Raw genomic sequence first — 143,375 nt, 5'->3', positions numbered from 1 at the left:
ACTGCTCAAATCTGCTCCTGCAAGTCTCAGCTGTGGGTTTTTTTGCAGGTAGTTTTGCAACACGCCTTGGTGGTAAATGTGTAGCAAAAGTATTCGTATCCGCAGCCAGGCCAGATTTCGTCCGTGGGCGGGACAAATAGTTCCGCCCATAATTTCCTTATCCAATGAAAATCGCCGGCAGGGATGCGTTTCTCAAGTTACACCGGGACCAACCGCGTGCCAGCCATCTTTCCGCAGGATACGTTTCTTTCTGGAGAAGTGAAGAAGGCGTCCGACTGAACAGAGGTGGGTCTCCTACATTATGTTAAATGAAATGACTTTGTTCAAGTGAATTCCATCCACAGTATTGCGTTAACATGCCGCAAATGTCCTTCAATGTATTTTAATGGTCGCCATAACATAAGTTCAGAAATGTCTTGGATGCGGCGCCGCCAGTGTGAAGTCGCCCAAAAAAAGATTAAAAAAATAGTTTGAATCGCCCAAATGATTCGAAAATGTTTTAAGCGCTGGTTTGAACCGGTAAGATGACAATTTGCTACGCGATCGCCAGATAGATAGGCTACTCATGCTTGTCGATTGAGCACTTGACGAAGCCTCGGGAAGGCCGCTGCCGCATGGCCTTTGGCACTTTTGAATTGGTCTGAAATAATATGCCAGTTGGCATGCAGCAATCCACCCTGACATGACCAGCGCGAGTTTATCTGAGAAGGCAACATAATAGTCGGAAGATATGCTGACCAAATGAATACATTTTATTGTTCTTTTCTCTCCTTTACATAGAGAATGGATCAAGCGTCAGGAAGTTCTCGTGTAAGTTCTTATTTTGAATGCATAATATAATAAGGTTTACTTCTTGTGCAAGCAACAGGACTTAATAGAAATAGCATGTCTCAACAGGGCACTGCATGCTTAAATGTGTTGTATTGAGCATATGCCCAGAGCCATATGGAAGAGTAGAACGGTGGTCACGTGGTTCATGTAATCCCATGTATTTCCCCCCCAAAAAGCGTGAAGATAGTATTGAAGATAATAATGAGTCATAGATTGTAATTTTTTAAAAGACTGCTTTCACATACAATGTTGTTAGTATATGGAAAGATGGTATGGATGGGCTGGGGTAACACGTTTAGTATTTCTAACGATATTGGAGGAGGGAAATGAAAAACACGAGTGGGAAATCAATAAAAAGTGGTCAGTTTGAGGATAATAGTGTAAATGCATGCGAGCAAAGCGGAAAAGACGCAAGAAATTTACTAATTTACAGAAAACAACATTAGAAAAGTCAAAATGGCATTTTCATGTTCTTAATTACTGTTGTGCACATATGCACATATTTATTATCCTGATATCCCAGTTCTGTGAACAGACAAACCTGGTCATCCCAATTTATACAGTTGGCCTATAGGAAACATTGCCATAGTACATATCCCATTTTCATTGTTGCTCAATACATTTTGTGCAACTTTTTTTGTTTCCTCCCTAGGACACAGTTGTCGATCATTTGTTGGGAAGAATGGAAGATAAGCTTGTAGATTGCTTAAATCGGGCCCCTCTTGACAGAGATCATCTCCAATTCATCTGTGCTCAGGAGATGGTCATCATGTCAGCTCTGTCAACCCAGATTCCAGTTCCTCAAGCAGTGATGGATGCTTTTGTTGAGCTGCACCGTCTAGTCTCCTTCAGAAATCCCACTCAGAGGATCGTTCGCATGGAGATGGGTAATGCTGGCCGCCCCCGTTTCATAATTGACCGGGACCATGTGATCGAGCTTCTGGAGATGGGACAGAATGTAAGCTGCATTGCGCGACTGTTTGGGGCATCAAGGGCGACCATGCACAGGCGCATGGCTGACTGGGATCTTTCTGTGAGAGAGATGTACAGTCAGATGAGCGATGCTGAGCTCGATGATCTTGTTCGCGAAATCCTTTCAAGAAACCCAAATGCTGGGTACAGAAGTATGATTGGCCTGCTAACAGCAAGAGGACAAAGAGTTCAGTGGAATCGTGTACGGGCATCGATGCATCGAGTAGACACAGCCGGGATTGTCTCGCGAATGACACAATTGGGTTGTGTAGTTCGCAGGACATACTCAGTTCCAGGGCCCAGATCACTGGTGCATATTGACACCAACCACAAGCTAATCAGGTTGGTTGTGTTTTCAAATACAGCCCCTTTGTTGTTGTGATTCACAATCTATGAAATAAGATTGTTGCTCCCTTTTCTGTCTCTCAACTTAGGTACAACATTGTGATTTTTGGCGGTGTTGATGGATTCTCAAGGAAGGTCATTATCATTTGATTTTACTTTTAATTATACCTGTTTATTAAGTTATTATTAGACGATTCGATTTTTGTTATTATTATCTTACTAATCTGGAAATAGGTATTGCAAACTAAAGAAAATGTATCCAGAAAATGCATTACCATCGACTGACCTATAGATTGATTGTACCCCATGTGTATCCTACTCTTAGATAATGTACTTGAATGCTGCAAACAACAACAAGGCAGCAACAAACCTGTCCTTCTTCACCAAAGCGGTAGAGAGATTTGGTTTGCCTCAAAGGTAAGTTGTCCTTGTAGAAACATATTCACATCCTCCTTAATTTTTATAGCATGAATGGCTTTATCTTTAACTACTCTGTCCCATTCATTACCCTAGGGTGAGGGGAGACCAAGGGGTCGAGAATATTGATGTGGCCCGACTGATGTTTGAAGCACGAGGAGCAGAAAGAGGCAGCTTTATTGCTGGGAAAAGTGTCCACAATCAGCAGTAAATGAGCCAGCTCATGTGCAAAAGCCTACAAGCACACACACACAGACACACTGAGTACAGTGCAGTGCATGGCATCTCATGTCCATGTGGGTGGTGAGATTTAATTTAAAAATCGGTGTAATTTGTCGATACCTTAAAACCAACTGCTCTTTTATCACTATGCTGTGATAATAGGAAATTATGCTGTTATGCTTCTGTTGTCACCATGTGTTCATTCCACGTTTGCAAGCCAGACTGGATGAATTCAGGGATGGCTGGGACAATCACCCTCTGTCAACAGAGGGAAATCGCACTCCCAATCAACTGTGGTTCTTAGGCCAATACCACTCCTCCGAAGACCAAGTTGATGAGGTACATATCTGTCAACTGCTCTTTGTCAACATTATCTTGCAGTTATTATAATAATTGCATTAATAATTAGCATGGCTAACATATAATAATGAATATAATATTCTTGGCGCATGCAGGCGGCTTTCAAGGTGTGTCGACCATACTTGCTAGCTGAGCTTAATATAAACCCTAGCAAGTTTGTTTCGGTTCACTTTAGCTGATGTACAACTTTTCCTGTAGGATTTACACATTCCTCACATCGACTGGGAGGACAGTGGCCTCATTCCGGATCCCGACTGTGGTGTCCATGTGCCCGAGAGTGACTACCCTCTCAGGCCTGAGGAACTTGCGGGACTTCATGCAGCAGTGGACCCACTGGCACCGTCCACATGCATGGGGGTGGACATATACATGGCTGCAGTGCAGTACATGCAAACCTTAGGGTATATATAAGATTATTTATGTACCCTAATTTCATGAGTGATCTGAGAATCACACACACAAACTTATATTTGGATTAAAACGCATGAAAATATAAATGAATGGTCTTAATTTATTTTCTTTGGCAAGTGACCATGGTATAAGCGGGATAATTCCCTTCGAGGTGTCCTACATTAGTTCCGTCCGTTGATGCTTGTTCATTTGAATGGAAAAAAAATTTGACGGTCCAAATGTCAAAAATCGACTGACCCTCGGGAACGGATAATCAAGTATTCTGACTACACTTGATCTAAGTAATGTTGATAGGTTTGTGGAATGGTGTGATAAGAATGCAGTGGGGAAGTCTAGTTTTTTGTAGTGCGTATACTGTGATTACCTCCTAGCCTCTTCCACACCCGTCCTTTAAACAACACCACACTCACTGTCGCACACATACAGCCTACAACCAACACAAGTAAATGAGATTATTCAAGACTCGATATTGTCATCAGTTTCTAGGACAATATATTCAAATTAAAATAACCATTCGGCAGTAGCATCAAATAAACTATAAAGCATCAATAAATAAATAACTTTGCTATATATACACTACTACTGTATGTAACCAGCCTGGACTCAGTAAGAATGTGTGAAGGAGACAATGGGAATTTACATTTATTAATGTTCTAAAAAGGCTCTGAGCCTTTTTTGGCCTCTCAGGCGCTGAGGGCGCATGACCCATGCAAAATAAAACAAACTTCACATTAGAAAAAGGGATATTTGGAATACAGAAAAAGGTGCACAACAGCGCAGGAATCAGTAGTATTACAATATAACAATGGAAATATAACAATGACTATAACAGTAAACAATCAACGCAGCAAATGTGAGTCATTTTAACATGTGTGCAACAGCACTTGAATGAGTATTTCTGACGTTAAATTAACCCGAATCCAAACTCACTGGTGCCAAGGCACATTTCTAGACTTTGCCTAAAGTCATCGTAGGTCTGGTAGTGTGATGGAAGACGGAGTGTGCGGAAGCACGTGGATGCCCTGGGATAATTGTTGCTATCCACCACCTCCACCTTCATTTGGGTCATTGGGATCTCCCAGCCCACCCAGAAATTGACGAGCTGTTTAAGCTTGTCCTGGGAGACTGCATATTAAAAACCGAAGAAAAAAACACAAATTCCTTTATAACTCATTGCATCATTCCAGTCATAATTTCTTCAATGGGGTCTGACTTGTACATATCGTCAAAACAGTAGGGGTGAAAATGCAGGAGACAGTATGCTAATGACATATACCACTAACAGTACTCTACAGATTTGGCTCCTGGTGTGGCATTTCATTAAATTTATAATGTGGTTAGAACATCGACATCAACATGCTGTAATCATACCTGTGCTGATGAATTGCATTAGGAACTCTTTGATTTTTTTGGGTTCCTGGCCATCATCTTCCTGAGGCCACTGAATAAAGTCTAGAACAACCTATAACAACCCAAGAAAACAGAATGAGCATTACTTACTACCGTTTAGATTATGTTGTTCATAAAAAGAAGTTATTAGCACTTGATACATCTGTAATGAAATAGTAATTGTAATGTTACATATGAGTAGGAAAATAAGAGTTATTACCTCGGAACTGCAGGTAGCCTCGGCCTCGGATGGGAACACTTGTGTGATGGCATCAGGTCTTGCCTCCAACAAGTCCAGAACATAGGTCTCTTTCAGACCTTGCTTGATCTGCTTCAGCTGTTCTTTAATCCGTCCAAAAACCTTAAAAGATAAGAGTTTGTGAAGGCTTAATGCTTTTGGATGACGCACCCTCACCCTAGACCGTCCTGAGACAGGTTATTTTTACCCAACTGAAATGTTTTAATACTGCTCAGTATGAGAGGAACCATAGGTTAAGACATTTCCCCTACATATTCAACAGTCATTCAGAAGCATTAACTGCATTCAGGAACATCTGACTTAGAATCACTGTTATGTTTTGCATGATGAACTGCTAATACATGCATAGTGGAAACAAATCCAGGCTCATATCAACATACAATACAGCACAGAGAGAAAATCCTGCTGGGCTCTGGAAAATATATTACATTGGCAAACATTTGAAAAGTTTCTGCAACAATTATAGGGGCATTTCCATCTTGGTGTTCCTGGAAAGGCTTAAGATTCGGTTATGCTTCTACAACCATGCACTAACCACGCACCAACCTCGCATGCAAAGAGACTTCAGATACAGTATAAGGGGACCACTAAGGCCTATGTAAAAGCACCAAAAAAATCAGCATGTCATAGGACCTTTACATCTAGACTGGTTCACATTGCTCTACCATAAATCGCTAACCTTAAAAGTAATCCACTCAGATAAGGACTATCCTGATGATGTACATTTTCTAATTTTCACCGTACGGCCCATCTGTGATGAACCTAGAATCGCTGTCCATAATGGCCTTTCCATAAGGAACGACTGTGCATGTGCATTCACGTTTCGCAACACCTGCTTGAGGATATGGGGGTGAACTTTGAACAGCTCTACATTACAAAACCTTTTGGATTTAAATATCAGTTTGCTTGGTGGATAGACTATTTGGATACCATGATTATGCAGGTGCAGATACTTAAGATACATAGTGGTATACATAGTGTTATACTCCAGACAACTGCAAACGTATCAAAGACCAGTGTCCGAAGATCTATACACAAGTCTAAATTAGGTTTCATACATTGAACAACAGTGCTGTACAACATTGCTGTAAATGTGGACTTACTGCATCCTGAAGGAGATTATGCAGCAGCCAACAGCGGTTGGTCTCTTTCAAAATTGAGTAGTCCATTTCCACAGCGAGTTTATTTATGGCATCCCTTTGCTCCACAGATAGAGTTGTGAGGTTCCCATTGTTGCTCTCACAGACTTCATAAAGCTTGGACAGAAAAAGTATGAAGTCAGCAACATTTTATATCAATATATTACAAATTGGTCCCTTGAAGTTCAGTTTACTTCTCCAAACACATTGTGTATCTCAAATAAGATTGACAAGCACTCTGGCATTTGCCAGCACAGTAAAGACCTGACAACAGTAAACCAATGTATGCATTGTGCACTCCCTTTTACTTACTGGTCCAATGGTTTCTCGAAGAAAGGCATGCCCTATCATCCGCCCAGCCATTATGAACATGTCATTTTGCATAAATATCTTTGAAGTTGAGGGGACAAGGTGATCCGACTGGCCCTCAAAAAGCATGGCACCACATGAGTTTCCTAAAGAAAAAAATACATACAGAAGGCCAGTGTTTACTGATACTTTTATATATCATTGGGTCAATCCAGAAAAGCAAGTTCTCTTTGGCATGAAGGGAATATGGGGGAAGATATTACATTTCAAATTAATTAATGCATTACACATTAAAACCAATAATTACTGAACCATGAAATGCTCGCAAGATACCAACAAATGCAAACTCTTCTAGAGAACCTAGAACTTACCAACATCGATAGCAAAGCCATGCTTGAGCTTGTGGATGACCAGGCTCAGGAAGTGCCTTGCCACCCCATCTCCAATAGCTACATCCCCTGAAAACACAAGGATTAAGTGAGCTTTCCTGCAGGCCATGCACATCTTCCATTCTTCTAAAGTCTGTAAATTATCCCTTTTTCACTAGTTTCATGAGTGATTCTCAGATCATTCAGCTCCCAGAGCTTTTGAGGTGGGTGTTACAATGTTGAAACGTCTGGCCCAAACCAGTGTGCCATGCTTACCAAAATGTGTCCATTGTTCATTATTGTTATCCCTGTTTTTAGCCATTGGGATGGGGCGGAGGATTGACAATGTAGGGGAATTTTCAGATATCAACAAATGACTTTGTCTGTCTACGGCAACTAAAGGTCTCTAAACGCATTAAATTCTATCTATATCAACCCTTAATTGCTTTTATTGTGAGTATGTGTTTTCAATGTAGTGCTCCATTTTTGTTGTATTTTAGATGCAATTACAATAAAACACATTCTGATTCTGACTGTACCTTGTAATTTGGCATGAAAAGGTCTTGCCCAGTCAATGTTTGGGGTCTTGTAAAAGTTAATTATCTGGCCTTCTCTGTCCAGCTCATCTTCGGCCATGTCCAGTTTGACCTTTAAATTTCGCTCGTCTTCTTTGGACACCAAAAGTGCCTGTCTGAAATGATCAGCCGCCATACCAACATCAGCAATGTTCCTCCAGGCTGACAATGGAAGAAAAAAATACATTCATAGCAATTCTACATTGGGGTAAATCATATTCAAGCATAAGGTCGGGCTCATCTTTCTGAAATAATACAAAAGTAAAAAGGACTTTGCACCATAGAGTAACGCGGCATACTTAAGTGTAAAAACAACACAAAAAAAAAAGACTTACATTGCATAATTTGATATGGTGTGGAAGGAGCGGAAGGGGAATCTCACTCCTACATGCCATGCAGGGGTGTTTTACCATCTTATGGAATTCCACAGCAGTATGTGCCAAAGGTCTCAGATCCAGGCTCTCCTGGAGTGGTACTATATACAAAACATACTTTCCGCTGTTGGATGATGTTTTTAGGATCTTCCCCGTGTACCCCTGTGTCCCCTGGGGTAGGGATGTAATTTTTCTCTTGCCACTGCCACCTTGACAAAATAGAATACAATTTAATAGATTAGAATTCAAACCACTTTGTAAGGGGAACTGATTGACAGGGTACAAAAGAACATTACTGGTTTCTGAATTAAACACAAAAAAAACACGTTAAAAATCAGCAGCGTGAGGGCCTGCAAAAAACTTTACAGGACAGGAATAGTACAAGGCAGCTAATTATGAATTTGTGGCGGTATAACTGAATGTTTGAAAAATAATAAATAATTACTCATTGGCCACAACAGTAACCTTAAACCAGGAGTATGCTCATCTGACAACTGTTGCGCATTCACACAAAATTCCAAAATGTATGCAAGGTAATCCCAGAGCATACATTCCGCGATGCAACCAAAACAAAAAACTTTACAGAATATGTCTTTAAAAAAATATTTTTTTTTAGTTTCCAGAAACGCATACTTCACCACCAGAAACACTTCAATAAATCATTTGGTTACACTTCATTTGAAGGGACCTACATAAGGATGACATGATACCGTCTTAACTATGACATGACGTCGTTCATGAACTTCTAATACACTTTATTAATACTTATGACTGATGGATAACAAAAAACAAATAACACTTAATGACAACAGTCATTAATACTAATCATACTAATGAAGTGTATGTGATGTTCATGACAGTGTCATGCCATGTGCTTTCACTTTGATGAAAGTTCCACGGTGAAATCCAAAGGATTTCTTGCCAGGCGATATGAAAGATATGAATCAGAAGCATTGTAAATCATAACCCTTACCAGTGAAAGCAGTACATTAGACTGTTGAAAGATTGGAAGTGTCCAATTGTATGGAGTGCCTCGTCACTAGAGTTGAGTATTCAGTCTGTCTACCATTCTGTGCCTGGCGCACTGGCAATGTGATCAAGTGTCATGTTGGGTACACTTGAAACTAGGGATGTCCGATATTGGCTTTTTTGCCGATATCCGATATGCGATATTGTCCAACTCTAAATTTTCGATTCCGATATCAGCCGATACCGATGTCGATATTTGGGTTATTTATTTTTCCTCAAACCTAATTTAGTTAACATTACATATCTCCTGTTGTGGAATTAACACAACATGCTTAATGTTATTGTGATGCCCCACTGGATGCATTCTTGAATGCAACAAGGCTTTCCAAATGTTAACATTGTCTGTGCAAAATAAGAAAAATACTTCAACTTAATTTAAGGGAAAAGTGCCATGTTTATTTTTATTTTTTTAATGGTCTCAGACAACAGTTTGGATTACACTCTCCCTGAGATAATCTTGACAATGCCCACAACAAATAGGGCAAACTTGACTTCACAAATGATAAAACATTGTACCTGAACAACTATGTGCAACATAGCAGTATGTTTCTTTAACTAAAACTCAATAACCTTAATTGAATAAATGCACAAATATGAGTCAATTACAATGTGCACTGTACTGCACAATTTTGAAAACATTTATTTGAGCTATAAAAAAATAAATAAAAAAAATCGGTTTTAAGGCAAAAAAACCCCGATACCAATATTGACCGATATTACATTTTTATGCTAATATCGGGCCGATAATATCGGTGGGCCGATAATATCGGACATCTCTACTTGAAACCCAGGTTCAATGCTGGTTGGGGTGACCATGACCACTCATCAATGGAGCATTATATTAGTATCAGAGGAGCTAGCATAGGAGAAGAGCAGTAGGTAATTACATAGCGAAATTATCATCTCACCTGCAGCCTTTTTTAAAAGCCACCCCCCACATAGTCCCCTCATTTTGGGGTATTCCTCCTGAAATGCTCTGCTGATCTGTAGAAGATTAAAGTTGTCATGTAGACATTGTAAAGCCACTAAAACAATCCTTTTTTTCCAATCATAGTGCTTGAAATCACACCAAAGATAGGATACAAAGTTATGGAATCTATACGGACGGACGGACGGACGGACGGATGGACGGACGGACGGACGGACGGACAACACTCTGGCGACAGACAGACAGACAGACAGACTGACCGACCAATAAAAACGTCAATGATACTCATAGTAACTAATAGCTTACATCTTCATGGTCGGCATTCTCACTGATGTTCACAGTCCTCCTGCCGAGACCTGCCTGCAGGAGGACGATTTCATCGTTGGGTATATGCTCTTTGTTGCCTTCCAATAGACAAACTTGCAGCTCCATATATTTCACAGATGTCGGTGGTGGTTGAACTGTTTTACGTTTTCTTTTCCCGCCGCAACCAAAGGCAGCTGGGAAATTTCTAAAGTAAACCATAGACAGATATTTGGCATATATTTAATATTACATTTTACAAGAACTCAGACTACTTTTAGAAAGAACCATATAGAGACTATGTCAAGCAGGCTTGACATAGTCTCTATATCTGATAAACAGTCCCTCCAGAAAAACGTGATTATGCGATCGCATAATTCAACGCATAATCAACCGAAGTCCCACTTCACCGTCAACAGAACATGACTGCAGGACCCAGGTTAAATAATAAGCTATCACTTATACTGTAAATTTGGATATAAAAAGACAAGGCATTGAAATTACCTCTGCAAGGCCATCTGGGATGTCTGCCGAACAGCTTGAGGAACCAGTGGGGCAACAGCAGCTGGAACCAGTGGGGCAGCAGGAGTTGGAACCAGTGGGGCAGCACGAGGTGCTGGTGAGGCCCTCTCGCTCCTGATGCAGCTTAACAGATTCCTCACTGCTGCCTCAATAGTGTGTTCTTCAGGCTATTTTTGAAAGATATGGTTAGATAGTCATGTACATTTTGGATAGCATTATTTGAAATTTCAAACACAGGCTATATAGAAAGAGTGAGAGTGGGTTTGGTAAAGGACATACGCACGGGTATAACTGGTGTATAACTAGTCACCGTAGCCACTATATTGCTGTTGAGACACATGCTATTTCTATTAAGTCCTGTTGCTTGCACAAGAAGTATATTATGCATTCAAAATAAGAACTTACACGAGAACTTCCTGACGCTTGATCCATTCTCTATGTAAAGAAGGAGAGAAAAGAACAATAAAATGTATTAATTTGGTCAGCATATCTTCCGACTATAAGGTTGCCTTCTCAGATAAACTCGCGCTGGTCATGTCAAGGTGGATTGCTGCATGCCAACTGGCATATTATTTCAGACCAATTCAAAAGTGCCAAAGGCCATGCGGCAGCGGCCTTCCCGAGGCTTCGTCAAGTGCTCAATCGACAAGCATGAGTAGCCTATCTATCTGGCGATCGCGTAGCAAATTGTCATTTTACCGGTTCAAACCAACGCTTAAAACATTTTCGAATCATTTGGAAGATTCAAACTATTTTTTAAATCTTTTTTTGGGCAACTTCACACTGGCGGCGCCGCATCCAAGACATTTCTGAACTTGTTATGGCGACCATTAAAATACATTGAAGGACATTTGCGGCATGTTAATGCAATACTTTGGGGGGAATTCACTTGAACAAAGTCATTTCATTTAACATAATGTAGGATACCCACCTCTGTTCAGTCGGACGCCCTCTTCACTTCTCCAGAAAAAAAAGTATCCCGCGGAAAGATGGCTGGCACGCGGTGGGTCCCGGTGTAACTTGAGAAACGCATCCCTGCCGGCGATTTTCATTCGATAAGGAAATTATGGGCGGAACTATTTGTCCCGCCCACGGACGAAATCTGGCCTGGCTGCGGATACGAATACTTTTGCTACACATTTACCACCAAGGCGTGTTGCAAAACTACCTGCAAAAAAACCCACAGCTGAGACTTGCAGGAGCAGATTCGAGCAGTTGTAAAACGAATTTGTGCTCGCTCATTAAAATGCTGAATTAACATAGGGTTCTTTATAATTTTATTTATGAGGAAATTTTTCACAGATGTGAAACTTCTGATGCATTAGTTCAAATTTGGGTTTACGAATGCACACCTTTTGGGCATGTTCTCAGATTATTAAACACGGGTGTGCGAATTTGTTTTGCACCAACTGCACTGCAATAATTGTAGCAAAATGATTTGTGCACCTGTAACACAGATTTGCGTACTCGTAGACCCTATTTTGTGTTTACAATGGTGTTAAAAAATATTTACGACTACAAATGTACTGTTACACATTTGTGACTTTAGAGTACACATGCAAAATAAATATATACGACTTCAAATTTACTGTGACTTTAGTGTACCCATTCAAATTCTGCAGTTACAGGTGCTAAAGACTTTTGCTACAATAATACCTTCATAAAAGAGTGCGTACCTGTTGGATTTCTGAGATCTCGATTGGAGTTGGGTCCGCAGGTCGAAAGAGTGCGTACCTGTTGGATTTATGAGATCTCGATTGGAGTTGGGCCCGCAAGTCGAAAGAGTGCGAGCCTGTTGGATTTCTGAGATCTCGATTGGAGTTGGGTCCGCAGGTCGAAAGAGTGCGAACCTGTTGGATTTCTGAGATCTCGATTGGAGTTGGGTCCGCAGGTCGAAAGAGTGCGTACCTGTTGGATTTCTGAGATCTCGTTTGGAGTTGGGTTGAAATTCATTGCCTTCGATGAATTCATTTTATTTGAGAAGAGTTTCCTTGAAGTGCCGACTACTGAATTGTCTCTTGGTATGGTCCGATCGAACAGCTTTCTGATCTCGGATCGATTGAGTGAGTTTTCTTTTCTTGGTATGGTCCGATCTAACAGCTTTCTGATCTCGGATCGATTGAGTGAGTTTTCTTTTCGTTTGGGTCGATTGAACAATTTTCTGATCATCGGATCGATTGAGTGAATTTTAATTCTGATGTTGGCAATATGAGGGAATAGGGTTTTTGTTTTAAGTTCGGGTTGAGTAGCTCAGAGTTGGAGTACTCGACTGTTCATGTTTTAATCAAAAGGCCAGTTTCTACGCTCGGTCAACCTTTTATTTGCAATTAATTACAAACAATTCGGACATTTTTCAATATAATATTAAAATTGTATGAATCGGTTTATTGTCTGTATTTAAGTCGTGTTAGGATTAAGTTACCTCGGAGATTTTTACGACCCGGTTTATTTTTTGTTGATTCTGTCATAAATAAATTAGGCAGACAGAGAATAGTTAATTTGTTTGAAGTAATTGATAATCATAAATAAATTAGACGGATAGAGAATAGTTAATTTGTTGAAAGATACTGAATAAATGTGTAAATCTTCTTTGACTTAAACATCATCGCGCTGACTCTAACTGCACGTGCTCGAGCAATCTCACAGGGTACGAGCAGGAGCCTGCAGGCCAGGGTTAAAGATAACAGTGAAAGGGGCCACATTCCTATCTTCGGGAGGGAGACGAGCGCTTGGGAAGAGTTCACATTTGTAGCTTAGAGGTAATAAAGTATTTAAACTAACTATTAGAATAAACTCAAATAAATTGTATTAATAAATAGTGTATTTCAAAATAAATAAATAAAATAAATAAAGTAATAAAGTAATAATTAAAAATGGCAACAACAGCGGTAGAAGTTTTGAGTAGAGACCGTCTATTGCTCAAAGGTGAGATGATAAAGATCTCTGAGAAATGGGAAGAAAGGACAGAAGGATCAGGCACTATATGGCCCATGGGAGGGACTTTTGATCCAATAATGTATAGGGACATGGAGGTAGTAATAAGGAATTACATAGATAACAGAAGTGGAAAAACGGCCTTAGCGAAGAAGGACAGGGAAAAGTTAGAACTAGCTTTGTTCTTAGAGGAAGGAGAGAGATGGCGAACATTACAGAGAGTGGCGGGAGAAATAACAGCTAATAACAACAAGGCTCAACCATTGCCTCTGAAGGTTGAGCCACCGCTGCACAAACTAGTATCATTGCACCCATTGCTAAAAGGCAACGTAGAATCGAAAGGGGAAGTCACACTAGATGAAGGAGATAATAAATGTAAGACACAGGGGAGGAGGGGCGCACCCATACACATGGATTGTTATGAGGGGATCAGGAAAGCAAGGGAAGAGTGTAACAATACTGACATTAATACTAGTGAGGAGTGAGTGAGTGAGTGATTGAGAAAGAGTTAGCATTGAGTTTAGTTAGAAGGGTCAGATGAAGTGATTTGTGAAGAGTGAGACAGAGAAGAGGAAGAGTGTGTGGATTGGCAACGAGAAGTGGCGATGAGATTGGAGAAGGCTTTCCAGTAGGAATTTTCTTTGGGGAGATTCATATCTTTCGATGGCCTTTTAAGATTAATAATCTAGTTTTGGAGTATGTCCAAAAACGAATTAACCAGAAAGGAAAGGAAAGGATTACTGAAAGTGAAAATGGTTATGGAGATTTGTGAAAACAAAGGAAGTATGTAAAGAGAGGTAAAGAGAGTTAGAGAGAAGGAACGTAAGTGAGGAAAACCCGCCGTTGGGGGCTGGACAGAGAGACAACAGAGAGAAAGAGACTGAATTTGCATTGTACTGAACAGATTATTTGTGTGCTTGGATGTACTCTGTATTTGGTCCCTGAATGTAACCTATGTCCACTGTTTTAGAAAAAACGTAGAACCACCACTGGGATTGGTGATTCTGTGGTTCTTGGAGACTCTGCATCACGTCGGAACACCATGTGGTATAGATCATTACATCTTGGTACACAGAGCACTGGTGAGACAACAGGTTGGATCAGAGGGAGAAGGTGTTTGGAGAAGGGAGAGGAATGTAATAGAAAGCAAAAAGGGCGGACGCGGACCGACCCGGAGGTAATAAATCAGCGGAGAGGAGGCTGGGGGTCGGTTTAGCTCAGGAAGTAGAGGGTGTCTTGTAACCGAATGGTTGCTGGTTCGATCCCCATCTCCTCCTAGCTGAGTGTTGATGTGTCCCTGAGTAAGTTACATGGTGATCACAGGATTTAGGAATAATTATCTAGACTCCAAAACATGAGCAATTAGCGTTAAAAATTGTCTGCACACCACACTCCACAGGAGTCAATGGGTTCAATGGCGCCAGGGTAAAGTGAGTCATCAAAAGAGGAGCGGACCCAACCCATGGACTCTCCGTGGATAGGTGGATGTTATTTTGGTGCTTGGACCTGACGAGGTCTAGGTGCCAAGATAACAACACAAATAAAATATTTCCTTCCAGATTATGATAAGTAATAGACAATTTATTAAAAGTGATCTTATAATTTAGAAAAAACAATCGGCAATACTTAAAAATTAGACCAAATAAGTATGATAAAACGTTATCCAAATTTCTAATTTAGGTTATCCACAATGACAAAATGTCATTTAAAATAAATAAGTAAAATAGAATAAGAAAGGATGTGTGTGTGAGCCTGTTCTCATGTGTGTGTCAGGACGGCCGAGGTAGGGGAGAACCCTCCCCTACTCAGAGTGATGGAATACACAAGGGGATACTGAAAGCATGCTTCAGATAAAACAACATGGTTAATTAGAAAATGGAAACAATGTATCAATTCAGTGTTGAATAAACTAGATAAGGACAACGTAGAGAGTTGGGTTTGGTATAGTAGTGAATCAAAATGTGGAAAACACTAAATGCAAGCAATAGGGAGAATAAAAGGTTTAAATAGGTCGTCCAATTTAAATAGATAGTGAAAGGCAATCGGGTAGGATTATGAAGAGAATTGTGATTTTGAGTAACGGTTAAGACAGAAGTGAGTCGCCCAATATTGAAAATGCAAGTTTTAATATTGTGATTTTTGTTTTCTTTCACATCTCCCTAGTTAAAGACAATAGGTGGATTGACGCCACATCTGCTGGGAAGGAGTCATACATGCTATGTTGTCAAATTGGATTCGGAAGTAGTGGGTTTACCTTCAAATGCCACTAATGCTGTTACAACACTTTAATAATTTTAACTCTGATAAATTATCTTTTGTTTTATAGTCGCCCTGATGTGTATTCATTAAGCACACACATGGCTGCATAAGGCAAATGCGGCTGAAGACTCTGTCTCCATCCAGGGGCGGACTGGCCATCGGGAATACCGGGGACATCCCCGGTGGGCCGATGGCCGAAAATATAATTCCACCGGCCCATCATTATCATGTACCGGCCCATCATCGCATCAGCCGAAATGATTAACACAGCGGCACAAGCATAATTTTCTCCAAGAGCTATACCTATCTTAATCTGACTGACTGACTGACTGACTGACTGCTACTCGCAATCGGTCTTCCAACTCATGGTGACTATTTTTCGATTTTTTTTTAAGTGTCTTCTAATATGTGTTTTACAGACTTCGGAAGTCCAAAGTAAGAAAAGATCTCCACCTTATTAATAAACACCTCTAAATTGGTTCTTACACAGCCGAAGTGTTCTCAACTGTGCGGATTGAGGTAGAGAATTTGGATTTGCATACATACACGCAACGCGGCACCCAGTTCTACGCATGCGCTCAACCCATGAGGCCCAGTGATGCTGGTGGCGATACGATACAACGACCTACGGTAAGCTTACTGATCATGAATTAAAACGTCTCTAAAATATGTTTGACTTAGGACCTATGTTCTATGGCCAAGTTCGTTTGCATTGTAAATACAAGACAAGTCTGTAGCTGTTGCTAGCCCTCAGCCTACTCTACTCTGAAACAGCCAGCCGTTAGCCTACACTCTAATGTTGTGTGTTTGAGTGGTGGGCTAGCCGGTTAGCCCATTGGTGCGCGGTCCAGATACCGAATTATGATAGCCCTATACTCCGACAACAAGAAAGTCATTAGTCCGACAGCCCACCGCCCAGGATAGGGTGGTGTCATTTATGTGCCATGGTGTACTGTATGATGATGTTATGATGGTCATTTATGAAGACGTGAAAACAGTGGTAGCACTGGCGTGCGAAGTGCTGCAAGATGCGGCGGGAACCACACCACCTCCACCACAAAAAATGAATTCAGTTCACAATTTAGTGGGTACTACTCTTGATACAGTAGAGTAACATCTGATCCATCATTTATTCTCTTTTCTATTCTTTGTCTTTGTCTTCTATTTTTTGTCTTTCTCTTCTCTTAAGACCCATTCGCCCACCGGTGGGCGATTTGTGTTTGTTGACCACATGTTTCCACTACGCAGCGACATAACCCGCTTCAACTTTCATCATTACAGACATTCTATACATCGTTAGAAAGGGTAGAATCTCCACAATTTATTCATCCGGTTGTTTTTTTTTATAAATCATGAGCACAAAACCATAAATATTGATATTAACCAGCATGGTAAACCGGAAATGCCAGAAAACAGAGTGACTCCCTACCTTTGAAGCAATCTGAGAACCGTAATATGTGTCCATTCCTCAATTATTTATTTTCCAATTGTCCGTGAGAATCCACTGATCAAAAGCATCCAAATGGTTTTTCATAAAATTATTCCAGCTTGTGAATATCGTCGTGTAAAGTCCATTTGTTTACCATCTCCAAACTTTGTTCGTCAACTAACATACAGACGTTCGCAGCCGTATCGATATTTTCTCTAGCTCCAGCATGCAGTTGTTGGATATGCTTGTTTTCATCACTTTGCTGGCTACAAAATAAAAGTGTCCCCGTCTTTTTCTGTTCAGTTTTCACTCCGGTACAGCCCGTGAAGTAGATGGAGCGCTCCCAGTTCGAAGGGCCAATGGGCTTTGTTTACTTTGTTACGCGGCTTTAGTATAGGGACAGCGTATTGGCTATTGATATGTCAATCACTTGGGCTTCTAGCCAATGAGTTTACCTTTCCAACGCTGCTAGGCGTGTCCAGCTGTGATACGTATGAGCCGAGATATAAAGCTGCGTCAACACGGCAGACAACTCACTTTGCGCATATTTTGCGCATATATTGTTCATATTTAGTTCTTGTCATATTTTCATGATATGGCCAATATCTCAATATGAATGTGTGAAAAAATTATGTTTTGAATCACGGAGAAAGGTTTTATAGTCACCAAAATGCTTCAGTAATGTTTCCAGTGTCACAGAAGTAGAGTAAATGCATTTGGCACAATTTGGCCATTTGGAGACATTTTGGAGAGGTTTGTGCCGCCAGTGACAACACACCATAAAAACTCCATTAACTCCCCAAGGTTTAGGCCTAGAACTCTTCTTCCAGGTGTAGTTGGCATGATGTAGAAGGTATTTGGCATATTGCCATATGCCTTACATATAAAGCACATCCTAGTTATTGTAGTTCAATTATGACCTATTATTTTCGAAGACAAAAAAAATTGCTTTAGAGCCATGTCTGCACTGATGTCATTTAGGTTGTGTGTATGATACATGCCAAATACATATCTACAGAAACTAGAGCTTGTCAGCTTCCAAATGAAGTATCATACATCCATCTAGGACTTAGGGTTACTGTGTTATAAGCTTTTCCATTTGGGTATGTGTATAGGCGAAAAAAACCAAAATACTGCCGGGCCTTAACAGGACGCAGGTACACACCCAGTTGGATGAACTCTACCCATTACTGTGATGGACGTGGAGTATACTTTTTTTGTTAATAAATAACACCTTTTGGAAGTGTATAATGCGTCCACTCTCACTGATTGCTATTAACTCATTGCATGGCTTAAGAGGTATGTGGAAAATAGTTGCACAGTTGGAGTCAGGCTTTTAGCTAGGATTTTTTGTACAGCACTTGATCGTTTTTAGGTAATATTGCAAATACACTGATTTATTTATATGTTTAGTAATTTAATGCATAATAACAGTGAGTGTAACTGAAACTAGGTAACAAGGTACAAAATTCAAGTAACAACTTTAACAAAAAGAAACAACTTTCTACACAACTTTAAAGTGTATGATGTATATTGTATTGTATTGAATTTAGATTAATTAAGACCACCACCTTAACACACAAACTCTTGTTGAACTCATAAAGTAGTAGGTTCAGTGACGTGCGGTGAGACAGCTGTCTTCTGTAGCTTCTGCGAGCCCGTGAATCAATGTTTCGTTTGAATCATGATGTAACGTTGTTGTAGCGGGAATACAGCAATGCTATTTTCTAATTGTCAGGGCATATGTATGATTCTAGACTTCGCTAAGCACTGAAGCGACTGAAACGGTGAATTTTGATCACATTCAGCGAAGTTAACAGGTAAAACGGGAGAAAAATAGGGCGTCTTTAGGCCGTCCTGCCTAAAAGTAGGGCGTCCCATTTCTTCTTATTTTTTAGTAGACTATAGGGCAGACGCCCTGCTAGCTAAAAGCCTGGTTGGTGTAGACATTCGAGAGACCAAAAAGACTGAAAAGGTGTGTTATCGAATTTAGTGGGCCGGTCTGGTTCAAAATGCCCGGGCCGATTTTTTGTCCCAGTCCGCCCCTGTCTCCATCCCTCCACTTTGCGATCTATACCACCATATAGGTGGGGATTGATCGTATCCCAGGTACGGCATCCTGCAATAAGCCAGTATGGAAGGCTGGTTAGCCAACGACGGGTAAGATCCCACCTTGAAGCCCGGGACAACCTAAAACAGGCACAGTCACGATTACTTGGCAGAGTCACTGTGAGCACTGGCTCACTTGATCATGGAGTGACGGACTGCAACCATCATAGGAAAAGCCGGCTGATGAAAGGTGGAGGGGGAACCGGAGTCAAATATGTCAGCTATGGCAGCAGAGGTGGTCTTGGAAAGGGGCATGTCGCATTTTATTTTATTTTACCTTTGTGGTATAGAAGCCCACTAACGCATGTACGTTTTTTCGGTTTAGTGCATGACTTTGGAACAGCTCGGTTTCAGGAGGCTGATGGTAAACCCACCCATATTGGGCTTTGGATTTGGACATACTGGTTTCGATTTCCCTTCCCAAAAGATTGGTTTCAGTTTGCTGATGCTTAAGGTTAGACGTTTCGACGTTGGTTGCACCAACGGCGTTCTTAGATTTGCTTATCATTTAATGTGCATGGTTTTGACCATTGCGCAAGGGGGGAGGTATTGAGGAGAATTAGGACAATTTTTGAAAACAAGGTTTTTCTTCACCATACTTGCAAACAATGATTGACATCCAGCTAAATGAGTGTGAAATATTTGAAAAAAGGTTTGGAATTCCGTCACAAATTAGCTCAGGTGATAGGGCAGCGTTTATTCAGAAAACACTCAAACAAGTGATTTAACATCTGCATGTCAAATAAAGACTAGTCCGTGTCTACATTCCTCAAACCACAAGGTATGGTGGAGAGAGGAATGGGACGCTTAAGACAAAGATTAACAAAATTAAATTAGAGTACTAAATTGGAGGAGTAATGCACTACGACTGACACTAATGAGTTATCGCATGAAAACTAACAGAACGACGCATCTAACCCCGCATGAAATGCTTACGGGTCGACCCATGCCTTCACCTGTCATTCGAGGGCCTCATAAAGGACCTCCATTAGAACAATTGGAAACTGAATTAAGACGCTATATGGGACAACTGACTGGCATACACAGGCTTATTTTTCAACAGGAGAAAGACAGAGTTCCAGAGTTGGAGGAGGAGCCACCAAGGGGGGTGGAGCCAGGTGACCAAGTGTATCTCAGGGTGTTCAGGAGAAAGTGGAACGAGCCCAGGAGAGAAGGACCATACAAAGTCACCAACGCAACACCAACAGCCATCCAAGTGGAAGGAAGTGCCACGTGGTATCATCTCAACCACTGCACAAAAGCCGCTCAACCTAAAGCCAGGGATGAGTGTGAGGAGGAGGAGCCAGACGCAGACACGCCTGGGGCTGACCAGCTGCCCCAGGACCAGATCCAGTCGAGCCAAGAGATACAGAAACATGATGATGCTGAAAACGGGGAGCCTGTTCCTGATCCTTTACGGTATGTGCCAGATTCCGCTGGCACAAGGACAGACCCCGAGGAAGGATGAAACCACGGAGACAACACAGACCTGGAAGAGCCAGGAATCAGGGGCTGGTACTGAAGGAAGCCAGAGAGAATATATACTTCTTAAAGCTGTGGCTTGGCAGAACAGACAGGCTTTAGATTGGCTTTTAGCAGAAAAGGGGGGAGTTTGTGCTCTTATAGGTGAAATGGGTTGTACCTTCATTCCAAATAATACTGCCCCAGATGGATCATTCACACTTGCGATGAACAAACTAGAGGAGTCGGGTGACTGGGAGAGGATGCTCTATGGGGAGATAGATTGGAGTGAAACTGGAGAGGAGACCGGAATGTGAGAATCGGACATCAGAAGGAGGTCCTATTTTCTTAACTGGTGACCTCTCCATGTGAACCACAACCATTGCGGACAGTTTGAACAAATGGACATTGGACTAATGGGTTTCAGGGCTGGTGGCTGTAAACAGAAGCAACAACCACAATGCCCAAACCCCCCACGTTTATATAGTATACCGGTACATGACGATAATCAGAGCTATCCAAATCTATGCAAGCTTGTTGACAATCTTAGTTTTTATTTCTTTTTATTTTAATTTCTATTATTTACTTATTTTTTAAATGTCATTTTTTGAGTTTCATATTTTTATGTCATATATTCTGAAATGCTAATTTTCAATGCATGCTGAAAATACTATGTTATGTGTGAATTCTAGTTAAACATTTGATAGATCTTTTGGCCTTAAACAGGTTTAAAATCCTGAGAACTATAATACAGGTTGAGATTCCTGAACATGCTTAAAGGTTTTTAATGATGATCAAATGTAGTGCAAAATATAGCCTAAACGATTGTTATGTTTTTGTTGTGATCTTATCTTACAAAAAAGGGGGGATGTGTGGTAGAAATGAATGAGTATACAGTGATGTTGCTAGGTACGCGTCCTGCGTCCCTGACGCATTAAAATCTGAAAGGACGCACTAAACTCACTATCCATGCGTCCCGGGGACGCATCTCATTTTCCCCATGAAAAACGATACATTGTGAACATTAAACAACTCGTGTTTAATCACAGTAACTGGCCAAAGAAACCGTCTTGTGAGCAGACCGGACAAGCGCTGTTTCAACCCTCTGCGCATCTACTCGGCGCAGACGTGATCCCCTGTACAAAGTATCGCGACATGCTAATTTAGCCGCTACCAAAACAACTAGCTCGTCACCGCTGATTTCATTTCAACAATTTATTTTGGTGCTATTTATGATGCTACAAAAATCCTGTTTGATTTGAATGTAATATGTCATGCCACTGTGACAGTTCTGCAATAAACTTTTCAGATTTTGAATTTTATTTGTTTAATTTCAGATACATTTTGAACATACATTAATATATCTGTTTATTATAACCATATCATACCACCATCAAGGAGTTTAACACTATTAATTTAATTTAAGAAATAGAATAATAATAAAAAAGAAACACATTTTTTAAACTTGGGAGTCGGGACCCATTGAATTTCTCAGGGACCCACCCAACTCGCCACCTGTGGGTCCCGGGGACTCACTACATTGAAAACCTATCAACATCACTGAGTATATTCTATGGTAAACCATGATTATTATGAGGTCTGTATATCTAATAGTGGAAAAACACATGATGCCTGGGAGTCTGGGTTCAGAACAGATGGTGGGACCCCTAAAAGGAGCAGGGAGCTACGGGGTTAAGGCATGCTGACCTCAGCCTAGTGTCTTGGGCTATCTTTGCTGACCATTTGCTGACCGTTCAGGTTAAAATGAATTTATGACTGAATGGAGGCGGACACCTCAAGGAGAAGCTGCTCTGTTTGTGTGTATAAAAAGACGCCGCAGTTTGTGAACCACAGTAACTCTATAGATCTACTCAGGCTGTTGTCGTTGTTGTTTTTCTGCACGATAAAGTCTTTGGTCAATTCTTGCTCCGGACCCCTCGTTTTATTTTACTCTCTCTCTCTTGAATTAGTCTAAGTGTTTATATCTCGATTAATCTTCAACACTCTCTCGCTCTCACACACTCACACACTCCCCCCCCCCCCCCCCCCCCCACACTTTATTATAAATGCAACCCCTCCCCGACCGAAATGCACAAGCCGCTAATGTCATCAATCCTGGCACGTCCAAACAGTGCCAGTTTCACAGCGCAGTCTATGTGGCTTTTTGATTTACCGTGCATCTCGATTGCCCGGGACCAGTTGGCAAGGTCCACGAATCCTGTAGTGACCCAGGGATTGTTAAGGGAGCACGAATCCTTGTCAAAAAGAAGACACGTCCAGCAATATAGTCGCTGAAGTTTGCTGCTGAAGTTTGCTGCTGCCAGCTAGCCACTCCGTTCGTGTATAGTTTTCTTCATTGAACGTCCGAAAGAAGCCTTGCTTTCTCTCCCCGCGCAGTTTCAGCTTCGGTGTTGGCCTGCCATCGGATTTTATTTTGATTCGCTGCTGTTGTGGTAGCTTGGTAAAATTATTTTAAAGTAAATAATCTAAATCTCAACCTCCATAACTGCACTTGCTAAGTAGGCTACTCAAAAATGATTCAAACATGCTAATTTCGCACTATTTTTTTTATTATAGTTTTTTCGGTGACGTTGATAAAGATGCTTTGATTTGATTGGTGTGAAGCCAAGGGCCGAGTGGCTTCCCTTGGCAACCTCCTGACACCCTCCCGACCAATCAGAGGAGGGCAGTGTCATGACAGTAGCCTCACCTGATTGGTCAATTCTTTCATTTTTTTTCACCAAGGGATGCCAGCTCGGGCTGGCTTCCTCGCAGTGTTCAGTGTCGTGTTTCGCCGCGGCTTCAGTTTATAACAGGGGCGCAGTATCGCGCATTGTGAAATGGTCAATGAGAGGAGAAAATGGGGAAGAAATGACAGCAACACAGCACAAAATAATTAACGAAACTGTTAATATAAATGTTTTTATGGGATGACAACTACAGCCTAAAATAACAGGGAAGCCTGGCTTCCCTTGGCCTCCGGGAGAAAACGCCACTGCTGCAAACATGGTGGCATCAGGCCTTCAGTGTGCATATTGTATATAGTCCTCTGTAAACCTATTCAGTGTACAGACTGTATATAGTTCTCTGCAAACCTATGGTTGCTTCAGGCCTTCAGTGTTCATATTGTATAGTCCTTTGCAAACCTATTCAGTGCACATACTAGAATAGAATAGAATAGAAAGCCTTTTATTATACTGTATATAGTCCTCTGCAAACCTATGGTGGCATCAGGCCTTCAGTGTGCACATTGTACTGTATGTAGTCCTCTGCAAACCTATGTTGGTATCATGCCTTAAGTGTGTCTTCAACAACCACACACAAAAGTTTGCACATTTACATGAATTTTGTGGAATTCATATTTCATTGTATTTGTCTAAATGCATACTAATGCAGGCTGTAGATATATTTATGAGTGACGTTTACCAACACAATGCCTTGGCCGTAACACACTCACCCATTATCTCTATCTCTCTCTCTCACTCACACACAGAGAGAGAGAGAGAGAGAGAATGTTACCTTGTGTGTAATTCAAAGTTATTGTTGATGTATCTGCGCTCTTAATGTTGCTGATTTCTACAAGGCAAAAAAATAACTTAAAACTTAGTTCCCTGGCCCCATTCGTCTTTGTAAGTAAATGTTCTTTTTTTGCCTTTCCTATTTTGTCAGAATGCACCAGAATGCTTCGTTTGTTTGTGAAAATCACAAAAAAATCTTCTGGGGGAGAATGCCCCCAGACCCCCCTACAGGGGTTTGGAATGCAAACGTTCAGCCCCCCCTCAAATAAATTCCACCAGCCGCCACTGGGGTATACGCCGTATGCCCGCGTATACCCCCAGATAGCAAACAATCATTGAAACTATGTTAAATGTCCCATGACATGCTATTTTATGTATTCTTTAATATAGGTATTAGTGGGCAACTAACACAGTATTCAAAGACGTTCCCGAAATTCAGCCATGGTGCAGAGTTATAGCCACTCCGAGCCAGTCGCACATTGAGCTTCCCCCAAATGCGCTGTTTTGGTGTCTCTAGCTATAATGCAAATGAGGAGGAGCGAGGCGGGTCAAGGAGGAGGGTGGGGGTGTGGCCCTGAGCAGCTTGCAGCCACGGTACCATGCGCTCTGTTTACAGTGGATGTATTGCAATGGCGAGGCGCACACAGCAATCAAGCCGTGTTCTGTAAATATTCTAGAACACATGGGAGTCTTGGAGCTCATCCTCATCATCCTCATCGTCATCCGCTTATCCGGGGTCGGGTCGCGGGGGGAGCAGCTCAAGCAGGGGGCCCCAGACTTCCCTTTCCCGGGCCACATTGACCAGCTCTGACGGGGGGATCCCGAGGCGTTCCCAGGCCAGTGTTGAGATATAATCTCTCCACCTAGTCCTGGGTCTTCCCCGAGGTCTCCTCCCCACTGGACGTGCCTGAAACACCTCCCAAGGAAGGCGCCCAGTGGGCATCCTTACCAGATGCCCGAACCACCTCAGCTGACTCCTTTCTAAGTAAAGGAGCAGCGGCTCTAATCCGAGTTCCTCACGGATGGCTGAGCTTCTCACCCTATCCCTAAGGGAGACGCCAGCCACCCTTCTGAGAAAACTCATCTCGGCCGCTTGTACCCGCGATCTCGTCCTTTCGGTCATCACCCAGCCCTCATGACCATAGGTGAGGATAGGAACGAAGATCGACCGGTAGATCGAGAGCTTTGCCTTGCGGCTCAGCTCTCTTTTCGTTACAACGGTGCGGTAAAGCGAACGCAATACCGCCCCCGCTGCTCCGATTCTCCGGCCAATCTCACGCTCCATAGTACCCTCACTCGCGAACAAGACCCCGAGGTACTTGAACTCCTTCACTTGGGCTAAGGACTCATTTCCTACCCGGAGTAAGCAATCCACCGGTTTCCTGCTAAGAGTCATGGCCTCAGATTTAGCGGTGCTGATCCTCATCCCAGCCGCTTCACACTCGGCCGCCAGCCGATCCAGTGAGTGCTGAAGGTCACAGGCCGATGATCCAATGAGGACCACATCATCTGCAAAAAGCAGTGACGAGATCCTCAGACCACCGAACTGCAACCCCTCCCCACCACGACTACGCCTCGATATCCTGTCCATGTATATCACAAACAGGATTGGTGACAAGGCGCAGCCCTGGCGGAGACCAGCACCCACTGAGAACGAAACTGACTGGCTGCCGAGAACACGAACACAGCTCTCGCTTTGGGAGTACAAAGATTGGATGGCCCTGAGGATAGACCCCCTTACCCCATACTCCCGCAGCACCTCCCACAGTTTCTCCCGGGGGACCCGGTCATACGCCTTCTCCAGATCCACAAAACACATGTAGACCGGATGGGCATACTCCCAGGCCCCCTCCAGGATCCTTGCGAGAGTGAAGAGCTGGTCCGTAGTTCCACGTCCGGGGCGAAAACCGCATTGTTCCTCTTCAATCTGAGGTTCGACGATCGGCCGAACCCTCCTTCCCAGCACCTTGGAGTAGACTTTACCAGGGAGGCTGAGAAGTGTGAAACCCCGGTAATTGGCACACACTCTCTGGTCCCCCTTTTTGAACAGGGGAACCACCACCCCGGTTTGCCACTCCTTTGGCACTGTACCCGACTCCCACGCGATGTTGAATAGGCGTGTCAACCATGACAGCCCCTCAACACCCAGAGCCTTTAGCATTTCTGGCTGGATCTCATCAATCCCTGGGGCTTTGCCACTGCGGAGATGTTTGACTACCTCAGTGACCTCCACCAGGGAAATTGACGACGAAACACCATCAACCTCGAGCTCTGCCTCCAACATAGAGGGCGTGTTATTCGGATTCAGGAGTTCCTCAAAGTGTTCCTTCCAACGTCCGACGACCTCCTCAGTTGAGGTCAACAGAGTCCCATCCTTACTGTACACAGCTTGGATGGTTCCCCGTTTCCCCCTCCTGAGGTGCCGGATAGTCTTCCAGAAACACTTTGGTGCCGACCGAAAGTCCTTCTCCATGGCCTCTCCGAACTTCTCCCACACCCACTGCTTAGCCTCCGACACGGAAGCCGCTGCAGCCTTTCGAGCCTGTCGGTACCCTGCAACCGAGTCAGGAGTCCTCCAGGATATCTTATCCCGGAAGACCTCCTTCTTCAGTCGGACGGCTTCCCTGACCACCGGTGTCCACCACGGTGTCCGAGGGTTACCGCCCCTTGAGGAGCCTAAGACCCTGAGGCCACAGCTAGCCACCGCAGCTTCAGCAATGGAGGCTTTGAACACCGCCCACTCCGGCTCAATGCCCCCAACCTCCACAGGAATGCCAGAAAAGCTCCGCCGGAGGTGTGAGTTGAAGATACCTAGGACGGGGGCCTCCTCCAGACGTTCCCAGTTCACCCGCACTACTTGTTTGGGCTTACCAGGTCTATCCGGAAATTTCCCCCATTCCCTGATCCAACTCACAACCAGATGGTGGTCGGTTGACAGTTCCGCCCCTCTCTTTACCCGAGTGTCCAAAACATGCAGCCTCAGATCAGATGACACGATCACGAAATCGATCATTGATCTTCGGCCTAGGGTACTCTGGTACCAGGTACACTTATGAGCACCCTTATGTTCGAACATGGTGTTTGTTATGGATAATCCATGACTAGCACAGAAGTCCAATAACAAACGACCACTCGGGTTTAGATCAGGGAGGCCGTTCCTCCCCACCACGCCTCTCCAGGTGTCTCCATCGTTGCCCACGTCTTGGAGCTCTGTATCTAAATATTATCAAATAGCCTACACAGATATCTATATCATATAATATATATTATCACGGCCAAAAGCTGTGTGAGCCGATATTATGAAACTCAAACGACCGCGTTGGGTTTTCCGACGTTCCTGGTTCTTCAACATCCACATCAATGTGAAGTAGACACTGTAACGCAAGTGTTTCTTGTCGGTTCTTTGACGTGTCTTGTATTTCCACAACGAGACTGTTGTGGGGGTTATCTGAAGCTAAGGGACCACCGCCGGAGGCGGAGGTGCCTAAGCGCTGCCCGGCAACGATCCCTTTCTCCTCCTTGTCGTGGTTCATGTTCTTGAGGGAGTTTGAGCACTCCAAGGAAAATCTCAGCCCTAGCCCTCGCTGTTGCGCGTTCATGCGCCGTGGAGCCATTTCCCAATACCAGTTTAAAGGTAGCTTAAGGGGTAAGGGGGAGGGCTAACATCCCCTCAAAATTTAGATTTTCAATGGGCACACTCAAAGCGCTTCAGTTCTGACTTGCTCCCACAATACCTTGCGAGAAAACGGAAAATCAAGAAATATCCTAGACAAGATGGAGGGCGAAAAGATGAGAAAGTCCGCGGCCCGACCCCGGTCCTCGACTGGGCTGCAGAGCCCGATCACGGTCTCTCCAGCCCGGCCGTCGACGTGGTCGGGCGGCCCGCGGTCGGGGAGCTGCCGGGCTCATGTCGTATGATATCCAGATCTTCCATGTTCTAGTGACTCCAGGTTAAAAATAAGCTTTATACTATTATATTATATTAGTAATATTCTATAAGTATTATTATATATACTAATATATTATATTGTATTAGTAATATTACATGGTTAATCAATGTTTTTTTGGCAGTACTATATTGTGTACATAGCTATTATATATTGTACATAACATATGGCCATATCACCCAGTTCTGGCATATAATTCCTAATTCCTTCTTATTCGTTTTCTTTCAGGACATCGTTGAGTCCACTGCCACCAGCCCCCCCCACCTCAACCTCATGCTCCTCCACCCCAGGCACCTCTTCCACCACCCCAGACACCCCTTCCAAGAGGAGAGTGCCAGGGAGCAGGCGAGGCATGAGGAGAGCGAGGCAAAGTTGGCGGAATGGTGGAGAAGATGTGATTCTCCACCATTCTCTCAAAAGCTGAGAGAGAGTGTGTGTGTGTGTGTATTTTTAGGTGTGCGTGTGTGTGTATTTTTAGATGCGTGTGTGTGTATTTTTAGATGTGTGGTTCAGTGTTTCTTATTTAAATAAAGTGTTTCTTCTAAAGTGTTTGTGTTCTTAACCGATTATTATCTAAGGGTACACTCACACTAGGCCATCTGGCCGTGGCCGTTTTAGCACCTAACCGTGCTCAAATCTGCCAGTGTGAGTGTGGCCAGTCTGGCTAGGCCGGGCCAATTTGGCCACTTGGGAGAGGTGTGCTGCTACGGCACGGGCCGCTACGGTACAGATGCTAATGAGCCGACACGCGCACACGCAAGGCTACTCAACCTGAGCTGGATGACGTATAGTCAATGCGACGACCACGGACATAATAAAGGCGACGAGCCTTCTTTCCCATTAAACGTAAACATCGCGTCAAGCGGTTCAACTGTTGGTGTGTTCTCTGTGTTGTTGTCCATTGTTGTTAAAACTCTGACTGGCGGCAGACTTTATTATGGTCCATACAGCGGACGCTTGGTGATGACGTGTTACGACATGATGACGCATGTACAAGAGCCTTCCGTGGCCAGGCCACAGCTGCGACGGCCAACGGCCACGGCCAGATGGCCGAGTGTGAGTGCAGGCCAGAGAACAATGGGGCCATTTGAGCACAGTTAGGTGTGAAAACGGCCAACGGCCACGGCCAGATGGCCTAGTGTGAGTGCACCCTAATACCACCTTTAACATGTAGCTAAGTGACATTCAAAATAAAGGTATATTACGAGGGACAAATAGTATTAAAAAAATCCTTTATTTAAACATGCCAATTACAAAATATAAATACCATTTCAGGATAAACATCTTTACAATGGGTCTTGCTCATTGCCCGAGAAAATGGCAGCCAGTCTGTCTCTTGCAACATTACCAGGGGTCTGGTTATCTGCTAGGGGGCCCGTTGAGGCCATGATGACGTCACAGGGTAGGGTGGTCCCATTTGGTAGGGGATCGGTTAGGGGTAGCAATGAGCATGAGCTATGAGGGTAAGGGTTAGGGTTAGGGTTGAGATGTAGGGTTGAGACAGTGAGCAAAGAAACGGGATTGGGCCAAAGTGAACAGCGAATTATTCGCTCGAGAAAACCGGAGACAAGTTTAGATTTGTCGTGCCACACTTTCGCCCTGAACAGGCAAGCGCGTTCACGAGGATTTGTGCCGCGACAAATTCGCTCGAGTTGAAATATTTCAAACTTTGACGCGAATTTCGCGTGATGACAGCCAATCAGCGTTCAACGGCTTGGCCACTGAGTGACATGTGTAACGTAACAGCCAATCAGCGTTCAACCGGTGTGTGTGTATGTGTATCAGTTGATCAACTGATTACCAAACGCATAAGTTAGCACTTTTTGATATGGTAGCATGATTCGATAGACTCTGATACTGTATAATAACGTCTTTATTGGAGTTTTCAGGGGTACAGTATGTATATTACACCAGTACTAGTGTCATCGTGCGCATGCGCAGAACCACTAGATAGCAAAAACTGACAAGGGAGCAGAAATTGGTAGAAGGCAGGTTGCACTATGCTAGCGTGGGTGCCGGTGTTCACCGGCGGTCAGAAGAAAAAGCGGTGCTGTTTTAATAGATTTCACGACATACATCCATGTATCTGCTGCCGACTTAGCAATTGGTATAATGGTACAGATAGCCTATGTATTTCGAGCTAGCTATCACAAAAATAAACTGGACTCTGAGGTTTTGCTAACTTATTGTAACCTGTTGGAAGATAACGACGATAGCCATCAGCACGAAGTTACATTAACTTTGGCAGATTTTGACATTGATTTAACAAAATCTATTTCAATGACTGCAGTACTGCGTGGGTTACCACCATGTTAACGAGTAACAGTAGTTGATTTGGTACAATTCATTCATATCGAACATTACATAAGCGGCTTACCTGATCGTATGGGTCAAGCGTCCAGAAATGAGATGTGTCCGGTGAAGTACGTTGGTCTACCACCCGATGATCTCCCGGTCAACCAAAAATCGATGGATTTTCAATCATATTTCCCGGTCAACTATATATCGATGCAATTTCAATCATATTTCCCGGTCAACTATATATCGATGCATTTTCAACCTTATTTCCCGGTCAACTATATGTCAATGGCTTTTCAACAACGGTCGTTTCCCAGTCAACTCTAAATCAATGACTTTTCAACACATTGGCAATATCGCCCGGTAACCCAAATTTCAATGCTTATTCCATCATAAAGATAACAATAGATCAATGTTGTTCCAATGTTGGTGCCATCAACATTAGATAACATCAGGTTTCATCGATATGGTAATGATGATTCAAGATTTATTTTGCATTGAAATTTCAATATCAACCATAATGATGATTCAGATGGAAAATCAATGTTTATTCAATGTTCGCTTGATGTCTGGGGGACTACACCAGTGCCCGTGTAACGGAGCAAATAAAATGAGTATGTAAATAGTTAAATCCTGTATCATTGGGTCAAGACTTTTATTTTGATATGTTGCTAATGTTGCATTCCGGATATCCTGCTGCAGAAAAGACGGTATCTGCTGCAGGTAGGTTGAGCATAAAACGTGTCCGCATGAAACATTTGTTAAAGTAATTTTATGATTGTCACTTATCTCTAGACGGTTGTTTAATACACTCTTCTGATATTTGGCATTGTATTGTTTCTTTTATTTGAGTTTTGATTTTCGTTTGCATTTGTAATATTGTATTTATTTTGTCTAGGCGGACCAGGAAATGCTTTAAACCTGTCCTTTATGTTTGCTGACCCATTGTGCAGGTAACCGATAGGTTGTTTTAGTTATATGTATGTTTATAATCCCACTTGTGGCGTTGCTAGTATTCACAACCTAGAATGTCTAGCCGGTCCCGCCATTTTTGTGTTGTACATGCAATACCGCCGGTCGCCACATGAGGTTCACCTGTTTTTAGCGCGACTCCGTTTTCTTATTTGTAAATATATATTGTTTGTTTGTGTTATATAACACATTATAGAGCAGAAAAGACGGTATCTGCTGCAGGCGGACCAGGAAATGCTTTAAACCTGTCCTTTATGTTTGTGACCCATTGTGCAGGCAATAAAACCGCTGCACCCAATGCTGAGCGTCCGAGTCCATGCTTGAAGGAAACAAAACACAACGCAGGTTATACCCGCACCTCACTATCGTCTTTCAGTACAGGCACAATCGGGGCTGCCCAGTCAGAGAACTCCACAGATTCAATAACACCTGACCGCTGCAGCCTGTCCAACTCCGCTTCCACCTTAGCCTTCATGGTGAATGGCACTGTGTGCGGTTTTCAAATACGTGGCTTTGCGTTGGGGTCCACGGTTAACTTCACTGTTGTGCCGCGGAGGGTGCCAAGCTCATCCTTAAAAACGTCTGCATACTTTGATAGGATGTCTCCAACCACTCTCATGTGCATGATTTCCCCCCAATTGAGGCAGATTTTCTTTAGGAGGTCCCTTCCAATCAGACTAGGTCCCTCCCCGTCGACCACTAACAGTTTTACTTTAGCTGACTGGCCTTCATACATCACATCTACTTCTATAGCTCCAAGTAGAGGAATGCACTCACCGGTGTATTGTCTCAGTCTGATGTTAGTCTTTCGTAAAGCAGGCGCTTTTCCAGAGCAGCACAACCTGGAGTAGGTGGTTATACTTATCACCGAAACTGAGGCACCCGTGTCCACCTCCATCGTCGGTCAATATTAAACATGTTAAAAGAACACTGCTCCTCCGGCTCTTCACTTTGCACATGATGCGTTTTCATTTGGGGTTTTGACTCTTCCCACTCCTTTTTCCATGGCTTTTTAGCACCGACCGTGGTAGTAGCCATGCTGCAAGCTTAGCTGCAGAATCCAGTTTTTTCTTTTTACTAATATTTAAGAAAGACCCAATAGGGTCGAAACGTTGCTGTTCATTTTTTTATCAAAATAATATGGTAGCTTCTTCAGGCAAAATGAAAAATAATTTTGGCTGAAGACCCAATAGGGTCGACACTTTGCTGTTAATTTTTTGTGGCATCATATAACATAAAATTAAAAATATATAATATAATATAATAATAAAATAAAAGTCCCCTGAAATAAATTTGAAATAACTTTGTCCTGTATATGAATGGACCTTCAGATCTTATTGGACTGAATAATTCAAAATAATGGCAGAACAGACGATCGTATACGCACCCTTGAGCGTGATTCATTGTCATTGTTTACTCACTGTATTAACATTAAAATTGGGAGAAATGAATTAGTCAAAAGTCTTTATTTCTTGGCCTAGCAGCCAAACTGTATTTTTCTTTTATAATTGTCTTATCCATCATAACCACAATTGACTGTGAAAGTCTTTGTTGAATCGGGAACACATTTAGTTTGAAGACCAGACAGTTGATGGTGGTCCCTCTTTTATTGCACTTTATGTAAGTGCACCCTAGTTTGAGGGCAGGAGACAACCACATCCCAGGGAGTGGGAGGCAGCATTAGGCATGACAAGAGGTCGAAGAACACACAAACGGTCATCCTCCGACAAAGTGTATCTGAAAAGCAAAGACATTACGACAGCAGACAGAGTTGGTTTGCTGTGACTCCCAACCTCCTCACGGCCTGGATAAACTCACGAAAATGAGGATGATTATTAAGATGAGGATAAAGACTGTATGGAGGGTGCTTTCCAGGTCAGGAAGCCCCTGAATGACATATTACTGGTGGATGGTTGGGGTTGTTGAGAGGATAGCTTCCACTGACTCATGATTCTAAAACACAGAGATGGGGATTGTGTGTGTGTGTGTGATTTGATTTATTTAGAATACCGACATCTGCAAGGGATATACAACCACATGACAGTGCAAGCACTTATTTCCTTACCCTATTCCTTATTTTCCTCCCTTATGATGAGCGACAGGAACGTAAAACATTCAACATCAAGTAAACATTGTGTCAAAGAAAAGAAAATTCCCTACACTCACTTTCTGTATAAAAGCATATTGAGCAGACAGAGATAAATAAACACAAACACAAGAAACATGGGGGAAGAGCAGGTTAGTGCCACTAGGATTCTAAATTCTCCATGAGCCACCCTTTTTCTGAAAAAAAGATGGTTACCCATACACGTAATCACCATTTGTCTTGAACTTGGGCCAGAACAGGTCTGCAGTGCTAGCTCTGGTGTGGTAAGCATTGGTATCCCTGGTCATCGTGAAGTGATTTTTATGGTATGCTGGTGACTTGTTGTTGCAAACATTATGGACCACCCTGAGCTGGAGATGAACTGACCTAGCCTCCAGGGGGAGCCAGCCCCTTTGTTGAAAATGGTGCTTACCCACATGATCTATTGATGCGAGCCCTAGCACTACCCTGACTAATCTTTTCGGAGAAACAAGCAATTTGTCTTTGAGGGCCTTATTAAGACCACTGTAACATGAGCCAAGGCCATAATCGAAGCAGCGTAAAACCAATGTAGTGGCTAGCAGTCTGAGACTTACTGAATCAAGGTATGGGGCTTTCCTAACTAAGAATCTGGTTTGGCTGTTCAACTTGCTCATGATCTTTGACCCCCAATTTTTTGTCTAATAGCCAGTCCCCGATCTTACTAAATTCCTCTTGCAGAATGTCATGCAGCTTGTGCTCATCTTTATTGGAGGTTAGAATAGCTGACTTATCAGCATATAAAAACTGATTCTCATTACAAGCGGACTTCATGTCGTTTATATATCAAAAACAAAATGGCCCTAATACACTCCATGGTGGGACTTCACATGGTATTGGTTGTTCCCTGGATAGATGTCTTTGGAATTCCGTCTTTTGAGATCTATAGGACAGGTAGGAAACAAACCAACCTAAGGCGGGAGGGCTCATGCCTAAAGCTGATAACTTGCTCTACAGTAGGCTATGATCAACAGTGTCAAAGGCCTTCTATAAATCAATTAGGATCATGGCACATAGTTTGCCAACGTCGATTTCCCCTCTGGTGAAGTCAGTAAGGTACTGGAGTCAGTTAAATGAGATTTTCTGAACCCTGATTGGAATTCATAAAGGAGTCTGGAATCAACAGCATATTCATATAACTGTTCATGAACCACTTTCTCCAGGACCGTGGAGGTTACGCTCAAAATAGAGACCGGTCTATAATTTCTCGGATTAGACCTGATACCTTTCTTAAAAAGTAAGATGACCTTGGAATATTTCATGTCATCAGATACAGTGCCTTGTTCTAGGGACAGATTAATGATATGAGCAATAACCGGAGCTATCAGATCAGCTGAGTCTTTCAAGAACGGTTGGGGTTTGTCTGTGTTCTCATTTATCTGTTCAGAAAAGTAGGTCCTTTTGGCCTCTTTGACTACACGTTGGGCCTCGTTCCTGCAGGATTTAAACATTGAGAAGTCAGCTGGGTCCCCTGAGAGTTTGTACTTAGACATGGCTTTATCCCTAGCGATGATGGCTTCAAGTACCTCAGATTTAAACCAAGGATGAGACTTTTGCTTTACCCTGACTGTGCTTGCTTTAGCCACTGAATCAATTAAGGAAAGAAATAGGGTTTTATAGTTAAAATAAAAAAAAATGTCTGAGGTGATCTATAACAGACCCCTAAAAGAATGGGCTTGCAAAGGCGAATGTCAATCATTAAGATTTCGGCTTCGTCAGGACGCCGGCGTGAGGACCGCCCTCGTGGAGACCCCCACGAAGACCCCCTCCCCCTCACCCCCTGCGAGGACTGCCCCCGTCCTCGCATGAGGACCACCTGTGTGTGTGTGTGTGTACTGGCCGATGGAACAAACAGATACACCCCAGCCAGGCCAGAAGTGCATGAAAAAATACATATTTGCCTCACGGGTCCTCACGGGGTCCTCACGGGGCAGACCTCACGGGGCGGTCCTCACGGGGCGGTCTTCACGGGGCGGTCTTCACGGGGCGGTCCTCATGGGGCGGTCCTCACGGGGTGGTCCTCACGGGGTGCTCCTCACGGGGCAGTCCTCACGGGGCGGTCCTCACAGGGCGGTCCTCACTCGGGCGGTCCTCACTGGGGCCTTCCTCACGTGGGCCGTCCTCACGTGGGCCGTCCTCAAGGGAGTGGTCCCCAAGGGGCAGTCCTCACGGGTAGGGGGGGGGAGATCTCACGGGGGCAAACCTCATGGAGACAGTCCTTACGGAGGCGGTCCTCACGGGGGTGGGCCTCACGGGGGGGGATCTCACGGGGGCGGTCCCAATGGGGGCGGTCCTCACGGGGGCAGTCTCCACTGGGGCAAACGCGCACACTTAGTTTGAACATAGGGGGGACACACATTACGCGGGACATGTCCCCCAGGAAATTTTAAGGGTCACACTTGGTGCCTTCTACTGATTTCTTTGTGCTCCAATGTGTGCCTTTTTCTTCCTCTATTGAGAGTGCACATATCTTATTTATGTGAATGGCACCAAGTGACAATTAAATAATAATGTTTTTAAGCCCACGTCTTTTGGGCGGGTGAATCATAAGGTTTCTCTTGTTCCTGGTGGTCCCTCATCCGTTAGAAGTGGGATCAATACGTTGGTATCAGTTGTTCGTATTCATTATGTATAGTTTTTAAAATAACAACAAAAAAACTGCTCCATTTTATTTCTGTTTGTCGCTTCCTGATTGTCAGTAAGTGAAGAAAAAATAAAATCTATACAAACGTCTTCATGTCTTCACGGTTCTTTTCATCTCCTGTTTCAGTCTCTAATTCGTCCATTATCACTGACCACTCACCGCGTAATACAGTCTCATGTGTCTGGGGCTTCCATGGTCCTATAAGCCCTGCTCTCAGAGCCAACATGCACAGTAATGGATTCTGTGCCACATGGGTACCTCATGGAAAAGCCTCCCCTCTAGATTGTAGGAGCTTGTGTCTCAATTTGTAAAAAGTGTTTATGGATAATAAATATAAATGTTGCATTCAACTGCATTTTTAACATGAACCCTCTATGACGCGTGAGTGTTGAAATTTATTATATATATTGTGTTATACAATAATAAAGTGAATTCTAAATATCACATTATTACAGGTTATGATTATTTGGGTCATTATCTTTTAATTCATCAGCACACAATAGTTGGAAGGAGCGTTATTAAATTGTAATTCTGGCGAAAATGTAACCCAGGGTCTTTGTATTGGCATGTATACCCATTAAATAAGCCCTCCAGATATTTTTTCAAATTGAAAAAAGTCGCAATGTTTGACTTCCATGTTAGGTAACCCTTCCTTTTACAGTCACCTAATTACTAGGTATTTACCTGGTAAATAAATGGTAAATATAGTATATTATTGGGTAATTAGCACTGGTAATAAGAAGGTAAATACAGAGGAACTACAGCGGAAGTACTAAGAAAAACCTCCACTATTACCCATCAACTCAACCAAGTACCATGTAGTTCTCTATCGTATCGAGACCATCTCTCTACATATTCCATATGTAGGGGGTATAACCCCCATGTCTGCTAAGGACCATGTATAGGCTTTAAGACACACGGGCACGCCAAGTCACGCCTACACCCAATCAATGATTGTTTATCTCCACTGTGAAAGGTACTGTGTGGGGTTGTGAATTAGACGAACGTGTGTGGGTTACAGCATTGGTATATACTTACCTATGTACGTTTTGGGAGTCTTTCTGCGGGCAGCCTCCTTGGATCGCGTAGTCTAACCCAGATAAGGTGAAAATAAAATCCTTTTTGGCTTGGTAGTGACACAGACGTATTGTACGTGCAACCCACGACTCACGCGTTGGCTTCAGGTCCCTTGCCTGGCAATGGCTTCGGTCCGCTAGAGGCAAGGCGACAAACATTTCTGCGGAGTCACAGAAGTCCTACCCTTCGTTCACACCAAAAGATGCATTTGCTTGCCGTATGCGTTGTCGCCGAAGTTTTGCGGCGCAGCAAAAATTTTGCAGCGCAGCATAACATACTGTAGCTGGCCAGAGGACGCCCTCTCCCAGCTCCAAGAATGCTTCTCAACGACAGAGTGGGGTCTATTTGAGAGTTTGGACCTGGACGAATACACAGTGTCTGTTTTATCCTACATCACATTCTGTGCTGAAAATGTCACCATCACAAAACAGACCAGGGTCTTTCCGAACAAGAAACCCTGGATGACGAGTGAAGTGCGGCCCCTTATCAAGGACCGCAACACTGCTTTCAGGTCGGGAGATAGGGCTCAGTACAGCACAGCCAGAGCGAACCTAAAGAGGGGCATAAGGGCGGCTAAGTTAGCATATAAAAGGAAAATAGAGGGCTACATCATGGACAAAAACCCTCGTCAGGTGTGGCAGGGAATACAGCACATCTCTAACTACAAGGGCCACAACATCACAACTACCAACTCTAATGCTACAAGGGCAGAGGAATTAAACAGTTTCTTTGCTGTGGCGGATAGACAACCAACGCCCCCCCCAGCCTTCACCAACCCCTCCAGGAACATCAGGTTAGAAGGACACTGAGGCAAGTGAACCCGAGGAAGGCGGCAGGACCCGACGGCGTACCGGGGAAAGTACTCAGAGCTTGTGCAGACAAACTCACAGGGATTCTCACCAAGATCTTCAACATCTCTCTGTCCCTAGCCACCATCCCATCCTGCTGGAAATCAGCAATTATCATCCCAGTTCCAAAAACGTCAGCTGGTAAAAGCGGAAATGACCTCAGGCCCATTGCACTCATGTCAGTGGTGATGAAATGCCTGGAGAGGCTGGTTGCCCAGCACATCAAGGTCTGCCTCCCAGCATCATTTGTTCCCCACCAGTTTGCTTATAGGGCTAACCGCTCTACTGAGGACGCCATTGCCATCACCCTCCACTCTACGCTGAGCCACCTCGAACACCCAGGCACCTATGCAAGACTGCTCTTCATAGATTGCAGCTCAGCCTTCAACACAATAATCCCGGACATCCTGATAAATAAACTACTGGGCCTACACCTCCCTGCCTCCACCTGCGCTTGGATAAAGGACCTCCTTTCCAACAGACCACAACAAGTGAGACTCGGCACCCATCTCTGCTCCCCCCTCACACTCAGCACTGGCTCCCCCCAAGGCTGCGTGCTGAGCCCAGTTCTGTATACTCTATACACATCTGACTGCTCCCCCTCCCACACCTCCAACCTCATTATAAAATTTGCTGCCGACACCACTGTGGTCGGACTCATCTCTGGGGGCGACGAGACGGCGTATAGAGATGAGGTCCAGCAGCTGTCAGCATGGGGTTCAGCAAATAACCTCCAACTAAACACATCCAAAACTAAGGAAATCATCATAGACTTCAGACGACAAAGCCCAGCCCATGCCCCCTGTGATGGAAAATCTACATGTTGTTACGTTTTTGGTCTATCTATGAACTTACTATTTTGTTTGATGCATATATTGCCTGCCTTCTACTCTCCTTATGGGTCATCTAAAGTGTGAACCTTCAAGGGTCCCCTCCAAATGGCATCCAGGGGAGCTTCAATTGTAAAGATAACCATCTGGTAAACAAAGGCTTTTGGTTTATTGGGGGACACACCCTCTCCAGAACCCAACCGAAGTGAATAAGAACTCATTTATTCGAACACTCAGTGGACTTCTCCTGAGCGTACCTTTAGAGTATGAAGTAACACGCAAAGAGAAGCTCCCATCTGAGGCCTCAGATTATTGTAATGTTTGCCTGTTATGTTGTTTGTTGATGCATGTTGTGATGTATCTTTGTTCGTACTTTTATTACAAATATATATGACCACCAATTGTCAACAGTATTGTGTGCTTTTTGCATCTAAATATCTCATCTGTCTTAGATGCAAACTCTGATAGAGAAATTGCCACGACACCCCCTGCACATCAACGGGGATTGCGTGGAGAGGGCTCCGTCCTGCAAGTTCCTGGGAACATACATCTCTCAGGAGCTTTCTTGGTCCACAAACACAACGGCAATAAAAAAGAAGGCCCAGCAGCGACTACACTTTCTGAGAATTCTCAGAAAAAAAAATCTTGAACAAAGGCTGCTGGTGTCCTTCTACCGGTCAACCATTGATAGTGTGCTCCCATACTGCATCACAGAATGGTATGCTGGGAGTTCGGCGGCAGACAGGACGGCACTTCAGAGGGTCATAGGCACAGCTCAGAAGATCACAGGCTGCCCACTGCCCACCCTGGAAGAGCTAGCCAGCTCCCGCTGCCGAAACAGGACCAGATCCATTCTAAAAAAGACGCTGCGCACCCTGCTCACCACCTGTTCGATCTGCTTCCCTCTGGCAGGCGATACAGTTCAATGAAATCATGCACCACCAGACTAACCAACAGCTTCTTCCACTGGGCCATACGTAAGCTAAACAAAAAATAACCCCTGTGCAATACATAGACAACCACATGAATGATCACCACTACCTCTGGACATTCCTCATTATGCTTACCTTCCTGGACCTGCTGCTATTTAGATACATGTGGGCAGAAGGGGTTGTTGTCTGGGAGGGAGGGGAGGGTGTAGGACACTTAAATGTGCCTCAAGTGGAAGGCAGGGGGAGGGGTTATTGGGGTTATTGTTGTTATTGTTGTTATATATTTATTAATATTTCGTACTGTATTCTATTTATTCTTTTTATTTATTTATTTATTTTAAAAAAAGCACTGAACAAGATCTGCACCTTAATTTCGTTGCGTAAATACACTGTATTTAACCCAATGACAAATAAAGATTCTATTCTATTCTATAAAGTTTTGCGGCGCGGCAAGTTTTGCCCGCGGTGCTTCTGAATTAATTCACAACCATGGCCGACATTACGAGCATTGCATGTCTTTACCTGTTGTGGAAGAGGGAGAGACGTCGGCATGCCCGTTGTTTATGGGTTCATGAGACCATTCGGAGCCGTACAGAGCTCGGTGAATTTCACCGTCTTCTGCAGGAGCTCCGTCTGGATGACGACCGCTTCCAGCGCTATTTGAGGTTGACCGGCCCAGTTTGATGACCTGCTAGCTAGGATCGGTGCTAGGATCTCTCGGTTGGACAACAACTACAGGCGCTCCATCTCAGCTTCGGAGCGCGGAGTGGTTTCATAATTTGTGTGTCAAAAATCGAAAACATCAACATTTTACTTCAGGTTCACCCAGCAGGCGTTTCCATGGTGGAGACCGCCATTATTATTATCCTCTGCCGACAATAGTATAGTATGTAGTCAAATACAATAAATAGATCCATTATGTTGATCAAATATGACTGCTGCCTTTGTAAATGTTTTTTTTATTATAAATAAATGGGGAAAAAATATTGTAAATGTATGATACCTATACTATCTTCACTACAACACTTTATTTTTATTCTGCAGATACCTAGCCACTGGGGACTCCTACAGGACCATCGCAAATAGTTTCCATGTTGGGATCTCCACTGTCTCCAGCATTGTCCCTGATGTTGCCACTGCAATCGGGACTCTCTGGTGGAGGAGTTCATGGCTGTGCCCAGCACAGATGAGTGGACGTCCATTGCAGGGAGGTTTGAGGAGCGGTGGAATTTTCCTCTTTGCTGTGGACCATTGGATGGGAAGCATGTGGTCATTGAAGCCCCTGCTCACTCAGGAGACCAGTTCTACAACTACAAGGGAACTTTCTCTCTTGTTCTCTTGGCGGTTGTAGACGCGGAATATTGTTTCCGGGTGATTGATGTCGGGGTCTACGGAAGAACCAGCGATGGTGGGATTCTGGCCAACTCTGCTTTTGGTGCAGGGCTTCAGTCTGGCACCCTCCAACTGCCTGCCGACCTGCCACTACCAGGAGCTGACCACCGAGGACCACAGCCGCATGTCTTTGTGGCTGATGAGGCCTTTCCACTTCGGAAAAACCTCATGAGGCCATTCCCTGGTCGCAACCTGGCAAGAGAGCGCCGGGTTTTCAACTACCGTCTGTCCCGAGCTTGGATGGTTGTAGAGAATGCCTTTGGGATCCTTTCTTCCCAGTGGAGAGTCTACAGGCATGCCTTCGAGGTCAACGTTGAAGTTGCAGAGAAGTGTGTGAAGGCTACCTTTGTTCTCCACAACTTCATGCGGAGGACCACCCCCCCAAGTGCATTGAGGGGGAACATCCCAGTTGGTGAGGTGGACCCACTGCCAGGTCTAGGAAGAGTTGCTGCCAACAACTCAGCGTGGGAAGCCATCAGGATTCGGGAGGCTTTCAAGTCCTACTTCTCTGCTGAGGGAACCGTCCCATGGCAAGACAACGTGTAGCGCACCAGCACACCCAAAACGGCTCTTTTAAGAGCCACCCACACATTACTATTGAGCAAATTTCCTGAAATTACCATATTCACTGTGATCTTCTGACTTAATGAAGAATGTCTCCTTAACATACAACAGTAAAATGCCATTATTAACTTAGTTTGTTAATGTTAAAGTTAGTTTATATTTTGTAATCAGGTAACTGTGACAGTCCTGAGCCGTCTTGCTTCCCTTCTGCTGGCCTCTGTTCTTCTTCCAGGGAAGCTGATTGGCTGGCCACCTCATTGAGGGATTGTACTCACCTGCGGGAAGCCTGCAGAAGATGGGGGGAATCCAACATGGCGCTCTCGCTCCACCACCTGGAAGGCTGGTGCTGCCTGGCACCCAACTGGGTTTTGTTTGTGGTTGTTATTCTAGCCCTTTAGCACACTCATAGTTTAGTTTAATTGTAGAGCAGGGCACAACATAACTGACAAAAATACCCCAAAATCTGGGGCACAAAATAATTTGCAACATTTCCCTCAAGCAACATAAATGGCCATTCAATAAAGAATATGAAGACACATTTTTGGCAAAAAATAATAATTTATTGGAATGTGTGTGTGTGTGTGTGTGTGTGTGTGTGTGTGTGTGTGTGTGTGTGTGTGTGTGTGTGTGTGTGTGTGTGTGTGTGTGTGTGTGTGTGTGTGTGTGTGTGAAAACAAAAAGAAATGGGCATGGATCATTCCCTGCAACGATTGTCACCCCAGAACCTATTCATCGAATGGTCGAAATTGATTGTCCAAATTAAACTGTACTGGATTATAACGACAGCTGGCATCATGCAATAATTTATGAATTTGGAATTTTACTTGTTCCTTTGCATGGCGTGGCAATCGTTGCAGGGAAGGGAGTATCCCTTTAAAAAAGTGCTCATCCTCAGAGAGGATAAGAGGCACAGGTGGGGGCACAGGTGCGTTCTGCACCCTCAGCACCTCCAGGAGGCACCTCTTGATCTCCGTCTCCCTCTCTCTCCTTCGGTTTTGTGTCCTCACTGTTTCAAATGGAAACAACATTTTTGGGTCAGGTAACAGACAAAAATAGATTCAACATGAAAGGCTATGAGTACATAACTAGTCATACTCATAACATAACATTCATGCATAGGGACCCTCATGACCACATAAAACGAAGTGTAGCATAAAATAAATGTAATTTCTCTCATGTTAAATTACATACCTGGGGCAATTGGAGGAGTGGTGACAGCAGCAGTTGGTGGTGGTGGTGGTGGAATGGGTTCAGAGGCAGCAGCAGCCTCCGGCTCCTCACTGCTTAGATCTTATGAGGTGACAAGAGGTAGTTATCAATCTATAGAACAAATCATGCTGTGTATGGGCGTGTGTGTCTTCACTTATCGACCAACCTCCTAGGTCAATCGCTGTCCCTCTTGCTGTCTCTGAACCCTGGTCCCCGACTGGGTACTCTGCAATCCCGTCTACCTCGACCCCCAGCACCATATTACTACTGGTCTCCCTCGGATTAAAAAATGGGCAGAGGAAAGATAGGAGGATTGCAGAGTACTTCCACGTCTTCAACGGGCCTGCTGCTGACCCTCTCCTCTTTCCTGCCTCCTGCCTGTGTCTCTCCCTGAGGTAGGTGTCCCTCAGGACCTTCCATTTTCGTCGGCATTCCTCCTCTGATAAGAAAAAAGCCTACGCTGTGTAATTCGAACTGAACTGTTGAATGCTAACTGCGCACTAACTAGCTTGGTTCAATTGATAGCTGGAATAAAGTAACTTTTAAAGTAAAGCATTTTCAAAAATACTTACCAGTTAGCCCGACCTCCTCGCTCACCTTCAGCCAAGCCTTGGTCTTGACCGTCCGGTCCTTATAACCGGCCAAGGTTGAGTTAAAGAGCTCAGGGAACGCAGAGACAGAAACAATGAGCTTTTCCTCCATTTTAGCGGTTTGATCGGGATCAGGTAGTGAACTCTACGTCACTCCAAGGGAGTAACACTGATTGGCTGTTACGGCATGTCACTCAGTGGTAATGCTGTTGAACACTGATTGGCTGTCATCACGCGTTTGCCGCAGAAAAGTTGAAATATTTAAACTCGAGCAGCATCTGTCGCGCCGCAAAATCCACGTGAACGCGCCTGCAGCGCAGCACGCCCGTGCCCGGCAGCGGGCACGGGCGTGTTGCGTGTTTAAGTTGCGCTGCAAATTAAATCTTGCCGCGCCGCAAATCAAATCTTGCTGCCGGTTTTCACAGCAGCAAGTGGTCCGGCAGCAAACCCGCTACGCGTCTCTACATTCACTTTGAATGGGATCGTGCCGCGCGGCATCTTTTTGCATCTTTTGGTGTGAACGCAGGGTCAAAAACACGCATAACGCGCCTAACTTGACGCTTGATCATTGTGTGTCATAAAAATGGTTCAACGCGCCTTACGCGCCTGTGGCTGCGCTGGATTTAGGAGTCTGAGGTAGGAAACCCAAACGCCGCCGTGTTTGGGTGCATGATAGAGCTTAGATTGGCCAACCAACTACAAGCACATACTCTGCGAATGGAGCTGTCTACCCTCTTAGAGAAGGTTGCGATCGGGGAGGTTGAGCGCTTCGACCGCCAAGCCGGGTTCTTCTCTCGATATTTCCCCATCCCCAAGAAGGATGGGGGTCTTCGCCCTATCTTAGACCTCAGGGGGTTCAATATGTACCTCCGCCCCCTAAAATGCAGGTTATTTACGGTTCCGCGGGTTCGGCAGACCATCAAGGCAGGGGATTGGATCGGGGCCATCGATCTGAAAGATGCCTATTTTCAGATTCCGATCTGGCCAGGGCATTGATGTTTCCTGAGATTTGCTTTCGAGGGTCGGATCTTCGAGTTTCAGGTCCTCCCGTTCGGAATATCTCTTGCCCCGCAGACCTTTACCAGGTGCATGGACGAAGTCCTCGCACCTTTGAGGCAGCAGGGGCTCCATATGCTAAATTATTTGGACGATTGACTGACCTATGCAAACTCAGAGGAGCTATGTCGCCAACACGTGGCCCTGCTATTGACTCATATTCGACAAGGGGTTGTTCCTCAATACCAAGAAGAGCAAACTGCAACCTTGCCTGGTTAGACTACAGGAGGGCTATTGTTACCCTCCCTCAAGCGAGACAGCAGTCCTTTGCAGCCTGTCTCCGTCTCTTCACCCTCAGGGCTCAGAGGGACTGGAGGGTTTGTCTCAGACTCAAGGGCCTTATGGCAGTAATGGTACAGATAGTCCCTCCGGCCCTTCTTCACATGCGCCCTGTTTAGAGGTGTCTCCTAAGTGTTGGCCCTTGTCCACAGAGCCCCGCCCGTGCCAAGGTGACGGTATCCCAAAGGCTCTATAGAGCCCTACGCTGGTGGAGGGACCCAGCCAACATCAGGAGGGGGCAGACCTTGGGGTCAGTGACTCACCGCCAGATCGTATTTATAGATGCATTCCTAGCAGGCGGTGGAGCCGTACACAAAGGTCAGGGTATCAACGGACCCTGGGGGGGCCGCTGGGGGTCTCTTTCTGCCGCGGCTCAAGGGTCGGCATGTCATAGTCAGAACCGACAGCACAGTGACAGCTGCGTACATCAACAGGCAGGGGGATTTGGGCTCCCCAACTCTGCAAGCATCTCTGGCTATGGGCTCATCCACAGTTCAGTTCACTCATGGGCGTTCATGTGCCAGGGCCCCTAAATGTGGCGGTGGACATGTTGTCCAGAGGGGGACCAAGTCCAGGAGAGTGGAGACTCCACCCCCAGGTGGTAGAGAGAATCTGGTCCCGATTTGGCAGGGCGGAGGTCGACCTGTTTGCGACCAGAGAATCTTGTCATTGCCCACGTTTCTTCTCCCTGAGGAACCACGATCCTCCTCTGGGATGGGATGCGCTGGGGCACCCTTGGCCGCAGACTCTGCTCTACACCTTCCCCCATTCACCCTCCTCCAAGCCCTTCTGCACAGGGTACAAAGGGAGCAGGTGAGGCTAATCCTGTTTGCACCGTTTTGGCTGATGATTCCTACCCTACTAGAGGGTCAGCCATGGATGCTTCCTCTCAGGGGGGACCTCCTGTCTCAGGCAGGCGGGAAATTGTTCCACTCCTTCCCAGCAGGGCTAAGGCTGGTAGCCTGGCCCCTGAGAGGGACCGGCTCCTGGCACTAGGGTTACCAGATGCGGTGGCGCGGACGATGCAGGAGGCCCGAGCTCCATCAACTAGGGCAGCCTACACTTATCGATGGCAAGTCTTCACAGGGTAATGCCAGGCACACCAGACAGACCCCTTCTTGGCCTCAACCCAGGGTATCCTGCTGTTCCAGCAGATGCAGTTGGAGGCCCGTAAATACGCAGTCACCCTGAGAGGCATGCTGGCAGCTATCAAGGCAGTCCGTATCAGAGAGTTTGCCATTAGTGAGGATGGCTGCTCTATGATCTCCCGATACCTAAGGGGGGCACGAAGGCTTACAGTGCCCAGTAGGGGTCCTCAGGTACCACCCTGGAACTTGATTCTTGTCCTTGAGGCTCTGTGGTATCCGCCTTTTGAGCCCCTCGGCAATGTGGACCTAAAGTGTCTCTCTCTAAAAACAGCTTTCCTCTTGGCCATCACTTGGGCTAGGAGGATAAGCAAGCTCCATGCGCTGTCCGTCCACAGGGACTGCTGTACTCTTTCTCTGGAAGGGTCGAAGGTGGTTCTTCGCCCCAACCCAGCCTTCTTGTCCAAGGTCCTGTCTGACTTCTATCTGTCCCAGAGCATTGAGCTGCAGTCCCTACCTTTCTCAGCAGCGGACCAGCTAGCACTCTGCCCTGTAAGGGCCCTGTCTGAGTATATACGGCGCACTAAGCCGCTAAGAAAGTCAGACCAGCTCTTTGTGTGTTTTCACACTAGTTGCTTGGGCAGACCACTTTCGGAAGTGTCGACTTTCGTTGTGGACACCATCCAGCAAGGTTACACCCTTTCGGGCGCTCCTGCCCTCTCCAGGATTCGAGCACACTCGACCCACAGTGTGTCAAATTCTTGGGCTTTGTTGCAGTTAGCCTCTATATGCACAGCATCCACTTGGACCTCCCACTCCATGTTCACCAGATTCTAGGGATTGGCATGATTAATCGACGATCGACTAATTGATCGTTAAGAATTTCGTCGATTATGTAAACCCTAAACTAATGCAGTGTGCAATTAAACATTTTACCACACGGGGGCAATATTTACATTTGCGGCTCCTCCCCCGCAATAAACATCCCGCTTTGAACGGTGAACTCTTCACGCCTAGCAGCTATAAAAAGCTATAAAAATTATTAACTATTAATGCAGGCTATGTGGAAAATGCGCCGACTTTGGCTCAGCCTGGCTCTGCCCTCTTCCGCTACGTAGCTAAGATGGCTGCCGTCAGTGGTGTAGTCTATTTTAATGTAGTGGGTATACTGTGCTGATTCCCTCCCAGCCTCGTACAAACCCGTCCCACCGGTACGTGTACGTGTGTGGCACTTATGGGATGTCGCACCACACTCACCAACGCAGGGGTCTACAACCCGCTGACCTTTAACGATTATCAACAATCATGTAATGCTGAGTAGGTTTATCAGTTTTAATAACAGTATGAACAAATAGAAGACAAAAATGACAAGTTGTGCTTTGCATATCTATAGTAGCAATAGCACATGCTAAACAAGGACAAAATCTACTCAAAATAATTGAATGAACTGTTTGCAACCATGGCTATGAGAAGGAGATGACAGGAGACTAATGTTTCACTCTTTCAATTGCTCTAATTTGAGCTCTTACTGTTGTTATCTAACATACCATACAGTAATTGAATTGTGTAAAAGTGTGAAATTACTGCACCTTAAAAATGACCATGAATTAGCTATACTCTCATTTGCATAGTGATTAACATTATGAATTTCAATTGTGTATACCAACTGTATGTTGGCTGACATTTACCTAACTTGTTTTCCCTCCACTCTAACCAAGGATGCCTGTTTTTAAATTCCCTAGCCTGACACGCAGTCTGAAAGGCTGACCAGGGGGTTCTCATCTAAAAGTAACAAGGAGATATAAAGTGGGATTAAAACATTGTCTTCTGTTGACTACTTATTATGTGGTTTACACATTAATATGTGAGGACTGGACACACACACACACACACACACACACACACACACACACACACACACACACACACACACACACACACACACACACACACACACACACACACACACACACACACGCACACGCACACACACACGCGAGAAGGAGGGGCTCGGCCCGCCAACTAACGTGCAGAGATGCAGGGACAGCTTCGCGCTTCGTAACAGAGACAGGGCAGAGCGCGAGCGCGCAGGGGGAATTTTATGAATGTGTGAATGTAGGAGATAACTTCCCCTGCTTAGAGTATTTTATTGCAGTTATACCCAACCGATATTTGCGAAAAATAAACACAGAAGTGAAAGATCTGTCACAAGACGATTGATACGTATCCGTGCATATTTTTAAGTGGGTATACGCAAATCCTGGTGCGTTCCTAGTGGGTATACGGCGTATACCTGCGTATCACGTAGACTACACCACTGGCTGCCGTTGAGTACGAAAAGTGTACATCGCCACACACTTCGTGATTTGACCGTTTTCAGTACACTTATTTTCGCCCGATCTGAATCGGAACGCCCTACGTACTCAAAATTAGACTAGTTAGTACGGATAGTATGGATATTGGAACACGGCGATGTAATCATGAAGCGGATGAGGCCACGGCGAAGTCTGGTGTGGTGGGACCATTATGATTTAAAAAATGACTTCTTGGGGAGCACTATGGGCCTACCACTCAAGGCGAGGTTAGCATCGAAGCAGAAATAAAGAACTTTCTGAGCCCCTGGATTGTGGAAAGTTGTTCCCCCGCCTTGCCAAGTTAGCACAGAGGGATTTGTGCATCACGGCAACGTCGGTCCCCTCAGAGCGGGTGTTTTCGGCGGCTGGACTGACGGTCACCAGGCTGCGGTCGCGTCTGACCCCAGAGCATGTCAACATGCTCATCTTTCTGAACAAAAATCCGTAGACTGGTTGGTTAAGTTATAACATGATTGTTTTTTTGATATAATAATTGTTATTATTTTGGGAAGAAACCTGGTTGTGTTTATTTTTAGTTATGTTTATCTGCACCGGCTTCGAGCTGCATGCTCCGTTTCTCAGAGCAGAGTAGCGCATAACTATTGAACGGATCTGGTTTAACTGAGTTGTTCATCTAATAATAAAGATCCCAATGAGGAAAACATGCTGCATTTGTATTTTCATTTCATTTTGAATATAATTTTTTTTTTTAATTTTAATGTAAAATATTAACGATTAATCGACTAATTGATCGTTAATTCTCCCGACGATCGACTAAGACAACTTAATCGAATGCCCATCCCTACCAGATTCTACCACCTGAATGTGGCAGCGGGACCCCCCTTCGCGGAGCAGGTACTTGGTGTGGCTCGGACTCAGATGGTGTGGCTCTGAGCCCTCAATTGGTCAGCCTTGCGTCTTGCGGGCTGACCTGGGCTGCTCATCTGCACAGAGTTGGCCCTTGTGCCTGGCGGGGCTATACCTGTGTTCCGGCGTTGGGTCTTGCGTCTGGCAGACCCGCCGGAGCAGCCTTCTGCCTTTCGGCCTAGCCTTTGCGCCTTGCGGGACATCGTCCCGATTGGCATGTAGAACTCCCTTTAAACGTCGACTTGAGTAAAAGTAGAAAAGTACTTGGCTTCAAATGTACTTAAGTATCAAAAGTAAAAGTAATTTGGTGTAAGTACTTCCAATGTCTTGCTATGTCCTTTATACACTCAGTTAAATCATCAAAGGTTAAAAAGAAAAACCACTAACAACACTCTAAACGCGTGCGTGCGTGCGTGCGTGTGCGTGCGCGCAGGGACACAGCCAAAGAAAATGTATGTTTGGTACATGAGCTAAAATAAAACAACCCTCAAAATCGTCATGCATAAAATAATCGTACATTTATGTAGAACTTCAACTTGAAATAATCATACAAGAACTTAAAGAACAACAACCTTACAGTCAACACCAGCTCGGCTAAACATCATGAATCAAATCACCTTACGACTGGCGCAAGGTTTTAGTGACAGATCTGATGGCCCTCCCTCGCCCTAATTACTATTGGACAGGCAAGCATTGTTTTTAGCATTTAGCTTCTACCGGGAGTACGCCTGGATATGTAGAAAGCACCTAGCCTCTAGCCATATAAACGGGGGTCCCCACAGACAATCGGCCGATATATAACAATCATATTTCCAATCGATTAATAAATTGTACGTATAACGTAACTGTTTAGCCTTGACATGGTGTTTCTAGGTTAAAGGGGTCCTATTATGCTTTTCCATTTTTTCCTTCTCCTATTGCACTTTGCATATGTTTTCGGGTATGTAAATGGTTGGCAAAGTTACAATACCACAAAATTCCCACAAAGGGAAGTAAATGACTACCGCAAATCAATGTTGAGCTGCTTTCACACCGCCGCGCGGCAACTCGCCGCCTCCATTCATTTCAATGAGGGAAGGGCGGCAGAGGGGAGGCGGTTACAAAATCGTCTGTAGACCAGGAAGCAGTTGCCGCCCACTTGAACCCACAGATTTTGCCTTACCGCTTAGCTTTCCCCGTGTTGAAACTTTCGGCGGCAGCCGCCCGGCGGCAGCAGCTTCTGCAGCAACAGCAGCAGCCGCTTTTGAAAACGCCTGGCCCTTCGCATTGCCGCGCTGAACCCTCCGGCAGCGAGGCGGTTATAAGGGCGGTTGCCACGCGGCGGTGTGCAAGCACCTTTACCGAGCTACCCAGAAACGGCTCGTTGGGATTCCCTCCGGGGCTTTCTTTTACTTCCGGTACGAGGTGACGTAAGCATGTACTTTTGCTGGGAGTCAATGGAAGAGCGTCATCAATCACCTTTTGCTGCGTTCCTGGACACGCCGGGGTTGGAGGGAATGGATCAGATTGCAAAACAGAGTTGGAGTAGAGAAGTAGATGGACAGAAAGACATATACTATTTATATATTATATATATATTATTTAAAAAAAAATAGTTGGTTTCGTTGGGAGGTAGGGGTGCACGGTAAGGCCCCGTAGCTCGCGGCCTGATAGTTTTATTCTGTTTTTCTCTTAATGGTAAATTGATTCAAATCACATAATAATATTAATAGTATAATATTGCTTTGGTTTTGTTTAGTAGGAGCTTACTGCCAAAATGACTTACTCTTCATCTGTTGTGTGCCTCACAGGTCCATAATCATACTTGTAAATATTGTCGATATTTTGTAGACTGTATGTGTTTAGACACACAGGCTCTAGGCCTTAATGTTGTGTCATGCAGGTTATTGATTCTGGCACTTGGCTCATTTGTCTTAGTACCTAATAAATACAATAAGTCAAAATAACTACTGTGTAAAGTGACCTTGACATCACAGAGTACAACATGACTGCATAGGACAATACAGATTCAGGAAGCAACATCTGTTTTCCAGTAATACTTTTATTGAAAAAAAATGTAAATCACTGATTAGTTCTACATAACAATGATTGTGATACAGTAAATAGATGGCTGAGACAACAGTGAACAGGTGAGATTTCTCGTTATATATATATCATAACATCCTCCGAAGATGATAGATATATGACATGAGATCGTTCTCAACAAACAGTGTATCTTAGCCTAAAGCTCATCAGTTTTACCTTTGCGATTTCTCTACAGCAGACGTTCTCCACTTTGTTGGGCATAGTGGCACAATTCCCACTGGTGCTCCTAGGTAGTGGAGATGTTATAAGTTATAATTTATTTTGAAGGACAAAAGTAGTCAACAATATGCTATGTCGGGACATAAAAAGCTTGTTACAGACGCTTGAATAGTACGAGTAGTCTACTAGACGTAAGCTAAGTCAGAAAAGCTGGGCTAAATACATGATAAGTCGCATGTGGGTATAATAGCATGAACAAAAACTTACCACTGTGAAATGTCCTGGTTCATTCTATGACTAACATCACGCTCGTCATTAGCATCGTCAGCTCCATTATCGCTTTCGGGGTCCGACTCAGGCTCAAATTTTTAAGGTAGCACTGAAGCCAATGTAGACAGAGTGACAGAGTGCCTGAAGAGACATCAGCACCCTGTCAGCACCAAGATTCTAAATTCCTCAAATTTCTAAGCAACAGGGTGTTTCACATAGTACTCATAAAAGTAGGAGAAAAAATAATGTGCTGGACAACCCTTTATTGTTACAAATCAATTCTATAAAATCAAACAAATTAAATAATAAACAGTAAAAAAGGGCATAATAGGGCCCCTTTAAATATTGACGTTGTTCAGGCTCCGCAATGTCCGGAATGGTTAGCTGTGTCTGGTCACGCATGGATGTCGTGGAAAGGAACGTTGAAACGAGCGACAGGTTTTTGGAATGTCGTGGAGTAAACAGCAATATTTTCCCCTACGAAATGTAGTCGAGTAAAAGTATAAAGTCTCGCAAAATAATGATACTAAAGCAAAGTACAGATACGCTAAAAAGTTACTTAAGTACAGTAATGAATTACTTGTACTTTGTTACTGTCCATCACTGCTTGTACCATATATGTTCTGCAACGTCATTCACCAGTAGTTAAGCACTTTAATTAATAGTAATAAAACCTGTTGTGTTTTTTCTGAAGAAGGTAGTCCAATCCTCGGTCGCTTTTAACTCACTTTATTTGTTAAAGTTGTCCTATTTCGGTATGGTAACTATGAAGCAAAAGGGAGGGAATTGTATCTAACGCGTATGAGAATAATATCGTGAACTACTTCGAGTCCCGGGCTTGGGCCCGGTCCTCTCGGCGGGGCTACCTATTCGTCCTGGCCTAAATCTGAACTCCGCGCTGGTTTCAACTTGATTGCCACGGCAATCAAGTTGCCGTGGCCTATGTGAAGTGGGCATGGCCAGTGTGACGTAATGGCTCCGCCATCCTCACCTGTCTAAAGTTGCTGCCATCTGTGGCTGGAGTAGTTATTGCAGCTTATGTGTTCGATCCTGCTTCCTAGTGGCTATGTGAGGGTAATGCAGCTTGTGTATTCCTCTCCTGGAACCGTCACCTTATCGTGGTGGAGAGGTTTGCGTGTCCCTGTGAACCTGAGGGCTGTGTTGTCTGGAGCCTTGTGCTCCTGGTAGGGTCTCTCATGGCAGAGTGGTCTCAACCCCATCTGGTGGTGAGTTGGATCAGGGAATGGGGGAAATTTCCGGATAGACCTGGTAAGGCCAAACAAGTAGTGTGGGTGAATTGGGAACGTCTGGAGGAGGCCCCTGTCCTAGGTATCTTCAACTCACACCTCCGGCTGAGTTTTTCTGGCATTCCTGTGGAGGTTAGGGGCATTGAGCCAGAGTGGGCGGTGTTCAAAGCCTCCATTGCTGAAGCTGCGGCGGCTAGTTGTGGCCTCAGGGTCTTAGGCTCCTCAAGGGGTGGTAACCCTCCGGCACCGTGGTGGACACCGGTGGTCAGGGAAGCCGTCCGATTGAAGAAGGAGGCCTTCCGGGATATCTCGAAGGGCTGCAGCTGCTGCCGTGTCGGAGGCTAAGCAGCGGGTGTGGGAGAAGTTCGGAGAGGCCATGGAGAAGGACTTTCGGTCGGCACCAAAGTGTTTCTGGAAGACTATCCGGCACCTCAGGAGGGGGAAACAGGGAACCATCCAAGCTGTGTACAGTAAGGATGGGACTCTGTTGACCTCAACTGAGGAGGTTGTCGGACGTTGGAAGGTACACTTTGAGGAACTCCTGAATCCGAATAACACACCCTCTATGTTGGAGGCAGAGCTCGAGGTTGATGGTGTTTCGTCGTCAATTTCCCTGATGGAGGTCACTGAGGTAGTCAAACATCTCCGCAGTGGCAAAGCCCCAGGGATTGATGAGATCCAGCCAGAAATGCTAAAGGCTTTGGGTGTTGAGGGGCTGTCATGGTTGACACGCCTATTCAACATTGCGTGGGGGTCGGGTACAGTGCCAAACGAGTGGCAAACCGGGGTGGTGGTTTCCCCTGTTCAAAAAGGGGGACCAGAGAGTGGGTGCCAATTACCAGGGTATCACACTTCTCAGCCTCCCTGGTAAAGTCTACTCCAAGGTGCTGGAAAGGAGGGTTCGGCCGATCGTCGAACCTCAGATTGAAGAGGAACAATGAGGTTTTCGCCCGGACGTGGAACTACGGACCAGCTCTTCACTCTCGCAAGGATCCTGGACGGGGCCTGGGAGTATGCCTATCCGGTCTACATGTGTTTTGTGGATCTGGAGAAGGCGTATGACCGGGTCCCCTGGGAGAAACTGTGGGAGGTGCTGCGGGAGTATGGGGTAAGGGGGTCGCTCCTCAGGGCCATCCAATCTCTGTACTCCCAAAGCGAGAGCTGTGTTCGCGTCCTCGGCAGCCAGTCAGTTTCGTTCTCAGCGGGTGCTGGTCTCCGCCAGGGCAGCGCCTTGTCACCAATCCTGTTTGTGATATACATGGACAGGATATCGAGGCGTAGTCGTGGTGGGGAGGGGTTGCAGTTCGGTGGTCTGAGGATCTCGTCACTGCTTTTTGCAGATGATGTGGTCCTCATTGGATCATCGGCCTGTGACCTTCAGCACTCACTGGATCGGCTGGCGGCCGAGTGTGAAGCGGCTGGGATGAGGATCAGCACCACTAAATCTGAGGCCATGACTCTTAGCAGGAAACCGGTGGATTGCTTACTCCGGGTAGGAAATGAGTCCTTAGCCCAAGTGAAGGATTTCAAGTACCTCAGGGTCTTGTTCGCGAGTGAGGGTACGATGGATCGTGAGATTGGCCGGAGAATCGGAGCAGCGGGGGCGGTATTACGTTCGCTTTACCGCACCGTTGTTATGAAAAGAGAGCTGAGCCGCAAGGCAAAGCTCTCGATCTACCGGTCGATCTTCGTTCCTATCCTCACCTATGGTCATGAGGGTTGGGTGATGACTGAAAGGACGAGATTGCGATCCCGATTGAAATCCTGCCGTTATTTGATTTCCTCATGTGGATGTTGGTCCTTGCTCGGCTGGGTCTGATCCCTAATTAGTTGGTAGGCTCCAGGTGTGTCTGCATCTGGCTCTGGAACTTGGTGTTTCTATCGTTGAAATACTAACTCATGTACAGCAGTTAATTGTTCAAAAACATATTTTCTTTAATTCTATTCTTAATTGTTCGAATGGAAGTCCCTTATGGGACCCGTGAAATGTAAGTGAAAGCATGAATCTAACCGTAAGCATTTCGTGCAAGGTTAGCTGTGTCAATCTATAAGCTTGCATGTGATAACTCAGTAGTGCTAGATATTGCATCTAACCCATTCTATTTAGTGCTTGCACAGATTTTTGATTTTTGTTTTGAGTGTCCAATTCCATATTCTGAGTATGAATTTCAACCTTGGCATGACATTTCTATTTAAAATTTTTGATATACAGTATCCACCTTGATTTTTGATTCAAGGTGGATTGATTTCACACTACATCCCTCCTTGCGCATTGCTTCAGCCATGCGCTTTGAATGATAACCAAACCTAACAACACTGTGGTGCAACCAAGTTGAAGTTCCTTTCCTTAACCATCTATTTATAAACCAATCTATTGTGAAGAGATATCAAAACCAGTATATACAAAACCAAAGGTCGATATTGGTGGGTTTATGCAGCCGTCTTGAAACCACGCTGTTCCCAAAGTAATGCACTAAACCGTAAACATTACAAGCGTCAGTAGGCCTATATACCGCAACTTATCAGGGTTAAAAAATATCATACTATAAAATGCTAACGTTTTATCAAAGCGTTACAGAAGTAGCAGTGGCATTTGAAAGGTGAACCCAATACCTCTGAATCTAAATTGAGAACCTAGCATATAGGTTCCCTTCCAAGCAGATGTAGCGCTAATTCATCTTTTTTCCTTAATCAAAGAGATAAAGAGAAAAATTGTCAATATTAAAATTTGCACATTCAATATCACTTCTGTGTTAACCATATCTCATAATAACAGTTACCTTCATTATTCTACCCGATTGTCCTACACTAACTATTTAAAATGGATGATCTAATCTTATTTTATTCTACCTATTGCTCGCATTTGATGTTGTCCACACTTTAATTCACTCCTATGTACATTGCATACCACATCAAATGTGCATATGACTTAGCAAAGTGAAGTAAAGCAAAACCCAGTTTTATCTTTACTTATTTATAGCTATACATGTCCCGGACACGTCCATTACTATATCCAAAAAAGTTTTTTTAGCTACACAGATCCCTGACCTAACTTTACCATTACATAAACAGTATTTACTATTATAATTATCTAGTTTTTTGTTGGTCAACATCAAATCGATACATTAATTCAACTGTCCAATCCTGACTTACTTGAATTTTCCCGCGAAATTAGCCCGTGATTGCCCACTCTCCCGGAGCCTCCCCATGAGCTCCACCGTCACCTCTCCAGAACCCGCAGGAACGATTAGTCAGTCGACGTGTGGCTCGGAGGCTCCCGAGGAGAGCCGCAATCCTACGTCTGACATCAAGTCTATGCAGTGGTGTAGTCTATTTTATTGTAGTGGGTATACTGTGATGATTCCCTCCCAGCCTCGTACAAACCCGTCCCATCGGTACGTGTATGTGTGTGGCGCTTATGGGGTGTCGCACCACACTCACCAACGCAGGGGTCTACAACCCGCTGATTTAAGAGTATAACGATTATCAACAATCATGGAAAGAACCAGTTTTAATAACAGTCTGAACAAATAGAACACAAAAATGACAAGTTGTCCTTTGTATATCTATAGTAGCAATAGCACATGCTAAACAAGGACAAAATCTACTCAAAATAATTTAATGAACTGTTTACATCCATGGCTAACCAGTGCATGAGAAGGAGATGACAGGAGACTAATGTTTCGCTCTAATTTGAGCTCTTACTGTTGTTATCTAACATACCATACAGTAATTGAATTGTGTAAAAGTGTGAAATTACTGCACCTTAAAAATGACCATGAATTAGCTATACTCTCATTTGCATAGTGATTAACATTATGAATTTCAATTGTGCATACCAACTGTATGTTGGCTGACATTTAGCTAACTCTTTTTCCCTCCACTCTAACCAAGGATGCCTGTTTTTAAATTCCCTAGCCTGACACCCAGTCTGAAAGGCTGGCCAGGGGTTCTCATCTAAAAGTAACAAGGAGATATAAAGTGGGATTAAAACATTGTCTTCTGTTGACTACTTATTATGTGGTTTACACATTAATACGGGAGGACTGGACACACACACGCACACACACGCACGCCCACACACGCACACACACGCACACGCGAGAAGGAGGGGCTTGGCCCGCCAACTAACGTGCAGAGATGCAGGGGCAGCTTCGCGCTTCGTAACAGAGACAGGGCAGAGCGCGAGTGCGCAGCGGGAATTTTATGAATGGTGAATGTAGGAGATAACTTCCCCTGCTTAAAGTATTTTATTGCAGTTATACCCAACCGATATTTCCGAAAAATAAACACAGAAGTGAAAGATCTGTCACAAGACGATTGATACGTATCCGTGCACATTTTTAAGTGGGTATACGCAAATCCTGGTGCGTTCCTAGTGGGTATACGGCGTATACCTGCGTATCACGTAGACTACACCACTGAGTCTATGGGGGAATTCTGAGCCAGGTCAATCAAAACGGACTAAACTAGGTAGAATAAAGAGTCATCCAAACTCACAACAATTATGCTCCTCTGGGTATTAAAGGTATGGTGATACACAATAAACAAAACAAAAACTGAACCTAAAGGAGTTAGTTGGTTGAAACAAATGTTATCGTAAGTCAATTATAATGAAAAACTATTTCCTAATTATCCTTATTGTTTTATCTGAAGTATGCTTTCAATATCCCCTTGTGTATAATGGGTGATAATGGAGTAACCTCCATTATCACGGTGGCCCTGAAACACAAGAGAGGACATTCACACATGGTATATTTATCCTCCATTTGTTTTTATTTACACTTTTACTTATTTTGATTTTGATTTTATCTTTTATCTTTATATACGCATTAGTAAGAAAAGTACGAACGAAGATGCATCACAACATGCATCAACAGACAATAAAACAAGCATACTATACAATAATCTGAGGTCTCAGATAGGTGTTCTCCATGCGGCTCCCTTCATTCTCTAAAGGTTCGCAGAGAAGTCCGCTGATTGGTCAGGAGTTCTTACACACTGAGATTGGGTTGTTGAGGGCAGCTGTCTCCCAACAAACCAAAAGCCTTTGTTAACCAGATGGTAATCTATCGATTGAAGTTCCTTAAGATGTCATAAATAAGGGGTTGCAGCTGTTCCTTATCACATGCGTCTCTGTGCTCCCCTGGGGATCAAGGAAAACAGGCCAAAACCAACATAAGATAACAAAGGAACAGAGTGAGAACAGATTGCATCACTAACCTCGAAGATTTACATTTTAAACGACCCTGCAGAATACCAGGGTGACAAGACCATACAAGGAATTATAAACAAAACCTAATTCATAAACAAAACAAGCAAAGGCCACATATGAATAACATTTAATTATTTGCCTCAGATATACAACTAACATTGACAACAATCTTATATGTAATGATCATGCTTCAATATAAAATGAAATAGGTGATAATGCAGTTTCTTGATGCATGTCATTTATAAGCGCTGAGTGACAGGTCTAGCTCGTTCCAGGTTCAGGTTGATGCACCACACTTCCAGAAGATGCTGATTCTTGACGTCCCTGGTGTTCTTTGGCTTCTGCATGGTAAACTCTTCCTGTCACAATGTCTTTGAGATAAGGATAGACAAAGAAGGAAACAAATCCACAATGAAAAACAGAAATGGCATGGAAAAATTGTCTGTTTTAGTAGTAAGCCTTCTCAACGACGTCAAGGTACAGACCTTTAGAGTTTTTTTTTTTTTTTTTTTTTTTTAAGGCTGACTCAACTCAACTCATATCTATTTATAGAACACATTTAAAAACAACAACTGTTGACCAAAGTGCTGTACAACCAAAAATAACAAAAGCATTAAACATATTTTATTTGTTTGTCTGGGGTCAAAAGGTCAAAAGGAGCCGTCACCACGCTGCTCATGAGATAACAAAAAGTTAATGGATATTTCTCTCATAACTTTTTGTCATTATTAAAGAGTGGCCTGATTCTCAGATATGCATGTTGGATGGCTAGGGTGTAGGTCTGGGAAGAACTTCAGGCCAAAATCTTGCAAGCGAGCCGCTGGGTGAGGTGCAACGAGATGGAGCACTTGCTGAGTCAATTCTTGTAGGGCTGAAACCCCCAGGTTGATAATGATATGTGATAATGATATCAATACAATTTATGCATTTTCAACACTGGACTGGGCCTGTGAGTCAGAGTTCAGCAGTGGAGAATACTGTGGTGCATCTCTGCCTTCAGCTCAGCCTTAATTGATGGCCCATCAAGGGGAGGGCCCCTCCCCCCCTGCACCTGGACTGCTGTTGCCTGACACAACAGCAGTCTCTTAAAATAGCTGAATCAATTCATTAGTCAATCAGAAGTATGTAAATATCTTCCCGGTGGCTTAAGAGGGCAAACAAGGTGCCCTTCAACATCTACGCTTCCAGGCGATTGTTTAGTGGTAGTAATTAGCTGTCGAAATCGGAGGCCTTAATCAATGATGATCAGCTATTGATTTTCTTCCCGATAGAAATTTGTGACAAATGACATGTTATTTAGCATCTACGTGTTGAGTTGAGTCCAATGGCACCAAGCATGACACTCTAGCAATACGGTACATGTATGTATAACCCTTACATGGTACACCAATGGTCTAGGACATGATCTCGGTGTGGCACAAGGTCGAGCTTGGTCTCATTGGACTCAGCTCAATGTGTAGACGCTAAAACACATGTCATTTGTCAAAAATCTCCTTTGGGATGCAAATCTATAGCTGGTCATTATTGATAAAGGCCTCAAAAATCGACAGCTAATTACTACCCCGAAACATATTCAGATATGGTCATGTGTGGCACCGTTGCAATCGTCTCGAAACGTGGATGTCAAAGGACACCTTGTTTGCCCCGTTACGCCACCGGGAAGATATTTTCATACTTCATTGGTAGTGTACATTTGTAGCTCAAGGTGTGTAGACACAGCTGGCCTGTGGACACTTTTTTGAAGTCTGGGGTCATAAGGTCAAAAGGAGCTGGCACCACGCCGCTCATGAGATAACAAAAAGTTAATGTGCATTTCTCTCATAACTTTTCTCTCATAACTGTCTCATGAAATTGTTAAAGTGAGGCCTGATTCTCAGATATGCATGTTGGATGGCTAGGGTGTAGGTCTGGGCAGAACTACAGGCCAAAATCCTGCAAGCGAGCCTTTGGGTGAGGTGCAAAGAGATGGAGCACTTGCTGAGTCATTTCCTGTAGGGCTGGAGCCACAGGTTGAAGCGTATGCATCCTTTGAGACCCCCTTTGATAAGAGACCCCAAGGTACAGCTTACTTAAAGGTTCTCGACTAAAGGTGTGGCCACACCAGATGCGTATCTCGCGTAATTTTTACGCGAGATACGCGCGTAAAAGTAAAATGCACATTTCTCGCTAAAAATGTTTCCATAAACGCATTTAATGGCGTAACTATGTTACTATTTCCACCCAGAATAAAGAAAGTTGTCGGCCGTGGCTGCGCTGGAGTCCGAGGTAGGAAACCCAAACGCCGCCGTGTTTGGGTGATAGAGCTTAGATCGGGTTAGATTAAATAATCTCGGATATAAATAACAATAATCGGGTTAAATAACTTCACATGGTGTGTCTGGTGTGTTTCCAGCATTCGTAGTGTTGATCAGCAGATATATAGTCCGCCAAGACGTTGAGGTTGCTTAGTAACCAGAGACTCAGTCCATGCAAGTGAACGGAGCGTTCCCTCTTCGTCATAACTATCAAACCAAACATCCTTCACATTCACCGAGCGAACATTATGAAAGTAAAATGCACATTTCTCGCTAGAAATGTTTCCATAAAAGCATTTAATGGCGTAACTATGTTACTATTTCCACACAGAATAAAGAAAGATGTCGGCCGTATGCTTCTGTCCAAGCTCACTACTCTCTGCCAGTGACGTCGGGTCAAGCTCAACGCTGATTGGGCAACGCGGCTAATCGTCATGCGTATGAGCGTAAAAAGTTCAATTTTTTGAACTCTTGAAATGTACGCGATATACGCGCGTATAGCGCGTAAATATACGCGCGTTACGCGCGTAAAATGTTGCTTATACGCGTGAAACGCGTAATACGCGCGTAAACCAATGGTTCCCTATGGAAAAAATGGCGATTTTATACGCGAAGTACGCGAGATACGCGTCTGGTGTGGCCGCACCTTAAGTCACCTATTGCATCACTTCCTTTAGGGCTTCGGCCTCCTAATTGATCATTGTAGTATAATTGAATGCCCTCTTTCATATATATGATACCTCCACCACTGGGACGTGGCAACAATTCTCCAAATCCATATGGGGAGGGGATGCTTGTGGACGGTAGGGGTGTACACTAGACATAAATAGGAAGCAAACTCAGGAGAAGGAATGACCTCTCAAAATTTTTATTTAAGAAATTGTTTCAAATAACCCTGCCTCGTTAAAACAATGATCTTGGTGTTTTGCTTTCAAAAATAGGTTATTGAAGAAGTCTAAACTGCAGAAAATAAAACATCCAAGCTTAAAAGGCAGCTTGGATGTTTTTATTTTCTGCAGTTTAGACTTCTACTATAACCTATTTTGGAAAGCAAAACACCAAGCTCATTGATTTAACGAGGCAGGGTCATTTGAAACAATTTATTAAATAAATATTTGTGAGATGTCATTACTTCTCCTGAGTTTGCTTCCTATTTATGTCAAGGATACACCCCTACTGTCCACAAGCATCCCTCCCCCCTCCCCATATGGATTTGGAGAACTGTTGCCACGTCCCAGTGGTGGAGGTATCATATATATGAAAGAGGGCATTCAATTATACTATAATGATCAATTAGGAGGCCGAAGCCCTAAAGGAAATGATGCAATAGGTGACTGAGGGTCAACATTTGAGAACCCCTTTTATCAAAGGGGGTCTCAAAGGACTCATACGCTTCAACCTGTGGCTCCAACCCTACAGGAAATGACTCAGCAAGTGCTCCATCTCGTTGTCACCTGCACCCAGCGGCTCGCTTGCAAGATTTTGGCCTGAAGTTCTTCCCAGACATACACCCTAGCCATCCAACATGCATATCTGAGAATCAGGCCTCTCTTTAATAAGGACAAAAAGTTATGAGAGAAATACACATGAACTTTTGTTATCTCATAAGCGGCGTGGTGCCGGCTCCTTTTGACCTTTTGACCCCAGACTTCTGGGGGAATAGCTGAATCAATTCATTAGTCAATCAGAAGTATGTAAATATCTTCCCGGTGGCGTAAGAGGTCGAACACACATGAGCATATTCGAACATGTTTAATGGTAGTAATTAGCTGTCGAAATTGGAGGCCTTAATCAATAATGAGCAGCTATTGATTTGCTTCCCGATTGAAAATTGTGACAAATGACATGTTATTTAGCATCTACACGTTGAGCTGAGTCCAATGACACCAAGCATGCGGGTGGTAACATGTATTTTACATGCTACACCTAGGTCTAGGACATGATCTCGGTGTAGCAAGAGGGCGAGCTTGATCTCATTGAGTGCCAGTGCACCACAGCAAGCCTTGATTCAGGATTCAAATAGATCAGAGACAGTTCCGTCTTGAGCTTTGCCTTGTTGGGCGTGGGATATGCCTTCAGAGCGGCATTCAGAGCATCAGCAGGAAATTAATGGCAGTACCTTTCAAACATAGTTCCTTGTACTAAGGTAGCACTCACAAGGTGGCCAGTGAACCTCGCTTTGTTGTGAGCCAGGATGGTGTCGCAGACCTCTTCAGACAGCCTATGCTTCGCCTCTTCTGTCAAAGCCGTCCTTGGTCTGTCGGTTCCTGATGGCTCTTGCAGCTGGTCAGAGTCTCTGAATGCAAACAAACCAATATTGTGTTTGTTAAGCTGTGTACAGTACTGTAGTCTACATTATTCACATGTTCATACGTTATCCCGTAAAAAGATGTCAGCAAACCTACTTAAAATGGGCAGGAATGCATGATGTTAGTGTTAAACACTGTTTTTTATCTATTGCGTTGGTAACTTCACTCATAAATCAATCTATGCATTTAGACAACAAAAAAAAAAATCAATATAATATGGCCAACCTTTTATGTGTGGTTGTTCAAGACACAATGAAGGCATGATGAGTATACCCACTTACAATGCCCAGGGATGCATAATGTTAGTGTTAAACACTGTTTTTTAAGCTATCCATTGTGCCTCGCCTAACCAGGATGTCCAGCACAAAGCAAGCTAGATTACACCGCTGGCAATATATTATAAAAAAGAACATATATCATAAAAAAGAACACAAATACAGTCTCCTTTCATGGATATATTCTCATAACAAAGCTTTGCTTTGAGAAGGATCAAATTATATAAATGTTATCTTACCTAATGGTCTGCAGACTGCTTGTGAAGCTCTCGAGGGCACTTTTGATTAAGACTGCTGCATCAATGTCCTTCTTCTGGAGCCTCTGGTACAGAATGTCGACGACCAAAGACCAACATTTTTTACTAATTTTGGTCTTGGAGGTCCTGATTGTTTTAATGCCAATTTATCTGAATTGGATCGTCGACTTAAAGGAACTTCTTTCAGAGACGCAACAGAATTGCACACATAAGCAGCCATGTTGAAATTAGCAAGTGACTTGATCGAAGATATCCCTTCGCGCTTTTTGCTCAGTTACGTATGTCGCAAGCACGTTGGGGCGAGTCCCAAATCCCCATTGAAAATGCATTGAAGGCTCAATTTCCGAAAAAAAAAGTCTTAAAATTAGAGTCAACTGAGACGGCTTGGGCGATTTTCCAATCTAAAATAGCTGACAAAATTAACACTGCACTGTACCAGGTTATCATGAGCTAAAACCACCAGGAGACATTCTCTGAGACTGTGAGTTTGTTGAACATTCTCACTTCTCCTATGACAACAGCTGAAGCTGAGAGATGTTTCTCAACTTTGAAAAGAATAAAGACATTAAGAGGATGGACACTGGGTTACAGCGGCCCTCACAACCTCCCCACCTCCCCTTCCCTTGAGAATGGACACTGGGTTACAGCGGCCCTCACATCCCCACACCACCACCCCAACCCTTGCAAGTGTATATTGTATATAGTTCTCTGCAAACCTATAGCGGCATCATGCCTTCAGTGTGCATATTGTATATAGTTCTCTGCAAACCAATGGTGGCATCATGCCTTCAGTGTGCATATTGTATATAGTTCTCTGCAAACCTATGGTGGCATCATGCCTTCAGTGTGTATACTGTATTTAGTTCTCTGCAAACCTATGGTGGCATCATGCCTTCAGTGTGTATATTGTATATGGTTCTCTGCAAACCTATGGTGGCATCATGCCTTCAGTGTTCATATTGTGTGTAATTCTCTGCAAACCTATGGTGGCATCATGCCTTCAGTGTGCATATTGTATATAGTTTTCTGCAAACCTATGGTGGCATCATGCCTTCAGTGTGTCTTGAACAACCACACATAAAAGGTTGCACATATTATATTGATATTTTATCATATTTGTCTAAAGGCATACTTGACTGTAGATAGATTTATGAGTGAAGTTACCAACACAATAGATTGGCCGTAACACACTCAACCCTTTTAGAATCACATTCTCTCTCTCCCTCTCACTCTCCCTCTCTCACAAACACACATACAGATAGAGACAGAGAGAGATTGTTAACTTGTGTATAATTCCCAATTATTATTGATGTATTTGCACTTTTAATCTTGCTGAATTCTACAAGGGAAATAAATTAAGTTAAAACTCAGTTCCCCGGCTCCATTCGTCTTTGTAAGGAAATGTTATATTTTGTCTTTATTATTTTGTCAGAATGCACCAGAATGCTTCATTTGTATGTGAAAATCACCAAAAAATCTTCGGGGGAGGATGCCCCCAGACCCCCCTACAGGGGTTTGGATTTACAAACTTTCAGCCCCCCCTAAAATTAAATTCACCAGCCGCCACTGCAATACGTAACTATCGTGCTATGTCGTATAGGCTTCGCCTTTTAAGGCTATTGCTATTGGGTTAAAGGGCGAAGCACGATATAGTCTATGCTTCATTGGTGACGATCAGTACCAGATACACAGCTACATACGCGCTAGTATCATGCATCAGACGTAGCATAACATACGCCATGCGTCTAACGGCACGTCATCAACGAGCAGCTCCAATGTGTCTCTCAGCATGAATATGCTGAGACATTGTTTAATGTGCAAGGGGAATAGTCACACAGTCACACTTACTCTGAAAAAGCACCTAGAACTGAGTGTGTCATAGAGAGGCGCGACATGTCTCTTAGATAAAACCTAATAAAAGAGCATGGGGAAGCCCAGGAGGCTGCTGTGCAGATATCTCCCATAGGCATCCCTCTTTGCAGAGCGACAGAAGACAATATTCCTCTGGTCGAGTGAGCTCTGATAGTCTAAGGCGGCTCTGCCCCCGCTGACACATAAGCCTGTGTGATAGCATCACACAGGCAATGCGACAGCCGTTGTTTCGTCAGGGGGAGGCCCTGGGAATGTTCTCTGTAATACACAAATAACTTGAGATTTGCGCAGAGCCTCCGTGCGCTAAACGTAACAGCTAAGCGCGCGTACGGGGCACAAGAGATGGGCTGTTGCCTCCTCCTCAGATTGATGAGGAGGGAGAGAGAAACCATTGAGTGTTATTACTCTCAATCTGAACGAGCTAGTAATACTCTTAGGTGTAAAAGCCGGGTTCGGGCGTAATATGGCCGAACTGCCGTCCCCTTGTATTCTAAGACAAGAAGGGGCTACAGAGAGTGCAGACAGGTCGCTCACTCTCTTAGCTGACGTCAGGGCCAGCAGCAAAGCTGTCTTGGCTGACACAAACTTGAGGGGCACCCGGTCAAGAGGCTCAAATGGGGCTTTAACTAGCAGCACCAGTGTTAAATCCCATTGTGGAGTGAGAGAGTGCGTCACGGGTCTCTCTCTCCTCACATTTTTTATGAAGCGCTTCATTAAGGGGTGACTAAAAACTGTTATCCCCGAAGCCTTCGTGGCATGATGAAACAGCTGCCGTGTACGTCTTAACCGTGCTAAAGGCCAGCCCTCTTTCCATCAGTGTCTGGAGGAAAGAGAGCACACGCGGCAAAGGGCAGGAGATGGGATCACAACCCCTCTCCGTGCACCATTTCTGGAAAGCCGCCCATTTACCCGAGTAACACGCTCTGGTGGAGTCAGCTCTGGCACCCTTGATGGTCCGTACGACCTCCTGGGAGAGGCCGAGACCCTCTAGGCGCTCGCCTCAGTGGCCAGGCCCACAAGCGCTGGCCAATCTCTGGGTAATCTATGATTGCCCCCCCTGCCTGTGAGAGAGCGTCCCGCCGCCAAGGGAGTTCCTTCGGTGGCCCCGAGAGCAGACGCTGGAGGCAGGGAAACCACGGTACACTCGTGCGTTGCGGTGCTATGAGAATCATATACAGCCGCTCCTCGTGGACTCGGTCCAAGACTTGGGGAATCAGGGGGACGGGTGGGAAAGCGTACAGGAGTGTGTTCGGCCACGGTCTGTGAGCGAACGCATCCACCCCGAGTGGGGGATTGTCGTTCGCGCTGGGAGAGAACCACAGCTCGCACTGTGTGTTCTGCCGTGTGGCGAATAGGTCGACCTCCGCCTTCCCAAACTCGCTCCATACCTGATTGATCAGATCGTGGTGCAGAGTCCAGTCTCCTGGTTGGGGACCCCCCCTCGACATGTCGGCCCCTCTGTTCAGGACACCGGGGATGTACGCTGCTCTGATGGAGAGCAAGTGCGTGTGCGCCCAGCATAACAGCTGTCTCGCTATGTTCAGCAGCTGTGCCGAGCGCACGCCCCCTTGGCGATTTATGTATGCTGCTGTCGCCTTGTTGTCCGTGCGAATCATTACGTGTTGATTCGTCAACAATGGGGCAAAGTGTTGGACCACTTTCAACAGAGTGAGGAGCTCCAATGCGTTTATGCATGGTCACGGTGATGGGCCAAACGCTGCCCACTATGTGAAACTTCCTCCCCAGCCCGACAGAGAAGCATCCGTGAACACCGAGATGTGTGACATTACTCTGCCCAACGGCACCCCTCTCGCTAGAGTTCGGGGATCGCCCCAGTGGGTCAAATCGGGGCCCACTGATGGGAATGGTCACTTTGCGCCGCCGTTGGCGCACCGGGTCGGGTCGCAGGCGAGAAAACCATCTCTGCAGCCGCCTCATGTGAAGCAGCCCCAGCGGCACCACCGTGTGAGCGGCTGACATCATGCCCAGCAGCCTCATGACAGAGAGGGCTGTCACAACGCTGCCTGGGGGACAGCAGCGGAGGAGAGACCACAGCGTCTCCATCCTCTGCTGTGAGAGCCGTGCTCTCATTACAGTTGAATCTAGCTCTACCCCCAAATACATCACACTCTGTGAGGGGAGGGGGGAGCTCTTCTTCAAATTTATGGCGAAGCCTAGATTCGACAGGTGAATCACCAGCTTTTTTGTTTGAATAGCTGCTTCCTCCTTGGAGCGAGCCATCAAAAGCAGATCGTCGAAGTAGAACAGTACTCTCATTCCTGTTGCGTGAAGCGGCCGGAGAGCCGTCTCCACGCACTTGGAAAACGTTTGTGGGGCTAGAGAATAGCCGAACGGGAGACCGTTGTACTGGTAGTGTGACCCTTGGAATGAGAAACGCAGGAATTTCCTGTGTTTGGGGATCACTGTGACGTGGAAGTAGGCGTCCTTCAAATATATTGAGGTGACCAGTCAGCCGGCTTTACACACTGTAACACTCGTCTGATTGTTGACATGTGAACCGGCCTCTCCGCAATGCATTTGTTGAATAGGGCTAGATCGAGAATCGGTCTCAGCCCTTCGGTTCTCTTGGGTAACAGGAAATAACGGGAATAGAATCCCTGCATTTCCTCTCCCTTCGGAACCGTGGAAATCACTTTTTTCGCTAGAAGCTGCTGGAGCTCCGCCAAAAGTGACAGTTGTTGATCCTTGGATGACAGCGTTGTTTCCACAATCCCGTTGAATCGCAGCGGAATCCCTGCCGCTGCTGCGAGGGGAGGAGTCCTCATCGCAGCCCATGGGGAGCTCTGCTTGAAAGGGCTGGTGTGTCATTAGCAGAGGCATGCCCTGCCTGCTCAGCTTGTGACAAGAGTGTAGGTTCCTCTCTCCTGAGCGTTGAGACGCGAGGAGGAATAACACTGTGACTGGGCAGCAGACTGCTGACACTGTGAACGAGCTGCATGTCATTCATAGACCGAGAGCTCATTCTAGCGGCCGTCCCGCCGCATGTCATGCAAGGCATGACGTGGTGAGAGGAAAGTAATGTAGGGCTGGCTCGATCAATAATACAAGGTTTATTGACGGCCTGCCTATATGTGGGGAGGGATGCGTGTGAAACAGTTAGGCCGGTAGGCTCCGGCGCTAACTTTGTGGGGAGAAAACAGTCGTCTTTAGTAAAGAGGTGTTTCTCGCAGTCACACATTTCTTCCTCGCCCCGTAATAGCCGGTGCTCGTGGGGCGAGACATCGCCCCATGATCCCGCTGCCCAAGGCTCTTGCTGGCCGCTCGCCGCCGCCTGCGATGGAGGTGGGCGGGGCTGGTAAGCAGGGCGAGGTCGCCTTTTTAAAAGCAATGATGGGCTGGCTCGACCAATGATAAGAGGTGTACTGACGGCCCGCCCATATGTAGTGGAAGATCCGTGCGAAACAGTTATGGCCGAGCTGGTAGGCTCCGGCGTTAACTGGGGCACGGGGAGAAAACAGCCGTCTTTAGTAAAGAGGTGTTTCTCGCTTACACACGCTTCTCCCTCGCCCCGTACTAGCCGGCGCTTGTGGGGCGGGACATCGCCCTATGAGCCCGTTGCCCGAGGCCTTTGTTGGCTGCTCGTCGCAGCCTGCGATGGAGGCGGGCGGGGCTGGTAAGCCGGGCGAGGCTGCCTTCGTAAAGGTAATGAAGGGCTGGCTCGATCAATAATACGAGGTTTACTGACGGCCTGCCTATATGTGGTGGGAGATGCGTGTGAAACAGTTATGGCCGGGCCGGTAGGCTCCGGCGTTAACTGTGTGGGGAAAAAACAGCTGTCTTTAGTAAAGAGGTGTTTCTCGCTGTCACACGCTTCTCCCTCGCCCCGTAATTGCCTTCGCCGGCGCTTGTGGGGCGGGACATAGCCCCATGAGCCCGCTGCCCGGGGCCTTCGCTGGCCGCTCGCCGCAGCCTGCGATGGAGGCGGGCGGGGCTGGTAAGCCTGTGGGCCAGGAGGAGGAGCTGCCAACGGCACCGCGACAGTGGCTGCCGGGGGCCTATGGCGGCGACGGGGGCTTGGAGCGGAGCGCTGCCGCCCGGGTTGAGGCGGAGGGCGGGAGACGTGTCTCCGGAATTTCTTTGCCTCCTCGGAAGCGGCCTGCATGTCATCCAACATAGATGACAGACGGGGCCCGAACAGCGCGTCCGGGCTAATGGGGCACTCGGCTCAGGGATGCCCGGGGTCTGCTGCAGCCACAGGTTCCTCTGAATGAGGTGCTGCCATGCCGCCGTCCGGGCCGCTGTCACCGCGCCGGTGGAGCAGAGGCAGAGGATGACACCGGCGGTTTTCGCCACGTCGACTGCCTGTTCGGTCAGACGATGAGGGTCAGCCGCCATGGTGGAGATGTTATGCGCCAGCAGGGCGATGTCATTCATAACAGCCTCTTGCTGCATCATGCACCGATGCGCTCTGTCTGTAAGCTTGGCCGTCAGCTGGTCTTTGGGAGTGGGGCAGCGGTCGCTGAGCCCCGGCTTCATTCAAAAGACAGCACACAGAGCGGGATCCAGCGGCGGTACCGCCCTGTGACCCCGGTCTGACAGACCCTCCGTCTTCGTGACCTGCATAAATGTTTTCACCAGGGCACCGAGCCTCCCGGGCTCCGCCGCAGCCCCACTGAAGTACGGGCTGATGGCGGGAAACATCGGCCAGATCGGGTCGAGATGGGCGGGGCGTGTCGCGGCCTCGAGCCCCCAGATGCGACGGAGCTGGTCCGGGCGTTGGGGGTCCCGAGTCATGGGTACCGCAAGGCCAAGGTTTGCGGCTGTCCCGGCGATAATGCCCGGTAGCTCTGCCACCAAACCTTCAAACACTGGAAGTGAGGTGAGAGACGGGCAATGCTGCTGCCCCGGGCCTCTCCATTCGGAGAGGGGATGCCGGGGGAGACGCCCCCTACTCGTCGCGGTCGGAGTCGTCTGACTCCAACTCACAAGGAGGGAGAGGGCATCGTCGAGCGGGACAGTAAAGTCGTCGGCCCATTCAGCAATGGCGGCGGCAGTGTCGGCTCTGCGCTGTCTGGGCAGCGCAGCATAATGCCGACACAGGCAGGGCGGAGAGAACGCCAAGACGGCATGTTCATGCCCAAGGCAGCACTCGCACACCTAATGGCCGCCATACGGCAAGATGTAACCCGTGTTACATGTCTTGCAGATGCCATTCGCCGTTGAGTCCATAATATCTATTTATTTACTTCAGTATGCTACAGGATCGTCCTGAAGAAAATGGGAGCAGAAATTCCGCCGGCGCCCGCCTATATCTGCGAAATGCGGACGTCGTTGAGGCCCGCGGAGTAATTGAGGCCCACGCTGTTGGTGGGCGGGGATAAAAAAATGTCAGTGCTACGGCTCACGCCTAGGGATAACCCAATAGTGATAGCCTTATAAGGCGTAGCCTATACGACATAGAACAAAAGCTTTTTATCTTTCAAACAATGCATTTCCCACAAACAGGCACTGAACACTGAAAAAACCGCACAAGAAGAAGCTGTCCGCATCAACTCAATTTAAATGTTACTGATGCTGTTTTGATAAAACACATGACAGCGCTATGGCAAGTGACCAAAATGCAGACTGCTTCAACTTCTACAATTTGAATAAGTGGCGAATGCCATGCAGCAATCTGCCTAGGGGAGCAACTTTGTGGTAAATCGCCAACCAATAAGTCCACTCGATGAATGAGAGATGGCTCTTTAGTGTCCTCTCTGTGCGGTTTCCCCACAGTCTCCACAGCTGGGATTTGTAGGCTTACCAAGCCCTTACCAGGTTCCTCCAAATCTACCTCATGAGCATGCTGCCTCAGCAGGTACAAGTTAGCAGCCGGTTTGATATTCGCCGGATATTCGGTTTTGACTTACCACGCAATCGGATTCATCAACACAATTGCATTACATTACGGGTGTAGTATGTTGGTGACAGTTTAGGACACCATATCGAAGACAACCAACAAGACATTTTGTTGCTATCGATGTCTGTGCGAGAACATCTATGTTCTGGCTGCTACCTGTTTTGGGATCGTCTACAAATTACACCCACAGACTGGTGGCAGAGACGTTACCATGGAATTGTTTCAGGAAATAAATCACACTTTTTCGTAGTACCTCAGCTGTAGTTCCTCTGTATTTACCTTCTTATTACCAGTGGTAATTACCCAATCTTTGATTTATCATATATTCATCCAGGTATATACCTAGCAATTAGGGGACTGTAAAAGGAAGGGTTATCCCATTGGTTAGGGGCAGCAAGAAATCGGCACTTTTTAACCACTAATATTGCTCAAAATAGACCTAATGCGCAACATTCTTCCGGGTTCTACAAAACACTGGTTTCGGCTTCCGGCTGTCCATTGCTGAGGTAGCTAAACACAGCTGAGCTCATTATGGCGAACTTCTACAGCCGGTATTTACAGGAGCTACCCGGAATAACCATTACCGATGTGCACTTTATTGCTAAATGGACGTCCAGAGCCCAGAGTCCTCTGTCAGACAAGGGATTTAAGTTTTACGCCTCCTAATTTATTCATAATTATGAAGGTACATTTGTAGCTTTTGCTAATAGCCCTCGTTAGCGTTATATAACTAAGTAGCCTAGTTGTAGACTTGTATGCTATCAGTTAGTTTATCAGTATTTTTGCTCAGACATTAAAACAATCAGATGAAGACTTCATTTTAGCGATGGTTTTATACTACCAACAGTAGGCCTATAATTACTACGATGTCCTGTGTGTTTATGCTGGTCTTTTGTATACTAAACACACACACTATACTGATTGAAGCATGAACATATTCAAAGTCAAAGTGGCTTTATTGTCAAGTACTTCACATGCCAAGACATACAAAGGAATCAAGATGACGTTTCCCACTCTGCAAAAATGCAGTTCGTAATAGCAGCATAAGACTAAGATCTTTGTGACATTGACAGTCACTCAGTAAGTAAGGGGTTGCAATTGTAAGACCATGTTGGCTTGTAGCCATACATCATGAGCAGATGTATATCCTTTATTGATCAACTGACTCTCTGGGCCACACAAAATACAATTTTCGGAGGTATTTCTGATTGATCAATTAAAAAAATCAGATAGAATAGAAAATATCCCTGCAACATACTTCTATACTATCTTGTAGGCATAGCTTTCGGATTTTGAGACTTCTTATTGATCACAGATTGAATAACTTTTAACACAGAATACATATAGATATGTGCATAAAATGTGGAATATGTTGATTGTCATGTGAAATTAGCAGAACTAGTAGCTTCCTGTGTAGTGGACTACTTTTTCTGTGTTTGTGTAACTTTGCTTGTTAGCCTACATTTGGGTGGTAGCTTTTGTGTGGTGAAGCTTTATTGGCAGAATAACTGGCACACACAGAAGGAGTAGCAGAATTCACTGAAGTGAATTAATAACTTGTTTCCTACCTTGTGAAAACTGATGTCCTCATCTGAGGTCTTGTATCTTTCTAGTCCAAATTTCTGCCCCAATGAAAACTCCAGTCACCTCTGTAGCTCTATGATGACTTGCTGCTGTGCGTGAATTTTTTCGTAGGCCAGGTCCATAAATGCAGGTTCTGGTCTGCTATCATAGTCGTGACACCTCAAAGACACGCTGGCATCATCGGCACCACACCCTCATCCTCCTCTTGCCGCTGTGTCCTTTGCCACACACTTGGCCGAGCAACCCGCAGGCTGTAGTTGTTCCAGGTGAACAACACCAGAATTGCCTCGGGATTCAAACGGTATCGGCCCCCTTCAATGATATCTTCTGGCATAAAATGCCGACTGCAGACAGTAGTGTGTCTCCTTACAACGAAGTTATCACGCCTAATGTTTCGGACCGATATCGCCCTGACTGACTCATCCTTTGGAAACTGGTGGGAACTTACGCTAGAGTTAAATCTCCCCGACACAGAGCATCTCGGCACACAACAAAAGCTGTAGTTCAGATGTTGCTGTTTCTGATATGTTAACATTAGTAAATTTTAATTAAAACAGATCCACTAAAATTGGGTCAGAAATAATAATTTTCTTTTAACAAGCGACACTTAGACGTTACCTCAGAGGAGATCACCTGGCGCTGCTGTGTACGGAAGTGAAAAGCGGAAATGGTTACATCCGTTTGGACCTGTTTTCCGGTTTGAACGCTGGGTGATCTGCATAACCCCTATAGCACCAAACCCCTGCAGTAGCATGATTAGGGTCCCTACACATAAAACGAAGCAACAACAACTTAGTTAGCGTACCGGGAGTTTATTAAAATAAGACTGCTTTCCAAGTCTGTGCCTTACCGGTAGGTCTTTTTTAATAAACACACGGTACGCTAACTAAGTTGTTGGTGCTTCGTTTTATGTTTAGGGACCCTACCCATGCTACTGCAGAGGTTTGGTGCTATTTTGAGCAATGTTAGTGGTTAAAAAATTCAGATCTGGAAGCGTTCGCGGTGCCCCTAACCAATAACATGGAAGCCAAACAATGCGCCGGGCAAACTCCACTCGGTTTTCAAGGAAAAACGTATCTAGATGGCTTATTTGATGGGTATACATTCCAAAACAAAGACCCTGGGTTCAATTTTCGCCGGAATTACAATTTAATAAAGTATGTATAGGACACACATTGTATCACCACCGACCGTCAATCATTAAAGTCCCATCACTGGTGCAACCGGTACCAGGGAAACCTGTCAAAAGATGGAACTTTCGAAAGGCCAACTGGGAGTCATTCGCTCAGGAGACAGAAAGAAGGATTGCTAGTCTGCCAGAACCTGATGCAGCCAACGTGGACGCCGCCTATGAAGCCTACTGTAAGGTCCTCCTAGGAGCGGCAAAAAAAAAACATCCCACGCGGCTACAACAGGAACTACATCCCTGGCTGGGACGAGGAGTGCAGCCGCCTCCTAAGCGCCCACCAGAGGGCTAGCTCCAGGGAAGATGTGGATGCGACTGCAGAAGCACTGCTTCAGAGACTGGACACCACACGCAGAGACAGATTGACTTTACTCACTCTAGTCGGAAGGCGTGGCAAACCATCAACCGGCTAACAGGCAGATGCACAAAGCCCCCAAGCTGCCCAGTCACAGCAGATGCCATCGCGTCCGAGCTCCTGAAAAACGGTCGCTTCCCAGACGCAGACAAAGATGTTGCCCGTCTGATAACGCAGGAGGTGACTTCCCTCTCCAGGGTGGCCAGTGCGGATTCCAACCTCTCAGGAGAATTCACAGCAGACGAACTCAGTAAGGCCATGAGCAAGCTCAAGCCAGGCAAAGCTCCAGGACGTGACAACATCCACTCAGAGTTTGTTATGCACCAGAGCACAATAACATCCAGCTGGCTCTGTGCATTCTTCTCATCCTGCTACCAGAGATGCAAGCTGCCCAAGATCTGGCGCCGTGCTTCTGTAATCGCCCTGCCAAAGCCAAACAAACCTGCGGAAGACCCCAAGGCATACCGACCCATATCGCTGCTCTGTGTTCCATTTAAAATCCTGGAAAGAATGATCCACTGCCGCATTGAGCCAGTGATTGACCCACAGCTTCCACAGGAACAGGCCGGTTTCCGTCGTGGTAGGTCCACAGTGGACCAGGTTACACTTCTGTCTCAAGACATCGAGGACAGCTTCCAGGATAATGAGAAAGCTGGGGTAGTGTACCTGGACCTGACTGCCGCGTACGATACCGTCTGGCACCGCGGACTTCACCTGAAGCTGCTGAGGACAATAACCGATCGACATATGGTGAGATTCATCATGGAGACGTTGTCTAACCGCAGTTTTGTCCTACAGACCAGCGATGGCCAGCGCAGTAGGCTAAGAAGACTACGGAACGGTGTCCCACAGGGCTCGGTCCTTTCTCCGATGCTGTTTAATATTTACATCTATGATCTACCAGGCACAGCATCCAGAAAGTACGGCTACGCAGACGATCTCGCAATCATGCTGAGAAGACCCACATGGAAGGCACTGGAAGACGGTCTCAACCAAGACATGGACGTCCTAGTAGCCTACCTACGAAAGTGGCGCCTGCAACTCAGCACCGGCAAGACTGTTACAGCAGCATACCATCTCTGCAACAGAGACGCCAAGAGGGAACTGGAGGTATACACTGACCACAAGCGTCTGGAGTCCCAGCAAGCCCCTAAATACCTTGGTGTTCGTCTGGACCGGACACTGACCTTCAAACAACATCTCGAAGATGTCCGGGCAAAGACAATATCAAGGGTCGCACTGATCCGTCGCCTCGCTGGCACAACCTGGGGAGCCACTGCCAAGACACTACGGGGATCCACCCAAGCCCTGGTCTTTTCAGCAGCGGAGTACTGTGCCCCAGTATGGAGCAGAAGTCCACACACAAAAAAGGTGGATGTGGCTATCAACAACGCCCTCCGGATCATCACTGGATGCCTGAAGCCTACCCCAATCGTCCTGCTGCCAGTCCTTGCAGGAATCGCACCGGCTGGCCTACGACGAGAGGCTGCCACTCTCGCCCTGGCAAGGAAAGCACGGAAGCATGATTGGCACATCCTCCATAACACCACAGAGACAGCAGCTCCTCTGAGCAGACTCAAGTCCCGCCACCCTTACAACAAGGCGGCACAAGAGTTGCTCCGTTCCACCACTGAGGACCTGTCCAAAGATGGATGGCTGGCGGCAGCTCGGAAACAGGAGTGGGAGAGGGCTGGGCCAACCCAAATCCACCACTACATCTTGGATCCAGGAGATGGAGCCACAGGAGACGATCTTCCACGCCGGCAATGGACTCTGCTGAACCGTCTACGTACTGGGGTCGGTCGGTTCAAATCATCAATGAAGAAGTGGGGCCTGGCAGACAGCGCTGCATGCGAGTGTGGTGCCCCTGAACAGACTGTCCAGCATATTATGACCACCTGCCCCCTACACAGACCACCCTCGGAAGCCGGCCTCTTTGACGTGGGACCAGAGACAAGGGCATGGCTACAAGACACTGAGTTGGACCTCTGATGTTACACGAAAGAAGAAGACATTGTATTATAATATATGTTTGAAGTTGATTATTCAGATTATTATTTACTGTAATATTCAAGCATGCCCCATTAATGATTCACCATGGTGTTTCTAACAATGGTCGTTAGAAAAGTCAATGACATGAGAAGATAGACTTGAGATTTGACATCGACGAGGAGCCCTTCATTCATCAAGCCTTGATGAATGAAGGGTCCTGATGTTGGATCACCTACTCTGGTGTGCACCGTCAGATGGTCGGCAGGTCAGCCCCCGCCTCTGAACACTGCTCTGAGGGCACTTCAACTCTCATATTTCGAGCTCGACAGAACGGTGTCTCACGTCCTCTGTCTCCTCAGTGCCTCACCTCCTCTGTCCTCTGTCTTCTCAGTGCCTCACCTCCTCTGTCCTCTCTCTTCTCGTGTTTCGACTCCTCTTTCCTCTGTCTCCTCGGGTCTCACATCCTCTGTCCTCTGTCTCCTCGGTGTCTCACCTCCTCTCTCCTCAGTGTCTCACCTCCTCTGTCCTCTGTCTCCTTGGTGTCTCACCTCCTATCTCCTCTGTGTCTCACCTCCTCTGTCTCCTCTGTGTCTCACCTCCTATGTCTCCTCGTGTCTCACCTCCTCTGTCTCCTCTGTGTCTCACCTCCTCTGTCTCCTTGTGTCTCACCTCCTCTCTCTCCTTGTGTCTCACCTCCTCTGTCCTCTGTCTCCTCAGTGTCCTTTGTCTCCTCTGTCTCCAAGGTGTCTCACGTCCTGTCTCCTCAGTGTCTCACCTCCTCTGTCCTCTGCCTCCTTGGGGTCTCACCTCCTCTGTCTCCTCTGTGTCTTATGTCCTCTGTCCCCTTGGTCATGTCCTCTGGCTCCTCGGTGTCCTCTGTCTCCTTGGTGTCTCATGTCCTCTGTCTCTTCAGTGTCCTCTGTCTCCTAGGTGTCTCAACCTCCTCTGTCTCCTCAGTGTCTCGCGTCCTCTGCCCTCTGTCTCCTCTGTGTCCTCTGCTCCTCGGTGTCTGTGTGCCTAATTGACTCCATCTGCAGCTTTCTTACTCTTAAATGGCCTCGGTCAGACTTGCAGGAAACGGGGCTGAACGTGTGGACTTTACCTTCCCATATACTGCCGCAAGCTGCATCCGAAGCTGTAGCCTATTTTCTGTGCAGGGTGCTCTATTGACTTTCCGTCATTGCGTTTGAATCAGTCCAATTAGCATGCTTTCAATGCCCCTTAAGAAGAAGATGACTTGGTGTGAGGTTAGGCATGAGATGATATTTCACCACTTAATATGCTTTTCGTCACACTCCATTAATGTCTGCCTTCTTGTCATAAAGTGACTGGCGGTTAATGGAGGCCTGCCAGGCCTGCATTGGATTAGGAGGAAATCTGATCCTTCAGATGTGCGTGTGTGTGTGTGTTTGTGCATCTTTGTGTGTACGAATGTGCATTCTCACACAGTCGTACGTGTGTGTGTGTGTGTGTGTATGCGCACTTGTGTGTGTGTTATTTCTAGATAACGGTCAAATGCAATTTGCTGAGTACAGATAATAAGAAAAAGAAAGCTAGGGCTGATGTTTGTGCCTGATGATCTAATTCTGTTCATTTCATCAATCATGCTCCATCGTTCCCTGCTGTCACTTCTGCCATTAGCCATGGTTTTGCCATGGCGCACAATTGTGTAGATGGAATTAGCAAGGAAGCAATTGTCATTGGAGTCGACTGAAATGTTATACCACGGATATGGCTTGTGGTTGGTGTGTCTGTGAGTGTGTGTGTCTGCGAGTGTGTCTGTGTCTGTGAGTGTGTGTGTCTATGTGTGTGTGTTTTCATCTGTGCGTGCATGTGTGTGTTTGCGTGTGTGTGCGTGTGTGTTTCTATGAGAGTGTGTGTTTGCTGTGAGTGCATGTGTGTGTCTGTGAGAGGAGGAGGAGTTTGAAAAGTATTTGAAGGTACAAAGCTCCCTAAGTTACAGAGAGGGTTTCACTCTCTTGCAGACCAGCCCTTGAAACTGAAGCAGGAATTTGAAAGAAACAGCGGCTGGTATTTGGACACAGGGACAAACAATACATTTTTTCCAGCTCTATTTTAACGTTGGACCCTATTGAAATCCCCTTTTTAGGCAGAAAGTAACAGGATTGCAAGAATTTATCTTCTTTAAATGAAATAAAGGATAAAGGGAGACCTCACCCAGAGGAAGGAAAGTTTCTTGCGGACCAGAATGCAACGCCTCACTCACTTGACCCTCCAACAGGCTGGAATTCTGCATCGCTAAGCCGCACTTTGGCCATTTTTTCCTTCAGCCCTTCAGATACAGACAGACAGGCAGACAGCCCACAGAGAGACAGCACACTGACGGACAGCACACTGACAGAAAGCACACAGACAGACAGGGGCACACCATGTGGTCCTGCATCACAGACTTCTTCACCTACGAAACCACCAAGTCGGTGGTGGTTAAGAGCTGGACCATCGGCATCATCAACCGCGTGGTTCAGCTGCTGATCATCGCCTACTTTATTGGGTTGGTGCTGATGATAACACATCATATTATATTATTTTACTGGAATATGATGATAATGTTTGTGTGCATGCGTGTGTATGTGTTTCTGTGTGTGTATGTATATGTGTGTGTTTATAGCGTTGGTCTGAGATGCTGTGCTTATGGTATAAGGAAATTAAAAATGACATTTACTGATAGAAAGTAGAGTTCAGAGGTGGTATGAGAACATTGGTTCAACACTCAAAACCAAGTTAATAACACAGATCTGCCTGTCAGCACGATCAGGTAAATATGCATAAATAGTGCTGTCAACAAGGAACTTTACAACATAGTAGTTGTTAAGTCCATGCTGATGTCAGAGATAATAGCATGACACACACACACACACATAGAAACACACACACATAGAAACACACACACACACACACACACACACACACACACACACACACACACACACATACATACACCCACACCCACACCCACACACACACACACACACACAGAACAGAGAAGGACAGTTGTGTTCCCTGGCTTATCCATCCTGCAAAATAGTCAAACAAGTGGTACAATATCTTTAATGTTTACACAAACACCAAGCTGCCTGAGCCCTATCCCACAAACCATGCCCCCGTGTTCCTTAACAACTGCTTCAGTACCAGTTAGCTCATTGCTCATGTTTAAGGGACCCGCCACCTCACCGCTGAATAAACACTGAGCCACGCGGCGTCCCTAAGGGCCCACAGAACTGCTTCAGAGCGGGGAAACAACAGAAGCATTAGCGCACATTAAAAGCAAGATGGGAACTGGTTGCAATAACGTTCAAAGAGCCTTTTCACTTGTGGGGGAGACCAACTCTGTGGTGAGGGCTCCTGATCCACACTAAGCTCACGTCAGCACATTCTGGTGCTGATGTTTGTGTGAGCCTGCAGCTGGGTATTCGTCCATCAGAAGGCCTACCAGGTTCTTAAGTGTGTGGGACCCTGCAGCTGGGTGTTAGTCTAGAGAAGGCCTAACAGGTGCTGATGTTTGTACGAGCCTGCAGCTGGGTATTAGTCCATCAGAAGGCCTACCAGGTGCTTAAGTGTGTGGGACCCTACAACTGGGTGTTGGTCTAGAGAAGGTGCTGATGTGTGTGTGACCCTGCAGCTGGGTGTTGGTCTAGAGAAGGTGCTGATGTGTGGGTGACCCTGCAGCTTGGTGTTGGTCTAGAGAAGGTGCTGATGTGTTGGTAACCCTGCAGCTGGGTGTTCGTCCACGAGAAGGCCTACCAGGTGCGGGACACGGCCGTGGAGTCGTCGGTGATGACCAAGGTGAAAGGATTCGGCATCTACAACAACCGGGTGATGGATGTGGCCGACTACGTCACCCCCACCCAGGTACAACCCCACCAGGGCCAACGGGGGGGGGGGAACAAAACGGTTTCCCCATTTTGTTTCCCCCCCAGTGGAGTGTGGAAAGAACATTAGAAAGTTGGCCAGGAGGAAACAGAAAAATAATAATTCTAAATCAAATGTATCCCAGTGGATGGATTGTAACATTCTCCTTCATCAAGTTTGAAGGAGAACCTTACCCCCTGAGCTTCTTCAGTCTGGGGCCTCAGGGCTGCCGGCTCCCCTGTAAACCTCCAATCTGGTTCAACAGGCGAGGAAAGGTGTGTCCAATCAGCACCTTATCATCAGAGGCTGGGTCACCGTATCAGCCAATCCCAGGCTCTGCATGCATGTGTTCAGCATAGAGAGGGAGTCATCTTCTGCTAGTTGTCCTTTAAGTCTACCTTGAGGAGAGTACCCTGAGACAATGTGTAACAAACCACCTGTTTCCCCCAGGGGGCCTCTGTGTTCTGCATCATCACCAAGCTGATCACTACAGAGAACCAGGTCCAAGGCTTCTGCCCAGAGGTTTGCTTCCCTTGTGCTGATGTAGTTCTGTCATCACAGCTTGTGTGCCATGCTGCATTCTGTACCAACTGTGATAACCATACAATGCAAGGGGTACCATAATATCCTACCAGTAATGTAATCAGATACTGCCACTATCCCTCATGCAGATACTCAACACTCCTATGTGTGTGTGTGTGTGTGTGTGTGTGTGTGCGTGTGTGAGTGTGTGTGTGTGTGTGTGCGTGTGCGTGAACTTATGCTTGTCCCTTGACCAGAGTGAGCCCAAATACCATTGCATCAACGACAACAACTGCACCAAGTACCTGAACAAGCCAGGAGGCTATGGTGAGCGCTGCCCCCTGCTGGCCTCTCCCTCCTGTCCACTCTGAGGCTCCAGGGAGCCGCCCTTAGCTGCTACACTGTGCAGCATTCACTATATTTATTATTATTATACGTTATTACAATATGTGTTTGTGCTATTGTATTTGTGCCTGTGTGTGTGTGTGTTTGTTTACATTACTTCCACGTCCATTGCAGGGATTCCGACAGGGAAGTGTGTTCGTTTCAACGACACCATGAAGACATGCCAGATCCAGGGCTGGTGCCCGGCAGAGATAGATTACATCAAGACGTAAGTTGGTTGACCTTCCTTCTGCCTTGTCCCACTGCAGTGTCTCCCACCTCAATCCTTCCCTCTCACATCCTTGTTTCTCTCTCTCAGCGAACCGATGAAGGAGGTGGAGAATTTCACCATCTTTATCAAGAACAGCATACGTTTCCCACTGTTTGACTACACCAAGTAGGACCCGTTCCAACCTACGTCCCAACCTCCATCACTCATCAGCATACCCATACCTCCAGCTGTTTCATTCTGGGATGTGTATGTGTGTGTGTGTGTGTGTGTGTGTGTCTTTGTGTGTGTTTGTGTGGGTGTGTGTGTGTAGTTGTAGTTTATGTCAAATTGCGTCATACACAGACAAATCAGTGTATTTTATATGGAAAGAATGTTACTGATTTTGTGTGTGTGTGTGTGTGTGTGTGTGTGTGTGTGTGTGTGTGTGTGTGTGTGTGTGTGTGTATGCGTGTGTGCACGCCATAGGGGGAACTTTCTCCCCACGATCAATAAGAGCTACATCTCTTCCTGTAACTTCGACATGGTCCACCACAAGTACTGCCCCATCTTCAGGGTCGGAGACGTGATCCAATACGCTCAGCAGGACTTCATGAAACTGGCGCATAAAGTACATATTATGGACACATAAATCAGAACATAATGCTCTCTCTCTCTCTCTCTCTCTCTCTCTGATATATATTAATATGTATTGTATCTGTAGCTCTCTCCCCTCCTCACATGCATCCCCCTCTCTCCAGGGAGGGGTCATAGGGATCAAGATCGCGTGGATGTGTGACCTGGACCGGGGAGACGAACACTGCAGCCCGTCCTACTCTTTCACCCGCCTGGATGCCATGTCCCAGAATAACTCTATCTCCCCCGGTTACAACTTCAGGTTAGTACTCTCCAGTGGCGGCTGTTGATCCAAAATGTTTGTGGGGCGCATTAATGAAAAAAAATGATTTGGTAGATTTGATTTCCTGTATTTGGGTGCATTTTGGGCATGGCCACTACCTGTTACCTATTACCTACTATTAATTCAGATTCATAGCCTACATACTGACTTGCAGGGCCTGGACAAGCTTACAATGCATATACAGACCTACTTTATTGCCATTCCAACAGCCATTTCTATTTGACCTATTGTTGTTATTCTGATATTGAGACAAATCATGATTACTGTCCTATAGCGTCCATTTTTTTGTGAGTCTCAAAATGCAGTTAGAAATATGGGACAGTTGCTTCATGTTGTTTATAGGCTACAGGCCGAAAGTCTAAATGAATATGTAACTTGCCTGCTCCTATTAAACGATGCATATTATACCACCAGGTGTGAGTTTGATTAGCTTTACAAGCCGTTTCGAAAATCTGCCCCATATGACATCACTAGTGGGTTTGTCCACCTAGATCTGTGCTGGATAGATCAGTCTACCAGCCTTCCCAGTGGACTGAAGTAAACGTTGCTCATCTATCTAGCACAGATCTAGGTGGACACGCCCACTAGTGATGTCATATGAGGTAGATTTTCGAAACGGCTTGTAAGGCTAATCACACTCACACCTGGTGGTATATAATGCCTCCTTTAAGTATAACATTGCTTGGGGAGTCCACTGAATTGGTTGGAAAGTGCTTACCACTCTCTGCCAATTAGCAATCTATCTCTTCTCTACATGTAGTTGTGTTTCGCGAATGCTGCTTAGGGAGGTAGCCTATTTGATTGATTTGCTGAATGGTCCAATCATGTGCTGATAACGAAAGAAGAGCTATACCATTGGCCTAGGGCGCACACTGGTGCGACCCAACGGCAAATTTTCTTGCGCCAATGAAAAGCCGTCTTTGCTTGACAGACAGCAAATAGTTTGCAAGCTTACATTGACTTCAACGTGGCCGGCGCCCCTGAATTGGAGGAGGGCTTTATTTTTAATGACCAATAACTAGCCTAGCCCAAATCATTGACGTTCAGATGCATTTAAATGGTTGCTGGCAGTGGCAAGTAGTCTATCGCACAATTAACGAGGATAAACGCTATGTATTTTTGTTCATCTATTTCGTATTTATAATAGTTGATTCATAGTTGGCAGATATATTCAAGTGAATATTTCACGGAGGGGCGGCGCCCTAGTGCCCTCGATTGACCAACCGCCACTTGTAATCTCCAACCCCGATCAGGGATATTGGCCTTTTATTCATATATGTATATGTATGTATATACATACGTATATGTATATATATATATATATATATACATACATGTATATATTAATAATTATTAGGTAAGTGCTGCAAGCAGCGCTCAACTATTCTCTACAAACGTCTCTAAATTTCTACTATATATGACCCTACGCCTTCCACAATTTTCCGCCTAGACATTACATTCCACTTTTAAAAGGTTCATATTAGCTTGAAATACTGCGCTAGCGTTGAATTATTTTTCTTTTTTTATCTCTGACAATTCAACTACTTCAGACTTTGCAACTAGGTTAATCTTCAAATATATCAAAACAGATTTTCAATATCGTTTATTTCAGAATCAACTGTTTAATTTTAAACCTGCTTCGTATACTTTCAGTTGGTCTCATACGTTGAGGCTAGAGTTAGTTATGATGTCACCCGCTCTAGCCAATGGTGGCTATCACACAATCTTACCATTTTGGACGTTGCGGAGCCTATCAACGTCAACCTTGAATCACAATGTTAAGCTTGAACGGTTACAGTATTTCTTCTATTTCTTGTTTGACTGGAGCTATGATGATTAATAGATTGGGAATACGATTGTTCTACATCGGGCGTTTGTGTGTGGGGACCCCCATTTATGTAGCTAGAGGCTAGGTGCATCTTACGTATCCGGTGTACTTCCGGTAGAAGCTAAATGCTAACACAAACCATCTTTTTCAAGGCAAGCTATCTAGACAAACAATATTTCGATGAAAGAGACTCCAAGGAGTCTAACGGTACAAGCCTTATAATTCAGTGAGCTTATCTTGATTAACTAGATGCGAAAGAATAACGTCAATAACACAAGTGATGACCCACCAACACACACACACACACACACACACACACACACACACACCCCATACCACACCAAACCGAACACAAACACTTACTTACAATGACCGTAACACTGAGTTGATTCAACCATTTCAAACTTTATCATAACTGCTCAGCTATTCTATATTTGATCTAAAAAAAAGTTGTTTTACTACAGTGTTTACCAATGCATCATTTATGCAAAGTATTGGCTCTGCTCACTCTAATTGTCTTTTTGTATGTAAAGGTTTGCCAAGTATTACAAAATGGACAATGGGACCGACTATCGTACATTAGTCAAAGCCTTTGCTATCAGGTTTGATGTGCTGGTCAATGGAAATGTGAGTGTATGTTTGTGCATCTGTGTGTGTTGGTCTAAGTTTGTTTGTGACTGTCTGTGTTGATGTGTTTGTGTCTGTCTGTCTGTCTGTCTGTCTGTCTGTCTGTCTGTCTGTCTGTCTGTCTGTCTGTCTGTCTTTGTGAGCGGGGATTTGTGTTAGGCTTTTTTCTTGTTAAACCTCTCTTTAGGGTTGGAGGCATGCTGACCTTATTATTATTATTATTATTATATTATTATTACCAGTGATCGTCAACCTTATCATTCATATGAAATTAAACTAATGCTAAATAAAAAATAAGGATTTGACTGACTATAAAGAGTGGGAACTGGGTCACTAGCGCTCATGTAATAAACAAACTGTATTAATCCACAGGCTGGAAAGTTCAACATGATCCCCACACTCATAAACATGGTGGCGGCCTTCACATCTGTTGGCGTGGTGAGTCTCCTTCAGGGTCACATGACCGCGATGCCAAGGTGCACCCTTCCTACTGCCTTCTGGTTGGCCACAGGTGACATGTGACAGAGCAGTACGAAGCCAGATCCATTCCTGGGTTTAACTTTATTTCTCTGTCTCTGTGTGCTTCCCAGGGCACGGTCCTCTGTGACATCATCCTGCTCAACTTCCTGAAAGGGGCCGATCAGTATAAAGCCAAGAAGTTTGAAGAGGTAAGTCCAGACCCCAGCAAGTAGGCGACCATAGCTCTGTCACGTCTCATCAGAACACTAATAAACATACACACAACCCTGTACTGCAGCCATGGATTTTCTTCAGCCTTTGAAATGATGTGTCATACTAAACACAACCCATTCACAGCTTTGAACCATTTGGCAGTTCAAAAGCTAGCGGCGGCTTTACATCCCTTCCTTTCCAGCTCTTAGTAATGCCCTCTGCCAATACTGACCTTCTCACTTCTTTCTCCACCAACCCATATTGATTCAGATAGAAGAAGTGTTTGAATGAACCCCATCTAAATGGGGGTAGCTGGGTCTCGTTGTTTGGTGGCACTCCCTCTAGTTTTGAACAAAAGAGATTTCTGCAGTGAAGTAGTACCATAGTACAATCATATCGTAATGAACTATCAGCTAAACCTAATGATGAGCTTTGCATTCACCATCTGTCTGTTATTTAAGGCAGCACAATGCAGGTGAGGAGTGCAATATTTATCTTGATATCCTTAAACTAAGGTCACATTCCACTGATCATACATGCACGATGCAAAAAAAGAGTGTTATGAAATGGTCCAACGTTTTTCTTGAATCTTTTTTTAGGTGTCAGACACCGAGATCGACTCCCATATCAACGGCTTGTATCGCTCCCAGCTGTCGCTGAGACATGATGAGAAACAATCCACTGACTCATTCTCCTTTGGACATTTTGGATAATGGATTAGGGCAACAGCCAATACCAGAAGTGGTAAAAGCAAAAGGGCGGGACAAGGGCAGTAAAATGAGATGAGTTACGGATCTTTCAAAAGCATCTCATTAGAGGAGAAATGAATAATACAGGCATATCAACTTTTATCTTCCTCTTAAAATGTATTAAATTAGTTAGGTTATTCCATGAAATATGTAATTATAGGTTATGATTAATTGCAAAATGACGTAGCATTTATGGGAAAAAAAGTTCCAGCTCTGGGAAAACCTTATTTTTCCATCATATAGCATTAGAAAACAATGCCAATACACATGGGTTGTCAGCATTGCAGACTAGTATTGTGGTTGCAACAATTATTTTCTGAGAAAAGAGAAAGGAAAGAGCCCTGTTTTAGAACTAATTACTAATGCATTCTATGAAATTACTAGACTAGACTGACATAATATATAGAACTGAGTAATTACCCGAAGGATTCTGGAAACTGGAAGTGCCTTGAAAAACTCGAAAATTGGCTAACTGAGTTTCCTCTTCTGCAATAAACCAAACATTTGTCTAAAAAAAAACAAGTGCCAGGGATAAAGCATGTTTGAAAAGCATGACAACTATCTAACAGGCCATTTGTCACCATAAATGAGGCCATATCTTGCCAAATGAACAACCAAATGCTGACTAGTAAGCTGGAGGAAAGCCTTTCACATTCGGCAGGAGTACGAGAAACAGTTGTTCACAAATAATGCCTGATCAGAGCCATGTTAATGCCTGGCGTGCCTTCCAACAGCCTCAGAAAGTATCCTGGTGAGTTCAGGTCAAATGACTTATCATACTTTTTCCATCCCTTTTGGCGTTACATGATAGAGGCCGCTGGCTGGCAGGACAGGGCTGAGGAACTGAACCCATGGGTAGACTTGGGTTGACGAGTTGATTATACAGATACTGGTCACTCACACATGCTATGCCAAAAGGGATATATTTCTCTTGTCTTGATGAAAATGATGATGATTGGCGACTGATTGATAATTTAGCACATTTAACAGCATCCTCTTCCATAACCATGTTCTCTCCCTGACAACTTGTCAGGTTGGTTTTAAATGAGCTCCACATGCATCACAATGCCTCATTATTGTTTGACATCCTAAATAAAATCTTGAAATCTTGACAGTTTCTGGAAAGGGTAATGTTTTTCTGTGTTTATTTTTAATAATATGCAGAACAACTGCATCAAAGGAACGTGTAACTCATGAATGTGTTTGGATGTGCTGAGTTAGATGTCTGAGAGCCTGCCTCTTCAGAATCATAAACTTGCTAGAAAGGTCTACTCAAACACATTCCACCAAGTCCTCTAAAAAAGGCCATGTGCTCTGTGTTATGGGAATATAACGGTTGCTTGTGTGGCGGGAATTTTGAGCCAAGTCAATCATAACCTGACCGAACTGGGTAGAATAAAGAGTCATAGCGAACTAATAACAATTATGTTCATACATTTGGGTAAAACAGTACAGTGACATACAACGATCATACAACAAACTAACAACAATCCTCAAAAAACAGAAACAATGATAGGCCTATCATATGGGGCCTAGATGGGAGTCAGCCTGTCGCTCGAAGAGCTCCGCAGGCTGAAGACCCCTTGATGAGAATCACCCTGTGCCTATGGCGACACATTAGTGCCATAAAGCACTGATGTGATAAAACATGCATTGCGAGACATGCATTGCGAGCGCGCAAATTAACTCTGCGCGCGCGCACTCAGAGCGCTGCTCCCCGAGCGAGGAAAACAGCTCCTCGAGAGCATTACCTCGTTGCAAGCGAGAGCGGGAAATAACTTTGGTCGCAGAAAACAGCCTCAGCCTCTCGCGAATGATGTTCTGCTCTCGCGCGCAAATTTAGTTTTCGCACTATGGAGGGAAACAAGGCAGGGCGGGCTTTCCTATGATTGGCCGTTTCTGAAGTGCGATATTTGATTGACAGCCCTCCTCAGCCCTCCTCTCATTCAATTCTGAATTGTACAGTAAATGGCTGAAACGATAGTTACGTATTGTAACTCTAGATTCTATGAGTATAGGCGCAGCCTTTTAAGTGTCAGCCTCATTGTCCTTTAAATAGCTGAAGAAAAGCTGTTTATTGGGAGCAGAACGTCCGCCGGCGCCCGACTATATCTGCGAAATGCTGACGTCGTTGAGGCACGCCGCACGCGGACGTAATTGAGGCCCACGCTGTCGGTGGGCGGGGATTACACATTTTTCAGTGCTACGGCTCACGCCTAGGGATAACCCAATAGCGATAGCCTTAAAAGGCTTTACTCATAGAATGTTGTCTTTACTAGTTTCACTACAATGTAATGACCACGATTAGCTAGTGGAAAATACATTTGTGTCTAGTAGCCTACAGTGATATATTTGTATATGTTAGGCTATATATTGAGATGGCAGTGTGCAAAATACCCGACAATATTCGGGGATGTCCTCATCCCCAGATTGTTCTCGATATGCAGTAGCCAGCTAGGCCATAACATTACATAACATGAACATGAACTGAATAAATGCCAGGTATATAGCATATCGGAGACGGGCACAAAATCAGTGCATTTTCAAATGAGAGCATGCAGTAGGCCTATGACCGATCTTGTGACATGTGGTCGGAGAGAGTCGTGTGTGTGTGTGTGTGTGTGTAGAGCAAGTTGTTGAAGGAAGTGTTTCTACTTGACGTTACAATATTTCATGGATGCAAGCAAGCCAAGACAATCAATCTATATCTATAGCCTACATGACAACACACACACACACACACACACACACACACACACACACACACACACACACACACACACACACACACACACACACACACACAAACACACACACACACACACACGCATTTGTGACCATTTTAGCGCATAATGACGGCTAGCTGCCTATTATGCTTATGGCAGTAGACCTAATGCAATTCTGCTGAATTATTTGGAGGACTTATAGCCTACTTGTAGTGAAGTATTTTTAACAGTGTGTGGAATCTACAGCTGATCACTTTCACTGGCTAAGCAAAATGAATCCCGAACAGTTGAACCTCTGAATTGATCCTGAAAGCCTTTGTCCTAGAATAATTCATTTGTATTCCGTTTTAGGCCATCTCACTAAATGTCACTTAAATGTAGCCTATTTAAGCTCACCAAGTCCAGTATTCAGAATTCAAAGCATTTATTCACAAATACGTTCTATTTTTTTGACAAACGGAGCCGACAGTCATGTGCAAGTATGCAAATTAGCCATGTGCGCCAAACAGAAGATAGACGCAATGAACTGATTGTTCTGCATTGTTGTGGATATGTAGGCTGGTTAGTTGTGGTTGTTTGTGGTCTTAGTGAAACAGTCTTGCCTTGGAGTTGGAGAAGTTGGATTGATTGTGTGAATGTCCGAGAGAGAGCGCACCTGCCGTGGTGATGTTGGGCTTGTTGTGGGCTTATATGTGATCAATGATGTATCCGTCTGATCGTATTAGCTGTAGATGGATGGTTAAATAATGTCACAAGATCGGTCATACTGCAGGCTCTCATTTGCAAATGCACTGATTGTGTGCCCGTCTCCGATATGCTATATACCTGGCATTTATTCAGTTCATGTTCTTCTGAGTGCGCAAGAACGGTGCAAATTATTGTCGTGTTTGCATTGTAATGCACAACTTTGCCCCTCCCTGTTATAAAATAACGTGCATCGCAACAACTTTAGCCAATGCAGGCTCTTATTGCTTTACCAGTGTGTTTAAAGTGTGTGTGTGCGTGTGTGCGTGTGTGTGTGTTGTCATGTAGGCTATATATATAGATTGATTGTCTTGGCTTGCTTGCATCCATGAAATATTGTAACGTCAAGTAGAAACACTTCCTTCAACAACTTGCTCTACACACACACACACACACACACACACACACACACACACACACACACACACACACACACACACACACACACACACACACACACACACACACACACACACGACTCTCTCCGACCACATGTCACAAGATCGGTCATACACTCTTTGCAAATGCACTGATTGTGTGCCCGTCTCCGATATACCTGGCATTTATTCAGTTCATGTTCATGTTATGTAATGTTATGGCCTAGCTGGCTACTGCATATCGAGAACATTCTGGGGATGAGGACATCCCCGAATATTGTCGGGTATTTCGCACACTGCCATCTCAATGTATAGCCTAACTAGGGTTGCCAACTTTCAGAAATTAAAATAAGGGACGCCCACCACGGGCCCGACTCCTGTGGGGCGGGGCGCCCGCAGCAGTGGTATGTTTTATTTTGTGCTGGTGTTTTTAGTAAAGGGTTGATCAAGAAAGGAATTAGTCATACTTAAAGCTTGAAATGCTTTATTACCACATAACATTCTTTTATAAAGTGCAGTCAATTAAATCTTGAATGAAATCTCTTTGTGTGGCATGTGCAGCAATGAACTTTTAAAATATAAACTAAATAAACTGAGAACTTCATGTTACTTTTTAAGTGCATAACTATAGGGACTCTCTTTGAACATTTTTACAAAAAAAACCAGTACAAATAAACAACAAAAACACTTATAAACTTATGTAAAAAAAGAGAGTGCAAAACATTACTCCTTCCCTCAACATTACTCCTCCCCTCAAAACTGTTACTTCTTTTTCCAGGTGTACTTCTTGTTACTCCTTGCAGCACTGAGTAACTCTTTGTCTTTTAAAGCGCTGTTGTAAAACTCTGAACAGGACTGCTCAAAGTTGAGAGTGATCAGGAGCTCATTTCTCATGAGCTCTGTGGAGCACCTGTTCCTGCAGTCACTCCATTTGTTGGCCATTCTGGAGAAGATCCTTTCCACACATCCAGTGGATGCTGGGATGCTCAGGATGTGTCTGGTGATAGACAACATGTTTGGCAGGTCAGCTACTCGAAAGAGAGCCACCCACCTGGCAGCCACACCTTTGGACTTCCATTCATCTTCAGCATCTTCTTTGAGCCTCTTCAGAATGGGTTTTGCTGTGGAGCATTCATCATAAAGTTCATCCATGTTGACTTTATGGATGAGGTTGAGCTTGGTGGTCACCCTCTCAATGTCAGTTAAGGTCATGGTGCCATGGTGCAGAGAGAGAGGTTGCAGTGAGAACAACCAGTAGTGTTCCGAAAAGTTGAACCATTTCTCAACATATGAGAGTGCTGTGTTGAGGAATGCAGTAAAATCTGCCCTTGCCATGTCAGCATCAAGTGGACCGAGCCGCTGCAGCTTCAATTTAGTTAAGTAGCCATAGAACTGTTAATCTCGTCAGTGTGTGAGCTTTTGCTTGAAGTTTTCCATGATGGAATATAACTCAACACAGGTGGTTTCATCACTCTCCAGCTTCTTTACAACTTCCTCAAAGAGAGGATATTATTGCAGAAAAGAAGGTAAACCTCAACAATGTCTCCATCTTCCTCAGTTGAGTCCTCACTGAACTTTAACAATGCTCAAAGTTGTTTGGGACACTCCTCCCCCCAGGCTGATGAAGTACGATTTCAGTGCAATCCAGGTTTGCATTAGCCGGGTGATGGCTGGATTAAGGGAGAGCCACCTGGTTGTGACATGTCGCAGAATTTCCTGGAACTCAACATCACAAAACCTACAAAACTCTTTGAGTGATTCTCTTCGTTTGGCAGATGTGGAAAAGAAGGCATAGACCTTCAGCACAACATTTTCCACATCTACAGTGAGCTGGTCAAGAGCATGCTTCACTGTGTTGTGCAAAATATGGGCATGGCAGTTTCCTTGCAGCAGATCTTTTTGTTACTTCTTCAAGTTGGTGAAGACAGTGTTGTGAATTCCATAATTCACATTTGTGTTGTCTGCAGTGCACTAAATGCTGTCACATGATCCAACGATAAGCCAAATTTGTCAAGCGACTGCTCTGTGAGAGCTACAATCCCAGCAGCGGACTCATCTGCATTTTCAATGAAATCCAGCATTTTGTTGGTGACCCCGCATTTTGGACTGAAGTATTGAACAGCAAGGGGGAACATCTTCCTGTTTCCTTTATTTGATGCATCTGTCTGAATGGAAAATGGGAGGGGTTTATCTGATGTTAGGGCCTTGAGAACATCAGCCACTGCCTTTGGAGCAAGGACATCTTTAACCACTGACTCTGCCATTGTTGTCCCTATACATTTTTTTTTTTTTAATTTTTGTATCCAGGAGAATCTTTTGATTCAGTTTATGTGCACAGTCAACACTGTTGTAGCTGAGGTTGTGTCTTACTGTGTGGTACACCTGTGTCACCTCAGCTGCGGTAATATAGAGAGGAGTGGGATGACATATTGTTGATTAAATTGAACATTTGTCTGCTGCCTGTCTTGTCACTCGAAAAGAAGGCAGGTCATCCAAACAGTTAATCCACACTAATAATATAATTGATGTAATGATCACTGAACACTGCATTCCTCAAAAATATAAAAATTGTGACACAGAATACACAGAAAGCTCTACAAACATTTTTAATCTAGGAAATGTATGTATATTAAAGAATAAAGGTTTTCTTTTAACAAATGTATTTATTTATTTATTAACTGTTAATCCATTAGTATGATTTGTTCTTTAAATGGCCATATATAATATTTATATACTTCTGTATATTAAATAAATGGTCGCTCATTCGACTTTTAAAACTCAACATCCTAAACAATCAATCAAACCACAACAGTTTACTAAAATAGGCTCTGCCCATGCACTGCGATGTTCTGGCAAAAGCACAACCAGATAGGAAATCAATCACAACATAATGTCCCATACCGTATCAACCTCAGGAGATGATTGGGGTATGAAGAACTGTGACACTGACGCTTGGGTCTTCTGTGATCTTTCGTGTCTGCAGTGTTGCTCTCCTGTTGCATGCTGTCTGATGTCAGACAGCCCACCGTGCGCCACTGAAAACACTCGCCGACATATTTTACAACTTGCCTTGTAAACATCTCCACTGACGCAGTCCAGTCAAGGATGTGCGTCTTCCCACGTCCGTACTTCTGCGAACGTTTACGCTTTTGAGGACGTGGTGGAGTATCGGGTGTAGTGGACATTTTTAAAAGGCGCGGGTTTTGTGAGCAGCGCCGGTGTGTGGTGTCTGTCCACCACCACACGCATGCGCAGACACACAGATGACCGGAGCGGGTCTTGCGTAGATCCCGCCGCGACAATTTTGCTGACCGTAGTATTCCCTGTGTTTTGTTTTGATCATTATTGTTAGATTTAATATTTGTGTGTGTGACAGACATGTGTATTGGACATTTATGGAAATACGTATTGGTTCAATACGGGACGCAACATTTAATTGCCAAATAAGGGACGATTCCGTATTTTACGGGACGGTTGGCAACCCTAAGCCTAACATATACAAATATATCACTGTACTAGACACATATGTATTTTCCACTGGCTAATGGTGGTCATTAGCCTACATTGTAGTGAAACTAATAAAGACAACACAGCTTTATGTTACAGCGGACATGGAGGCACTGCAGCTCTGATTGGTTGGACAGCCTTCAAACTTAGTGGTCAAACAAAGAAGAGGGAGGGGCTCGTTCTGCATACCTAATAGCCGGAGTGAATAACTAATAGCCGGAGTCAATGACTATAGCCGGAGTGAATGACTAATAGCCGCGGCTATTAGTCATTCAAAACCGTACGGAATTCTTGCCAAAACACGTTTTGTGTGCGTGTGAATCGTTATGCGTGAGCAAAACACGTTTTGCGTGTGTGCGGGGTTTTGGCATGATTCTAACTCCATAGACATAAAGTATGACCCTTAACATTGTAAACTAGAAATATTTCATATACCGTGATGAAAATAATAAATTGTATGTACATTGTAATTACTTTAATAAATATGGGGAGAAAACTTATGTGGCTGCCTGCCATATCTAAGGGTCCATATGTATTTACTTATATAGGGGCCTATATACCCCTGTAGGTTTGCAACAATACCCATGAAAACGTTTACAAATATTTGTTTTAATAAATATGGGTTGATATAAATAAAACAAGCTCATTTAAATTGAGTCCAGGATTATAGGATGAAGAGTTAACTTCATTGTCGACATTGAAGGCGGTAACTTGGCGAGGGGTGACAGGGAACCAATCAACACTCTCCCTCCATCACCACATGATGTGTATCGCGGAAATCCTCCCAGCAGCGGTTGAAGTCCAGTTCCTAGGCCCTATCAATAAACACACGAACATTGCATTAAACAAGCCTGTAGGAATGACAGAAGGATTTTGCTCATTATCATCATGAAGTATGCACTGCTTCACGTTTCGCTGCCTTTTTTGGTTTGTGTCGCCGTGGCAAACACAAGTTTATTCAACAACGTCATGGTAGACCTGTCCTATGAACATTACGCAGAACAAGTGGTCGACTCTCTGCCAGGTTTCCTGGCAATGCCTTTTAACTCTATAATCAATGTTGGTTACGTTGTCATGGGGTTGTACTGGTTGTTCAGGAATAACTCGAGTGAAGAAACCAAGGAAAGTCGATACGTAAGACAAGTTTTCGCCCTGATGGCGATCTTTTACGCACCTGTGCAGTGGACGCGCCTGGCCACTATGCGCCGCGCGCCGGCTGTTCTGGACCAGTGGGTCACCCTGCCCATCTTCGCCTGGGTCTCAGTGTGGTGCAGCTTCATTGAAGGGGGGGCTTCATGGCGTCCGTGGTTTGCCCTGACGACCCAGCTGGGCTCCGTGCTGAGCTACGGCCTGGCGCTTGTGCACGCACGGGGATTCGAGGTGGCCCTCGGGGGCCACATCGTTTACGCCGTGCACAAAGGAGTGCGCGTGCACCGTCTGTACGGAGACCACCTCTCCCAGAGACACCTGGTGCTGGCTCTGGTGTCCTGCGGCGGGTTCGTCGGCCTGAAGCTGCTGGACCACTGGCTGGCCCGGTACGCGCTCTTCCAGTGTGTGACGGGACACTTCTGGTCCAAAGTGTGCGATGTCCTTCAGTTCCATTTTAGTTTTTGTCTTCTTACTTGCCTCTCTGAACGATCGCAAGCACGCCAAAAGGCAAGATAAAATGATATATTAAAGATTGATAATACGATACAAAGCTTCGTTGACTATGTCATCATTGAGTAACTACTGAACGACTTTCTATTTTCTCTTATCATGAGAGAAAATATGATTAATTTTGCAATTCTGCTGCACAATTTGAATAGGACACAAGCTACTTTTTATATCAGATTTTGTGTCAATTTGCTCTATGATTTCTACTACTATTCAAGTCACAAATAAAATAAATACACATGTATTTGATCGATTTCATTGTTAAATAAGACATAACATTGAATTTGTCACACTATAGTCACACTTATATGTAATAACAATACAATGAATACAATTGAATAGCCCCAGGTCACACAAAATGTATTATATATTACACATAAATGGTTTCAGGAATTTAGTGGAGGTTTTTAAAAGCATCAATATTTTGATGAAATCATCCTCGCAAAATGATCTAATGATTTTGTCCTTATGTGTTTACTATAGCTACTAAACTATTGGCATATTACATTGGCAGATGTGAGCTAATGCAAATTCTTGGTTTGGTGATATTCTTTTTCGGGGGCCCGGACAGGCGTTAAGCACATTCTGAGGCCCCTGGCCATGTCCTATAGGTTTAACTGTGTTATGCCTGTGAGAATGGGATCTGAGAAGGACTTTCTACTGGTCCACAGCAGGGATAGGCCCGCCTCCCTAAAGTCTCGGTGAGAGCAGTAGATGAGTGGGTTCAGCCCACAATCCAGGTAGGACATGACCGATGACAAGGTCCTCAGCCAATAAGGAGCCGGGGACAGATCCTGCTTGCCCAGGAGAATCAGCTGAAGGAAAACATGAAACAGAAATTACAACTTTTCACTTAGATGGCAGATTTCGGTAGATTTTCCTCATCAAATCATTGATGAGGATTATTCATGTTCCTGTCTTATCAGGATTCCTCAAGTTACTTGAATCTATAACATTTAAAGATAAAACTGATGTTTTTCTGAGATATCTGACCCTCGCTGATGCTGGAAAATCTGGACCTTAGTTGCATTATTTGGTTTGTTTGTGTTTTGTGAAGCATAGAGGACATCCTTACTTGCTTCCTGCTGACGTACTCTCCAACACTGTGTGTTGGCGTGTGTGTGGTCTTACCTCGGACATGATGAAGGGGTTGGTGTTACCTCAGACACGATGAAGGGGGTGGTCTTACCTCGGACATGATGAAGGGGATGGTCTAACCTTGGGCACGGCGAAGGGGGTGGTCTTACCTCGGACCCGACGAAGGGGGTGGTCTTACTTAAGATATGATGAAGGGGGTGGTCTTACCTCAGATATGATGAAGGGGGTGGTCTTACCTCGGACACGACGAAGGGAGTGGTCTTACCTCAGATATGATGAAGGGGGTGGTCCTACCTCGGATATGACGAAGGGGATGGTCTTACCTCGGACACGACGAAGGGGGTGTAGCAGAGCAGGTAGAAGGCCACCAGCAGTGGCGTGACTAACGACATGTCGTCCTCCTCGCTGCAGGCCAAGAGAGGAACATTGTAAGATACCTCAGAGGTCGAGCCAGGAAGTAAGCTACGTTCATTGGCCTAATTCAAAGATGACGGACATCTTGGTTCTGAGGAATCCACATCGGGTTTCACCACCAAGCTGGCAATTAGAACCCAGTTAGCTTGGTACGCTACTTGCAGAAACTGATTTGTTTCTTACTTCCATGATATGAACACAAACTGAAAAAAAAACGAACAATTGTAGCTGGGGGTTTTAATGTGATGTTTATATTTTATTTATAGCTACTTTCTGGTTAACACCTGGAACTTGGTTAGTGAGCGTCTCACGACGCGAATGAGAGGGTGGGACCTCCGTCCATTCTAAGGAGGAGGTGATATCCGCTTCGGTTTAATGGTGAGAGCCAGAGAGAGGGCGGGGCTTCCCATCTGTTTCCGTTACATGTTTCAGACATGGCTTTGTCCGATAATTTGTAAAAAACAAAACAAAAAAAGATTACTCCTCAACTTGGTGTTAACATATTTATCCTCCTTGTCTTTGTTGTTGTTGTTGTTTTGATGTTGTTCTTGTCTCGCTCTGGGACAATGGTCACACACGGCTCAGAGGAGGGAGGAGATCACTTCAATGGACCGGAACACCTCAGAACAGAAAAGAACTTCATGAAGCTCTCTCAGTCTCAGCCCACTCACTTGTAGGTGTTCCACCGCGGCACGAGGCCGGCTGCGGTCATCAAAGAGCCCAAGAAGATGAGGAGCACGGGGAGGAAGATGCAGACAGAGAAGGCACACAGGATGTACACCATCATGTCTGAGTAGCTGGTCTCCCAGAACACTGCACACAGCATCTCAGCGGGGTCGTACCTACGGTGGGGAGCCCAGCAGCGTTGAGGTGATAATAAGGATCTGTAGGATTTCCCTAACCCAATCCAAAGATAGAGATTTTTTTGGCCAATAGGATACAAACAACTACTGAAAAAGCAATGTTTAAGAGATTGCAATGCTTTCGTGAGTTTAATTAAGTAACAACCTATCTGACTTTTAAAAAACCTAAATTTAATTTTTTAATTGCAGGGTATATTATCAATATCTACCAATTACATTTTTGTCAAAGTACAGAAGATTAGATAGTTTTTTGGTAAAATGTGATAGGGCATTCTGTCTGCTGTTATTAGTTTATATGTGGAAGGAAATCAGGTGGAATCGACCCTAAACATGAAATATCAAGCAAAAGAAGCAATCCATAATTATTTTAAACCAGAAGTAAAAGGTATACAGATACTTGATCCAGGCGTAGACCACAGGGACAGTCCCAAACACCACGCCTGACACCCAGGCGGCCAAGCAGGTCAGCACCAGAACCACAAACAAGACGCTGCCCCTAGGTGGCATGCCCATCAAGCGCTGCACACACAGGATGGCTGCGAAGGGAAACGTCTTGCATTCAGTTCGCGTCATTCAGTTCGTCAAGAAGAGTCGTTCATGAATCGTTCGTTCGTTCGTTCAGTCGAGTTTCCGGTAGCGGTGAATCGAATCATGCACGTCAGTCAGACTCGGCCCCTCCGCACGATTCTCAGACCCTCGTTCTCATTCTCAAACGTCAACATTACAACTTTAACCAAACGCAGAGGGATTGGGGTGTAGTTGATTATAGGATGTTTACAACATGGTCTCACAGGAATCCGTGAAATGACTACGGTCGGACGCTTAACTCGAAATCCGTGGCCACATCACGGAAACACGCCGATATCCGTGTGTGAGCCACGGAATAACAGTGTCATTTACTAGCATTTGAGCAAATTCCGTGTCCACACACGGACAATTGAAGTGATTCCGTCAGACCACCACGGATTTTGAGTTAAGCCCCCGCTGTGGTCAAATGTGGCACACACAGATTGAAACGGGAGCACACACACAGATTGAAACGGGAATCTGTGTGTGTGCCACGGAATATCATTGTCATTTACTTGCATTGGAGCAACTTCCGTGGACACAACAAGGGCAATTTAAGTGTTTCAGTGAGACCACCCAGGGTTTTGAGTTAAGCCCCCGTGGTCGACTTGCTCGTTGAAACGGGGATCCGTGTGTGAGCCACGGAAAATCAGCGTCATTAACTTGCATTGGAGCGAATTCCGTGGCCACATCACGGAAATCGGCGTGTTTTTCGTGATGTGGCGACGGATTTCGAGTTAAGGGTCCGACCGTAGTCATTTCACGGATTCCTGTGAGACCAGGTTGGATGTTTAACATATCAGCAAGACAACAGACTTGATTTAGCAATGATGGTGGGGGTCCCGGGTGTTATAGGCTCTCATAAACGGAACCCGGTGCAGCCCAAGACTAAATCTAACTGCCAAAATTAACACTGCCTTCAAAACGAGAGCTGGTTAATTGTGAAAAATGCATTAAACAGTAATCAGAAAACGCGGTTATATGTATAGACCCTATCTGTTAAAGGCTGGGACGAATTTCAAATTACAAATATGTAAATGTTGAAAGTATGGACCTTCGCAATTCCCATTGAAACGAATGGCGAGTTGACATGTCTTCACAACGAGAGCTTGTAGGTTGTGAAAAATTAATTAAACTGTAATGGTGGTGGTGCAGAGTCCATGTCTCCTGGTTGGGGACCCCCCCTCGACATTATGTCTGCCCCTCTGTTCAGGACACCGGGGATGTACTGCGTGAGTGACTTTATTGAAAACTATTAATAAAAAGTTGGACATATGTCACCCACTGACGCGTGGTGTGCAACCGGCTTAATGATTTACACGTTTACAAAATGTGTTTTGTAAAATGTGTTCTGTTCCATTCTTGAGGCACTAACATATTCTACCGTCTATTCCGCAATACGACAATACATTCATGTAAAGCAAAACGTTTTCTGTCTTAGCAATTTAATCGTGTCATCGTATAGGCTCAGTGCGCCTTGGTTTGAGTTGGGGTTGAAAAGGTTCATAAAAAGTGTATGAAGAATGGCACACCTGTGCTGGCGTATGATTACGTTACCTATGCTTCCAATAGAGGAGGTAATGAAAGCAAACTTTAACAGGCTGACCACCTCACACCAAGGAGATGTCTGACCGCCGGTCAGCATGGCCAGCAGGGAGCCAGACATGATGAGCGCAGAGGACCCTGGAGGAGACAGTGTTACTACTTGCAACACGTGCAGCTAACTCAGACATGGTGTCATAGGGCACTGCCTTGTAACAGTGTCTGATCTGGTTAGATTTGGTTTGACTTTGCAACACATAAAAAGTCCCAGAGGTTTACAGAGGTTAGAAAGCGTGAACATTTCCAAAAGTTGTGTGAAAAATATCTATAAAACCTTTACCAAGCTCAAGATGTGTTCTTGTACAGATCTCTGCTACACACACAAACGCACACACACACACACACACACACACACACACACACACACACACACACACACACACACACACACACACACAAACTCACACCAACAAACACACACACTCACACCAACACACACAAGCCTGTTACACTTATTTTATATTAGGTTGTGGAGATTCATCGACTGCCTGTTGCCATTGGGTATAATAGTAATAATATATTTGACATAATAAATAAATGAATCTATCAATGTCTGATCAATGGACTGATGTCTGGAGAGTGAATCAGAAAATCTGAGATACATCCCTGATATGTTTCTGTGCGTAAATCCAGTGGTACCCATACCTAGGTCCGACAGGGTGAGACTCAGGAAGGGAACCCAGTAGCGACAAGAGTACTGCTTACTGCACTGGAATGAAAGAAAAGGATGAACTAAACAAAGTTTTAAATTTGGGAAGAAGGAAAAAAATAAAACTCAGAAAGGAAAGATCATATTCTATGACATTGGATGAGGGATAAACAGAATAACTTTCAATTCATGTGAGAAACATGAGTCTACATTCCAATTGATCAACGTTTTCTTCATGATTGTTGATTATGTTTTGTAAAACTTTCAATCCACTGCCCAATAAGTTGTGTTGCAGTACTGTTCTAAGGATGATGAGGATGATGCTGATGATCTCTGGTCCTTTATTTATCATTTATTATTACCACATCTCAGTGGACTTAATACATGTTCGGATAGTACATCAGTGTTACAAATAAGCTGTGTTTTCGTAGTAAAATGCACGTAAACTTACAGTGAAAGAAGGCAATTATGCACATACAGTGTTAGCTTATAACACAATATATTGACAATTTTACCAAAATGGGCGAATATTATATATAATAAAACAAACTAGCCTGGATGAATACCCAGATCTCATATAGTTCTTGATTCAGAATGCATCATGGCATCTTCAGAGGACTCAGAATTGTAGCATTGTAAACTCCTAAATCAATGTAAATACACTGTAAGTAGGCTATAATGAAACCTTGTTTTGCCAGGTCCCACATTGAAACGCTAAGGCTGTTTCAAACACATCAATGTCTTCCTGGAATGACAAATAACTCACTTTCCTGACCCCTAGGGTTAGGGTAACCCCTTCCTATACTAACAGCTACATACAGATTGTGTATTGTGCAGTTTAACTAAGAATCACTCTGTAAGCTTGTAAGAATGACACGTGTCTATCTATGGAGAGGAACAAAGCAGAGGACCCACAGTCCCAGCGTAAACATATCATCGTCACATGACCTCCTGTTTATAACACTTAACCCTAACCCTATTCACATCTGCTCCGATCCTTATAATTCCTTGACATCTAGGAACCCTATGATCATCCAAGAAACAGCCACACCTGAGGGCATACCCCAATATGTAAGGCACAACGGATCACAGGAAGACACCGAGAGAGACGAAGAGCAACAGACTCACAGCCCTACCATGACTTTGATGAGCAGGACAAGGCAGTTGCCCACCACCCCCATCACCATTTCCAGCCCCAACACTGTCACCAACACCCATCTCTCCACCTCCGTCCAGGGTCGCTCCACCGCACTGTCGTTAAGGTACTTATTCACTGAGCGAGATGAGTCGGGGTCGGGGGTTTAGCCATTTCAAAGCAAGTTAGGAGTTCAGTTGGTCATGTTTTTATGTTCAATGGAATGAACAATACATGCTCACATTGTCTATTTTGAGTATTACTACTCTACCAACTACATTTCTTTATCATTCATATTGGTCCATGGAGGATGATAACGCTACATTCCAGCATCATGTCCATTACAAGTGGCTTGTGTCTAGCAAGAGAATGGTGTGGTGTCCTATGTTGAATAAGTGTTAGCTATTCATTTCTAATAGTTGTAAATGGAAAATAAAATAATGTTCACTTACTTGTAGGAATAGGATAAACCACCTGCCTTCTACCTTCAAGAGTGCTCGTAGCAGTGCTCACATTGAGTGTACCTGTCAAATCAACCACACCTTTCCAATTAAAATTGGCATGCTTCATTTCACTCAACAAGAACAGCTTACAATGCAAACTGAGATTATATACCTGCAACAACACTTCTGCAGCTCTCTGTCCACCCATCCCTCTAGTCTAGGCTGTCAGTATGAAGCAAAAGAGCACTGAGAGGGTGGACTGGACCTCAGTCTCCTCTCCACACATCAGTTGCTTCAGCATACAGGAAGACATTGATTTATCAAACTGTTAAAGGGCTTCTATATTCAATATTAGGAAAAAAGCTAACACCTACAGATGAAGAGAATTTGAATATATAATAAGAAAAGCAATACATGTAGGCGCTGGAGAATATATATTTTAATGTGTGTATTATTATTACCCCACTGATATTTCAACAGATCTGGACATTTTTATCCAAATAGGAAACGTGGAAACACATGGCTCTGGGGTATTCTTGTAGAATTTAACTTCAAGGGCTCACATTTAGCTAATTGTGTGGTTATCAATGTATTTTGGGGGTTCTACTAGAATAGGCTAACATGATTTATAACTTCTCTAAGACAATTATGCATGTCCTACTATAAATGGGCCGTGCAGAGACCTTTGGAGGGGCAGGTGCTCAAAGTTAAAAAAGGGGCACATGGAGCACGCATTTGAAACACGATGCAGAAGCATACCTTGCTATACAACCGGTTGAATTGTAGCAACCCATATTCATAAAGAATGTAACATGGAATCACAACATATACCATATCATTGTACATACTCATATATTTGTTAGAGGTCAGTGCAAAGCAAAATTAGTCTCTGTTTTACCTCATGGGTACATTGAACAGCTTCTGTTGGGGGGGTTGGTGAGGAGGCTGCTGCTGCTGATATTGCTGGAGGTGGGCGGTATTGATCTCATAGTGTAGACACTAGAAAGAGCATGAGAGAGATAGTGGCTGTTATGTGATCATAACAAGTTGCAAAGATAACTAACATTGAAAATGGCTCACTGTGACTTACCTGCCATACTGCTGATAGTTTGGAGGAGACTACTTGCTGAGAGAGGCTGCAGCCAAGGCTGACTGCTTGAACTAAACAGACCAAGTTACAGCTTACAAGACAGCTTCAGCAGCTCCAGTGGACGCTGATCAGGGTACATCGTCTTCTGCATTTCAGTAAATGCAGAGTGTCGTTTGGATGAGTTGGCCACAAAAGCATAAAGTTTTTCAACTAAGTTGAAAAAGCTGACAAAACAGATGTTAGACTTTGCACTTTCAACTAACACCAGATTAAGGCAATGTGCCTGACAGTGTACATACAAGGCCTTTGGATTTCTTTTTAGAATTCTTGACTGAAGTCCCTTAAAGCGTCCGCTCATGTTTGCAGCACCATCATACCCTTGACCCCGGATGTTTTCCAACTTCAGATCATTTTCTTCCAGTAGAGCTATCACTACCTTTTCAAGAGCATCTCCACTTGTGGTATGAACGTTACACACCTGAAGAAAGCGCTCCTTGATTTGCATGTTATGCACATACCTGATAACAAAAGAAACCTGTTCAGTGTGTGCAGCATCTGTGGTTTCATCCATGAGAATTGAAAAGGTTTTGCTCTCTTGGATTTCTTTTTGGATTAATCGTTTGACTGATATGGCCAAAGCTTTGATCATATCATTCTGACTTCTGTTGGAGAGGAGTGAGACAAGAGGTCTTTTACCAGGTCCCTGCTTCTCTTTTATGGCTTCCAGGTGTAATTTAATTACACTGTCATATTTGCTAAACAGCTCCACCAACTCTAGGAAATTACCTCGATTTTGGCTTGACAGGGTCTCATCGTCCCCAAAAAGGCATGCCCTGTCTTGCCAGGTAAAGAGTGGTGGCTAGTAAGCGGGACAAGATTTCTCTGTTTTTTTCTCTTTCCCTGTCTTTAGCAGCTTGTGATGCACGGTCACTCATTTCGAAAGCTGCCTCCAGTGATCCCTTTTTTAAGTTGTTCCACCTCACCATACCACACATGTGTGATTCTGAGGCACTGTGCTCTTTAATTCTCTCCAGAGCCTTTCTCCACCGATTAACTCCCTCTGATTTCCATGTTTTTTTTTCCTGTGTATTTTTCCTCACTCAAAAAAAGACGGCAGCTGAAACAAAACATGGCGTCAAGACTTGGGGAGTACTCTAGCCATGCGTTGTTCTGATACCATTTCTTTTGAAATGATCGCCCCTCTTCATTTTTTGGAAAGGATGAGAGCGCTGGTTGACAGGGTCCAGTACTGTTGCAAAACTGAATGAAGGCCTCATCACATTTGATGTTTAATTGTAGGACATGGGCAGGATCATTTGGGTGGGTAAGTCCAAGTAGGTGTGACAATGTTTGCCTCCCTCTGGTTTCAGTCTCCTCCTGGCTAGCTGCTCCCTCTACCTCAACATTCTGTGTGGGCTCCTCAATAACCTCTGACACCTTTCCTCCAGCCTCTGTCTCCTCCTGGGTTTCTGTTCCCAGGAAACTCTCATTTCTCTGAGGCACAGTGTCTTCCTCTTTCTCTCCTTCCATCTCCTCCTCCTTCCATCTCCTCTTTCTCTCCTTCTATCTCCTCTTTCTCTCCTTCCATCTCCTCCTCCTTCTCTCCTTCCATCTCCTCTTTCTCTCCTTCTATCTCCTCTTTCTCTCCTTCCATCTCCTCCTCCTTCTCTCCTTCCATCTCCTCTTTCTCTCCTTCTATCTCCTCTTTCTCTCCTTCCATCTCCTCCTCTTTCTCTCCTTCCATCTCCTCATCTGACCTTTCATCACTCACTCCCTGTCCATCTGGGAACAAGGCACAATTTGCTCTTGGATTAGTCTAATTAACACCTCTTACACCTAACCATTAATCAATAATAATTAGAGCTGTCAAGCGATTAAAATATTTAATCGTGATTAATCGCATTAATGTCATAGTTAACTCTAATTAACCGCGATTAATCGCAAATTCTTTTTCTATGCTAAATATCCCTTGATTATTTTGTCCCATAATTCTTCTCATTTTAATTCTCTTGTCAACATGGTGAAGTGCATCGGCTTGCCTTGTGCAAATGATTTTTTACTGATAACAACATTGGCATATACACTGATCAAAACAGGACGATACAAAAAAAGAGCCTATAGTGCAATTAAACGACTGCTTTGAACAAATGTCATTTGATCATAGCAGTCAGGCTACTGCTTCTTTGTTTTGAGCCAAAAAAAAAAAAAAAAAAAGTTTTTTTTTTATTTTTTATAAAGTAATTGCGTTAATCGCGCGTTAAATTTTTTAACGCCGTTAAATTTGGTTCGCGTTAACGCCGTTAATAACGCGTTTAACTGACAGCTCTAATAATAATATAAATCAATCAATAATCAATAATTAACCCACCATACAAAATGATAGATAATGTAACAGAACAACAACATTGAAATTGTGTTTGTTACTGTTGTTTTCTCAAACTGAATACCTCTGCAATGTAAATAACTGGTGCATGTGTTATTCTTACCTTTTGTGCTCTTTGTCATCCAACTGGTGAGTGATCCACTGCCTTTCGCAGCCTCACGCAGCTCCTTTTGTTTTAACCTCCTCTCCTTACGAGGCATCTCTGCAGAATGAAATATGATCGTTAAACTACAATCTGATGCACATAAAACACACACACAAACACAGTGACATTTCATACCTTTTCAAAAATTGTACTGTATAGCCACAAATTTAGGCTAATCCATTCATAATCTGCCCTTTATTATTCCTAGTGCTACTAATAAAGTAAAAAAATACAAATATTTTTTTATTCTTTTATTCAATTTGACTATCGACTTTGCGCAAGACAACAAGGTTCTAAAAGTTATATAATTTGTATGTATAGCTATTATATTTAATTTGTGTGTAAATGTTATAAATAAACAAGTACTGATGTTTAAATGAGAGGTTGAGAAAATCAAAACTCAAATTCTTCTATTATTGTTGTATTTATACTGTAGGCTAATAGTCCAAAATTGTGTGAATATGCATATTGCATAGTTTTAGTGAAATAACATAGTCTATGCCTCATTGCCTCTAGAAACATAGGGAAAAACAGCTTGACAGTAAAATAACACATGATATCTCTCTAATGCACTTTGCCCATGGCAAGAGAAACATACAGAAACAACAAAAAAAAAAGTTTGATGTACTTTTTCCCCACAGCAAGCTGTGTGTGGTTAACTAGCGGCTATAATTTGTGAGAGGTCTGTGTGCAGATTTGGATGATACAGAGGATGCTCATTGCTCACTTCACTTTGTCAGTCATCTTGCAAGAATACACCGTGCACAAACGAATACCGCTGCAGAACCTACTCACCGGACCAGTTGTTCACTCCCTCGGGTCTTCTTCGGTTTAACGAGACTAGTAGTGGCCGTCTCCAGCAGCTTAGCGAGCAGGGCACGTCTGGGCACGTCAGGGCAGTGAGGGCAGCGTGAGGGCACGTTGTGGATCATGTGACCGACCAAGGTAGATCTAAATTATTATTATTATTAATTATTTTGTTTTATTTATTATTATTTTGGGCCACAGAGACGGACTTTCTCACACACACACAAAAAAAAAAAAAAAAAAAAAACACACTGACAAAAGGGCACTTTGGGCATCAAGGGGCAAAGGGGCAGGTGCTCAAGCCCCCTCCGCCCCCCCCCCCCTCTGCACGTGCCTGAGTCAGACAGTAAATCGGCTTCTTGGTCACTCTGCAAAATAAAGTGAATTTAAATGTAATCATGGAGAGAAACCGGTGTAACATATATCTATTTGCTATAAATATTAAAGTTGAATTCACTGCTCCTGATTTCTACTCCAGTCCAGTTGGTAGCGGTAATGCTCTCCAAAACTTTTAACTTTCCATAAATAAGAAGCAGAAGAAGGTGAAAACATTGCCCTCTGGTGGACCTCAGAGGAACTACACCAAACATGTCGTACATTGGAGCACAACCATACTGCCCCAACTGTGTAATCCCTGCTTATTGTGTTCACCAAACAAAGTAAAACACCATAGTGGGAAATCCCTTAGTCTGGCCTATCATAAATAAGAAACCCCTTTGATTTACATATTGAAATCTAAATTAAGTGACAACGTGAACCCATCTATGTCAGTGATTAGTGATTGTTGGAAATATGCTAAAAAGGCCAATGGATTTGGTTGGAATATCGAAAATTTAGTGAATGAGTTTGGATTGAAGGAATTAAAGCAAGGTCCAGCATTAGCTTATCCAGAGGTAAGTATTGATTTATAACAGCAAAAAGCGAGCATCTCACCAAGCAAAGTTTTGCTCAAGCCTGCTTAAGTTATTCAAATACTTCATACTCCGGATATCTGAAAATATTTACAGATGGTTCCAAAGATCCCAACGAGCAATGTGCTATTGGTATATATGTTACAGAATTTGAAAAAGGATATGGATATGTGAGTGACTTTTATCAGTATACTCAATAGAGATGACTGCAATAATAACCGCTCTTAGATGGGTTGTAGATACTAAGCCTCTTAGATCCGTTATATCTACTGATTCTATGGCAGTACTAAAAAGTTTATAACAAATAATTAAATACGTGAAGATTTGGTAATAGAGGTAAAGCATCTTCTTTTAAATATTATAAGCCTTGGATTAGTTATTCAGTTCTGTTGGATTCCAGCCGGAATCTATGGCGATTCAATTGCTGATAAATTAGCTAAAAAAAGCACTGGAATTAGACCAAACAGATATTCACATTCCATTGGGGGGAAATCACCTCAAAGGGGCTAAACAGACATGAAGAAGTTTTAATACCAAGGTTGAGATTAGGTCATACTGGACTTACTTCCACTCTAGCAATAATAGGTAAAAGTAATGTTGTATGCTCTGAGTGCAAAGTTGTAGAGGATGTTAATCATGTTTTATTTTTAAGAAATTTGACCAGCACAGGCAGAAATTGAAAGAACTGGATGAAGAAAAAGATATTCACAATATTTTACAGGAGCAAGGAATGGAGGGACAAAGAAGCAGGTATTTTGTTATGTATTTACTGAACTAATTAGAATAATTTAACCATAAATAAATATATATAGATTTTTTTTAATTATTATTCTTTTATTTATTTTGTTAATTTATTTATTTCGTTTTGTTTCGTTTGTTTGTATGTTTTTTCTCAGAATTTATTTTTATGATTTAAAGTATCATTTCCAACTTCCTTGTTACACACTGTGTAGTAGTCCAGCAGGTGGCGGTATATAGTGAAAAGCTATGATACGCCATTAAACAAGAAGAAGAAGAATAACGTCGTTTCCGGTGAGCTGACCGAACACGTCTGTCGTCACTTCCTGCACAGCGCTAGAATCGTCTGCTGTTCTGGTTAAGAAGGCCAAATAGCGACAGTTCGGTAAGCATATTATGTTCTCAAATGTCTTATTACAGTCTTAAAAACGTAGGTGTTTTCGTCAGGCGAAACTTAAACAATTAATAAAAATGTGTACAGGTCCAAGTTGATGATTGTTAATGGCAGACGTCCCTTAACCTCCCATCTCGTCCTTGAGATGTTGTGGACTTCGAGTTACTAATCCTGTACTGGAGCTCTGCGTCTCTGCGTCTGAGGACTTCTACTCTGTCCATGAAAGCTTTTTGAAGATCACTTTCTGCACCTGGTCAGCAGATTAGCACTGCTAACAAGCTAACGAAGCTGAAGAACAAATGTCTTGATGTGATTTGGCTGTGGATATTAATAATATTGTTGCTAGCTCAAGTTTACAGTCCGGAACTGGTCGTCAAATGAGATCTATTCACTCAACGGTGCTGTTGAGTGAACCAGTTTAGTCGCGACATTCATCACATGAAGCGTTGATGAACATCCAGAACCAAACCACTGCCCTTCAAACGGGCCTGCGAACAAACCAGCAGGGGGTGCTGCCTCATCGCGCATGCGTGGGGGCGCAAATCGGCTCAGCTGTAGTAGTGTTGTTGTTGTTGTACAATCCACTTTGAAGTGGACTCTTATGTGAAATAGTCACAAGTAGTTGCGTTTATTTTGTGTTCTTCTCTCCTGACTCATTTGATTTTCGCTTCAGCGTTTAAACGTGATGGCTGCAACTCTGCGTTTGCTGTACTCCACCTCCAGGCAAGGTATGGTTTCAACAGCCATGGATTCAGACACCGCTACTGTCTTGCCTTATTCACATGGTCACCTTTAATCTAAGTCCTTCTAAAAGGCTAAATGTCGAGTTATACACGTACTCATTACTTGTTTGCCCTCTACATGCATGCATGCCTATACATACATACATACATACATACATACATACATACATACATACATACATACATACATACATACATACATACATACATACATGTACTGTATGTATACAACATGTAGAAATCTATACCATCTGTTTTACATCCAAATGACCATTAGAAACCTACTTACGTACAATAATGATTTGTATTTATAGCAAGTAGCAGTATACAAATCATGCTGGTGTAGCTCAGCAACACTGCATTTAATTAGTGAATTCTCTGTCATTGTCTTATTGTTCCAAGTATCCGTATTCCCTTGCTCATGTGTTATCTATTGGGATGAGAGTGTGATTTATACCGTGTTACTTTGCAGTGGAATAGCACAATTAGAAATGTTCACATTTGCATCTTTCCATTTGCTCTTCTTATGGGGTCTAATTATTATTTTCTCAACCATCTTTGTAGCTGTGGCAATGAATCAACTACAGAGCCTACCCTGTCACTTTTCTTCTGTTTCTAACTGGAAATGTATGAAGATTTGCCCTTTTCTGTATGATGATGATGACGATCATGTGTTTTTCTTTCAGGGTCGTTTGTGACTGGCCAGAGTCTAGTTAGGTGCTTCAGTGTGTCCGGGCAGAGAGAGAGTTTTAGTAAGTACCACTTTGACAAAACACACCAATTCATTCACAGTGAGCTTTCATGCAGTGTAACACTGTAAAATACAAATCTTATTTGCATCACAACCACACGATTTCTATATATTTGTCTGTCAAAAGAAATTGTGCAAAATCCCTTCAAATTCATTTTACATCAGATGATCCCCTGTCACACATATAAAATGAATTACATGCAAACAAGACGCGAACAAAGCGGTTAAGCACAATCAACAAATTCACAATTGAACACAAACTGCAGACCGTCTCCAGTGAGGCCCAAGGCTACTCGGCAGCCATCATAAGAGTTCCCATTTGTGTTTCAGGGTTCCCCTTTGTGTTACAGATTTCCCCTTTGTGTTACAGAGTTCCCCTTTGTGTAACAGGGTTCCCCTTTGTGTAACAGGGTTCCCCTTTGTGTAACGGGGTTCCCCTTTGTGCAACAGGGTTCCCCTTTGTGTTACAGAGTTCCCCTTTGTGTTACAGAGTTCCCCTTTGTGTTACAGAGTTCCCCTTTGTGTTACAGGGTTCCCCTTTGTGTAACAGGGTTCCCCTTTGTGTAACTGGGTTCCTCTTTGTGTTACAGAGTTCCCCTTTGTGTTACAGAGTTCCCCTTTGTGTTACAGAGTTCCCCTTTGTGTTACAGAGTTCCCCTTTGTGTAATAGATTTCCCCATTTTGTTACAGAGTATGTGAATGCCCAGGAGGCTTCCCTGGACATGAAGGCCATCACAGACCGGGCCGCTCAGACTCTGCTGTGGACAGAGCTGTTCAGAGGTCAGTAAATGGACTTATTCTAAGTCGGTTTAGATAAAAGTGTCTGCCAGATGCCCTAAATGTAAATGAAGAACAACCTGCCTGCTATTTCAGTACTTCTAATCTGTGCCCCAATCCTAACCCCTCATGCAGTGGGATTTCATTTCTAGATTTGTCTATTTTTAATTGTTTGCTTTTATCGTGTTATTCTTTGCAGACATTTGATTCCCAGCATTTACTGTGCATAGATTTTCAGAACTATCTTCAGCTGTTTCTTACTTTAATTTACTTTGGCAGACGCCTTTCTCCAAGGCAACGTACAACATATTTGACAACAAACAGTAATAATGACATTAATTACATTAAAAACGAGCAGTAATAATTCCATAAAAAAATCCAACCCAACATGATAATAAAATAAAACGTTTACTAAACATAAGATAGTCCAAAGCTGACAATGTATGCGGTCTTACTGAAAAACAGAATACACTAAATGAATACATAAAAGAGGACGAGTAAATAAGTTTCAGTAACGTAACGTGTAACACGTAACAGTAACGAGTAATCTAATGCAATACTATTTCCAAACGAATAATCAGATTTAAGTTACTCATCAAAGTCACTGCGTTACTATATATATCAGACATGCAAACGGCGCGCTTTTTGGCGCAAGTCGCTTTTGTATCGTACATTTTGGGGACCTGTGTGGTTCGTGCAGATCCGAAGAGGTTTTCTTTTGGGGGGGCGTCGATCGGTGCGCCGATCGGTGCGCGCGTGCAGGTGTCAATATTCCGTAATCTGACTGACTGAGACCCCTCGAGCCTTCGAAGTAAAGAAAAGGGATTCCGGAAATGATTTTGTTAGGGGAGCAATCACAGCCCTTGCCGTCGCGTCGACTGAAGGTTAAATATTGGATGCGCATGCGCATGTTAGAGTTTAGAGCGGGCCCAGAAAATTCGCCCTGAAGGGGCGAAATTCGCCCTGAAGGGGCTTATTTTCTATAATGACCGGCGACGTTCTATAGGCCTACATGATCCCGCTTATTACACGGCTACTTGCCAAAACTAAAAAAATAACTTCACATGGTGTGCCTTTTTACAATTTATTCGTTACCAGCATTCGTAGTGTTGATCAGCAGAGCAATAATTATAAATTGTCCGCAAAGACGGTGACGTCGCTTAGCAACGGAAGACTGTTTATGGCATAGATTTCTCCTCAGATTAGGCCAATAAACCAATGATAAAAATAAAAATAAAAACGCTAGATCAAAGGCCCGACCCGACCCGAGGATGGTGGTGGGAAATATCGGAGAAGGATGCACTTATTGTGCAGTAGGGCTTTGACTTGCCCAAAAATCATATTTGAAGTTCGTTCGTTTATTAATATTAATATTCAAATATATTCAAATATTTATTAATAATATTTTGACCATTAAATGCCTTCAGTAAGACCTGGGCTGAATCCGAATACTTAGTACATACTATTTCTGTTCAGTGTCTACTACTTGACCGTACTACACTTGACAGTGTAGTACGGTCTACGGCTATGCGTAGAACACCTCTGAAACTCCACCGGATGTTTGGAGATGACGTATCTCCCCTCAGATGCCGGCAAAATTACCTTGATAAGTTACCTGTTTTCCGTCTTGTCATCGTTGCTATTAAATTAAAAATGTCTCTTTTTACTTAATTACTTACTTTACTTTTTTAATGTCTCTTTTTTTCGCCGCTTTCTACAACGTCTTTCTAAGCCGCTGTTGGTAGTGTCGGGTCAGCCATTTCTTCTTTGTTCGTTACTAGACTCCGGTTGCATTGTGGGATAGCGTAGTGACCTACCGTTGTATACTGTGGCGGTAGTACGCATTCTTTAACGTTTTCCGTACTACACAATGCGTACTGAGCATTCCGACGCGCTATATTTGTGGCGTACTAAAAAATGCATACTATAAGTATGAGTATTCGTCACTGCCTCTACCGTGGTCATTACAATATTATGAATAGACTTCGTCAGGTTCTCCGACGTCTCTCCCTCTTGGCCTGCCCATAACAGGTTTGAATATTCGCTTCGCCTGCTGTTATGGAGGCTGATCGGTCCGACTGCCTTTTCTGCCAAAAATCGGCAGTCGGATTGGTCTGTATGGGCCTTTAGATGTTATCGGCTGTTGTTGTATATATCTGCTAGTCTTCATACTACATAATTGTATTATACATATTATAAATGGGTTGACGGTAGTGCACCCACATGGCTGTCTCTGCAGCCATCTGCCCTGCCACGCATGAGCCCCCCTCCTCCAGGCCGTTTCCAGAGGGAGCCCCGTACTACACACTGAATGTTGCTGGAACGAAGTATAAAACCAGTGCCACAAAAATCGACCTCCCATTTTGGCTGTAGTTAATGGTTATCAAGTAGATTATTGGAATAATAGCGATATAACGATCCCATTAATCAGCATAAAATATATTGCATAACTATACCTCAACACTGCCAGATGTTGAGGCGGGGACGAAACTGCGGTCGATCTTTGAACAGCAGGCATGGTGTTCTGCTGCATCACAGCTCGTTGTGTTTTGACCCCTTCTACTGGCCAGGGCTGGGCATGACGATGAGCTACCTCTTCAGGGAGCCTGCCACCATCAACTACCCCTTTGAGAAGGGACCCCTCTCTCCACGCTTCAGAGGGGAGCACGCCCTCCGCAGGTACTGCCAGCCTGAGGTTCATTGAGTGTTTATCTGGTGTCTGAGTCAAAAGTATGCTTCATGGATTATGAATAGTAGGTATTTAGGTAGTAGTGTACATGGGAGAGAACAGATGAACTGTGTGAACGAGGGGTGTAACGGTTCCCAGCATGGCATTTTCCGGACAGATTGAAATACGGTACAGTGGACAAGACAAAAGCCCCTGATTTTATTCAAAGCAAAATAATGATGATGATGATGATGAAGATAATAATAATAAAAAAAAATACTTTTACTAACGGGTCATTATTATACTATTGATGACTAATAATATCAGTTTTTTTTGTAGGTAGAGTGATCAGTAGAGAACAGTTTTAGAGTGATCAGTAGAGAACCGCTTTAGAGTGATCAGTAGAGAACATGGAGCAGGCCCCTCAGGGTCTGAACTGGATGACTGACCTATTTTTGATTTTGATTTGAACAAAAGCCGTTAAACGGACGGTGGCTCGCCCGGGCCGGTCCACCGACCAGCAGGTGTGTGGGTTGTAACTCATTGTTTTTGTGATTTTCAAGGTATCCTTCTGGAGAGGAGCGCTGCATTGCCTGCAAGTTGTGTGAGGCCATCTGCCCTGCCCAGGTGTGTGTACATTTCTATCAACATGTCCGTGTGTGTATATAACTATCAACACGTTTTTGTGTATCAAAATGTCTGTTTGTGTATATTACTATCAACATGTCTGTGTATGTATATTACTATCAACACGCTTGTGTATATTGCGATAGATCTGTGCTGTGTTCCAATATCCGTACTAACTAGCCTTAGTTTGAGTACGTAGGCTGTTCCAATAGGCTGTTCGAAAATATGTGTACTAAAAGGACCCGGATGGTGTACTCAAAACGGTCTAATCGCGAAGGGTGGATCGATGTACACTTTTCGTACTCAACGGCAGCCCTCTTAGCTACGTAGCGGAAGAGGGCGGAGCCAGGCTGAGCCAAAGTCGGCGCATTTCCCACATAGCCTGCATTAATAGTCATTTTGTAGTTTTTATAGCTGCTAGGCGGAAATAGTTCAACGTTCAAGTCGGGATGTTTATTGCGGGGGGGGAGCCGCGGGGGCAGTCGTTATCGTAATTTCCGGGTACTGCCCCACGGAGTTTTCGATCTGAAATTAGCGCACTTAGTGAGTGCGGATAGTGTACTACGTTTAAGTGTACTCATGGAAGTATGGATATTGGAACACAGCACTGGTCTGCTGCCCTCTTCTGGAAATCAGTGGCAGAAAACTAAAGATGGCCTTTAACTTGCACTCAACTGACCCAGTGAAGGGTCAGTTCAGTGGGTCCTTCACCCCAGTGAGGTGAAGGACCCAGACCCCCACCTCACTGGTGGTTACCAGTGAGAGGGTTACCAGTGAGGGGTCCAATGCACGGAAAGCTCTCTTGCTTCAATTGACACAATCAGCTTATTTAAACCTCTGCAACCCAAAACCTTCAGGAAGACCAAATATAACTAGTATTACAACTCCACTCAATGCGAGAAGATAATACCCTATGTGCGGATCATCAGCAAGTCCTCAAATCTTTGAAGCTACTGTGACCTCAGGGAGTAAAAACCAGGTTACCTGCTGGTTCTGTGGCCCAGAAGCCTAATATAATGAATGAGTTGGGTCATAAGGGAGGCGCTCTTCTTACACAAACCCTGGGATTGCATCCTAAAAAGCAGCTTTCTGATAGTTAGCGACTGTTGGCGTGAGGCTATCCTGCATTACCATATGTCTGTGTGCAGTAGGGATGGGCAAAATGATTATTTTCCGGGAACTAGTTCTTTCAGTTCAGTTCACTATAACGAGTCGTTTATTTGATTCGTTCGTTTTGATTCGTTCGTTACATCAGATTACGTCATTTGGTGTCTGCCCCCCCCCACCGCGAGGCGGCCGTGAGCATAATTTAAACCACTTCTAGGCTCTAACCCCCGTGAAAATCGAGAAGATATACTATATAGTATAACCAAACGTCCCACCAATATTTATACCACTTGCTTACTCTCTATATTTCATTTATGGTTTTACATTTATAATTTTATTTGACTTTACATTTAATTCTTCATTGTTGCAGTTTAATTTCTTTGTTTGTTCTTAAATTGACGTAGAATGGAGCAAAGACTCCTGGGATTGGGAAATGCGTTAATCCAATAAACAGATGGAGGTCAAGTCTATTTTCGAAAAAATGTAGGGGGATATATGAGTGGCCCCACGTCGAATGGTATGACCCAAGATACGTCAGACAGAGAAAGCGCGCATATTCGACGGTACCGCCTTGTCATTTGTTTACCCAGGTGCCATTGCAACACCATTGCTACCTCTCATTGGCTGAATCTTTGAGAACGTTGTAGACTCAATCAATATAAGTCGCGGGGAGACGAAGCTCTGTTCGTTTGTATATTTTATTTACGTGACCATATTTTTGGTTTATGTTAAAAAAAAAAGAATCAAAGAACCAGTTCTTCTTGTTTTGGGGAACCAGTTCTTGTCGTTCACGTTCGGGATTCGTTCGTTGTAACGAATCGGTCACGACCGACTCATCCCTAGTGTGCAGAACCAGAACAGACACGTGCACCACCACAACATGAGGCATCTTCAAACGGTGGTTCTGCCAAGGAGCGCATTGGTATATCTAGAATACTAAATCAAACCCAATTCCTGCGATTTACAAAAATCCTCTGTCTGGTACCGCTTCTGCAGAAAAAAACCACAATCTTCAATTTACAAATCTTTAATGGCGCGAGCCGTAACTGAGCTGGGCTACACCGCACCCTCACTACTGGGCTGAGGCGTACTGGGTCCGAAGCGTACCTGCCGGTGGAAAAGGGGCATAACCTAATTGTAGCTTCCTGGCCAGGCCTGCGCTGTAGGTCCAGAGGAACGAGGCAGGTCTGGTCCCTGCCCCTGTAGGTGGGCCTTGTATTGATGTTGTTGTGTTGAGCCCTGACCGGCGGTTTGTGTCACCAGGCCATCACCATTGAGGCTGAGCCACGCGCCGACGGCAGCCGGAGAACCACCCGCTACGACATCGACATGACCAAGTGCATCTACTGCGGCTTCTGTCAGGAGGCCTGCCCCGTGGACGCCATCGTCGAGGTGACAGACAGACACAGACAGACAGACAGACAGAAACAGGTTTCTGTATCATAATGGTTACTTAACTTCCCCTATCATTCTCCCCCCCCCCTCCCCGTGAATCAGGGCCCGAACTTTGAGTTCTCCACTGAGACCCACGAAGAGCTGCTTTACAACAAGGAGAAGCTGCTCAACAACGGAGATAAATGGGAGGCAGAGATTGCAGCCAACATACAAGCAGATTACCTCTATCGATAATGCCACACTCACGCTCACACACTCGTATATATATATACACACACACGCACACTCTCAAAAACACGACAACGTCCATACTGTACTTTAAGACACATGAGCTTCAGTTGCATTCAGGCATTCGTAAATTATTGAAGTAAACATCAAAAGTCCAGTCTAGCTTCGCGCACATTTTTGCTAAACCCAACCTGTGAATCATTTCAAGGCGTGGCGCAGTGCAGCATGCACTTTGTTTGGGCAAGGTCTACTGCCTATGAACTAGGTTAGGAGGCGGGGTTGTCCATTTGATGTAGCTAGTTAAGTATGAACTGTTCTTATGGCCCCTCGCTGGGCTCATTCTGCAGCATCGATACCCATGGTTTTCAGCAGGTTTATTTCAGGAGAATTGTATAAAGGGTAAAAAGACTTGTGGACATGTAATGAGAAAATAAACTGTTTTGAACTTACCTTTCCAATGCGTTCTGATTTGGCCTGTCTGAATTTTCTACCTTTTGTTTGTATCTATATAATGATGTTAAGAGTTTATATAAAGTTAGGAAAGATTTAGTCCCAAATGTCTCCATATAGAAAATCGATGTCCATATGTAACGTGGTTTAGCTTGACAGACAGTTGCTAGGCTAATTAGGAGTTCCGTAGGTGGGTTAGAGCAGCCAATCGGCACACGCAACAGGCCTGAGTGGACCAAACAAACGTCCTCAATAGGCTAGTCGTGAGAGAGGGCGGGGCCTTCAAACGGCTTTGGCGGGAGTGCTTTCTTTAATGGGTGGAGTAGTAAGAGAAGGCGGGACCTCTGTTAACGTTTCATGTTTTGGATATTGCTTTGTATAATTCTTCATCCAAGTACCAAAAGCTACACCCCTGTGAGTTAGGACAAACGATGAACTGGTGAATGTGCAGAGGAGCAGGCCAGTGTCATTCACATTGTTATATTAATGCTGAGAGAAGTGTGAACATTGTTGTACGCAACCCATTTGTTTGTTGAACTTGGCCAAAGTTTAGTGATCAGAAACAGCAGCCAAGTGCCGTATCATGTAAGATTATTTGTCGGTAAAACATTTATCTAGACTCGACCAGCATAGCAGGCAATATCAATCTGCTGAACAGCATGAGTGTCAAACTAGCGGCCCCTAAGAAATTGACTGATTTCCATTTAAGATAAAATATATATATTAAAATATTAGTTGAAATTATTTGCTGAGCCCTCCTGGGAAAAATTAGTTCCAGACCCCTTAATATATATTTTGTGGTCAGTGGCTTGTGCTTGAGTTGCCACCTCTGTATAAACCATGCTGTTACAGTGGTTTTAGTTTTGCTATTAATTTAAAGGGGACATCATACCACCAGGTGTCTAACGGCTTGTAATGGCTAATCACACCTGTTGGTATAGGTCCCCTTTGAAGGGATTGGGCAAGAGCACCCAGGAACGAAAATACACAGAAATGTCCAAAATGAAATTAATAATCATCTCAAACTCTGCTTATTCATTATTCGAAGTCTTCATATCTGAGAATTATCTCTGATTTGTGTAGTTTGCTTTAAAGAAGCGCAGTAGCCTCATTCGGCTGCACTGTCGCTGTGATGGGAGTGTTGGGTACCGGTGACTAAATCCATTGTAATCTGAAATGACTTCAGATTGCAATGAATTTGTGGATCAATTGTCTGATGCTTTATGCACACCATGATTACAATTACAGTGAAATTGAACCCCCTGTTTCAGCTCGCCATCAATTACTATGAGTTTTGGGATGAGAGGCATGGAAGGATGGGGGCGTGTTATCGCCATGGTTACGATTCAGGCCAACTTTGTTATACTCTTCTCAGAAACATCGTTGTGCATCAGTGTTATTTGGAGCGATGTATGAAATGCATCACAGACTGGCTTTACGCTATAAGTTTCTGTGTCTCTCTCAGACATGGAAAATCAACTTCCCAATAAAGGATTTGGGTTCACTGTGATAACATAATTAGATGTAATTTAAAGATTTCCCATCCTTCAGTTTAAGTATACCATTTAACTTTTTCAGGGGGTGGGGTAAACAAAACGTAAATTATATTTTCAACCCCTCACAAACCATGGCCTCGTTTCCACATACGTATGTTTTTCGTATCCGTACTTCCGTAAATTTACGGAAGGGGTCGCTAGTGCTTTACGTACGGACATGAATTTATTTACGGACGGAAGATAATGGCCGTTTTTCGGAGACCGGTACTGTGGAATATGAGGATCGACATCTACCGCGATAAGAACAAAACCAACCAGGCTTGGAAGGAGATCGGTGAAGAGTTTGGCCTGCCAGGTAATTACATGTTTTGTGAAATATATTTGATTAAAAAGAGCGGGTTACCGTTGATAGCATGGTTGACCAATTCATGTTAGCTAACTAGTTTAAGCTAATAATGCCGAATCAATACAGCCGTATTGTTCATAAATGTGTTATTATGACAGGTAGGCTATTTTACCCCTTGCATTTACTCAAGCATAACACAATAGGGTAGGCCAGATTACTTTGAAATGTTTAATGTTGAAAAGTAAACTTTTTTTATTGTCTTCCCAATAATATGGAATATGTTGCTATACCCAAACCTGATACTGTAGTATACTGTACTGTAGTACAGAGGTTTTCTTTTAGACCAAGCATAAATTGAATGATTTAATATAAAATCATAGGATCATTAATGTTTATTGTAATGTAGAGTTATCTGAAAATTGCAGTTATTATTTGAAATGGCAACAACTTAATATCTATTTCCCTTGTGCTCTCACAGAAAAAGACTGTAAAAAAAGGTGGCGCGACCTGAGGGATCGATATGTGAGGGAGAGGAGGGAGGCATCAGAAACCACAGCCAGTGGCAGCGCTGCGAGCAACAGGAGGCCCTGGTGCCATGCTGGACTGATGGCCTTTATAGACCCCTTCGTGGCATCCAGGATGACGACCAGCAACATGCCAGAGAGTTGTGGGAATGGTGTGGATGAGAGTGTGAATGAGAGTGAGATTGAGAGTGTGCATGAGAGTGAACGGGAGGCCTTCTTGGCAGCTACCAACTCCAGCATGGAAGATTTTGTGAATGTGACTGAGAATGTGATGAATGAGACTGTGGCGAATGAGAGTGTGGAGAATGAGAGTGTGGTGAATGAGAGTGTGGTGAATGTGCAAGTGAATGCAGGTCGGGCTGCAGGTTCTGCTGTTGCTCCGGGCAGGAAGAGGAGGACTGGAAGGGCAGAGGCACCCATGCCAGCCTTTGAGCGTAACCTGATGCTCGCCCTGGAGAGAACAGCTGGCCCCAGTGTCCCTACTATCCCGGTCGTGGATGAGGACCACAATTTCTTGCTCAGCCTCCTGCCATCACTGCGGCGGCTGGAGCTTAGCAAGAAGGCATTCTTGAAGCTACAGATACATCGCCTGATGTATGAGGCAGAGTTTCAATGTAAGTGGGCAATGGTTACAATATACCTGTTAATTGTTATTGCAAATATTTCCCTGACTTGATCGACCTGTCGCTATAACCTGGCTGTTCTGTCTTTTTGTCATTTAGCTTTTTCAGAAAAAAACTCCTGTGACCTGGTGACTCCTGTTCTTTTAATTTAAAATGTTACAGTTCTATTTTTTTAAATTAAATAAAATCACTTCATTGTTTATAAAAAAAGATTGTTTATGATTTGGTTCTTTTCACTTTAAAGCAAATAAGATAATGTTACAAGTACTCATAGAGCAAATTATCTGACAAGATTATATGACAAACCACAAATAATTTACTTTATCAGCCTGAAAAAAATATCCTATCATAACCTATGCAAATATTTATTCATAACACAGTGAAGATGCGTGTTCAGAAAAGTATACTGTACAAATTCATATGGGTTTAAGGGACGGGAAGTTTGCTCTTTATTGATGTGAGTGGCCCTTAAAAGGGCCTTTTTTTATGAAGATGATGGTATCAAACTACATTATTCTGCCATGAAACCTCGCCAGCAGCGCTGTTGAAGTAGGTCATGAACCTCTTCCTCTCCTGCATCACTTCCTTGGTGGAGTTGTTGGTTCCAAGACGCCTGCCTCCTTCCAAGGAGGACTGCTTCGTCACTTGATGGAGGTTTGGCCTCTGTTGACCTCAGCAGGTGGCGGAGGATGCAGGTTGCCTTTACACAGGCTTCCACATGCTCAGGATTTTGCCCCATCACTCGGTAGTACATGCGGAACCTGGATGCAAGGATCCCAAATGCACACTCGACCACCAGACGAGCCCGAGACAGACGGTAGTTAAACAACCGCTTCTGCCTTGTCAGGTTGTTTCCAGGGTAGGGCCTCATGATGTGCTTCTGCAGAGGGAAGGCCTCGTCCCCCACAAACACGTGTGGCATCTCACCAAGCTCGGGAGCACCAGGAAGGCTTCTGTCAGCTGGGATGTGGAGTGTGCCTGCTTGAAGGGCTTTTCCGAAGGCAGATGCTCTCAGGGTACCGCCATCACTCCCTTTCCCATAGGCACCGACGTCCACCATCCGGAAACAGTAGTTTGCATCCACCACTGCCAGCAACACAATCGAGAAGGTCCCCTTATAATTGTGGTACATGGAACCTGAGCAGGGTGGAGCCCGGATCGTGACGTGTTTCCCATCTATCGCACCAATGCAGTTGGGAAAGTCCCACTCCTTCTCGAACTCCTCTGCGATGGCTCTCCATTCCTCCTCTTTTGGCATCTGCATGTGAGTGCTCACAAAGCCATCCCAGATGGCATTTGCGACCTCTGGCACGATGCGTGAGATTGTGGAAACACCAACCCGAAAGCTGTACCCCAAGGACTTGTAGGAGTCCCCTGTTGCCAGGTATCTAAAATCAGAAAGACAAAAATAATGTTACAATACAGGTAATTTACTATTAAAGGCTGTAGCGATTTTGATTACAATGTAATCAATACTTAGACATGCCACACACATCTTGCTCTTACAAAGCTGTAAGTTGTGCTGTTTTCTGTATATATCACCAAATACTAATGTCAACATCTGATGGCATTACTGTTGTGTGTGTGTGTATGTGTGTGTGTAGGCTATATTAGTGTGTGTGTGTCTGTGTGTGTAGCCTATATCTCTTTAATAAAATAATATAAAGTATTTCGAACATAAAACATGCAAGCAGGATTATAGTTATTATAATTATAGTCCTATCAATAAGCTTACCTCAAACAGATTGCCAGGCGCTCCGCAGGGGAGATCGCCTGGCGGTAGGTGGTATCCTGCCGAGCGATTTTTGGACCCACGACGGACAGAACAGAATCGAACATCAGCTTGGGCAGTCGGAAGAAGTTTTTAAAAGCATCTCCATCCCCGAGTCGCAGCTCCTGGACCAGCCGGTGATAAGCGCCCAACTCCAAGCGCTTGGCCAAAAACTGCCTTGTCCAGCATGATGCCCTGCGTCTCTGCCATCTCTGGCGATTGCGCCAATATAGATAAGCGATGGCGAGCACTCTCACTCGTGTTGGTGTCATCGCAAAGTCTATTTAACAAAAATAAAAATGAGCGCTAAAATTATTGAGGGAAATCACAGCAGTAGACTATAATTATATAATTAGGGGTATCCATAGCCATAAATTAGGCCTATACAAGTAATACAATCAACATACAATCAAATCCGACTGTATTTTATATTAAACTCATACAAACGAATGATCAAACAGATATCTGACCGTTATTTATGTAAAACATATGATATATTAAACTGATCTGTAACCATTATAACCATTTCATATCAAAATGATGAAGTATAGAGGATCTGAAAACAGAAATACTCACAATTTGTCTTCCAAACTCAAAAGCAAGCGAGCTAGCAAAACTTTCATCCGGAATCTCCGTAAAACGACGGCGAAAGTTCAATTTTTTGAACGTATATTACGGACATTCCGGAGAGAAATTTTACGGAGGGGAGGAGTCTCGGAGGAAAAACGGACATTACGGAGAATCACATAGGAATGAATGGACTTTCGGTCGGAGACGGTTGGATCGCATACGAGAATGTACGTATGTGGAAACGAGGAGATGCAAGTCCACACCGCTCCAACAGAACAAATGTGGCCCCATCAGAGCCTTAAACCCTTTTCAATTGTTGCATCGGTGATAAGTTGATGGCCATGAAGCGGGAATCACCGAGCATCAAAACCACACGCAAACCTGCGTAGAGCTTGTCATCTGCTAAACACTTCCTGTCACGTTTCCTATTACACCACTAGCCCTGACAGTCTGGGGCACATTCATTCTGTGACAGCAAACCAATCAACAGCAAAGTGGACTTTTGAGGCAAGTAATATATCTTTAGCATTCAATGTGATTATGATAAAGTTATCTGTACATCTCTACCAGTGATGTGTTCAGTGCTTATTTGGTATCATGAAAGTGTCCTTTCTTGTATAGCAGACGCTCCAGAGATGCGTACCATTCTCCTCTCCTCCCTGCTGCTGTCTGTGGTGTTGGCCTCAGCGCTACCAACCCTGGATTCAGAGAAGGATCTGAAGAAGACCGGCTTTGGTCTTGGTCAATCTCACCACGGCCTCACGTTGCTGAAGTGGTACGTTAAGACGTGCCTGGATAAAAATGAGAAGTCTCTGTGCAACCCTGTAGCCGGAGCATATGGATTTCACTGTTACGAGAACAGGGATAAATTGCTGCCCGGCCTAAATGGCAAAAAAAACACGACTGCCTACTACACCCTTGGCAACCTCCAATCACCCCACGCCGAACAACTGCCGTGTTATGTGAGGAAGGACTACAACTGCACTCAACCTCAGAGCAACCAGGACAGAGTGCTGGTGGAGTACACCAAAGTCAACAAGAAGATCTCTAACATCTTCATCTCCGAGCATTACAACAAAAAGAAAACCTACAGAATTGGCCTCAAACTCCTTGCCTTCCTCAAGAAGCTAGTATCCCGCTTTTACATAAAAATATGATTCATTTTACTTTCTGCAAAGTTTAAATTCTTCAAAAGGCTTACTTAAAGGGACTCTGACCTTTGTTGCATTTGAGAATTACAGCACATTCAAATCATCCCGCCTTCCTCCAATGCCCCACCCCCTAAGCGTTATTTAGTACAAGCGTTATTAGTACAAAACTAAGCGTTATTTTTTAGAGTACTGTAACGACCTCGCCGGTGACATAATGATGTCGAGTCATTAGTAGTTGAAGGTAGTTTTAATGAACCAAAACCAGGTCACTGAAACCCGTAACATTGTAACCAACGGCAGAAAACCGACACAAAACAAACCCCGGTTACCCCGGCAACCCCCAACAAGGTCTCACTCGCGTGCAGGCCCCCACCCTCCTGTTCTTCCAAGGCCCTCCCCCAGCTGACCTAATGATTCGCCCCCACGCTGATTGACAAGAAGAACATTACAATACATGCACATAGAACAACTGGCATAGCGGACAACGAAATATAATGTAACACATAACACACAAACTATTTAACTGTCCCAGGGTCGCTACAGTACAAAAGTTCTAGACTCCCATGGGTTATGTTTAGACTCCCATGGGTTATGTTTAGACTCCCAGGGGTCATAATATCTACCAGGGGTCTAGTAAACAAGAAATTTAGCAGGTGGCTAACTGTAATTTTTATGGGCTTCATGTGATACCGTTTTGAGGCCCCATGTTGAAGGACAGTGGTCCCACTGAGTATAAGAAAGGTGTATGAGCATTACAAACAGAGTAGCGGGACAACGTAGCGTCTGAGGCCGAAATGGGTCCCCTAATCGGACTGAATGGTGCGGTTGGGTGCCAACGGTCTGGAGGTCTTCCTGTAGCTCCAGAGTAGCGGGACAACGTCGCGTCTGAGTCCGAAATGGGTCCCGTAATCGGACTGAGTGGTGCGGTTGGGTGCCAACGGTCTGGAGGTCTTCCTGTAGCTCCAGAGTAGCGGGACAACGTCGCGTCTGAGTCCGAAATGGGTCCCGTAATCGGACTGAGTGGTGCGGTTGGGTGCCAACGGTCTGGAGGTCTTCCTGTAGCTCCAGAGTAGCGGGACAACGTCGCGTCTGAGTCCGAAATGGGTCCCGTAATCGGACTGAGTGGTGCGGTTGGGTGCCAACGGTCAGGTCTTCCCGGAGCTCCAGAGTAGCGGGACAACTTCGCGTCTGAGTCCGAAACGGGTCCCCTAATCGGACTGAGTGGTGCGGTTGGTTGCCAACGGTCTGGAGGTCCTGAGAATCATCCAGGGGAGCGGGACCACTTGGCTTCTGAGGCCGAATCGGGTCCCCTTGTCGGACTGAATGGTGCAGTTGGTGGCCAACAGTCTGGAGGTCTTCCTGAGGCTCCAGAGGAGGGTAACTCTGTGAGTCTGAGTCCGAGACGAGTCCCCTAATCGGACTGAATGGTGCAGTTTCAGTACGCCGTGGACCACTTTGGTCTGCCATCGTCAGTCGCTACGGTCGCTACTCGCTACTGTCTGCCGTGGAATCAAAACAAACCCTCTAGTTGAGGACGCGCCTTGATGACGCGGGCCCGAATGCGCCACAAGAAGCAGACGGAAAACCTTATATATCCATGCAGAAAACAGACAGGTCTGTCGGCCAATAAGGTCATTCGGTCCGAAGAATTTTATTGGTTGAAGTTTTCACTAAATATTATGAGAGTAAAATAATTGTTTGTTTTTACTCCTGGTTGGTCTGTCTTGCATATTAGAGTGTTATTACCTTATTAATACCAATTTAACCTTATCCAAAAAAAGTGTAAAAATGCAACAAAGGTAAGAGTCCCTTTAATGAATGTATTTCATTGTTTTGTATTTGATGGAATATATAAAAGCAGTAGTTGAAATAAATAAATAACATGTTGTGTCATCTCTGTTTGGACAGGTAATGGAAAATACAATATGCATCGTCTATAGAGTAATCGATAGATTCCTGAGAGTGCTGTTCCCTCTTTTCTCACTGTTCCTGAGTAGGACAAGGTCCCCACACTATGCTCTTCCGTTTCCTTCAGCCTCCATCGTGAACCGCTGCCTGAGCTGGCCACCCACTTGAGGGCATCTTACTAATGAGGTCTGTCTGGAGCTGGTTTAGATGTCTCCGGACAATTACAGCATATGAAATGGCTCCTATCGTGGATAAACACAACAACTAAGAGGTTGAGAAAGCAGACTTTTCAAAGATAAAGACCTTATTATGACCGGTAAACAAGTTAAAACAAAACCTGAGTCGGTTTGCGAAAAAACTCCTGTTTTTGAATCAGGGTTCGTGAGATATATTTCCAAAATGTGTGGATCCCTCATCCATGCACTGACTAATCACAACACCTTCACAATAATCTTCAGTAAAGTAACAAAGTCTAATCAAAGAAAACAAATGCCTATACCACATATACGAATAAACAAAGATTTGACATGCATGAGCACAATCATAATCACTTCTACTCAGACAGTAAATCATACCTCAACCAATTGACAACAACACCACCGTATGTGATTGTGGAATGCATTCATAGAGCAGACAATGTTGACTTTGCAGAGGAGCAGGCCTCTGTCTTGTGGCTTCACATATCCCTGTTATTGTCATTTGTGGAGTAGAAGTGTGAGAGTTGTGGTTAGCGTTTCTCAGAAACATGATCACATTTGGTGGTGAGAACTCTGCTATAGTTTATTGATCGGAAGCAGCAGACCACATCATGTTGCGAGACAATCTAGACTAGTCTAGATGAACTGAACAGGGCCCGGTTTCCAAATAGCGTCCACTCTTAGTGCGCTAAGAAGACTCCTATGTTTAGACTTATCAAAGTAGTTTACCTATAGGCTTGGTTCCTGAACGGTCTCTTAGTAGTCTTCTCAGGAAACACTCCTTACGTCGTTCGTACAAGGTGCTGTAAAGAAAGATGGTGCTGAAATCGATTGCTCAGAGTAAGATCTTCCATTTCATGCGCAGGTGCATGCACAGCGTTATATAAAATATTGCAGTGTTTGCGATTAAACCATTGCTCGAAATCATTCTAGCAGGCCTAAACATTTATTTAACCATGGGTGAACATATTAGCATAGCCTACACTGATACAAAAATAAATAGAATAGATAGAAACAGCGGGATGAGACGGCGATCTCTCTGCTCCACTTCACCACTTTTTTTCAAGGCAAGGATAAAAGCATAGAAAGAGGTGAAAACCACTATAAGTCGGGGCATGTGGAGAGTTTTAGTTATGTGCCATCTCTATGTGCCATCTCTGTGCCGAGTTCCAAATGCGGGTGTGGTGACGTATATCATATGCGTCGAGAGCAGCGAAGAGCTGTAGTTCACAAAGCGGCCTCACATAAAACCTAAAATTATCAAACTTCTTCACGAACATTTTTAGTTTTCTTTGCATGAAAAATTATCCTTTAAATCCAAAAACAACATATGTGTAATCCAGGGCATATAAAGACTGGGACCAGAAAATAATTATTTTCTCTCCATTGACACCCATTCATATTTTTCGATCTCATAGGTCCCATGAGCTCTACCGGAAGGGGTGTGACTTCGCCTCTCTATGTGGAAGTTCCATGCGCAACAGAGATTTCTGAAGGTTACTGTACAGTGGCAGGGACTAGCGTCAGGAGCTGAAACATCACTACGGTAGAGCTACGAAGGTTCTATGAGCGCTTCAGACCAACCATACCAACGAACAACATACAAAAGAGAATCGTAGCAAAGAAGGTTTTGGGAAACACGTAAAACGTTATAGAACTAGTGGCCTAGGGGTAACGAATGACGTAGCGTCAGTGGTGGGTAGAGTACTGGGTAGAGTGAGGGTTTCAGAGATTTCAGGGTTTCAGAGAAGTAAAACAAAATAACCACAAACAAGTTCCTATCTTTTTCTTCCCCACACGGCGCCCACTGGAGCGCTCTGTGGGGAGGAGGGGTGGAGGGAGGTGAAGGAGCGGGGGGGCGCCTTATCAGTGACATCCCTCTGTTATTGATCATCGCGATATTCCATCGCTTTGGCGCCCCCTCTGGTGCGGCGCCCCTATGCGCCGCATATAGTGCATACCCACTTTTTGCGCCACTGGCGTAAGCCGTAGCAGTGAAAAATTTGTAATCCCCGCCGCCAACAGCGTGGGCTTTGTCACGATCCTACTGTTGGGTAAGGTTAAGCTGGTTGGTAACTGGTGGTCATGGTAACGGTGGGAGTGGCTCCCTTGATTGGTTGATTGTGGTCACCTGGGGGATCCAAGATGGGGGATATACACAGCATGGTGGCCAGTGGTTACTTACACCCCAGCAGGATAAGACTTTGTAAAGCCATTCACCCATATGCCAGTACACACCAGAGCTAAGGAGTCCAACGGGGGAACGTGACCGCCCCTTCACCGTCTTTGTTTGTCAAGTGTTTGTCTAAGTATGTAAAACGATAACTGAACGAGACAGCTACCGTTCACCCCAACGCTTGGGCTATCTCCATAGCAAGAGAGAGAAGGACCAGCGCTCACCAGGAACCCAGGTGAGTCACTACACACGTGCCCCGGAAGCTAGTTGCCTACCAGCTGTGGTTATACCACTTATGTGTCTCGACTCCTGCCTAGACAGAGAGCTGGTTTCCCTAGATACCAGTGGGGTCGTGACAGCTTCAATGATGTCCGCGGGCCTCAACGAAGTCCGCATATAGGAGGGCGCCGGCGGACGTTCTGCTCCCAATAAACAACTTTTCTTCAGCTATTTGAAGGACAATGAGGCCGACAATTAAAAGGCTGCTCCTATACTCATAGAATCTAGAGTTACAATACGTAACTATCGTTCTATGTCGTATAGGCTTCGCCTTTTAAGGCTATCGCTATTGGGTTAAAGGGCAAAGCACGATATAGTCTATTGCCGTGTTCCAATACCCGTACTTCCATGAGCATACTTAAAGGAAGTATAATATCTGTACTCACTGAGTACGTAAATTTTTCAGATGTGAGTGCTGTTCCAAATCGAATGTTCTGTGGTGCACTTAACGGAAATGACGATCGCAACAGCTGCCTAAAAAAACTATTCAGAGGCGATTGTAAAATGTAATAAATATGAATATGTAACACGACAAAACTTACATTTGTATGGTGCAGAAGCTGCAGGCGCTGTCCCTTCGGTATCCATTTTTTTTTCGAGTTGAGCGCTCAGCCTGGCTCCGCCTCTTCCGCTACGTAGCTAAGATGGCTGCCGTTGAGTATGGAAAGTGTCCATCGATCCACACTTCACAATTAGCCCGTTTTGAGTACAACATCCGGGTCCTTGAAGTATACTTCTTTTCGCCGGATCTGAATTGGAACGTACTACGTACTCAAAATTTGGCTAGTAAGTACGGATAGTACGGGTATTGGAACACGGCATATGCCTCATTGGTCCCGATCAGTACCAGAAACACAGCTACATACGCGCTAGTATCATGCGTCAGACGTAGCATAACATACGTCATGCGTCTAATGGCACGTCATCAACGCGCAGCTCCAATGTGTCCAATGTGAACACAAGAGCTCTCAGCTTGAATATTTGACTCCTCCTCACATTGTTTAATATGCGAGGGGAATAGTCACACAATCACACTCACTCTGACAAAGCACCTAGAACTGAGTGTGTTATAGAGAGGCGCGACATGCCTCTTAGGTAAAACCTAATAAAAGAGCATGGGGAAGCCCAGGAGGCTGCTGTGCAGATATCCTCCATAGGCATCCCTCTTTGCAGAGCGACAGAGGACGATATTCCTCTGGTCGATAGTCTCAGGCCGCTCTGCCCTTGCTGACACATAAGCCTGTGTTATAGCATCACAAAGCCAATGCGACAGCCGTTGTTTCGTCAGGGGAAGGCCCTGGGAATGTTCTCTGTAATGCACAAATAACTGTTGAGATTTGCGCAGAGCCTCCGTGCGCTTCACATAACAGGCAAGCGCGCTTTCGGGGCACAAGAGATGGGCTGTGGCCTCCTCCTCAGATTGATGAGGAGGGTGAGAGAAACCATTGACTGTTATTACTCTCGATCTGAACGAGCTAGTAATACAAAACCGGGTTTGGTGCAAAACCGGGTTTGGGCGTAATATGGCCGAACTGCCGTCCCCATGTATTCTAAGACAAGAAGGGGCTACAGAGAGTGCAGACAGGTCGCTCACTCTCTTAGCTGACATCAGGGCCAGCAGCAAAGCTGTCTTGGCTGACACAAACTTGAGGGGCACCGGGTCAAGAGGCTCAAATGGGGCTTTAACCAGTGCGCGCAGCAGCAGTGTTAATCCCATTTTGGAGTGAGAGAGCGCGTCACGGGTCTCTCTCTCCTCACACCTTTTAGGAAGCGCTTCATTAAGGGGTGACTAAAACCAGTTTTATCCCCGAAGCCTTCGTGGCATGATGGAACAGCAGCCGCGTACGTCTTAACCGTGCTAAAAGCCAGCCCTCTTTCCATCAGTGTCTGGAGGAAAGAGAGCTCACGCGGCAAAGGGCAGGAGATGGGATCACAACCCCTCTCCGTGCACCATTTCTGGAAAGCCGCCCATTTAGCCGAGTAACACGCTCTGGTGGAGTCAGCTCTGGCACCCTGGATGGTCCATACGACCTCCTGGGAGAGGCCGAGACCCTCTAGGCGCTCGCGTTCAGCGGCCAGGCCCACAAGCGCTGGCCGATTTCTGGGTAATATATGATTGCTCCCCCTGCCTGTGAGAGAGCGTCCCACCCCAAGGAAGTTCCTTCGGCGGCCCCGAGAGCAGACGCTGGAGGCAGGGAAACCACGGTGCACTCGTGCGTTGCGGTGCTAAGAGAATCATATACAGCCGCTCCTTTTGGACTCGGTCCAAGACTTGGGGAATCAGGGGGACGGGTGGGAAAGCGTACAGGAGTGTGTTCGGCCACGTTCTGTGAGCGAACGCATCCAACCCGAGTGGGGGATTTTGTCCTTCGCGCTGAGAGAGAACCACAGCTCGCACTGTGTATTCTCCCGCGTGGCGAATAGGGTGATCTCCGTCTTCCCAAACTCGCTCCATATCTGATTGATCAGATCACGGTTCAGGGTCCAGCCTCCTGGTTGGGGACCCTCCCTCGACATTATGTCGGCCCCTCTGTTCAGGACACCGGGGATGTACGCTGCTCTGATGGAGAGCAAGTGCGTGTGCGCCCAGCATAACAGCTGTCTCACTATGCTCAGCAGCTGTGCCGAGCGCACGCCCCCTTGGCGATTTATGTATGCTGCTGTCGCCTTGTTGCCCGTGCAAATCAGTACGTGTTGGGGCAAAGTGTTTGACCACTTTCAACACGATGAGGAGCTCCAATGCGTTTATATGCATGGTCACGGGGGGGGGGGGGGGCAAATGCCGCCCACTATGTGAAACTCGCATGTTCCTCCCCAGCCCGAAAGAGAAGCATCCGTGAACACTGAGATGTGCGATGTTGCTCTGCCCAACGGCGTCCCTCTCGCGAGAGTTCGGGTATCGCCCCAGTGGGTCAAATCGGGGCCCACTGATAGGGGAATGGTCACTTTGCGCCGCCGTTGGCGCACCAGGTCGATGCGCAGGCGAGAAAACCATCTCTGCAGCCGCCTCATGTGAAGCAGCCCCTGCAGCACCACCGTGTGAGCGGCTGTAATCATGCCCAGCAGCCTCATGACAGAGAGGGCTGTCACGACGCTGCCCGGGGAACAGTGGCGGAGGAGAGACCACAGCGTCTCCGTCCTCTGCTGTGAGAGCCGTGCTCTCATTACAGCTGAATCTAGCTCTATCCCCAAATACATCACACTATGTGAGGGGAGGGGGGAGCTCTTCTTCCAATTTATGGCGAAGCCATAAATCCATAAATCCTCCAGGCCGTTTCCAGAGGGAGCCCCGTACTACACACTGAATGTTGCTGGAACGAAGGATAAAACCAGTGCCACAAAAATCGACCTCCCATTTTGGCTGTAGTTAATGGTTATCAAGTAGATTATTGGAATAATAGCGATATAACGATCCCATTAATCAGCATAAAATATATTGCATAACTATACCTCAACACTGCCAGATGTTGAGGCGGGGACGAAACTGCGGTCGATCTTTGAACAGCAGGCATGGTGTTCTGCTGCATCACAGCTCGTTGTGTTTTGACCCCTTCTACTGGCCAGGGCTGGGCATGACGATGAGCTACCTCTTCAGGGAGCCTGCCACCATCAACTACCCCTTTGAGAAGGGACCCCTCTCTCCACGCTTCAGAGGGGAGCACGCCCTCCGCAGGTACTGCCAGCCTGAGGTTCATTGAGTGTTTATCTGGTGTCTGAGTCAAAAGTATGCTTCATGGATTATGAATAGTAGGTATTTAGGTAGTAGTGTACATGGGAGAGAACAGATGAACTGTGTGAACGAGGGGTGTAACGGTTCCCAGCATGGCATTTTCCGGACAGATTGAAATACGGTACAGTGGACAAGACAAAAGCCCCGGATTTTATTCAAAGCAAAATAATAATGATGATGATGATGATAATAATAATAAAAAAAAAATACTTTTACTAACGGGTCATTATTATACTATTGATGACTAATAATATCAGTTTTTTTTGTAGGTAGAGTGATCAGTAGAGAACAGAGGGAGAGTGATCAGTAGAGAACAGTTTTAGAGTGATCAGTAGAGAACCGTTTTAGAGTGATCAGTAGAGAACATGGAGCAGGCCCCTCGGGGTCTGAACTGGATGACTGACCTATTTTTGATTTTGATTTGAACAAAAGCCGTTAAACGGACGGTGGCTCGCCCGGGCCGGTCCACCGACCAGCAGGTGTGTGGGTTGTAACTCATTGTTTTTGTGATTTTCAAGGTATCCTTCTGGAGAGGAGCGCTGCATTGCCTGCAAGTTGTGTGAGGCCATCTGCCCTGCCCAGGTGTGTGTACATTTCTATCAACATGTCCGTGTGTGTATATAACTATCAACACGTTTTTGTGTATCAAAATGTCTGTTTGTGTATATTACTATCAACATGTCTGTGTATGTATATTACTATCAACACGCTTGTGTATATTGCGATAGATCTGTGCTGTGTTCCAATATCCGTACTAACTAGCCTTAGTTTGAGTACGTAGGCTGTTCCAATAGGCTGTTCGAAAATATGTGTACTAAAAGGACCCGGATGGTGTACTCAAAACGGTCTAATCGCGAAGGGTGGATCGATGTACACTTTTCGTACTCAACGGCAGCCCTCTTAGCTACGTAGCGGAAGAGGGCGGAGCCAGGCTGAGCCAAAGTCGGCGCATTTCCCACATAGCCTGCATTAATAGTCATTTTGTAGTTTTTATAGCTGCTAGGCGGAAATAGTTCAACGTTCAAGTCGGGATGTTTATTGCGGGGGGGGAGCCGCGGGGGCAGTCGTTATCGTAATTTCCGGGTACTGCCCCACGGAGTTTTCGATCTGAAATTAGCGCACTTAGTGAGTGCGGATAGTGTACTACGTTTAAGTGTACTCATGGAAGTATGGATATTGGAACACAGCACTGGTCTGCTGCCCTCTTCTGGAAATCAGTGGCAGAAAACTAAAGATGGCCTTTAACTTGCACTCAACTGACCCAGTGAAGGGTCAGTTCAGTGGGTCCTTCACCCCAGTGAGGTGAAGGACCCAGACCCCCACCTCACTGGTGGTTACCAGTGAGAGGGTTACCAGTGAGGGGTCCAATGCACGGAAAGCTCTCTTGCTTCAATTGACACAATCAGCTTATTTAAACCTCTGCAACCCAAAACCTTCAGGAAGACCAAATATAACTAGTATTACAACTCCACTCAATGCGAGAAGATAATACCCTATGTGCGGATCATCAGCAAGTCCTCAAATCTTTGAAGCTACTGTGACCTCAGGGAGTAAAAACCAGGTTACCTGCTGGTTCTGTGGCCCAGAAGCCTAATATAATGAATGAGTTGGGTCATAAGGGAGGCGCTCTTCTTACACAAACCCTGGGATTGCATCCTAAAAAGCAGCTTTCTGATAGTTAGCAACTGTTGGCGTGAGGCTATCCTGCATTACCATATGTCTGTGTGCAGTAGGGATGGGCAAAATGATTATTTTCCGGGAACTAGTTCTTTCAGTTCAGTTCACTATAACGAGTCGTTTATTTGATTCGTTCGTTTTGATTCGTTCGTTACATCAGATTACGTCATTTGGTGTCTGCCCCCCCCCACCGCGAGACGGCCGTGAGCATAATTTAAACCACTTCTAGGCTCTAACCCCCGTGAAAATCGAGAAGATATACTATATAGTATAACCAAACGTCCCACCAATATTTATACCACTTGCTTACTCTCTATATTTCATTTATGGTTTTACATTTATAATTTTATTTGACTTTACATTTAATTCTTCATTGTTGCAGTTTAATTTCTTTGTTTGTTCTTAAATTGACGTAGAATGGAGCAAAGACTCCTGGGATTGGGAAATGCGTTAATCCAATAAACAGATGGAGGTCAAGTCTATTTTCGAAAAAATGTAGGGGGATATTTGAGTGGCCCCACGTCGAATGGTATGACCCAAGATACGTCAGACAGAGAAAGCGCGCATATTCGACGGTACCGCCTTGTCATTTGTTTACCCAGGCGCCATTGCAACACCATTGCTACCTCTCATTGGCTGAATCTTTGAGAACGTTGTAGACTCAATCAATATAAGTCGCGGGGAGACGAAGCTCTGTTCGTTTGTATATTTTATTTACGTGACCATATTTTTGGTTTATGTTAAAAAAAAAGAATCAAAGAACCAGTTCTTCTTGTTTTGGGGAACCAGTTCTTGTCGTTCACGTTCGGGATTCGTTCGTTGCAACGAATCGGTCACGACCGACTCATCCCTAGTGTGCAGAACCAGAACAGACACGTGCACCACCACAACATGAGGCATCTTCAAACAGTGGTTCTGCCAAGGAGCGCATTGGTATATCTAGAATACTAAATCAAACCCAATTCCTGCGATTTACAAAAATCCTCTGTCTGGTACCGCTTCTGCAGTACCTGCCGGTGGAAAAGGGGCATAACCTAATTGTAGCTTCCTGGCCAGGCCTGCGCTGTAGGTCCAGAGGAACGAGGCAGGTCTGGTCCCTGCCCCTGTAGGTGGGCCTTGTATTGATGTTGTTGTGTTGAGCCCTGACCGGCGGTTTGTGTCACCAGGCCATCACCATTGAGGCTGAGCCACGCGCCGACGGCAGCCGGAGAACCACCCGCTACGACATCGACATGACCAAGTGCATCTACTGCGGCTTCTGTCAGGAGGCCTGCCCCGTGGACGCCATCGTCGAGGTGACAGACAGACACAGACAGACAGACAGACAGAAACAGGTTTCTGTATCATAATGGTTACTTAACTTCCCATATCATTCTCCCCCCCCCCTCCCCGTGAATCAGGGCCCGAACTTTGAGTTCTCCACTGAGACCCACGAAGAGCTGCTTTACAACAAGGAGAAGCTGCTCAACAACGGAGATAAATGGGAGGCAGAGATTGCAGCCAACATACAAGCAGATTACCTCTATCGATAATGCCACACTCACGCTCACACACTCGTATATATATATACACACACACGCACACTCTCAAAAACACGACAACGTCCATACTGTACTTTAAGACACATGAGCTTCAGTTGCATTCAGGCATTCGTAAATTATTGAAGTAAACATCAAAAGTCCAGTCTAGCTTCGCGCACATTTTTGCTAAACCCAACCTGTGAATCATTTCAAGGCGTGGCGCAGTGCAGCATGCACTTTGTTTGGGCAAGGTCTACTGCCTATGAACTAGGTTAGGAGGCGGGGTTGTCCATTTGATGTAGCTAGTTAAGTATGAACTGTTCTTATGGCCCCTCGCTGGGCTCATTCTGCAGCATCGATACCCATGGTTTTCAGCAGGTTTATTTCAGGAGAATTGTATAAAGGGTAAAAAGACTTGTGGACATGTAATGAGAAAATAAACTGTTTTGAACTTACCTTTCCAATGCGTTCTGATTTGGCCTGTCTGAATTTTCTACCTTTTGTTTGTATCTATATAATGATGTTAAGAGTTTATATAAAGTTAGGAAAGATTTAGTCCCAAATGTCTCCATATAGAAAATCGATGTCCATATGTAACGTGGTTTAGCTTGACAGACAGTTGCTAGGCTAATTAGGAGTTCCGTAGGTGGGTTAGAGCAGCCAATCGGCACACGCAACAGGCCTGAGTGGACCAAACAAACGTCCTCAATAGGCTAGTCGTGAGAGAGGGCGGGGCCTTCAAACGGCTTTGGCGGGAGTGTTTGGCGTTTCATGTTTTGGATATTGCTTTGTATAATTCTTCATCCAAGTACCAAAAGCTACACCCCTGTGAGTTAGGACAAACGATGAACTGGTGAATGTGCAGAGGAGCAGGCCAGTGTCATTCACATTGTTATATTAATGCTGAGAGAAGTGTGAACATTGTTGTACGCAACCCATTTGTTTGTTGAACTTGGCCAAAGTTTAGTGATCAGAAACAGCAGCCAAGTGCCGTATCATGTAAGATTATTTGTCGGTAAAACATTTATCTAGACTCGACCAGCATAGCAGGCAATATCAATCTGCTGAACAGCATGAGTGTCTAACTAGCGGCCCCTAAGAAATTGACTGATTTCCATTTAAGATAAAATATATATGTTAAAATATTTGTTGAAATTTATTGCTGAGCCCTCCTGGGAAAAATTAGTTCCAGACCCCTTAATATATATTTTGTGGTCAGTGGCTTGTGCTTGAGTTGCCACCTCTGTATAAACCATGCTTTTACAGTGGTTTTAGTTTTGCTATTCATTTAAAGGGGACATCATACCACCAGGTGTCTAACGGCTTGTAATGGCTAATCAAACCTGTTGGTATAGGTCCCCTTTGAAGGGATTGGGCAAGAGCACCCAGGAACGAAAATACACAGAAATGTCCAAAATGAAATTAATAATCATCTCAAACTCTGCTTATTCATTATTCGAAGGCTTCATATCTGAGAATTATCTCTGATTTGTATAGTTTGCTTTAAAGAAGCGCAGTAGCCTCATTCGGCTGCACTGTCGCTGTGATGGGAGTGTTGGGTACCGGTGACTAAATCCATTGTAATCTGAAATGACTTCAGATTGCAATGAATTTGTGGATCAATTGTCTGATGCTTTATGCACACCATGATTACAATTACAGTGAAATTGAACCCCCTGTTTCAGCTCGCCATCAATTACTATGAGTTTTGGGATGAGAGGCATGGAAGGATGGGGGCGTGTTATCGCCATGGTTACGATTCAGGCCAACTTTGTTATACTCTTCTCAGAAACATCGTTGTGCATCAGTGTTATTTGGAGCGATGTATGAAATGCATCACAGACTGGCTTTACGCTATAAGTTTCTGTGTCTCTCTCAGACATGGAAAATCAACTTCCCAATAAAGGATTTGGGTTCACTGTGATAACATAATTAGATGTAATTTAAAGATTTCCCATCCTTCAGTTTAAGTATACCATTTAACTTTTTCAGGGGGTGGGGTAAACAAAACGTAAATTATATTTTCAACCCCTCACAAACCATGGCCTCGTTTCCACATACGTATGTTTTTCGTATCCGTACTTCCGTAAATTTACGGAAGGGGTCGCTAGTGCTTTACGTACGGACATGAATTTATTTACGGACGGAAGATAATGGCCGTTTTTCGGAGACCGGTACTGTGGAATATGAGGATCGACATCTACCGCGATAAGAACAAAACCAACCAGGCTTGGAAGGAGATCGGTGAAGAGTTTGGCCTGCCAGGTAATTACATGTTTTGTGAAATATATTTGATTAAAAAGAGCGGGTTACCGTTGATAGCATGGTTGACCAATTCATGTTAGCTAACTAGTTTAAGCTAATAATGCCGAATCAATACAGCCGTATTGTTCATAAATGTGTTATTATGACAGGTAGGCTATTTTACCCCTTGCATAGTGTTATAAATAACCCAATTTACTCAAGCATAACACAATAGGGTAGGCCAGATTACTTTGAAATGTTTAATGTTGAAAAGTAAACTTTTTTTATTGTCTTCCCAATAATATGGAATATGTTGCTATACCCAAACCTGATACTGTAGTATACTGTACTGTAGTACAGAGGTTTTCTTTTAGACCAAGCATAAATTGAATGATTTAATATAAAATCATAGGATCATTAATGTTTATTGTGATGTAGAGTTATCTGAAAATTGCAGTTATTATTTGAAATGGCAACAACTTAATATCTATTTCCCTTGTGCTCTCACAGAAAAAGACTGTAAAAAAAGGTGGCGCGACCTGAGGGATCGATATGTGAGGGAGAGGAGGGAGGCATCAGAAACCACAGCCAGTGGCAGCGCTGCGAGCAACAGGAGGCCCTGGTGCCATGCTGGACTTATGGCCTTTATAGACCCCTTCGTGGCATCCAGGATGACGACCAGCAACATGCCAGAGAGTTGTGGGAATGGTGTGGATGAGAGTGTGAATGAGAGTGAGATTGAGAGTGTGCATGAGAGTGAACGGGAGGCCTTCTTGGCAGCTACCAACTCCAGCATGGAAGATTTTGTGAATGTGACTGAGAATGTGATGAATGAGACTGTGGCGAATGAGAGTGTGGTGAATGAGAGTGTGGTGAATGTGCAAGTGAATGCAGGTCGGGCTGCAGGTTCTGCTGTTGCTCCGGGCAGGAAGAGGAGGACTGGAAGGGCAGAGGCACCCATGCCAGCCTTTGAGCGTAACCTGATGCTCGCCCTGGAGAGAACAGCTGGCCCCAGTGTCCCTACTATCCCGGTCGTGGATGAGGACCACAATTTCTTGCTCAGCCTCCTGCCATCACTGCGGCGGCTGGAGCTTAGCAAGAAGGCATTCTTGAAGCTACAGATACATCGCCTGATGTATGAGGCAGAGTTTCAATGTAAGTGGGCAATGGTTACAATATACCTGTTAATTGTTATTGCAAATATTTCCCTGACTTGATCGACCTGTCGCTATAACCTGGCTGTTCTGTCTTTTTGTCATTTGGCTTTTTCAGAACAAACTCCTGTGACCTGGTGACTCCTGTTCTTTTAATTTAAAATGTTACAGTTCTATTTTTTTAAATTAAATAAAATCACTTGATTGTTTATAAAAAAAGATTGTTTATGATTTGGTTCTTTTCACTTTAAAGCAAATAAGATAATGTTACAAGTACTCATAGAGCAAATTATCTGACAAGATTATATGACAAGCCACAAATAATTTACTTTATCAGCCTGAAAAAAATATCCTTTCATAACCTATGCAAATATTTATTCATAACAAAGTGAAGATGCGTGTTCAGAAAAGTATACTGTACAAATTCATATGGGTTTAAGGGACGGGAAGTTTGCTCTTTATTGATGTGAGTGGCCCTTAAAAGGGCCTTTTTTTATGAAGATGATGGTATCAAACTACATTATTCTGCCATGAAACCTCGCCAGCAGCGCTGTTGAAGTAGGTCATGAACCTCTCCCTCTCCTGCATCACTTCCTTGGTGGAGTTGTTGGTTCCAAGACGCCTGCCTCCTTCCAAGGGGACTGCTTCGTCACTTGATGGAGGTTTGGCCTCTGTTGACCTCAGCAGGTGGCGGAGGATGCAGGTTGCCTTTACACAGGCTTCCACATGCTCAGGATTTTGCCCCATCACTCGGTAGTACATGCGGAACCTGGATGCAAGGATCCCAAAGGCACACTCGACCACCAGACGAGCCCGAGACAGACGGTAGTTAAACAACCGCTTCTGCCTTGTCAGGTTGTTTCCAGGGTAGGGCCTCATGATGTGCTTCTGCAGAGGGAAGGCCTCGTCCCCCACAAACACGTGTGGCATCTCACCAAGCTCGGGAGCACCAGGAAGGCTTCTGTCAGCTGGGATGTGGAGTGTGCCTGCTTGAAGGGCTTTTCCGAAGGCAGATGCTCTCAGGGTACCGCCATCACTCCCTTTCCCATAGGCACCGACGTCCACCATCCGGAAACAGTAGTTTGCATCCACCACTGCCAGCAACACAATCGAGAAGGTCCCCTTATAATTGTGGTACATGGAACCTGAGCAGGGTGGAGCCCGGATCGTGACGTGTTTCCCATCTATCGCACCAATGCAGTTGGGAAAGTCCCACTCCTTCTCGAACTCCTCTGCGATGGCTCTCCATTCCTCCTCTTTTGGCATCTGCATGTGAGTGCTCACAAAGCCATCCCAGATGGCATTTGCGACCTCTGGCACGATGCGTGAGATTGTGGAAACACCAACCCGAAAGCTGTACCCCAAGGACTTGTAGGAGTCCCCTGTTGCCAGGTATCTAAAATCAGAAAGACAAAAATAATGTTACAATACAGGTAATTTACTATTAAAGGCTGTAGCGATTTTGATTACAATGTAATCAATACTTAGACATGCCACACACATCTTGCTCTTACAAAGCTGTAAGTTGTGCTGTTTTCTGTATATATCACCAAATACTAATGTCAACATCTGATGGCATTACTGTTGTGTGTGTGTGTATGTGTGTGTGTAGGCTATATTAGTGTGTGTGTGTGTGTGTGTGTGTGTGTGTGTGTGTAGCCTATATCTCTTTAATAAAATAATATAAAGTATTTCGAACATAAAACATGCAAGCAGGATTATAGTTATTATAATTATAGTCCTATCAATAAGCTTACCTCAAACAGATTGCCAGGCGCTCCGCAGGGGAGATCGCCTGGCGGTAGGTGGTATCCTGCCGAGCGATTTTTGGACCCACGACGGACAGAACAGAATCGAACATCAGCTTGGGCAGTCGGAAGAAGTTTTTAAAAGCATCTCCATCCCCGAGTCGCAGCTCCTGGTCCAGCCGGTGATAAGCGCCCAACTCCAAGCGCTTGGCCAAAAACTGCCTTGTCCAGCATGATGCCCTGCGTCTCTGCCATCTCTGGCGATTGCGCCAATATAGATAAGCGATGGCGAGCACTCTCACTCGTGTTGGTGTCATCGCAAAGTCTATTTAACAAAAATAAAAATGAGCGCTAAAATTATTGAGGGAAATCACAGCAGTAGACTATAATTATATAATTAGGGGTATCCATAGCCATAAATTAGGCCTATACAAATAATACAATCAACATACAATCAAATCCGACTGTATTTTATATTAAACTCATACAAACGAATGATCAAACAGATATCTGACCGTTATTTATGTAAAACATATGATATATTAAACTGATCTGTAACCATTATAACCATTTCATATCAAAATGATGAAGTATAGAGGATCTGAAAACAGAAATACTCACAATTTGTCTTCCAAACTCAAAAGCAAGCGAGCTAGCAAAACTTTCATCCGGAATCTCCGTAAAACGACGGCGAAAGTTCAATTTTTTGAACGTATATTACGGACATTCCGGAGAGAAATTTTACGGAGGGGAGGAGTCTCGGAGGAAAAACGGACATTACGGAGAATCACATAGGAATGAATGGACTTTCGGTCGGAGACGGTTGGATCGCATACGAGAATGTACGTATGTGGAAACGAGGAGATGCAAGTCCACACCGCTCCAACAGAACAAATGTGGCCCCATCAGAGCCTTAAACCCTTTTCAATTGTTGCATCAGTGATAAGTTGATGGCCATGAAGCGGGAATCACCGAGCATCAAAACCACACGCAAACCTGCGTAGAGCTTGTCATCTGCTAAACACTTCCTGTCACGTTTCCTATTACACCACTAGCCCTGACAGTCTGGGGCACATTCATTCTGTGACAGCAAACCAATCAACAGCAAAGTGGACTTTTGAGGCAAGTAATATATCTTTAGCATTCAATGTGATTATGATAAAGTTATCTGCACATCTCTACCAGTGATGTGTTCAGTGCTTATTTGGTATCATGAAAGTGTCCTTTCTTGTATAGCAGACGCTCCAGAGATGCGTACCATTCTCCTCTCCTCCCTGCTGCTGTCTGTGGTGTTGGCCTCAGCGCTACCAACCCTGGATTCAGAGAAGGATCTGAAGAAGACCGGCTTTGGTCTTGGTCAATCTCACCACGGCCTCACGTTGCTGAAGTGGTACGTTAAGACGTGCCTGGATAAAAATGAGAAGTCTCTGTGCAACCCTGTAGCCGGAGCATATGGTTTTCACTGTTACGAGAACAGGGATAAATTGCTGCCCGGCCTAAATGGCAAAAAAAACACGACTGCCTACTTCACCCTTGGCAACCTCCGATCACCCCACGCCGAACAACTGCCGTGTTATGTGAGGAAGGACTACAACTGCACTCAACCTCAGAGCAACCAGGACAGAGTGCTGGTGGAGTACACCAAAGTCAACAAGAAGATCTCTAACATCTTCATCTCCGAGCATTACAACAAAAAGAAAACCTACAGAATTGGCCTCAAACTCCTTGCCTTCCTCAAGAAGCTAGTATCCCGCTTTTACATAAAAATATGATTCATTTTACTTTCTGCAAAGTTTAAATTCTTCAAAAGGCTTACTTAATGAATGTATTTCATTGTTTTGTATTTGATGGAATATATAAAAGCAGTAGTTGAAATAAATAAATAACATGTTGTGTCATCTCTGTTTGGACAGGTAATGGAAAAATACAATATGCATCGTCTATAGAGTAATCGATAGATTCCTGAGAGTGCTGTTCCCTCTTTTCTCACTGTTCCTGAGTAGGACAAGGTCCCCACACTATGCTCTTCCGTTTCCTTCAGCCTCCATCGTGAACCGCTGCCTGAGCTGGCCACCCACTTGAGGGCATCTTACTAATGAGGTCTGTCTGGAGCTGGTTTAGATGTCTCCGGACAATTACAGCATATGAAATGGCTCCTATCGTGGATAAACACAACAACTAAGAGGTTGAGAAAGCAGACTTTTCAAAGATAAAGACCTTATTATGACCGGTAAACAAGTTAAAACAAAACCTGAGTCGGTTTGCGAAAAAACTCCTGTTCTTGAATCAGGGTTCGTGAGATATATTTCCAAAATGTGTGGATCCCTCATCCATGCACTGACTAATCACAACACCTTCACAATAATCTTCAATAAAGTAACAAAGTCTAATCAAAGAAAACAAATGCCTATACCACATATACGAATAAACAAAGATTTGACATGCATGAGCACAATGATAATCACTTCTACTCAGACAGTAAAGCATACCTCAACCAATTGACAACAACACCACCGTATGTGATTGTGGAATGCATTCATAGAGCAGTCAATGTTGACTTTGCAGAGGAGCAGGCCTCTGTCTTGTGGCTTCACATATCCCTGTTATTGTCATTTGTGGAGTAGAAGTGTGAGAATTGTGGTTAGCGTTTCTCAGAAACATGATCACATTTGGTGGTGAGAACTCTGCTATAGTTTATTGATCGGAAGCAGCAGACCACATCATGTTGCGAGACAATCTAGACTAGTCTAGATGAACTGAACAGGGCCCGGTTTCCAAATAACGTCCACTCTTAGTGCGCTAAGAAGACTCCTATGTTTAGACTTATCAAAGTAGTTTACCTATAGGCTTGGTTCCTGAACGGTCTCTTAGTAGTCTTCTCAGGAAACACTCCTTACGTCGTTCGTACAAGGTGCTGTAAAGAAAGATGGTGCTGAAATCGATTGCTCAGAGTAAGGTACGGCCACACCAAAAGCGTTGCCCGCGTATCACGCGT

General features: G+C 44.5%; 9 protein-coding genes across 22 annotated transcripts; 6 read left to right on the top strand and 3 right to left on the bottom strand.

The window, feature by feature from the left end:
• The first annotated feature begins 78,466 nt into the window (after window positions 1-78,466).
• On the top strand, window positions 78,467-87,383 carry p2rx3b (purinergic receptor P2X, ligand-gated ion channel, 3b). The gene is made up of 12 exons (XM_030352667.1): window positions 78,467-79,004; window positions 80,227-80,362; window positions 80,813-80,884; window positions 81,142-81,211; window positions 81,404-81,497; window positions 81,588-81,665; window positions 81,966-82,107; window positions 82,238-82,374; window positions 84,757-84,850; window positions 85,223-85,288; window positions 85,441-85,518; window positions 86,122-87,383. The coding sequence occupies exons 1-12, from the start codon at window positions 78,883-78,885 to the stop codon at window positions 86,233-86,235; spliced, it is 1,203 nt and encodes a 400-aa protein (XP_030208527.1). The 5' UTR covers window positions 78,467-78,882; the 3' UTR covers window positions 86,236-87,383.
• A 6,875-nt stretch (window positions 87,384-94,258) lies between these two features.
• On the top strand, window positions 94,259-95,324 carry tmem187 (transmembrane protein 187). The gene has a single exon (XM_030352096.1). It carries the CDS (start codon window positions 94,514-94,516, stop codon window positions 95,288-95,290), a length of 777 nt encoding a protein of 258 aa, XP_030207956.1. The 5' UTR covers window positions 94,259-94,513; the 3' UTR covers window positions 95,291-95,324.
• A 197-nt stretch (window positions 95,325-95,521) lies between these two features.
• si:dkey-9i23.8 (parapinopsin) lies at window positions 95,522-106,676 on the bottom strand. Of its 11 annotated transcripts, none has more exons than XM_030352089.1 (13): window positions 106,466-106,672; window positions 105,629-105,727; window positions 103,143-103,287; window positions 102,951-103,051; window positions 102,225-102,344; window positions 102,062-102,133; window positions 101,611-101,747; window positions 100,471-100,534; window positions 99,781-99,906; window positions 98,048-98,192; window positions 97,465-97,635; window positions 96,703-96,784; window positions 95,522-96,096 (listed from the first exon to the last, which is right to left on the bottom strand). In XM_030352089.1, coding segments are annotated over exons 6-13 (936 nt in total). In that variant the 5' UTR covers window positions 102,063-102,133; window positions 102,225-102,344; window positions 102,951-103,051; window positions 103,143-103,287; window positions 105,629-105,727; window positions 106,466-106,672; the 3' UTR covers window positions 95,522-95,886. The 11 variants fall into 11 exon arrangements, with proteins under 11 accessions (XP_030207949.1, XP_030207947.1, XP_030207950.1 ...); XM_030352087.1 differs by having other exon boundaries at window positions 103,143-103,213; XM_030352090.1 differs by having other exon boundaries at window positions 102,225-102,274; window positions 103,143-103,213.
• Window positions 106,677-108,355: 1,679 nt separating this feature from the next.
• ndufs8a (NADH:ubiquinone oxidoreductase core subunit S8a) lies at window positions 108,356-117,265 on the top strand. The gene is made up of 8 exons (XM_030351752.1): window positions 108,356-108,511; window positions 109,194-109,248; window positions 109,950-110,015; window positions 110,705-110,794; window positions 113,362-113,470; window positions 114,023-114,086; window positions 116,457-116,585; window positions 116,691-117,265. The coding sequence occupies exons 2-8, from the start codon at window positions 109,206-109,208 to the stop codon at window positions 116,820-116,822; spliced, it is 633 nt and encodes a 210-aa protein (XP_030207612.1). The 5' UTR covers window positions 108,356-108,511; window positions 109,194-109,205; the 3' UTR covers window positions 116,823-117,265.
• Window positions 117,266-118,193: 928 nt separating this feature from the next.
• Window positions 118,194-120,443, top strand: LOC115540454 (uncharacterized). Of its 2 annotated transcripts, XM_030351751.1 has the most exons (3): window positions 118,199-119,117; window positions 119,587-120,246; window positions 120,355-120,443. In XM_030351751.1, the coding sequence occupies exons 1-3, from the start codon at window positions 119,006-119,008 to the stop codon at window positions 120,405-120,407; spliced, it is 825 nt and encodes a 274-aa protein (XP_030207611.1). In that variant the 5' UTR covers window positions 118,199-119,005; the 3' UTR covers window positions 120,408-120,443. The 2 variants fall into 2 exon arrangements, with proteins under 2 accessions (XP_030207610.1, XP_030207611.1); XM_030351750.1 differs by lacking the exon at window positions 120,355-120,443 and having other exon boundaries at window positions 118,194-119,117; window positions 119,587-120,329.
• Window positions 120,444-120,610: 167 nt separating this feature from the next.
• On the bottom strand, window positions 120,611-122,381 carry LOC115540453 (protein ALP1-like). The gene is made up of 2 exons (XM_030351749.1): window positions 121,991-122,381; window positions 120,611-121,643 (listed from the first exon to the last, which is right to left on the bottom strand). Exons 1-2 carry the CDS (start codon window positions 122,296-122,298, stop codon window positions 120,767-120,769), a joined length of 1,185 nt encoding a protein of 394 aa, XP_030207609.1. The 5' UTR covers window positions 122,299-122,381; the 3' UTR covers window positions 120,611-120,766.
• Window positions 122,382-131,714: 9,333 nt separating this feature from the next.
• Window positions 131,715-135,689, top strand: LOC115540456 (NADH dehydrogenase [ubiquinone] iron-sulfur protein 8, mitochondrial-like). The gene is made up of 4 exons (XM_030351753.1): window positions 131,715-131,980; window positions 132,556-132,619; window positions 134,881-135,009; window positions 135,115-135,689. Exons 1-4 carry the CDS (start codon window positions 131,772-131,774, stop codon window positions 135,244-135,246), a joined length of 534 nt encoding a protein of 177 aa, XP_030207613.1. The 5' UTR covers window positions 131,715-131,771; the 3' UTR covers window positions 135,247-135,689.
• Window positions 135,690-136,012: 323 nt separating this feature from the next.
• On the top strand, window positions 136,013-138,845 carry LOC115539821 (uncharacterized). Of its 2 annotated transcripts, XM_030350639.1 has the most exons (3): window positions 136,013-137,499; window positions 137,989-138,633; window positions 138,751-138,845. In XM_030350639.1, coding segments are annotated over exons 1-3 (759 nt in total). In that variant the 5' UTR covers window positions 136,013-137,387; the 3' UTR covers window positions 138,753-138,845. The 2 variants fall into 2 exon arrangements, with proteins under 2 accessions (XP_030206499.1, XP_030206498.1); XM_030350638.1 differs by having other exon boundaries at window positions 137,989-138,845.
• Window positions 138,846-139,047: 202 nt separating this feature from the next.
• Window positions 139,048-141,326, bottom strand: LOC115541033 (protein ALP1-like). Of its 2 annotated transcripts, XM_030352743.1 has the most exons (3): window positions 141,002-141,326; window positions 140,390-140,705; window positions 139,048-140,028 (listed from the first exon to the last, which is right to left on the bottom strand). In XM_030352743.1, exons 2-3 carry the CDS (start codon window positions 140,695-140,697, stop codon window positions 139,143-139,145), a joined length of 1,194 nt encoding a protein of 397 aa, XP_030208603.1. In that variant the 5' UTR covers window positions 140,698-140,705; window positions 141,002-141,326; the 3' UTR covers window positions 139,048-139,142. The 2 variants fall into 2 exon arrangements, with proteins under 2 accessions (XP_030208603.1, XP_030208604.1); XM_030352744.1 differs by lacking the exon at window positions 141,002-141,326 and having other exon boundaries at window positions 140,390-140,747.
• Between the last annotated feature and the right edge of the window lie 2,049 nt (window positions 141,327-143,375).

Source organism: Gadus morhua, chromosome 3, assembly GCF_902167405.1.
Source record: "Gadus morhua chromosome 3, gadMor3.0, whole genome shotgun sequence".
NCBI classification, from domain to species: domain Eukaryota; kingdom Metazoa; phylum Chordata; class Actinopteri; order Gadiformes; family Gadidae; genus Gadus; species Gadus morhua.
The sequence above is the reverse complement of the archived record's forward strand: the minus strand, read 5'-3'. Positions and strand labels throughout refer to the sequence as shown.

Coding starts and splice junctions, on each gene's coding strand:
- LOC115539821 (XM_030350638.1), top strand. CDS start 137,388: ATGGCCGTTTTTCGGAGACCGGTACTGTGGAATATGAGGATCGACATC. Junction 137,500..137,988: donor TGAAGAGTTTGGCCTGCCAG/GTAATTACATGT, acceptor GTGCTCTCACAG/AAAAAGACTGTAAAAAAAGG.
- LOC115541033 (XM_030352743.1), bottom strand. CDS start 140,697: ATGACACCAACACGAGTGAGAGTGCTCGCCATCGCTTATCTATATTGG. Junction 140,029..140,389: donor CGCCTGGCAATCTGTTTGAG/GTAAGCTTATTG, acceptor TTCTGATTTTAG/ATACCTGGCAACAGGGGACT.
- tmem187 (XM_030352096.1), top strand. CDS start 94,514: ATGAAGTATGCACTGCTTCACGTTTCGCTGCCTTTTTTGGTTTGTGTC.
- LOC115540454 (XM_030351750.1), top strand. CDS start 119,006: ATGGCCGTTTTTCGGAGACCGGTACTGTGGAATATGAGGATCGACATC. Junction 119,118..119,586: donor TGAAGAGTTTGGCCTGCCAG/GTAATTACATGT, acceptor GTGCTCTCACAG/AAAAAGACTGTAAAAAAAGG.
- LOC115540453 (XM_030351749.1), bottom strand. CDS start 122,298: ATGACACCAACACGAGTGAGAGTGCTCGCCATCGCTTATCTATATTGG. Junction 121,644..121,990: donor CGCCTGGCAATCTGTTTGAG/GTAAGCTTATTG, acceptor TTCTGATTTTAG/ATACCTGGCAACAGGGGACT.
- si:dkey-9i23.8 (XM_030352084.1), bottom strand. CDS start 105,725: ATGCCTCGTAAGGAGAGGAGGTTAAAACAAAAGGAGCTGCGTGAGGCT. Junction 100,535..101,610: donor TCCTGCTCATCAAAGTCATG/GTAGGGCTGTGA, acceptor CTTTCATTCCAG/TGCAGTAAGCAGTACTCTTG. Junction 96,785..97,464: donor CCGCGGTGGAACACCTACAA/GTGAGTGGGCTG, acceptor CTTGGCCTGCAG/CGAGGAGGACGACATGTCGT.
- LOC115540456 (XM_030351753.1), top strand. CDS start 131,772: ATGTTGAGGCGGGGACGAAACTGCGGTCGATCTTTGAACAGCAGGCAT. Junction 131,981..132,555: donor GGGGAGCACGCCCTCCGCAG/GTACTGCCAGCC, acceptor GTGATTTTCAAG/GTATCCTTCTGGAGAGGAGC. Junction 135,010..135,114: donor CCGTGGACGCCATCGTCGAG/GTGACAGACAGA, acceptor CCCGTGAATCAG/GGCCCGAACTTTGAGTTCTC.
- ndufs8a (XM_030351752.1), top strand. CDS start 109,206: ATGGCTGCAACTCTGCGTTTGCTGTACTCCACCTCCAGGCAAG. Junction 113,471..114,022: donor GGGGAGCACGCCCTCCGCAG/GTACTGCCAGCC, acceptor GTGATTTTCAAG/GTATCCTTCTGGAGAGGAGC. Junction 116,586..116,690: donor CCGTGGACGCCATCGTCGAG/GTGACAGACAGA, acceptor CCCGTGAATCAG/GGCCCGAACTTTGAGTTCTC.
- p2rx3b (XM_030352667.1), top strand. CDS start 78,883: ATGTGGTCCTGCATCACAGACTTCTTCACCTACGAAACCACCAAGTCG. Junction 81,212..81,403: donor GAACAAGCCAGGAGGCTATG/GTGAGCGCTGCC, acceptor CGTCCATTGCAG/GGATTCCGACAGGGAAGTGT. Junction 81,498..81,587: donor GAGATAGATTACATCAAGAC/GTAAGTTGGTTG, acceptor TCTCTCTCTCAG/CGAACCGATGAAGGAGGTGG.